Consider the following 102,463-nt stretch of genomic DNA (forward strand, 5'->3'; position numbering starts at 1 on the left):
AGATATTGACGTTGGACTGAGTGAAACATTCACATAGCAACTAGTTATATAGTAGATAACAAGGATTATAATAAGACATGTACACTGTGTCCAAAGGGGGGAAAGATCATTTCTACCAAGGGAGGGAGGTGTGTGTCATGAATGGCTTCAGAGGAGGTGCTCATCTATCTTGAAGACTGAGTAGCTGGGGAAGTTAAGTGGGGCAATTAATACAGGTGAAAGAAATAGCTTGAGCAAAACAAAAGCACTCTGGGAACCACGGGCAGCTGGGTCAGAGATTTCACTCATCTGTTGTTCTGGGTTGAGTACCTAATGTGTGCCAGACCCTTATGCTTAGTGGATGGGGTTATAGGGGTCAGTGTAGGCGTGGGATGGTGAGGTAGCAAATGAAAGCTAGCCAGATTGTGAACAACCTTTAACAACCCTTTTACTCCATAGTAATATATATGGGAAAGGGTTAAGAGGATGTACTACCAACTCCTTGATATTCACTGGAACCCTTTTACCCCAGGAAGGTAGATACGATAATTGACTTTACCGCAGACTGGGCAGCTCTGTCCTAAAGGACAGATTAACATATACCAGAGTGACAGGAACATTCGCACTCGAGGAAATTCAAGTAGTGAATAAACATGTAGAGAATGTGTCATCTCATCAGTAATTAAAGAAACACATTCAAACAAGGCGGGACCTAGTAAGCAAGAAGACAAAGTGAAACGACCTCTAAGGCTGTTAAGGTGATGGGGAAGCAGGCACCTTAGAGAATCAGAAGGGCAAATACAAAAACCTCCAAGGTGGGTTCGTTGGGGAAAGTGAGGGATTCAATGTGCTGCAGCTGAGAACTGGGATTTAGGAGTGGAGAGCGCAGGGGGCACGAGTCACTGCACTAGGTGGTGAGAGGAGGGGCAAGGAGTTCGGGCAAAACCGGTTCATCCTAGGAAAGGGCAGGAGGCCAGGTGCTTGGGCGTCTCTATGGAATCGATAAGGCCCTCCCCCTCTAGAGTCAACCCTTCCGTAATTGGCTCACGGATTCACCAATGGGCACACAGGAGGAACTTCCCGCCACCTCTGGCGCCCGCTTTTAAACAGCCGTATAGTATTTGCAACTGCAGGAGGACTTCTCAACCTAGCTTGAGAAAGGCGGAGACTTCCGCCTCTACGCCCTGCCCCAAGCCGGCATGGCCCCGCCCACCAGGCCCGCTTCTAACCAGCGATTGAGGGAGTCGGCTGCTCCTCAATGGCCTCGGGGTTCCGTGAGTTCAGTTGTGACTAGGACGGAGCTAGCGGGTTGGAGCCTGGGTGAGGGGTTTGCTAGAAGTTGGCTTTCGGCGGGAGCTAGGGTGTCTCCGCGGTGACAGCATCCGTGGCCTCCGGTGAGTTTCGCTTCTTGGCTGGGCTTGGGGCTGGGATAGGAGGAGGTGCGGGGTCCTTGGGATTCTGGCTGAGGCTTCCCGGAGGACTGACCCGTCCCCTCCCCAAATCCCGCGGTGGGGGACTGCTTGCGGGTGGCGGGGCTCCGCCTTTGACTTTGAAGTGTCATCCAGACCCCAAGATCCTACTTAGAAGTGACGTCTGGGAAGCCCTCCTCGCCTCCTCCAGGCCGCTAGGGTAACGCTGAGACCCGACCCTGGGGACCCTGGGGACCCCCGCCGTGGTCACCCTGGCGCCGTGCCAGGCTCACAGTGGGTGCTCTGTACACGTGTGTTGACCGAGTGCATGTAACGCTGGCAGCCCAAGCCAGCAGCCCCAGGCCTCCTGGCTCCGTGCAGCTTGGGTCTCGCGGTACCTGTTTGCTGTGCCATAGTTGACGCCAAACGGAGTTCCTTGGTAGGGCCCTGCGTTTATCTTCGTTCAACCTGTGGTTGCCTGCTTGCTGCATCCTCTGGGCACCCTGAATGTATTTGTCCAAGCTGCTGTCATTAGCACTGATCACAGATTATTGTCATCCTTTGTTTTTATGTGTGTTTCTTTCCCTTCACCAAATCCTGATGAACTTTGTAATCTTGAACAGTGCTTGGCAAGTAATTGTTAAATGAATAAATAGGCTTCCTAAGCCTGGTATTGCAAGTCTGAAACAGGCTAGTGTGCTCTGGCTATTTCCATTCTAGAAAGGAAGCTAGCATGTAAGCAAGTAAGTAGAATTTCCTAACTCTCAGGGCGCTTAAAGACGCTTTTGTGGCACTTAGCCTTTTCTATCTTACAGTCATGAACTTGAGTGTGATTTAAGCTGAATTTCACCTTATCCTTCACAATGCATGACAATTTATATGTACCTCCTAGATGTGAATGCACTCAACTAAATGAGAGGCTGAAATTGAAGCTATAAGAAAAGTATAAGAAATATAGCCTGAAAGTACCAAAGAATGACTAATTTCATGGGGGGAGAGCATCTTGAAGAAAGTGGCATTTTCATCCTAGAAAAGATTGCAGTATTTGAAGGAAAGTTTCCCACACACTGCATATTCACCTTTTCTCAGATATACTGAATGCTGTTTATTCCTTTAACCTCTTTTGTAGCCGGCAGACTTCTATTCATGAGTAACATGTCATGATAAAAACAAAACTAAGATGTGTTGATTGGTACAGTGTTAAGCGCTTCATGTACATTAGTCTTGTGAATCCTCGTAACCAATCTTTGGTGCAGGTACTGTTTTTTACCCTCATTTTATTAATGAAGAAATGGAAACAGTTGTGCAAGTTTACACAGCTGTTAAGCAGGAGAGCCAGAAGTGAGCCCAGGTTGTCTGAATGAGTGCCCTCATTCTTAACCACTTAACAGCCATATTGTGTCCTTTAAGATCTATTTCTAAAGTCTTTCCGTGAAACTTCTTTCAGGCTTATTTTCTTCTTAGCATAGTTAATTTGTACTTTGTACTTTCCTCTATTACAGAATGTATTACAAGGTATCATTTAACTATTAATTCATATCATTGTTTCCCTAAGGGACTGTAAGCTTCTCATGGCTGGTAGCATGTCTTAGATACATATAGGCTATAACCTGGCCCACAGTAGGTGCTCAGTAAAATTTTTATTGAAATAATACATCTGTAGAGAGCAACATGAATGTATTATATTTATTCAGCAAATATTGGTGTGTGCAAAAGGTGGGGGAGATACATTTAAATTCTGCCCCCAGAGTGCTTATAGGCTATTAGGTGAGGCAAAAACAATGCTACTTTTGCTTTCTAGTGTTTTGTCCAATTAAACACACATTGGTCTTTCTCATTGCAAGGAGGGCAAAGATAACATAACCAGCGACAACAAAATGAGTAATGAGTGGGACATATGACAGAACATAGCCTTGTAAATAGGTTCAGAAAAAGTTATCTATCTAGGAAGAAAGTATTAACCATCTTGCTATCAAAAAAAAAGCATACTGTACACTTATTCTGCATCTTGATTTTTTAAATAGTATATAGAGAGATATTTCATTATTTTTATTAGTGACACAGTATTGCCAATTTATTCAAAGGTACTTTTACTAGGGAAAATGTTCTTTTTCAATGTATTAATATTGATAGTTCTCAAGATGGTTTTCCCAATTCATACTTTCATCAGCAATTCATGAGGATGCCTGTTTCCTATAAAATAGCCACCACTAGGGCTTCCCTGGTGGCCCAGTGGTTAAGAATCCGGCTGCCAATGCAGGAGACACGGGTTCGAGCCCTGGTCCGGGAAGATCCCACATGCCGTGGAGCAACTAAGCCCCTGTGCCACAACTACTGAGCCTGCGCTCTAGAGCCTACGAGCCACAACTACTGAGCTTGCATGCCACAACTACTGAAGCCCGTGTGCCTAGAGCCGGTGCTCTGCAACAAGAGAAGCCACAGCAGTAAGCCCGCGCACCACAACGAAGAGTAGCCCCTGCTCACCGCAACTAGAGAAAAGCCCGCGTGCACAACAAAGACCCAATGCAGCCAGAAATAAATAAAATAATTAAAAAAAAATAGCCACCACTAGCTGTTATCATGTATTTTTTTTTAATTTAGTGGTTGAAAATCATATTTCATTGTTTAAATGGCGCTTTGAATTCTTTGTGAGATTAAGCATCTTTTCAAGTTTGTTGAGCATTTGCATTTCTTTTTTTTTTAATGAAATGTATCAGTTGCCCATTTTAAATTGAGTTGTCTTTTTCTCATTTCTTTGTGAGAATTGTATATTGGGACTTTCTCTTGTGTTTTGCAAGTCTCTTTCTCATTATTATTTTACCCTTTGATGATGTTTTTTTTTATACATAATATTTGACTTGCTAATGATTGTTTTGGCCATATACAGTTTCTTTTTGTATGTGTGTATAAGTTTCCGTCAAGTTTTTCCTTTATGGCTTCTGGGTTTATTATCTTGCTAGTTTTTTCTTTTTAACTTAAGCAGCCTCTTTTATTGTTCTGAATCTTATAGTAAAGTCTCTGATAGCAGTAATCAGTAGCGATTAATAAGCAGAAGAAAAGCATTAGCTTTTATTTTAAATTTTAGTTAAATACTAATTACCTTTTTAGTCTCCCTCTTTGTTTTTTAAGCCACAGTAAGTTTATCAAATTTCCCTTAATGCCTAAAATAATTTCTTACGGTCTCTGGTAATTTGCACTTTTCAGAAGGAAAGCTAATGTGTACCTTTTCCTCTCAGTGGAGAGAGTTTATTCTTTCAGATATTTTCAGATTTCTTCTTTAATGACATGGTTTGGATTTAAAATGCCATTCAAAAAAAAGATATAGTTTTGTCTTTTACATTTTCTTCACATAAAAATGAAAATAGGGAATTCCCTGGCGGTCCAGTGGTTAAGACTCTGCACTTTCACTGCTAAGGGCCTGGCTTCAATCCCTGGTTTGGGAACTAAGATCCTGCATGCTGTGCAGCCAAAAAAAGAGAAAACTAGACTTTATTAAAAAAAAATGAAAATACCTTGTAGAATTCATTATTATCTACCTGAGAAAAAGTAGTTCTTTATTTAAAATAACTGTATTTAGCAATAAGCTCTTATAAATCTTAATGTTCTTTTTCAGTATTCAATAGCAATTTATGAATGGCAGATTGGTGAAGTGTCGGAAAAAAAAAAAAAAACAACCCTTCCTCCTTTTACTTAATAAAAGGGAAATTAACCCAAATTCCCTATTCTGGCTTTAACTATAAAATTCAGGGAAATGTGGAAAATGTCATAAGAATTAGAAGCAGGAAAGATTATTTCTGCCTGGAGAATTCAGGGATATCTTTAAGGTCCAGCTTAATTGCCTTTCTTTTAAGGAGCAAGCATTTACATGGGCTTGTATTTTCATAATCTACAGATTCTATAGACTTGATGTTCACTTGAAGTAGTGAAAAAACCCTAGAGACATGAGCTTGTGTTACTGTTTTTCCCTCACCATTTCAGCTACATTGTAGGCTCTTTACCATATTCAGGTATCCATCTTATGCTGGTATACAAGAGGTTTCTTGTAGCTGCTGGGTGGAGACAAGGTTTAGAGTCCCCAAGCCTCTCTATTTCACCTCTCAGTGAAGGAGTGCGTGTGTCCCTTCCTCCATGTAGCCCTGGCACAAGAACAGAAAGGAGCAGGTCTGGTCTAAGAAGCAGAGGCTGGAAGGGTTTCATTGATGTGAGGAGTCTGAATTCATAGAATTAAAAGGGATGGGTTGGGTGTAGGGAGCGATCAGAGAGGGGAGGGATAAAGAAGGTGGACTGCAAATTAGAGTTTGGCCGAGAAACAGTCCTTGTAAAACAAACTAAAACTTATGGGGATTTTCAGCATAGAAATTCATATTTGTGTTAATCTGTAATACCATATTTCATCTATTATAATGTGCACATTTTCTTTTCACTTGTTTTTTGCCGCTCCGTGTGGCTTGCAGGATCTTAATTCCCCGACCAGGGATTGAACCCAGGTCACGGCAGTGAAAGCGCCAAGTTCTAACCACTGGACCGCCTGGGAGCTCCCTTCTTTTCACATTTTAACATCTACAAAGAGGCTGCATTTTAAAGTTAATGATATGTCATGATTTAATTGGCCACATCTTTTTCTTAGTGGTACAGACCAGAACTGTGTCATACCATCAAGGGCACCTTAGAGCTGATGAAGAGGAATATCTTTTGATATAGAGCTATTGGCTTACATAAAAGTTTGTGATGTTAGTTCTCTACTGTCAACACGAGGGAGGTAAGTTCTTTATGGTAAAATATGTTTGGATTGCCAGGTGTATGCTTCTCATTCCACTTCCAGTTTAATGACATTTTAGAGCCTGAAAAGTGAGTGTATGATCTGTGGCCCAGCCTCACATCAAAGTGCATTTCATTGGCATGCACAAGAGTGGACTGAATAGAGGACAGCATTAGGCTGTGTAATTGATGATGCTTGCCTACTTTTTTGTCAGGATTGTTCAGAGTTTTGAAATTCTGGGTAGTTTCTGTGTAGTGTCAGGATCCCTAAGCATAATTCAAATCATCAGCAGTCTTTTGACCGTAAGTACTTGAAAACCCATTTCCTGCTGCTGCTTCTGCCACAGCAGTGACCATTCTCCAGGGAAGTCTTGCTGCTGCTTTGGGACAGTGTCATAGCTTCACATCCTTCACTTCTGTTCTTCCTGAGTATTTTTTTGCTAGAACTTGATTTTATCAAGCTTAAGAGCAGGACATTTAACACATATACATATATATATATATATTTTAAATTTATTTTTGGCTGTGTTGGATCTTCGTTACTGTGTGAGGGCTTTCTCTAGTTGCAGCGAGCGGGAGCTACTCTTCGTTGTGGTGCGCGGGCTTCTCATTGTGATGGCTTCTCTTGTTGCAGAGCACGGGCTCTAGGCGCACGGGCTTCAGTAATTGTGGCATGCAGGCCCAGTAGTTGTGGCTTGTGGGCTCTAGAGCACAGGCTCAGTAGCTGTGGCGCATGGGCTTAGTTGTTTAGCAGCATGTGGGATATTCCTGGACCAGGGCTTGAACTTGTGTCCCCTGCATTGGCAGGCGGATTCTTAACCACTGCACCACCAGGAACGTCCTAACACATATTTTTGTTGTGTGCTCTGTGGAGTTTACTGGATTGTAAATTTTTTGGGGGGAGCAATCATTAACTCAGGATTTAGTGGCTCTCTTTCTGAAAAACATGACGTTTGGATTTGTGATATTCAGAAGATGAAGCAAGTTGTGGAGGATGCTACCTGTACCATCTTTAATACATCAAATTAGAAACTTTGAGTGTATTCTTAAAATTTGTATGTTTTGGCATATTCCTGGTTCATTATTATTATCTTATTTTTGTGTGTGGACAAAAATCTTACTGTTTGAGTTATTCTTTCCAGACCACTAGAAAGGTCTAATTGTAGGTTTATTAGCTTTGGGCATTTTCTCATTTTCATGAATTTCTGTCATAACAGCTATTTTCTGTGAATCATGATTAATTTGTAAGAACTTTCTTTATAGTAGGAATACTAACCATTTGTCATATATTAGTTACATCTATCTTCTCCCCAGCTGCTCCTGTCTTTTTGTGTATGGCATCTCTTATGTAGTTTGGTCTGGGGAGATTTTCTGGGCTATTTAGAAAGCAAACATCTTTCTGTTCCTGCAGGAGGACCATGTCACTAGACTTCGGCAGTGTGGCACTGCAGACGCAAAATGAAGACGAAGAATATGACAAAGAAGACTATGAAAGGGAGAAAGAGGTAAGTTATTCAGAAAAAGAATTCTAAACCCAATCTTAAACAATTTTATATCCTGACCAAAATTACCTCATTTTGTGTCATTTTGAAGGATTTATGGTTCTTTTTATTCCCAAAGCCCCAAAACTTGATCAGCATCTGGACGTTTGAAAGGTAGATGAGTGGAATGCTTCCTTCTTTTGGACAAGAATGAAACATAACTGTGTACGATGCCCTAGATAGATGGTTAGATTGCTGAAGCGCTTTTCATTTAGGAGGTAGCGGTCAGTCTTGGGGCAGAGGCCTACTCGCATGGGCGAGCCCAGCAGGTTCACTTGCTTCGGGTAGCCTGCATCCGCGTGGGGGCCGCCAGTGAACAAAATAACAGGCGAGTAAAGCAATCTGTGTGAGGGCTGATTTAGCACTGACAGACAACAGGGAGACAGGGTAAGGTGGTATTAAGGCAACCAGCCAGGAACTGGTGCGGGAAGACCTCTCGGAGGAGGAAATGTTTGAACTGAGCCTTGACTCACGAGAGGGAGCAGCCTCACAGAAGCCCGGGAAGGATGCCCTAGGCTCGGACACAACCAGTGTAAAGCCTGGAAGTAGACAGCAGACCCTGCATATCTGTGAAGCAGCCAGAAGGCTGTGGTATCGGGACTGTGTGAGCAAGGGGTGAGTGGTGGAGGCGGGGAAGAGGTGGCCTGGGCCGGGTCACGGTGCGTCAAGGGAGGGTGTTTGTATTTTATCCTAGGGGCAGTGGGAAGCCCGTGGAGGATTTTAAGCAGGGAAGTGCTATCTGACCGTATATTTGAAAGATCTTCCTGAATGCTGTGTTGTGCGACGAGATTACAGGAGAAAAGGAGTAAGAGGAGGAGATCGTGTGTGTGTGTGTGTGTGTGTGTGTGTGTGTGTGTGTGTGTGTGTGTGTGTGTGTGTGTGTGTGTGTGTGTGTGTGTGTGTGTGTGTGTGTGTGTGTGTGTAACGAAATCCTTGGCCCAGTAGTAATAGTAGCAGCTGGTGGGAATCAACTTGCTTGTTATGATTGTTTTTAGTTTGAGTCAGATTTCTTGATTGACTGCGATAACAGGCTGCTTTTGCACTGAATGTTGCTGTGACCCATTTGTTTTTTCAGGTGTTTTTAAAATTTTTTATTGAAATATAGTTGACTTACAATGTTGTGTTCATTTCAGTTGTACAGCAAAGACATTCAGTTTTATATATATATATATATATATATATATATATATATATATTCTTTTTTAGGTTCTTTTCCATTATAGGTTATTACAAGATATTGAGTATAGTTCCATGTGTTACACAGTAGGTCCTTGTTGGTTATCGATTTTATATAGTAGTGTATATGTGTTAATCCCAAACTCCTAATTTATCCCTCCCCACTTTCCCCATTGGTAACCATAAGTTTGTTCTCTTTCTTTCTTTCTTTATTTTTAGGCCAATTCTGGGTGGCTTCTTTTTTTTTTTTTTCTCTCTCACACACACACACGGTATTTTATTTTTACAAGAGACAAATAGACTGACACCAAGCCTTGTAAATGGATGACCACAACAAAAGCAACGATTGCAAATACCAAACACGAAACACACTCATACTATGTCATAATATTGATATTCAGTCCAGGAATCCTCCACTGTAACAGCTCCTTTACTTTGCAGTGAAAATTGATTTGTATATTTTTTGCCTCTGAGTCCTTGTGGGATATTTTTTTTTTATTCAAACAGAAAGTCACAAAAGTTATCATCCTCATCAGTTCACTCAGTCCCATGTAATTAATTTTTTTTATCTTGATCTTTTGTTAGCACTTTTATGAGTTCATCAGTTTTCCATTACAGTTCTGAAAATGCTTATTCATTCAGTTCAGCAGTATAGTCAGTTACCAGAAACCTGTACTTGTCAGAGTCTTTTCCATGAATTCCTTGAAGATGAAACCCTTTTATAGGAACATATTTGCAAAAGCATCAGAGTACACCCAGAACTGTCTGTAAATGACAAACGACTAAAAAATGACCACAGTTAAAGATTTGATGAAAGTTCATAATAATGAAATTGACAAAGAAATTTAGTTATTTCTGAGATATACATTTTAAAGTAATAACTAGAATTACGACTTATAACATTATACCAGAACATTTAAGATTTTTAGAAGTTTTATGTAATGTCTGAAACATTTATATTAACATATTTCCATACAAATAACCCAAAGAAAGTTTAGTATTAGTTGTTTTTTTGGTTTGTTTGTTTTTTTATACTGCAGGTTCTTATTAGTCATTAATTTTATACACATCAGTGTATACATGTCAATCCCAATCACCCAATTCATCACACCACCATTCCCACCCCACCATGGTTTTCACCCCTTGGTGTCCATACATTTGTTCTCTACATCTCGGTCTCAACTCCTGCCCTGCAAACCAGTTCATCTGTACCACTTTTCTAGGTTCCACATACGTGCGTTAATATACGATATTTGTTTTTCTGACTAACTTCACTCTGTATGACAGTTTCTAGATCCGTCCACATCTCAACAAATGACTCAATTTCGTTCCTTTTTATGGCTGAGTAATATTCCATTGTATATATGTACCTCAACTTCTTTATCCATTCCTCTGTCGATGGGCATTTAGGTTGCTTCCATGACCTGGCTATTGTAAATAGTGCTGCAGTGAACATTGGGGTGCATGTGTCTTTGTGAATTATGGTTTTCTCTGGGTATATACCCAGTAGTGGGATTGCTGGATCATATGGTAATTCTATTTTAGGTTTTTAAGGAACCTTCATACTGTTTTCCATAGTGGCTGTATCAATTTACATTCCTACCAACAGTGCAAGAGGGTTCCCTTTTCTCCGCACCCTCTCCAGCAATTGTTGTTTGTAGATTTTCTGATGATGTCCATTCTAACAGGTGTGAGGTGATACCTCATTGTAGTTTTGATTGCACTTCTCTAATAATTAGTGATGTTGAGCAGCTTTCCGTGTGCTTCTTGGCCATCTGTATGTCTTTGGAGAAATGTCTATTTAGGTCTTCTGCCAATTCTTGGATTGGGTTGTTTGTTTCTTTAATATTGAGCTGCATGAGCTGTTTATATATTTTGGAGATTAATCCTTTGTTGATTTGTTTGCAAATATTTTTTCCCATTCTGAGGGTTGTCTTTTTGCCTTGTTTATGGTTTCCTTAGCTGTGTAAAAGCTTTGAAGTTTCATTAGGTCCCATTTGTCTGTTTTTGTTTTTATTTCCATTACTCTAGGAGGTGGGTCAAAAAAGATCTTGCTGTGATTTATGTCAAAGAGTGTTCTTCCTATGTTTTCCTCTAAGAGTTTTATAGTGTCCGGTCTTACATTTAGGTCTTTAATATATTTTGAGTTTATTTTTGTGTATGGTGTTAGGGAGTGTTCTATTTTCATTCTTTTACACGTAGCTGTCCAGTGTTCCCAGCACCACGTATTGAAGAGACTGTCTTTTCTCTATTGTATGTCCTTGCCTCCTTTGTCATAGATTAGTTGACCATAGGTGCGTGGGTTTATCTCTGGGCTTTCTATCTTGTTGCATTGATCTGTGTTTCTGTTTTTGTCTCAGTAACATATTGTCTTTATTACTGTAGCTTTGTAGTATAGTCTGAAGTCAGGGAGTCTGATTCCTCCAGCTCTGTTTTTTTCCCTCAAGACTGCTTTTGCTATTCAGAGTCTTTGTGTCTCCATACAAATTTTAAGATGATTTGTTCTAGTTCCATAAAAAATGCCAATGGTAATTTGATAGGGATTGCATTGAATCTGTAGATTGCTTTGGGTAGTATAGTCATTTTCACAATATTGAATCTTCCAATCCAAGAACATGGTATATCTCTCCATCTGTTGGTATCATCTTTAATTTCTTTCATCAGTGTCTTATAGTTTTCTGCATACAGGTCTTTTGTCTCCCTAGGTAGGTTTATTCCTAGGTATTTTATTCTTTTTGTTGCAATGGTAAATGGGAGTGTTTCCATAATTTCTCTTTCAGATTTTTCATCATTAGTATATAGGAATGCAAGAGATTTCTGTGCATTAATTTTGTATCCTGCTACTTTACCAAATTCATAGATTAGCTCTAGTAGTTTTCTGGTGGCATCTTTAGGATTCTCTATGTATAGTATCATGTCATCTGCAAAGAATGACAGTTTTACTTCTTCTTTTCCAATTCGTATTCCTTTTATTTCTTTTTCTTCTCTGATTGCCGTAGCTAGCACCTCCCAAACTATGTTGAATAATAGTGGTGAAAGTGGACATCCTTGTCTTTTTCCTGATCTTAGAGGAAATGCTTTCAGTTTTTCACCATTGAGAATGATGTTTGCTGTGGGTTTGTCATATATGGCCTTTATTATGTTGAGGTAGGTTCCCTCTATGCCCACTTTCTGGAGACTTTTTATCATAAATGGGTGTTGAATTTTGTCAAAAGCTTTTTCTGCATCTATTGAGATGATCATATGGTTTTTATTCTTCTATTTGTTAATATGGTGTATCACATTGATTGATTTGCATATACTGAAGAATCCTTGCATCCCTGGGATAAATCCCACTTGATCGTGGTGTATGATCCTTTTAATGTGTTGTTGGATTCTGTTTGCTAGTATTTTGTTGAGGATTTTTGCATCTATATTCATCAGTGATATTGGTCTGTAATTTTCTTTTTTTTTATAGTGTCTTTGTCTGTTTTTGGTATCAGGGTGATGGTGGCCTCATAGAATGAGTTTGGGAGTTTTCCTTCCTGTGCAATTTTTTGGGAGAGTTTGAGAAGGATGGGTGTTAGCTCTTCTCTAGATGTTTGATAGAGTTCACCTGTGAAGCCATCCTGTCCTGGACTTTTGTTTGTTGGAAGATTTTTAATCACAGTTTCAATTTCATTACTTGTGATTGGTCTGTTCATATTTTCTGTTTCCTCGTTGTTCAGTCTTGGAAGGTTATACCTTTCTAAGAATTTGTCCATTTCTTCCGGGTTGTCCATTTTATTGGCATAGCGTTGCTTGTAGTAGTCTCTTAGGATGCTTTGTATTTCTGCGGTGTCTGTTGTAACTTCTCCTTTTTCATTTCTAATTTTATTGATTTGAGTCCTCTTCCTCTTTTTCTTGATGAGTCTGGCTAATGGTTTATCAATTTTGTTTATCTTCTCAAAGAACCAGCTTTTAGTTTTATTGATCTTTGCTATTGTTTTCTTTGTTTCTATTTCATTTATTTCTGCTCTGATCTTTATGATTTCATTCTGCTAACTTTGTGTTTTGTTTGTTCTTCTTTCTCTAGTTCCCTTAGGTGTAAGGTTAGATTGTTTACTTGAGATTTTTCTTGTTTCTTGAGGTAGGCTTGTATAGCTATAAACTTCTCTCTTAGAACTGCTTTTGCTGCGTCCCATAGGTTTTAGGTCGTCGTGTTTTCATTGTCATTTGTCTCTAGGTAGTTTTTGATTTCCTCTTTGATTTCTTCAGTTATCTCTTGGTTATTTAGTAATGTATTGCTTAGCCTCCATGTATTTGTGTTTTTTACGTTTTTTGCCCTGTAATTGATTTCTAATCTCATAGCATTGTGGTCAGAAAAGGTGTTTGATATGATTTCAATTTTCTTAAATTTACTGAGGGTTGATTTGTGACCCAAGATGTGGTCTATCCTGGACAATGTTCAGTGCACACTTGAGAAGAAAGTGCAATCTCCTGTTTTTGGATGGAATGTCCTATAAATATCAATTAAATCTATCTGGTCTATTGTGTCATTTAAAGCTTCTGTTTCCTTATGTATTTTAATTTTGGATGATCTGTCCATTGCTGTAAGTGACGTGTTAAAGTCCCCCACTATTATTGTGTTAACTGCCGATTTCCTCTTTTATAGTTGTTAGCAGTTGCCTTGTGTATTGAGATGCTCCTCTGTTGGGTGCATATATATTTATAATTGCTATATCTTCTTCTTGGATTGATCCCTTGATCATTATGTAGTGTCCTTCCTTGTCTCTTGTAACATTCTTTAATTTAAAGTCTATTTCATCTGATATGAATATAGCTACTCCAGCTTTGTTTTGATTTCCATTTTCATGGAATATCTTTTTCCATCCCCTCACTCTCAGTCTGTATGTGTCCCTAGGTCTGAAGTGGGTTTCTTGTAGACAGCATATGTATGGGACTTGTTTTTGTATCCATTCAGCAAGCCTGTGTCTTTTCGTTGGAGCATTTAATCCATTCACCTTTAAGGTAATTATCGATATGTATGTTCCTGTGACCATTTTCTTAGTTGTTTTGGGTTTGTTTTTGTAGGTCCTTTTCTTCTCTTGTGTTTCCCACTTAGAGAAGTTCCTTTTAGCATTTGTTGTAGAGCTGGTTTGGTGGTGCTGAATTCTCTTAGCTTATGCTTGTCTGTAAAGCTTTTGATTTCTCCATTGAATCTGAATGAGATCCTTGCCGGGTAGAGTAATCTTGGTTGTAGGTTCTTCCCTTTCATCACTTTAAGTATATCATGCCACTCCCTTCTGGCTTGTAGAGTTTCTGTTGAGAAATCAGCTGTTAACCTTATGGGAGTTCCCTTGTATGTTGTCATTTTTCCCTTGCTGCTTTCAATAATTTTTCTTTGTCTTTAATTTTTGCCAATTTGATTAGTCTGTGTCTCGGCGTGTTTCACCTTGGTTTTATCCTGTATGGGACTCCCTGCGCTTCCTGGACTTGGGTGGCTATTTCCTTTCCCATGTTAGGGAAGTTTTCGACTATAATCTCTTCAAGTAGTTTCTCTGTTCGTCTTTCTCTTCTCCTTCTGGGACCCCTATAATGCGAATGTTGTTGCATTTAATGTTGTCCCAGAGGTCTCTTAGGCTGTCTTCATTTCTTTTCATTCTTTTTTCTTTATTCTGTTCTGCAGCAGTGAATTCCACCATTCTGTCTTCCAGGTCACTTATCCATTCTTCTGCCTCAGTTATTCTGCTGTTGATTCCTTCTAGTGTAGTTTTCATTTCAGTTATTGTATTGTTCGTCTGTGTTTGTTTGTTCTTTAATTCTTCCAGGTCTTTGTTAAATATTTCTTGCATCTTCTTGATCTCTGCCTTCTTTATTTTTCCGAGGTCCTGGATCATCTTCACTATCATTATTCTGAATTCTTTTTCTGGAAGGTTGCCTATCTCCACTTCATTTAGTTGTTTTTCTGGGGTTTTATCTTGTTCCTTCATCTGGTATATAGCCCTCTGCCTTTTCATCTTGTCTGTCTTTCTGTGAATGTGGTTTTATTCCACAGGCTGCAAGACTGTAGTTCTTCTTGCTTCTGCTGTCTGCCCTCTGGTGGATGAGGCTATCTAAGGGGCTTGATGGGAGGGACTGGTGGTGGGTAGAGCTGACTGTTGCTCTGGTGGGCAGAGCTCAGTAAGACATTAATCCACTTGACTGTTGATGGGTGGTGCTCGGTTCCTTCCCTCTTGGTTGTTTTGCCTGAGGCTACCCAACACTGGAGCCTACTTGGGCTCTTTGGTGGGGCTAATGACAGACTCTGGGAGGGCTCACACCAAGGAGTACTTCCCAGAACTTCTGCTGCCAGTGTCGTTGTCCCCATGGTGAAACAGAGCCACCCCCTGCCTCTGCAGGAGACCCTCCAACACTAGCAGGTAGGTCTGGTTCAGTCTCCCCTGGGGTCACTGCTCCTTCCCCTGGGTCCCGATGTGCACACTACTTTGTGTGTTCCCTCCAAGAGTGGAGTCTCTGTTTCCCCCAGTCCTGTCGAAGTCCTGCAGTCAGTTCCCACTAGCCTTCAAAGTCTGATTCTCTAGGAATTCCTCCTCCTGTTGCCAGACCCCCAGGTTGGGAAGCCTGACGTGGGGCTCAGAACCTTCTCTCTAGTGGGTGGACTTCTGTGGTGTAAGTGTTCGCTAGTCTGTGAGTCACCCACCCACCAGTTATGGGATTTGATTTTACTGTGATTGCGCCCCTCCTACCATCTCATTGTGGTTTCTCCTTTGTCTTTGGATGTGGGGTATCTTTTTTTGGTGAGTTCCAGTGTCTTCCTGTCGATGATTGTCCAGCAGCTAGTTGTGATTCTGGTGTTCTTGCAAGGGGGAGTGAGAGCACGTCCTTCTACTCCGCCATCTTGGTTCCTCCTCCCATAAGTTTGTTTTCTATGTCCATGAGTCTATTTCTGTTTTGTAAATAAGTTCCTTTGTATCATCTTTCTAGATTCCACATATAAGTGATGTCATATGATATTTGTCTTTCTCTGTCTGACTTACTTCACTTAGTATGATAATCTCTAGGTCCATCCATGTTGTTGCAAATGGCATTATTTCATTCTTTTTTATGGCTGAGTAGTATTCCATTGTGTACATACATCCCATCTTTATCCATTCATCTGTCGATGCGCACTTAGTTTGCTTCCATCATATGACCCATTTTCTAATATGTAAAGTAATTCTTTTTAAGAGTCCCCGTGGACCATTTGTATTAACAGGAAGCAAAGAGTAGGGTCAGTTGCCCACGTGGCTGGCAATAGAGTTAGGGTAGAGACAGAAAGCTGGCATCTGTCTCTGAGTGGATTTTGTCCATAGACATGTATTGTTTCGTTGCACAGTGTTTTTAAAAAATTGAATCTGTATTTAAAGATTAGAAAATTTCATGTAGTAATCCAGAATTTCTGACCTGTCTTGAAACATCCTAAGCCTGGGCCACATGTGGCGTGTGTCTGTACATGGCAGCAAGTGGGCTGGAGCTGGGCAGTGGCTCTCCCGTCCGAGCTGGCCACAGTCCCTCCCGCCCCCCACCCCCTCCTGACATGGGCTTGTGCACTTGGACCTGCCAGCTTCATTCTTGTAAATTCTCTGCCAAGTCACTGAGGGCACTGGAGTTTGTGACCCTTTCCAGGGTTTCTGGATTTTGACAGGGGCCTTCACCAACAATTTTTGGTGGCAAGGGTGGGGCGTGAGGATTTTCTGTTACTTTGTGAACTCACAGCATGAGGTTTTCACGACCTTGGTGGCTTTTGGGTAGTTCACTGTAATTTAGCTACTGGGATTTTTGAGCGGATCAGTTTAAGTTGTTACTATAGTAGATTTTAAAGGAGAAAACATAATCTGACAGGTGATTTTTTTCATTGGAAAAGATGGGTAGGGTATTAGAGAGAACGTAGTGCCAGGTGTGTTGTGTGGTGAAAGTTTTAAAGGGGGTATTAGTTAAGGAGTCAGTAAATTCTAGATGATATAGAACAGGGGTCCTGAATCCCCAGGCTGTGGACTGGTACTGGTCCATGGCCTGTTAGGAACCGGGCCGCACAGCAGGAGGTGAGCAGCGGGCCAGCAGACGAAGCTTCATCTGCCACTCCCCATCATCCCCCATCACCCACATTACCGCCTGGACCACTCTCCGCCACCACCTGCTCCATGGAAAAATTGTCTTCCATAAAACCAGTCCCTGGTGCCAAAGCGGGCTGGGGCCTGCTGCTATGGACGATAGCCAGTGGGATCACTTCTTGGTAGATTATGTGCTGGGGTAGGGTAGGGAATTGCCAGAGTAAAAGGTGCTCTTAAGAGGTGAAGTATCTAAGAATGAGTGTTTCTAGCAGAGTGGAAGAAAAGAATATTTAGCTAACTTGACTCTAATGTGATGATTATGGGTCATATTAATAAAAATTGTTTCATGTTAGTAAAAAGTATTTTTACCTTTTTAAAAAAAAATTGCTACAAGGGAAGAAGTGAGATCAGAGGTTAGAGAGTTTCAGCAGTAAAATTCAGAACTATTCATAAAAGTTCAGCTGTATGTATATTTTGTCAAAGCAAGTTAAAATAATAAATTGGCTGATCACACCTAAGTTCATTTTCATATCCAGAAGCCTTTTCCACTTCCTCAGTCTCCCTGACCCTACGATAACAGAATAGTTTACAGCCTTAAGTGGTTAAAGAAAAGAATGGTCTTTTCATGCCTGCCTGGTTGGTAGCTTTGGGATTGCCAGGTAGATTTAGTGTTAGTAGTAGGCTAATACACATTGCTTTCTCTACTTAATGAATCGCTTTGTATGTAATTCATTTATGTAGGTGGAATGCTTGCATCACAAGGATGGGCTGTAGAGCTGGCCAAGCAGGCCGTTTCTGACTCATAGGCTACCCTGCTAAGGATTTGTGAGATCCCCTCTCTGTAAATGGCAGAATAATCCTGACTTTGACCGTCTAGTGTGAATGGCCAGTTGCTAATACAATATGCTTCACCACACTGTTCGATTTGGGTGCTTTGGGATCAGCTGGGGTGTTGTCCACACTTGCCCATAAGTCAGTGAATAAGCCATAGTCAAATGCCAACCTCCATGCCATCCTCATTAGCAGCTCTGCAGTGATGATCTGGACTTTTGCGTTTCTATTCCCTCCATTGTTTGCATTGAAGAGTAAATGGAGAATGCATTTAATCTTCGGAAAGGGAAAGGATTTAGTAAAGTGATTCAGTATTCAGAGGACATTTAGACCAGTGGAATCTCAAGCCACAGACCACTACAGATAGACCCATATGTTGAGACAACCTCCAAGAATTTTGCAGAAAAGTAAGGCACTATAATCATTTCTAAGTCCCTACAGTTCTAAATGATCTATTGGTAAAAACTTGACCACTGTGTTCCAAGGCATAGCAAAGAAATGCATAACCCACAGCCTCACCCAGTGTTTCACCGGAAACTCCATCTCCTCCACAGTAAACAGAGCAAATTAGGGTGCAGGTGAGGAAGGGTGAGAATACCATGGAGATATAGTATCATAGTAATTAATATTCATATCACTCATTTTCCTCACAACTTCTTGGAGCACGTTACTTTGAGAACTGCTGATGTACCAAGAAGGACACCTACTAAGTAGACCTCATCCAGAGTACTCTAGGCAAACTTCTACTTGTAAAGCTGGCCCAGAGAAGAGGACTTCAAAAGTTTTTTCATTAACTCATTCATAATGTAACAATATGATTTTGCAAAATATTTTTCACCTAAAGTTACTATACTTTGCAATTTCATCATTGAATATTACAGACATATAGTTGTTGCTGTCACTGCAGTTGCTGTAAGCTTCAAAGTTACTGATAAAGCCACAGTTTAAGGCTGAGTATCACTTGGGATCTCATAGTTTACTGGTGCGTACCTGTACTTTCTGCAGTGTCACCAGAAGTAGCTCTGGGATTATTGCTTGGTTCTAGATGGTAAAATTATGTATGTAAGTATATTTTGGAGCTGGTGGTTTGGGGCAGAAGTACTCAGTAATCTGTGCTTATCAAGATAATACTTGCTGATGATCCTTCATTGAATGACGATATTATTTGAAGCCTGCAAAATGATCTTGAGTAGAAAGGTAAGCGGTTTGAGTAGCAGATGGCAGACAGACACTTGCACCTGGGAATACTGATTTGAGTCTCTCTTAGTTTTTATATCAGTACTTCTCTAGTAGAATAATAAGCTCAATTGAGCTTGGAATTGTGTATTTTAGAGGTTAGGCTTTCTATTGCATAGCCTTTCTTCCACTTTTAACTGCCTTGTTTGATGTTACTTCTGGAAACATTTTTGATATTTTGTCCCCACTAGGGGGAGTTGTAAGGCTAGCATTTGTTTACATTTTATACAATATTATTTGACTTATTTAGTGGAATGTTCTCGTCGTCACGTAAGAAAAGCAAAGAAACAAATGGTTGAGTGTTCATATTGTATTTTTTTGTTCCTGTCATATTCTGTTTTCTTTCAGCAATTTCTTATACTTTATCTCGATTGTGCCTTTGAACTGTTTCCCATAATATATAGGTATTTTTAGAGACTGTCACAGTGGGGACAAAAACACTGAACTCTCTCTGCCAGACTGACGCTTGCTCGTATACAGACAGGTAGAAGCTTGTCTTCCAGTGACTGACTGAATGTCATGTGGAAGAAGATAGGAGTGGGAATGGAGAGATTGAGGTTCCGGTGCTGGCCGTGGGACTGGAACTCTCACTTTCATGGGCATGCCCCTGACCTTCTCTGGGCCTTGGTGTGCTCACATTTAGAAGGAGAGGTTTGGCTTGGAGGAGCTCCAGTGTTCATTCCAGGCCTAAAGTTCTATTATGCGTCACCTGCAGTGTAGCAGGTATTTGTCTAGTAAATGTTGCCATGTTTCTTTTTCAGATGTGTGGCAATCTAGGCAAAGTCTTCCCCACTAACATTGTAAAATTTGTTATAACTAATGGAATGGGTTAAAAAAAAATGCCATGCATAGTATAATTCATAGACTAAAGCCCTAGCTGTCAAGGTTTTTGGCCCTTTGTCAGTCCCATGTTGGGCCTTTTCAAGGATGTTTTTAACTTGGCTGTGAGGCTAAAATGAAGATTCTACTTGGTGTGTATCCATGAAAGCATTATTTAATAATTCATATTTTAAAATATCAGGATCTTTTCATCGGTGTACTTGTTGGGTAACCTGTTCAAAACGTAGATGAATGTTGACCACTCCATTTGCTGCTCTTCTCTGGGGAGAAGATGTATTGTATGGTTTGTAATCTGAGAACTCTTGCTTTCATGAATATCAAGGATTATAGACTCTGAAGACAGTCTGTTTAGTTAATTAAAGCCGAAGAATCCCAACGAAAAGTTTACATGTTCTCCGTTTTACATTCCCCTTAAACGAGGCTTTTTGGATGTTCTATGTGGGTTATTGTAAAGTGTTTTGTTGCTGAAATTCTTTGAGTAAAATGCCCTCATTTTTTTCTTTATTTTTCGGGAACAAACACATGAAGTAGTAAAGGGAGAGGAGTTAATAGAATAGTTTAGAATGCATTTCAGTAGGTGCCTTAGCAATGGTAAATTATCTTTTTTCTAGGGAAGGTATCTCTTTAATTATTAAACTCAGCTGATATTCAATAATATCCCACCAAGAAGATTGCATTTGCAACCAAAAAGCAGTATTTCTTCCAAATGTGATGGGTGGAATTAAATCTTGCCATTTATAAGGATTGCTATCATTGTCTTTGAATCCATATTTGGTAGTCTGGTGGATCTTTAATGAGGAAAATTTAGTTTCTAAAATTCTCTGTTTTGTAACATGTATAAGTTGATATTGTAATTTTGTGTTTCATGGCACAAGGTTCAATGACCCAAAGAAAAATCTATTTGACAGTGTGTATGAGGAGGGTACACTTTGATCCCAGGAGTGGAAGCCTGGGGGGGCTGGGATTTTGTTCTGAATGGCCTCTCTCTGCCCTCAAAGTTATGGAAACCAAGGAATATGGCCCAGCTATGCCAAAGAACTTGATGGAGAAATTTTTTGAAGGTGAATGAAATGATTTAAAAATGTTAGTACAGGTGTAAAATATTCTATAAAACACTAAATACAGTAGGGATTATTTTGCTACTTGATAAGTTTACCTGTGGATCCAGAACCATTTTGATGAACTTACTGCTTATGCTCAAATTAATCTTCCTCCATTGATGCCAGTTTGATTAATTGTGTGGTGTCACAAAGAAAGCTACAAGAACTGCTTAATTATTGTGTAGCTTTTTCTATCTCTGTGAGGGGGGAAAAATGTACTGTTTAGATGTGCCTGTCAAGGTTCCTCTAAACTATAAGGCTATGTACTTAACCTCACTGAAGGTTTAGAAGAAAATATTCTTTCTGTACAGGAGTCCTTACGTGATGTAAGTACAAAACATTCATTTTGGTTTTTTTCCCTGTGTTATATGTGGGTGTACTCTTTTTTTTCCGTAAATATCTCATAGATTTTTTTTTCTTAGTGAATTTTGTTTCTTTGTGAAATCATTTTGTTACCTTTCTCTTTAGTCACATGTGGTATACTGATATGTTGATGTGTTCTGTTTTGTTTTTAGTGTTTCTTATTCTTTATATCTTTGGATCAACTCTAATACAGCTAATTCTCAAAATGATTTTTCAATTACCTTTGTGAGCAAGTGATCAATAAGTCAAGGTCTTGGTTAATATCAGTATCATGATAACTTTTCATTGGACTAGAATATTTTTCTCTTGTTGCATCTTTAAAGAACCAAATGGACTGAGAATACCTGTAAACAAACAATCCAGTGAATGTTAGAAATACGTTATGTGGGTGAGGAAGCGTCCGCCTTCCCCGCCTCATGGACCCCACTTCCATTCCCAAATTTGACTTCACCAAAACTCAGTTAACAGTTGGGGCATTCCTTTCAGACCTTTCTTAGAATATTTTTATTTAACTTTCACCATATGCATTTTATTTAAGAACATTTGTTGATTATGAATGTAATACCCAGATATGTTATATAGCTACATTTCATTTCTTTTATTCTAGTGGCAGAGAAATTGGGGAGGGGACCTTCCATAGACTAAGAAGCAGCTCATTTTTTTTTTCCTCCAGGGCTTTATAGAGTATTTAATATCTTTAAACTCACTCATCGCATAATTTTACAGGATTGATTTACACACTGTGGAGGGACTCGGTCAGCTTACTAATCTAACTGGTGCTTAACTTTTAAAGAGAAGTCATTACAAGCAGTCTGTTGACTCTTTAGTGACATAATATTTGAATCTTATTATTACAAATTTTAAGCCATTATATTGAGATTTGAAGAAAGACATTTATAGATATTGAAGTTCAACAAATTAGACAATTCATTTGTCTCTTTATCACGGTTTATCTTGAAACTTGAGTGAATTTATCTAGTTGTTACAAGAGAGAATACTAAAGGTGTAATTTTTCTAGGAAAATGGAGAGCAGAGTCATGTGCTTGTACGTCGGTTTTAGAGTCATGCTTTTGACAGTGCTTTATCTGTAACCCCCTGAATCTTACAGCTTCTTTTTACTCAACTGTTTATAAGAGCCAGCCATTGTATATCTTTTCATCATTGGAACTGGACGGCTGTCTACCAATTAGTCACTCCCCAAGAGGTTTCTATCACATTATTGAGCTTTTAAGGGCTTCTAGGCCACCTGCTGCTGCTGCTACCCTTATCACCTGGGCAAAGCACATCTGGCTACTCAGATTCCCTCAGGGGGTGTCTGATTGTCAAGTTCTCCAGGTCTGATTACTGGTAGAATCCATAACATGATACAACATGATACAGTGATCGTACCATTATTATGACTTGCTGTGTTTGCCTAAAGAAATTTGAAAATCCTGTTGTATGTGTACTTGAATCTAAGACCTTTGTAGAAGAAGGTAAAGCCTTCTAATATAAATCCTGATGTTTATGTGTTTCCCGTTCCCCAAGTGAAATGATGAACGTAATTCCTGTGGAATTTAAGACATTGATTACATAGAGAAATTAGGAACTTCTTTGACTTCTACAGTCAAAATCACTCGTTGCAAGGCAGCTTTGGTTTGGCATCTTGTGTTTAAGCCAATGTGATATCGACGCTGACCTTCCTGTCTCAGTTGCAGCAGTTACTCACAGACCTTCCTCACGATATGCTGGATGATGATGACCTGTCCTCCTCCGAACTCCACTATTCGGACTGCAGTGAGGATGGCAGAGAGGAAGAGTAAGGACCCCAAATCCCTTTCCCTTGTATATCACAATTCTATGTCTTTTTCTTTAGATTCTCTTGCAGGCAATAATAATGGATATGATTGTAAAATTGTAGACTAATTCTTAAACTTTCAGAAGAAGTTTGGAGGGAAAACACGTTAAAATCTTGGGGTTCTTTGTGATGTGTATGTCCAAATAAATGATAGGCTCTAATCTAAAGTATTGATTTTTTCTCAAGACCACATCATTCTGAGCAATTGGCGATGAACTGGAATGAGCATCAAGTGCTGCCTAAATCTCCAAGTGTAAATGTAAGTATCTGGTGTGATAATGACTTTGATGAGGGTGGGAACAGATCTTAGTGCTTTTCTTTTACTCTTGTTATCTAATAGGACTACAATGAGATTCGGGATGTGTATATTGGAGAGAAAAGGGGCAACGGCTGGGAAGAGAATCAAAGTAGAACTGAAGACCAGCATCCTGGGTATCATCCTGAAGGAGGTGGAGATGAAGGCGGTAGTGGTTATAGCCCTCCGAGTGAATATGAACAGACTGATTTATATGACCTTCCTGAAAACTTTAGGCCATATGCCAGCAGTCAGAGGCAGGAATTTAACAGCCAACCAACCAATGTAATCACATTTTCTGATCCTCAAAGGAATCATTTTCAGGTATTGTAAGAACTTGACTTTACTTTCAAGAATTTGTGTATGTGTGTACACGCATTTGCTGTGTGTGTGTCATTAAGAAATATTCGTAAGTGCAACAGTAAGACTTAAGTACAAATATTGCTGAGAGTGCATTTATTCAGGCTCATGCTGAATTAGTCATGCTGTTTTCTGTTTACAATCTAAGTAATCTTAAATGAGAATTTTAAAATAGAGACTTTGTGGAAACAATTAAACATTAAAAGTTAAGTTTGTCAAAGAATAGCCATCTCCATTTATTGCTGCTTCTGGCTTCTACCATTTACTATGCTCCAGTGAAAAGCTACGTTCAGGTATCCTGATATAGTTTGAAAGCGGTTAATCCTAGATGACACCAGTCAGTTACCTTGATTGTCTACCTCATCACCCTTATCACAGATTTTGGGTCAAATGCTTCAAAGCTGATATCTGTTTTGTGATGATATAGCAGTAGACAGGATGAATGTTGAGGAAAGAAACACTTATTTTTCCTCCCTGGGAGAGTTTGATGAAGCAAAGCCTTACGATGCAGTTAGCTTCTTCTTAGACTTTCTCAATGACAGTGAATGCCTCATTTTGCCAATAGATATTCTGTGTCACCTGATGACAGGATAATTTTCTGGTCCTTTTAAGGTGGTCATTTTCTCTTCCATCTCTATAAAATGTTATTCATTCCACAAAAGTTATTGAGTATTTATTACATATGAAGCATTGTATCACGTTCTTGTTATTGCATATGCATATTGCATATGTATCTTGTTATTGCAATCTTACTGGAATTCTTGAGTGTTATTTATGGAATTGGCCCCATTATATGCTCAAAAGTACAATTGCAGGCTTTCAACGAACAGTGTTAAATAACAATAAGTGCTATTTTTAAGCAAAGATGTATGTATAAAGTTTGTAATTGTACCACAATTAAGTTCTATAGCAAAACTGAGTTGTCTAATTCAGATAATTTTTGAAGCAAAGACCAAATCCTAATTGTCAATTTCGTTTATCATCTTGTAATAGCAATTTGGTATGTCACAAGGTCCCAGTTGTCAAGCTTTGGAATCATATAAAGTGACATATAAACCTTATCAGTCTTCTGCCCAGAATAATGGCTCACCAGCCCAGGACGTCGCAGGAAGTGACACATTTGAAGGCCTGCAACAGCAATTTTTAGGAGCTAGTGAAAGTAGGTATCAAGTTTATATTTATTTCTTAATCACATAATTGGAGAGCTTTGAGCACTTTGAGCATGTTCAAGAATTATTATTATTTTTAAGTATGATAATGGAATTTTTTTAAAGAGTCCTATTTTAAGAGATATATTCTAAAGTATTAATGAATAAACTGATAATGAAGTCTAGAACTGACTTCAAATATCATGTTGTTGGGGGGTAAGTTTGGGTGGGGATATAGGTAAAGCAAGACTGGCCATGAATTCACAATCGTTGAATCTAGGAGACAGGTTCATGGGATTCATTGTATTCTCCTCTCTACCTTCTTATATATTTGAAATTTTCCTTAATGAAAAATTAAAATAAATTTTCTCAGCTGTATTATATTTTAGTCATTTTACTTGGTTAAGACTTCATTAACTTCATATATTTTTTTAACTGAAATCTAATTTGGAAAGTGAAATTAGTTTTCCTTTCAATCTTAGATTTTTCGTTATATAGAAATGTAAGTCAACCACTATCTTAATTTTTTTTTTGGTTTTTAGAGTTTTACTGTATTAGGTAACTCTTATATAAATTACTTTATACTCAAAATTAAAACTAGACTTACATCTCAGGTTTAGTCATGTGACACTTGCCAAAATAATTTCTTTTACATAGTGTATGTATCAATATGAATGAGAAAAGTGCTACTAGAAAATTTTGAGGAGATCTAAACATTCAAAACCAAACTTGTACCTGACTAACCTGAATCAGTGTTTTCATATGTCCAACTTTTGTTATCATACTCTGGCATGTGAAATGACTTCCAGTTATTGTGCGTGTTGAAGAGCCACTGTGATTCTAGAGTGTGACAGCAGGTTTTTTCTTTGTTTTACATTTAAGAAGCAGGGGAAAGTCATACTGGATATTCTGGGGTTCTGGCACTGTGCCAATGAGAAAACTGGACTTAGTGGCCCTAACTTCATGGTGCTGCTTCCATCTCATGCTTAGACTACAGGATAGTTACGGGGGAGGCGGCCAGAATGCCCTTTCCCCCAGGGAGTCATCAGCAAATGTGCGGGGGTAGCCTCTCTTTCTACTGAGTTTTTGTGGAAGTGGATAGTGTGTATGGCATAACTGTTTTGGAGTTGAGTAAATAAGTAAGTATCCCAACAGTGGCCTGATATCTTGGCGTTACTCTTTCAGTTCTGCTGTGTTCAGTTACATTTATAGCTCCTGGTTGTTATGCGTATATCACCTTTCATCACTTCCTTAACAGTCTGCATTTTATCACATTGATTTATTTTTTGTTTAAGTCAGTTACACATTTGCCTAAATTTGACATTTGGAAGTTAATTAAATAACTTAATGGTAGTGCCTAATTTAGTGATTATAGCTTCTTAGTAACAGTAGTTTAAAAAATTGAGTTTGAAGAGAGAAGTGGCTTGTAGACTGTGTTTATTCCTGGGCTAGCCCTGTTCTAAGGCCCAAGAGGAGTTTGACTTGTAACAGAGTTTTCAGTCTTCAATTTTTGGGGGTTTAACCATGTCTTTTTTTAAACAGAAGACTGTTTTATTTGTTAGCATGTAGAAGCATTGTTCTTTTAGGAAATGAAAAATATTTGTCATTGTGTAGTTGAAGGATTATCCTTCTCCTACAAATCACGTTTTTCTTTTTTTCCCCCAATGATTTTTAAGTGGTCCTTAAAATGACTTTGTTTCTGAAAGAAGACCTCAAAATTCTTTATTAATCTATTCTTTAATTTATTAATTCAGCAGTTCTGTGCCATTATAAATATGCATTCATTCCTGCTTAAAATAAAATAGTTTAAGAAGGATGTCTAGAAATTTTCTTTGAAAATGGTTTTATAGAAGTTGATGTACTTTTATTTTTTCAATTTTATGAAAGCATGGAACTCTATTCCTTTGCAATTGATATATACTTCCTTTTCTTTTTCTTTCTTTTTTTTTTTTTTTTCCTGGCCATGCCGCACAGCTTGCGGGATCTTAGTTCCCCAACCAGGGATTGAACCCATGCCCTCGGAGGTGAAGGCGCGGGCTCATAACCACTGGACCACCAGAGAATTCCCTATACTTATTTTTCATTAGCCAAAATGGTAGCGATTCAGAGTTATACACCAAACTAGTGACTTTTCAAACTTTTCTGGAAGTGACCATAGTAAGAAGTACAATTTTTACATTGTGATGTGGTCTATAATATTTATCTATATAAATATTATGTAAATGAAACAGAAGTTTCACATAATAATACTGATTTCTACTACATGATATACTCTGATATATTCTATTTAATCTTGTTACCAAACCAAAACTTGGGTCTGCTCGCCCAAGTGTAGTAAAGCCAATCTACTGACACCGGGTTGTGGTGAGGGAAAGTGCAGCATTATTGTAAGGTGCCATTCAAGGAGTTCGGGCTTTCTGAGCATCAGCTGTCCCGGACTTCTTGTACGGCACCTCACAATAAACGCTGCACTTTCCTTCACCAGAACCTGGCGTCAGTAGATTGGCTTTACTACACTTGGGTGAGCAGACCCAAGTTTTGGTTTGGTAACATTTTTTATTAAAAATGCTAGTCACAATCTGCTGAATTGATTTCATGATACTCTGATGAGTTGTATTTGCAGTTTGAAAAACATTGTCCTAAACATTGTCCTAAATGACCACAAATTTATATTTTGCTATGCTTTTATCTAATAAATTGTCTTTAATTCCAAAGCAGACTCTGTAGAAAATATGCAGATTATTCAACTACAGGTTCTTAACAAAGCAAAGGAGAGACAACTAGACAATTTAGTTGAAAAGTTAGATGCAAGCGAACGTCAAATTAGATATCTGAATCACCAGCTTCTGATAATAAAAGGTAAGATGACAACTGTTGGGTGCTGTCATGTATGAGGTCAGTTGAGCTAGATAGATTGTTTCCAATAATCTCATTTCAAATAAGAAGCTTAGAGAGGTTGACGTACTTGGTCAGCGGCTCAGAGTGAATTAGTCAGCACGAAACGAAAATCTAGGACTTTTGACCCATTGCCTTGGATTTCTCTCCAGATTTGAGGTCCTCATTATTTCCCTTCTTTCTATTCTGTTAGGATCAGTGAACATTATTTAAATATGCTGATAGCATTCCATCCTAAAAAGTTGTTGTATCCTTACATGGTTTACCTCCAATTCCCAAAGAGACTTGTGTTTAGTTTGCAGTACATTTTCTGAGCCTACAAATTAGCCTAATGTTTTAATCCAAGTAAGAGTTTGTGATCCTGAACTGCTTTGGGAGTGCCAAGGAGAAAATGCAGTCATCTCTGGGAGAAGCACATAGTGTAAACACAGATTTCAAATTATAATTGCTTACTCTTCATGCTTTCTGTAGTTTTGGTCAGTGTTGAACTTTGCTTTGTAGAATAATTTTGTGACTGAACTCCAGCTCATTTCAGACTTGATAGTGAAAAGATCTCTTTCTGTAATGCTCATGAAATTTATTTTGTGAGAACTTGTGAACTGTTACAATAACGTATGTGGTAAGAATATAAGATTAGGTGAATTTAAGCGTTCATTGCAAGTATGTATAGAAAGTAATTTGTCCTCAGATTCCTTCTTCGATTAGCAGGTGTTTGTCATATCTATGTAGCTTCTCAAGTAACAAAGGCTGAAATGATTGTTAGGGGACCTTTTGGTCCTCAAGGGGATACATTAAGACTTTTGAAGAGAGTGGTTCCTGTTCTGCAAAAAAAAAAAAATTTTGGTGTCACTCACATTCGTTTTTGAAACCTTTCTAGTTTTCTCGAAATCAAGTGAATTTCATTATCTGAATTGAATTAAATACTACAACATTTATGTGATATAGATCTGATATTTGATAGAGATTGTGACAGTTAGGGTCCCTCTACAGTATAGGGTCCCTCTACAGTAACATATTATTTATATAAAAATTTTAAATACTCTAGATGAAAAGGATGGTTTGGCCCTCAGCCTTCGAGAATCACAGAAACTCTTTCAGAATGGAAAAGAAAGAGAAATTCAGCTTGAAGCACAAATAAAAGCACTGGAGACCCAAATACAAGCATTAAAACTCAATGAAGAACAGGTAAATATTTGATCTTCATTACTTATGGTAAACAGTTGTTTCTTACAATGAAATGTTAGTTACTTAACGTTTGGTATTGTGGGACTGAATTTAGAACTTTGAAGTTTACACCTTCTTCTACCATAAGCCTACATTCCTTTCCCTTTCCTTGGAGGAATGGGTCTCCCATCCACCTAGTCATCTATACACCAGAAATCGGGGGGCGGTGAGACCTCAGCTCCTCTGCTCCCCTTCATCCAGTCAGCCACTGTGTTCTGTTGGGTCTCTTCATTTCTGTCTACATGTCCCTAATTCAGGATTTTACCATTTTTGCAAAAGTCTCTTAACTAGCCTGTAATGTTTTACCCCTTCTAACTCTTTCATTTGGCCATCTGAGTAATCTTTCTAAAGTACAGTTGTAGTTATATCTTTCCCTTGCTTAAAGCCTTTCAATGACCCTGCTTTACTTGTGGGGTGAAGTATGGTGTTGAGATGACTGTCTGATCCTTCCCTTTTTCTTCTCTTACTCTTCTCAAACTTTCCTCAAACTCAACAGTCTGTCTGTTGTTTTTATGTAATCATATGTACTGTCTCCTGTCTCTGGAATGCCCTTTCCTCAACACACTGCTATTTCATGAACAAGCCCATGCTCAAGTGTTTTCTTTTCCTAAGTCTTTCCTGTTTTCTTCCCCAAGCCACATGATCACATCTGTTATAACAGATCTAGAACATCTTGAAGGCAAGAACGGGTGCCCCTCATCTTAGTAGCCCCACCATAAGCCCACTGCCTGGCACATAATAGGTGGTCAGTACAGTGTTCAAAACTGACCTAACCTGTGTATTTCTTTTTGCTTATGTTTCTCTGTTCTTGCCCTGGTACTATCATGAGTGTAGCTTTATGTTGTGTTTTGGAATTTGGTAAACAAGGGCTACCCGTACTATTCTTAAAATATTTAGTAGCTCTTTTTCACATTTTTTCTTCTAGATCTTGCAAATCAACTTCCCATGCTTTATAAAAAATCTTGTTGGGATTTTGATTAGTGAGGCATTGTATTTACCATTTTATGGATGGTAACCAAGTCTTGGAGAGGTCAAATTACTTTTCCAGGATTACAAAGCCAGTTACTGACAAAGCATCAGAACCTAAATTTTCTAACCCCGACAGACTTGCCTCGAAAGTGGTGGCACATTCTTTGATTAATGAGATGGGTGGCCATTTGACGGTGGGAAATAGTCGCAAGTCATTGGTAACCAAGCCTGGTGGTGGGTGATTCATGAGAGTAATACCATTTTGGTGGTTAAAAATGAAAGTGACTTGGTTTTAGATGAGATTTGTAGCTAGTTCTGGATGGTTAAGTGGAAAAGGTTAAAGAATGTTGTCTCATGTCTGGTTTCTTCTCGTCCTTAAGCTCTCAGCTAAAAACAGAGAGGACTTCCCATCCACCTTACATCTAAAGTAGCCTATTGCTTCACATTCTTACTCCCCTTCGCTGTGTCATATTTTATCACTCTATTTAAAAAATATCTGAAATTATCTCTTTTGTTTACTTGTTATTGTCTTTTTTTTTTTTTTTTTTTTTTTTTTTTTTTTTTTTTTTTTTTGCTGTACGTGGGCCTCTCACTGCTGTGGCCTCTCCCGTTGCGGAGCACAGGCTCCGGATGCGCAGGCTTAGCGGCCATGGCTCACGGGCCCAGCCGCTCCGCAGCATGTGGGATCTTCCCGGACCGGGGCACGAACCCGTGTCCCCTGCATCGGCAGGCGGACTCTCAATCACTGCGCCACCAGGGAAGCTCTTTTCTGTCTTTTCTCACCAGAAAGTAGTAGGACTTTAGACCTTGGCTGTTTTGTCATCATGTCCTTAAGTGCTTGGAACCCTGCCTGGCACAAAGTGTCCACCTTATTTACTGAACAAATGAATGAATGTCTTAAGCAGTTAAAGTGGTATTTGGATAAATAGGCAATCTCTGGAACAGAATGAAGAAGAGGCCTCATTTGAAATTTTAATTTTTGTGTGTAATATAGATTATCATCATTTTAAACTTTTTGAAAAATGGTAGTTATTAAAGAGTTGAATTGCTTTTATGTCGTAACCTACATAATCTTTTGGTAATCTTTTTATAAGTTAGAACTTACATTTATAAAAAATAAAGTAGCGTAAATTAAAAAAGCAACAGAATCACCAAGTATATTAGTTTTCTATTGCTGCTGTAACAGATCACCACAAACTTAGTGGCTTAAAGCAGCCCAAATTTATTACCTTACAGGCAGAGGGTCAGAAGTCTGGCGTGGATCTCATTGGGCTAAAATCAAGGTGTCAGTAGTGCTGTGTTGCTATCTGGAGGCTCTAGGGGAGAATACTTTTTTTTTTTTTTTTTTTTGCCTTTTCCAGCTTCTAGAGGCCACCTGCATTCCTTGGTGTATGGCTCATTTCCATCTTCAGAGACAGAAGTTACTGGTTCTGACTTTTCTGCCTCAGTTTTCCTCATTTAAGGACCCTTCTGTGTACATTGGGTCCACCCTAGTAATCCAGGACAGTCTCCTTATTTTAAGGTCATCTGATTAGCAACTTTAATTCAGTCACAACCTTAATTTCCCCTTGCCATGTAACATAACATATTCACATGTTTCAGGGGTTAGGACATGGGCATCTTTTGGGAGCCATTATTTAACCTGCTACACAATTATTTCATAACAGCTGTACAGTTACAGTTTTCAAAACTTCCATTTTAGTAAGTGACCATTGACAGCTGTCATCAGTCTCTCAGGAAACAGTTGTCATTTATCTATGACCTAACAATTGGATTTCCCCCTACACTTGGAGCAAAGAGGGATGCAAACAGCACTGGGACCGGTATAGAAGCAGCAGATTCCTTGCCTGGTACCTATGTTGCCATCATTTGCGCAAAATCCTCTTTCACTGTCCTCGAACAACCACAGATTTTTTTTCTCCATGAATAATGTTTCCAGCAACCATGGGCCTGGTGGGTCTCAGCTAGGGAAGTCTTAAGGAACTAGAGCCACCATGGGGAGACCCTTTCATCTCTACTTTCATTTTAATTAAGCGTGGTTGATTTTTAGAGTTAAAATTCATAAAGAGAGCACAGAGTCAAAATACCGTAAGCATAGGTGTCCTGTGTGTATGTATTTACTAGATGATTAAGAAGTCCAGAACAACTGAAATGGCTCTGGACAGCCTGAAGCAGCAGCTGCTGGACCTGCGTCATTCGGAATCACTTCAGCGTGCGAGGGAGCAGCATGAGAGCATCGTTATGGGCCTCACAAGGAAGTATGAAGAGCAGGTGCTGTCCTTGCAAAGGAAATTGGATGCTACGGTTACTGCACTTAAAGAACAGGTTGGGATGATTTCAAATGAGCAACTGTTATAAACAAGTAAAGCTGGTTATTTTTTATAACTGACATTTTGCAATTCATCATATAGAAATGCTGGTTGTTTGCAGTAGGTGTATGAGTATAATTTAAAAGTCCAAAGAGTTTTATCTATGAATATGCCTTCAAGACATACGATTGGAAATCCTTCCTCTTATAGGATTGGTTAGTACTTTCTCAGTTCTCACATTACTAGTTCTTCGTTTGTCGAGTATTTGTGCATATTGTTCATATGACCTAGAAAAATCCGGACTGAAAGGAAGGAGTGTCTGGGAGCTGGCCTGGACTTGAGAGGTTGTCCTGGGAGCTAACCAGGAGGAGAAGGCTTTTCTTGGGTCTCCCAGTGTTTTGGTTATTAACCTGTCAATAAAGATTGTCTAGATCTTGGGAGAAGAGTTAATTTGGAGAATAGTGTAATCAATAGGGAAGAGATTCTGATCTAAAATCATTTAGATATGAAACTTGAGCATATTTCACAGTTTTTATTTTACCTTTGCCCCAAAGAGAATAAAATGTTGTAAGCTGAGGGTGAGTCAGATAGTGGGTTTGCTTGTGCTCCAAAACCCCAGGGAATCAGTTGAATGAATAACATTTCAGAGATCATTTTTCTCAATGTAATTTCAGAATTAATTTAACCCAAGGAAAGAAGAGAAGAATAATAAGATGTGAGGGTCTGGAAAATCCCACCACACTTAAAATTCACACTGATTTGGGTTGTTCTTTCTTATTTATACAGCTGACTCTAAATTTTTCCATGATTTAGTTAGAGCTATATAAGATTGTGTTAGTGGCAATAATAATTGTATACCATTTCATTTTATTTTACTTTCATATGTGTTTATGTTTTTATTAGACTTATTTTCCTACATAAGGTTTTTTATTCTTTTTATGTAGAAAAATATTGTGAATTTGATCAGTGTGAAGGATATATACGGGTGGGGAAAGACAAAGCCTGTGACAAATTATTAAGTCTACTTTATATAATATTTTAAACAAATGGAATTTGAGATATGGTTTTACTAAGCTTGTCTGTGTTTGGGTAGCAGCATGAAAGTTGGACGGGGAGAGTGGTGCCTCCTTGCATGACGAGAGGAGTGGAGTCTGGTGGCTTTTCCATGCTGGGTTGAGGATCTCTCCATTCTCTGCTGACATGGGCACAATTACACAGGGACAGGCTGGGAGCAATTCCTAGTGTGTTCAACCCCTGTGCCTGCTCCATTCTCTTTTCTCACCTCCCCCATCCCCTCAATAGAAGAACCCTAGACTAGAACCCTAGACAGAACAAAGTTTTAATTCTGTGCTGACTGGGCTTCAGACCCCTCAACCATACGTTGAAGTTACTGATTAAGGCCTTTTCCACTGTTGCATTCTGTGAGTGATTTTTCTTTTCTTTTTTTTTCTTTTTTTTTTTAAATGGAGCATAGCATAGCACTGATGTTAGCTTCTGCTTATAGTTGTATAACTGCTTTGCAAAGTGGTGATTCCAAAGTGCCTAGGGTTTTTCCTTTCTGGGAATGTTTCCTCTGGTATCCCTTTTGTGCTGTCAATTTGCTATCAGTTGGCTCAGCATTTTATATATATATATATATATATATATATATATATATTTTTTTTTTTTTTTTTTTTTTTTTTTTTTTTTTTTGCGGTATGCGGGCCTCTCACTGCTGTGGCCTCTCCCGTTGTGGAGCACAGGCTCTGGACGCGCAGCCTCAGCGGCCATGGCTCACAGGCCCAGCCGCTCCGCGGCATGTGGGATCCTCCCGGACCGGGGCACGAACCCGTGTCCCCTGCATCAGCAGGCGGACTCTCAACCACTGCGCCACCAGGGAAGCCCTAAATTGCATAGTTTTATGAGTATAATCTGTTTCCCTGAACTTGTCAACAGGAAACAGAGTGGCTTAATTGATTGTTGCCTAAGACACTTTCTTTCCCTGTCCCTGTCCATGTAGCTTGTGGGGATCTTAGTTCCATGACCATGGATTGAACCCGGGCCGTGGCAGTGAAAGCCCAGAATCCTAACCACTAGGCCACCAGGGAACTCTTAATTGATTGTTGCATATAGTCAAATTATTGCCATGGTCTGCCTCTTCTTTGTAATGGTTTTCATAACTACCTTTTGTTGAACTTTTTTTGGCCAGTTCTCAGTCTCTTGTAAAAGCTATTGTGGCCTCCCTGGCACATAAATGTTAGTTGTCCCCCACCTCTTGCACACACATTCACACTGTCATGAATATTAGCTCATTCGTTGTGTTTGCCATGTTACTTTGGTGCTTTAGAACCAAGCTTTTCAAGCTGGCCTCGGAGTCAGCAGCAGTGTGCCAAGAGGTTTGCACGGTTGAATAAACATGGACCAATTTCCAGAAGCTTCATTTTGCTCAAAAATTTGGTAGAAAAACTTTAAAGCAAACATGACTACATTATGAAATAGAATACAAAATTCACATGAATTTTTAAGCTAAAAGAGGAGACTTCAGAGTCCCTTTCCTCTGCTTAAGGAGACTGTTAGTAGTATCCTTATGAGATGTATTTTCTATTTGTATCCTTAAGGCATTACTGGGCTTTAGATTATGCTATAAATCAGGCCCCACATGCCTTCTCTCTGCTTCAAAGTCCTTTCTTGATACTCCTCTTACTACTTATTTTCCTCAGGCTTTTTCAGGTAACGTCAGCCAATTACCTTAATTTACTCCTCTGCCTCTCACATGTGCTGCTATTGGCTTGGAATTCAGCCTGTGTAGCCCTTTTTGAATGAGGGGTGATGATTTCTTCTACCTGGGAATGGGATTCCCATGGCTCATTACTTCCAAACACAGTTTCTTTTTGTAGACATTTGAATATATTATATACATGCTCTGGATTTTCTATATATTTCCATGTATTTCCATACACTCACACATTTATCCTGTCTGTTTTTCTTTGACATTTTTCAAGTGTTTTTTTTGTAGCACTCCCTATGTATAAGACACTGCACAGGCACCTTCAAAGAGACTATTAAGAGAAATAAGACATGTAAAAGGTAGAAAGAAAAACATGAGAGAAACAGATCAAGTTTAAAAGAAGTTCAGAAAAGGGAGAGATAATTTTTGGCTGTTCAGAATAGAATGAGCTTTTGGCTGTTCAGCATAGAGTGAGTTTCCATGTGTTTGTCTGTATCCTTGCTGACTTGGGCTACAAACTCCATGGTTCAAAGTGGTCTGCCTCAATATGTATACATACAGTTATACTGAGACTGTAAAATGCAAATAAGCATGTAATACATTTCCTTTGGCTTGAATAGAATCTAGTTTTAGAACAACAGTGCCTTGTGCATATAGAGCAGAGAGGGACTTTAGAAGCCATCAAATTCAGATTCAACGTTTATTATCATAATTACAAAAGAAAAAACAGACTGAGAAGTTGATGACTTGATCGTATAAGTGTGTTCTTCTGACTCCCAGTCCTGTGCACTTGACCTTGTAAAAGAGGTGATCCTGCCAGGTGATGATTTTATATTTGACTTAAAATCCAAGTATGTAAGATCATAACTGTTAGTTTAATATTTAATAACTAACTGATCATGAAAATGACTTCTTGGACACTTTTTCTATTTAGGAAGATATTTGCTGTCATTTGAAAGATCAGGTTAAACAACTGGAAAGGAATCAAGAAGCAACCAAATTAGAAAAGACTGAAATGATTAACAGATTGACGAGAAGCCTGGAGGAGAGCCAGAAGCAGTGTGCCAACTTGTTGCGCTCAGGTCGGTGTCTGCGTGAGCGGTGGCTCCCCAGAAGGCTAGTAGAAATATCTGGAGAGCACACAGTAGGATCCGTGAGTTAAATCCAGAAAAGACAGAAAAGATCATTGGCGACAAAATTTGTTTTAACATCGTTACTGGTATATATGTATGGAGGTGTGGTGTATTTTCATTAGATAATTTGGAAAACCCAGACAAGTATAAGGTAGAAAATAAAAATAGCCAGTAATCCTACTACCCAGAGATAACTGTTGTTAACGTTTAAATGTATTTCCTTCAAGTGAAATGAACACACACATACAGACAATTCCCTGCTTCTGTACACAGTATATTTTAAAATAAATCAAAGCTGAATGTGAAAAAATTGAACAATAAAATATATGTTAAGATAGGTTCTATACCTGAAAGCTAAAAATGGTCATGAAATCCCACTATATTTCGCTTTTAGACTTGATCATTGATCATATAGTTCTATCCTTTTATATAACTTCTTTAATTTTTCTTTTCTTCTAAGTGGAGTAGCCACTTACCTGGTCAGTTGAAGCCCATAAGTTACGTTTTTTGTCACGCTTAAGATTTCTCGTATGGTCTTCATGGTATTAAGTTTGAGACATATGCTTCCTATCACTTTCAGTAGTACTTTTATTTCTTATTTAATAAAATGATATGAGAGTAAAATGCAATAAAATAATCAAATGTTTATATAAACACTACTGTACAGACAAAACTGCCTGGTTTGCTGGTGAATAGCTCACACTGAAGATAGCTCAGTGATCATTCATCAACTGACATATGAAAGTCAGACCTTGGCATATGATGTCAATCAGACTGTTGATACAATGTATGTAAGAGTGGGTTATTCAGAAGTTGAAAAGCCTGTCTAAATGTGTGTGTGTGTGTGTGTGTGTTTTGGTGGAGGCAAAATTTTCATCATACTCCATTTAGGTCCCACCTCTGTGTTCAGTTTTGTATCCTTTTGTTTCACATGGCATTACTTAGCCTTTTCCCTTGCCATTAAAGACTTTGAAAATATGATTTTCTTTTGTTGCATTATATGCCATCATTACTCTGCTTAACCACTTTCCAGATGCTCATTTTCTTTTGAGGAAATCCAATAAAGTCCTTTTAAAATGGGAACCTTTTAACCATTTAGAATATTAGGTTACTAGAGCTTCAAAAGTACAATACCAATATGCTTCTTGTACATGCAGAGGTGGGGTGGTGGAAATAAAAGAACTCAGAGAGAAGCGAAAGGCAGCAAGATGTAGTCTTCTTATTAGACGGTAGAAATGGTTTCCAAAGAATTTTTGCTCTGGCTTTCTGTGAGCTGGAATGTTCTGCTCCTATTAAAGGACTTGTGGAGTGTTAAGGTCTGTAGACGTGGCTGATTTGATTCATGGCAAAGTCACAGTAGCCTGTGTCTTCAACTTCCCAAGGACCTATGGGGAGCCATACTAAATCTGGGAAATGTCTGCACCAGACCTATGCCTTCTGGGTCCTACGAGCTGTACCTTTGTGCTCCTAAAAAGGTAGTTGAAAGGTAATAAAGCAGAGCTCCACCTTCTGTAGCCTCAGTGGATTCAGGTTCTTCTGTACATCACAGGCACTTTGTCCCTTTACATCTGGTGTATTCTATGATTCTTTCTCCCACAGGCTCAGTACAGGAGGTCGCTCAGCTCCAGCTCCAGATGCAGCAGGCACAAAAGGCACATGCTATGAGTGAAAACATGAATAAGGCTTTGCAAGTGAGTGTTGCCCCTGGAAAGAGACTCCATGGGTAACTGAATTAGGCGTTGGTTACATCACCTTTCTGAGCCTGGGCTTTCTCTATATAAAAGAGGTGGCTGGACCGTCTCCAGTCCAGCCCATGGGAGTTGTTCACAACCTCACCCACACATCTAGATAGTCAGACCCAGGTCTGTCCAACTGCAGAGCCAGGGCCCAGCCCCTTCCTTCGCATGGCATATCCTTTCATCTCTGGAGGTGTCCCAGAGATAAGTTTATCTACAGGTGTGGGAAACCTACAAGTTACCTGCCATTCTCTCACATCCTCCTCCAGCACCACTTAACGTTTTCCATGGGAGGAAGAGTTCCAGTATTACCTCCACTGGAAGGAGGCATTTTTTGCCTTTTCACCACTGGCAGACTAAAGTGCAACACTTTCTTGGCAAACCAGTCTCCTCTGTTCTCTACTCTAGTAAGCCGATGTGTGCTGCCACCAGCTTCTCAGCTCAAGGGAGGCTTTTTGTGGAGGACAAAATGTAAGGGAGGGAGGAGTGAGAGAAGCTGTTTACATCTGTTTTCTCATTCATTTATTCAGTTGTTCATTCAGCTTACTTGAAAACCTGACATGTGCTACCTTTATATTTTTAATGTGTGCCAAAAATGCATTTGAAGAAACGTTTCTGCCTTCTATTAATCATTAAAATGAATTTTGAAGAATAAAATGATTCCTTCTATAAAAAATAATGAATATAACTTGCAATAATTTTGTGTTTTAGGAGGAAATAAAAGAACTAAAAGAAGAAATTTCTCTCTATGAATCTGCTGCAAAACTAGGAATATTTCCAAGTGACTCAGAAGGAGAATTAAATATAGAACTCACTGAATCGTATGTGGATTTGGGTATTAAGAAAGTCAACCGGAAAAAATCCAAAGTTAAGAGGTATCTAGAAAATACTTTACTATAGAAGAATTCACATTAATAATATTGATGGTGCATAATAAAAGGGGTTCTTGAGTGCAGAACAATATATTTTAGTAATTTCTAATGAAGTTGCAATGTCAGAAATCAAAATTAACAAAAACCTCAAGTATTAATATTGTACTGTCCCAATAGCAGTAGGGCACTGCAGTTTCAATAAGGTAAAAATGATATAGTTAAAATATGTAAGTTAAATTCTACAACTTAAATTATGTATGTTTTATTACTTAAGGTGGGGGCATATTATTTTTATGATATTAACACTGTGTGTTGGAAGTAGGCATTTATCAATGGTATATGAGAAAATAAGCGTTAATTTTCCCTAGGAACCTTACTGTGACCTTAGTTTTAAAATACGGATTCTGTCTTTTACACTTAATGCAGATATTTTAACACTGCTTAACACAGATATTTTTAGCACTGTCACGGAAGGGAGTGCTTCATCATCCCTTCTAGGGACCAGCGGGGGTAGGGCGGGGAGTGGTCGTGGTAGAAGATGGAGCACATTTAGATACCATTAAGCACGTAAAAGATGAACGAAGGAAAGGATGTATATTTTGAAGCACTTGCTAAGGGGTTGTGCAAGACTCTGGGAGTAGAGTACAAAAGATGAAATAGACATTCTCCTTTCCCACAGGGAGTTTATATTTTGTCTGATGGGGAAAAGGAGACACAGTTGTACGCGACTAAGTACTGTGTGCTAAATGTAATGCTTGATGTACAAAGGGGCATTTATCCATTTGTTCTACTGGTCTGGGATAAAGATGAAAGATGAAAGAGATTGTATTCAGGCTAAGGAAAGCCTTTCTTGGATGCATTCTTTTTTTTTAAATTTATTTTTAAATTTATTTTATTTTTTTAATCTTTTGGCCACACTGCATGGAATGTGGGATCTTAGTTCCCTGACCAGGCATCGAACCCGTGCCCCCTGCAGTGGAAGTGCGGGGTCCCAACTGCTGGACCACCAGGGAAGTCCCCCTTGAATGCATTCTTGAATGAAACCACCACCATCTTGTTTATAGATTAAGACTGAGTTTGCCATCGTTAGTGTTTCTTGAAAGTATTTACTACCTGTTGTGTTTCAGGTATCATGCAACTAAATACAAATGTATAAATCTCCTGCAAGGTTTGTTCCACAATAAGTTTTAGAACTTATGCTGTGATTCCATTTTCTAAACAGTAAAATGAGATTCAGTAAATTAAAATCTCAATCAGGTGATGCTGTGGAACATGATGTTAACATTAGTTGAGTAAGTTTCCATTTATCTGGAGGTCAGTCTTTAGGGACTCTCATCTCAACAGATCCCAACTACAATCTAGAAAGAAGCCAAGAAGCAAATAGCAGACCAAGATTATGGGATGTATTTATTAGGAGCCACCTTGGGGCTCTTATCCCAGGGCCATATTCACTTAGATTTGTTGGTACCCCATGAGTTACCTGATTTCCTAACTGACCACAGAGTAACTGGGTCAGGGAGTTGGGAGAGGTGCTGCCAGGGCTTCAGCCAGACGGCTATGCCTCAGCAAGGAGAGAACTACAGGAACGCATGGTGCCAGAGCTGCTGAGCACCGGGGTAAGCAGCTTTATACATCTAGGCCTGTTCTAATCCACATCAGAATGTCCACAGTCATGATCCTGAGTTGTCGAAGAAAGCCTTCAGCTTTGGTTAGTTAATTAAAGCAAAAAGTGGATGAATGTGCTTTAAACAGATTTACGTAAAAATTTAAAGTTAAAATGTAGTCATCTGGAAAATTTACTGCTGTGAATGCATTTCCTGTTAATGCCAGATTAATTCTAAGGGGCTAGTGGAAAGAGCACGGTCTTTAGATCCAGATTTGTTTTGAATCATAGTTTTGCCATTTATTACTAACTTTATGACCTTGGGCACATTTCTTGACTTTTCTGAGCCTGTTTTCTTTTCAGGCTTTTTCTGTCAGGTAGATTATAGCGTATCCCTTGGGGGATAAAACAAGGATTAAAATAGATAATGAATATAAAGGGCCTCATGTAATAAGTTCTGGCACATATTAGGCACTTAATCAGTGGTAGGTGTTACTATTTTATTTAAGAGATGCTTGGTTAAAATATACCATTGATCAGATTTTATATTAATCAACTTTTGATTGGACACATATTTTATAAAAAGTCCTTGATCCTCATTTAAATCTTGGGGAAAACGTGGGACCCACATTATCATTTTAGAGTAGGGAAAACCGGAGCTCAAAGAGCTGAACGCCTTAGCCCAAGAAGACAGACCCTTAGCAGCAGAACCGGTACTTAAACCCAAAGCTTGATTGTCATGTAAATCTGTTGGCTCTTATTTGCATGACAGTCAAACCTTTTTGCCTTAAACTTCATTCTTTTATATATATATTTTGTTGTTGTTGTTGTTGTTTTAGAGGATTAAAGATTTAATTCCTGCCAAAAAAGATTTCTCTCCAACTTATTACTTTAACTTGTGCCATAATTAGCCTGGGAATTGGGTAGATAATACATGTATATGTGTATAGGTTTGTCTTTCCAAGTAGACTTACTCCATCATGATGTTTACTAAAATGTATTTACTTCTTTGCCCTTTCTATTTAATTAGCACTTATAACCCAAATCCTACGGTAATTTAAAGCACATTCCTATAGATAATAAACTTGAGATATCACATTGCCGTTGTACCAAAAGGAATGCCAGCTGCATTCAACCAAGCAAGTGGGGAATAACTAAAGCAAGTGGGTAGTCACTGAGGCTCAGTAAGGAGATGTTCAATGAAGTGCAGGATAAGTGAGAAAGATTAGCTTGTACTCATCCCTCCCACCAGCACTTTAATGGATAAGAATTCAGCTTTGAGGAAAAAGTAAAAATATTTATTCTTAGTTCAAAGTGAGAGGAGATATAGGAGAGATTAGATGTGTACCTTTCCTCTGCTGGATTGTGGTTCTTAGAACAAAAGGAAGCAGCACTTTCCCAGTGTTGAGAATTTTAGTTCTTTGTTGACTTGAGCTGCTTTCAAATCACTGACCCAAATATTAGCGGCTCCAAGCTTTCACTCCCGACTACCACCTCCCTCAAGCTACTGCCTAGTAAACTTTAAGGGTTTAGCCTCAGTGTTCTATTTCACGTTCATGGAATTTGAGTAGCTAAATCCTCATGCAGCCTGCAGACAGCTTCCCCTCTCCCTTATTGTAGTTGGCTGCGAAGCTCAACTAATAAACATTTAACAAGTGGAATGCCTTTTCCCTAGGTCTTCTCAGCAGGCTTCATAAGGGACTACAGTTTATTTGGATTGAGGGGAACCAACCTTCACAGGGCTCACTAGTGAGCCTAATACAGGGCTGGTCACCACTGCTGACTTTTCCCTTTTGGGAAAGAAGAGAAAATTATTTTAGCAAGCACTCTCTCTGCTCTGACTTGGCTCCCTCTAGGAGTACATGATGTGCTATTTCAGTGGTCAAGGTTCAGTAAGAAAAGAAGTTAGGGATGCATAATTTGTTAACTGCTGAAAGTTAGTTCATGTCTTACAGCACAGGAAGATGCATTGCAATATGTTTTATATTTCTTATATAATTATATTTATGTCTTACATTTCTATATAAAGAGAAGTGGTTTAAGTTGGCGATCTACACATACAGACATATTTACACTATATTACACATACAAAAGTTGTGTATATTGATAAATATGTAGTATATCGCCAGGATCTCTTTTTGTAATATTAAAAAAAGCCTAATATTTTGTTCATCCTTTCTCTCTGTATACATGTGTGTATAATACACACAATATACATATGTATGTATGTGTGTGTATATATATATATTTTTTTTAACATTTCATTGGAAATCATATGAAACTGAAAAACAGGAAAAAATGTTAATTCAGGTACTATTCTTTCTTTTTTTAGAAAGACTTTAGTTTTTTCTTTCTTTCTTTAGCAAACTGACTTTATTTAATAATGTGCCAGAAGTGTTAAAAATATATATAGCACTTTAGGTCTGTGGTTTCTAGTTCAGATTTTTTTTTTAAACATCTTTACTGGAGTATAGTTGCTTCAGAGTGGTGTGCTAGTTTCTGCTCTATAACAAAGTGAATCAGCTATACATACACATATATCCCCATATCTCCTCCCTCTTGCGTCTCCCTCCCACCCTCCTTATCCCACCCCTCTAGATGGTCACAAAGCACCGAGCTGATCTCCCTGTGCTATGCGGCTGCTTCCCACTAGCTATCTATTTTACATTTGGGAGTGTATATATGTCCATGCCACTCTCCCACTTCGTCCCAGCTTACCCTTCCCCCTCCTCGTGTGCTCAAGTCCATTCTCTACGTCTGCGTCTTTATTCCTGTCCTGCCCCTAGGTTCTTCAGACCTTTTTTTTTTTTTAATTTTTAGATTCCCTATATATGTGTTAGCATACAGTATTTGTTTTTCTCTTTCTGACTTACTTCACGCTTTATGACAGACTCTAGGTCCATCCACCTCACTACAAATAACTCAATTTCTTGGAAAGACTTTAAAAAAATGTTTTTTAGAACATTTTTAGATTTACAGAAAAATTAATATAGTACAAAGAATTCCCCTATACTGTGCACCCATTTTCCCCTGTTAACATCTTACAACAGCATGGTATCTTTGCTACAACTAATGAACTAATATTGATGGATTATTATTAACTAACGTCCATAGTTTATTTAGACGTCCTTAGTTTTTACATCATGTCCTTTTTCTGTTCTGGGATTGCACCAGAATACCTCCTTACATTTTGGAGTCATTTTTCCTTAGGTTCCTCCTGACTTTCCTTGTTTTTGATGACCTTGACAGTCTGAGAAATACTGGTCAAGCATTTTGTGGGAAGGAAGATCCTCTTGAAATTTGAATGTTTTTCTCATGGGTGGAACCATATGAGGTTCCATTTTCATCACATCACTTTAAGGGTACATACTATCAGCTATTTATTTCTTTTCAAAAGTAACTTTCTCCTTTATTATGGAAAAATAAGAAAATATGGATTAAAAGCACCCATAATCTTACTTCAACCCCCATGAAGAAAACCACTATTAGCATTTTGGTATTAAGTTCCACATTATCTGTTTTGTAGGTTTCTAAAGATAAAATACTTTGAATATACTACTTTATAATGTAACTTTTAACTTAGTACATTCTGAAATCTTTAGATGTCAGTAAATGTTGTAAATACTTACTAGCGGACATGTGGATGAATGAACTATATTTTAGTTAGTAATACACTGTTTAAAATTTTTTAAACTGTTAAGTAATGCAGTATTATAAACATACTTGTTGAGTCTTTATTCATGTCTTTGGTTATTTCCTTAAGATGTGGGTGAATATTCTTGTTAAAGAGTATGCATGTTTGAGGCTTTTGATACAAGTGTTGTCAAGCAACCCTGTAGTTTGCATTATTACCCATATCTGTGATAGTACCTATTTCTTTGTACCCTATCCATTGCTGAGGGTTATCACTTTTCCTGTTTAAAAATTTTATAAAGTTGGATCCATCACTTTTTTTCCCTTATAATTTCTTGATGGTATTTCTCTAGTACTTTTTATAGTTTTATTTTACCTTTTAAAACTTTTAAAATTGTGAAATATAACACATAAAGAAGAGTGTCTGAAACATGAGTGTATAGCTTAATGCATGATTTTAAAGTGAATTCCCATGGAACTACCACAGAGGCCAAGAAATAAACATTGTCAGTAGCTGCCCATATTCCTCTTTCCAGTCATAACCTTGAGGTTACTACTATCTTAACTGTTACGGTAATTATTTTCTGGCTTTTTGTTCTTTTAAGACCTTATTATCCATGCCTAAACACTATAGATTAGGTTTGCCTTTATTTAGAGAACTCATACATTAGGTGGTTTTTCTTTTTCCTTTTCTTCTACAGCTTTATTGAGATATACAGTTGACCCTTGAGCAACATGGGTTTGAACTGCAGGGGTCCACTTATACGTGGATTTTTTCAATAAATATGGAACGTGTATTTTTATTTTACAGGTGGTGGGGGGGGAATCGGCGCCCCCAACCCTCCACATTGTTCAAGGGTCAACTGTATTTCAAATACCATAAAATTCACCCATTTGAAGTGTACACAGTTCAATGTGTTTAAGTATACCCAGAGTTGTCCATCTGTCACCACAACCTAATTTTAAAACATTTCAATATCCCGCACAAGAAACCCAGTACTTTTTACCAGTCATTCCCCATTATCCTGTCCTCACAGCTCAGGCAAACACTAATCTACTTTCTACCTCTATGGATTTGCCTGTTCTTTACATTTCACTTAAATAGATTCATATAATATGTGGTCTTTTGTGATTGGCTTCTTTCACTTAGCTCATAATGCTTTCAAGGTTCATCCATGTTGTAGCATGTATCAGTACTTTAACCCATTTTGTAGCCAAATAATAGTCCATTGTATGAATTTACCACATTTTGCTTATTTATTCATCAGCTGATGGACATTTATTTGGATTGTTTCTGTTTCTACTTTTTGGCTATTATGAATAATGCTGCAAATTTTTGAGTGGACATATGCTTTCAAACTGTATGTTTAGAATTTTGAAAAATAGTCAAACAGTTCAAAGTGGCTGCAGCATTTTACATTGTCACTGGCAATGAATGAAGGTTTCAATTTTTTCATTTCCTCATCAGCACTTGGTATTTTCCATTTAAAAAATTATAGTTTCTTTGGGGGTATTGAATGGTTTCTCATCATGGTGATTTGCTAATGATGTGGTTTTTACTTAATGGCTAATTATGTTGAACATCTTTTCATGTGTTTATTGGCCATTGTGTATTTTCTTTGGGGAAATGTCTATTCACATCTTTTGCCCATTTTAAAATTGGGTTGTCTTTTTATTGTTTAATTTTAAGAGCTCTTTATATATTCCGAATTTAAGTTCCTTGTCAGATATATGGTTTGGATATATTTTCTCCTATTCAGTGGGTTGTCTTTTCACTTTCTTGATAGCATCCTTTGAAGCACAAAAGTCTTTAATTTTATGAAGTCCAACTTATGTATATTTTCTTTGGTTGCTTGTGCTTTTGGTGTCTAAGAAACCATTTTCTAATCCAGGGTTCTGAAGATTTATACCTATGTTATCTTATAAGGGTTTTATCTCTTACATTAAGTCTTGAGACCCATTTTGAATTAATTTTTGCATATGATAATGAGATAGGGTTCTAACTTCATTCTTTTGTATGTGGATAGCCAGTTGTTTCATACCATTTGTTGAAAAGACTCTTCTCCATTAAATTGTTTTGGCACCCTTGTTGAAAATCTATTGACTGTGAATGTGAGGGTTTATTTCTGGACTCTCAGTTTTATTCCAGTGATCTATATGTCCTTAGGCTAGTACCACACTGCCTATAGATTGCTATACCTTTGTAGTAACGTTTGAAATTGGAAAGTGTGGGTCTTCCAACTTTGTTTTTCTTTTTCAAGATTTCTTTGGCTAATCTGGGTCTCTTGCCTTTCCCTATGAATTTTAGGATCAATTTGTCAGTTTCTGCAAAGAAACCAGCTGAACTTTTGATAGGGGTTGCAGGGAATCTATAGAACAATATTGTGTTCTGATCCCTGAACACGGGATGTTTTTCCATTTATTTAGGTCTTCTTTTATTTCTTTGCAGTGTACCAGTCATCTACTTTTATAATTTTGTGGCTTTCAGTGTACTAGTCATATGTCTTTGTTAAATTTACTCCAAAGTATTTTATTCTCTTGCCTATTCTTTTTGCTGGATTGTTTTCTTAATTTTATTTTCAGGAGGTTCACTGCTAGTGTGTAGAAATACAATTGATTTTGTATATTGATCTTGTATCCTGCCACATTGCTGAACTTGTTAATTAGTTCAAATAGTTTTTTAGTGGATTCCTTAGGATCTTTTATATTCAAGATCATGTCATCTGAAAATAGAGATAGTTTTACTTCTTTCTTTCCAATCTGGATGCCTTTCACTTCTTTTTCTTGACTAATTGCTCTAGCTAGAATCTCTAGTACAATGTTGAATAGAAGTGGCAAGAGCAGACATCCTTGTCTTGCTCCTGATTTTACAAGGAAGTATTCAGTCATTCTCCATTAAGCATGAATTCTGGCTGTTAGTTTTTCATAGATATAGGTTCTTTAGATTTTTTTCATCAAAATTTTGTTTGTGAAACTTATGTTGTAGCATGTAGCTGTAGCTCATTCATTTATATATGTAAATATATGTGTGTGTGTGTGTAACTTTATTTGTATGAATATTCCACAGTTTATTTTCCATCCTACTGTCCATAGAGTCTTAATGTTATTTCCTGGTACAATGTGCATACATTTCTGTTGGGTATATAATATGAAGTGAAATTGCTTGTAGTACTTGTGTTTCAACTTTAATAGGTAATGCCAAGCTGTTTTCTAAAGTAGTTGTGCCGGGCTTCCCTGGTGGCTCAGTGGTTGAGAGTCCGCCTGCCAATGCAGGGGACATGGGTTCGTGCCCTGGTCTGGGAAGATCCCACATGCCGCGGAGCGGCTGGGCCCATGAGCCATGGCCACTGAGCCTGCGCGTCCGGAGCCTGTGCTCTGCAACAGGAGAGGCCACAACAGTGAGAGGCCTGCGTACTGCAAAAAAAAAAATAATAATAAATAATAAAGTAGTTGTGCCAATTTACATCCCCACCAGAAGTGTATGAAAGTTTTAATTGCTCTGTCTTCTTGCTGTTACTTGTTATTGTCAGTCTTTTAGTTTTAGCCACTTAATGTGTAGTGATATTTTATTGTGGTCTTTATTTGCATTCTCCCAGATTATGAATGAGATTGCACTCCATTAAAAAAATATGCCTGTTGTGTTTATTGGTGGCTTGCGTGTGGGGGGGGTGTGTGTGTGTGTGTGAAGAAGGACTTGTTCATGTCCCTCCTCAGTTTTTACATGATTTTTTGTGTGTGCATGTGTTCTGTTGATTTATAGGCGTTTTTGTTGAAAACTGTTCTAGATAAGAACTCTTTGATGTTATGTGTGTTGCAGATATCTCCTCTCACTCACTTCTTCTCTTTCTTCCCTCTGGCTTGCCTTTTTAACCTTTTAATGTATCTCTTGATGAATGGAAGTTTTTAAACTTTAGTCAAATTTATCCATCTTCATGGTTAGTGCTTTTATAGTCCCTTTAAGAAACCTTTCCTTACTTCAGGATCATGAAGCTATTCTCTTATGCTGCCTTCTAAAAGCTTTATTGCTTTGCCTTATACTTCAGTTTTACCATCTATCTGGAATTGCTGTTCTTATTAGGGTTTTTCTGATTATTCTTGCTCGTTTACACTTCCAAATGAACTTTATATTTTACTTGTTCTGTTCTAGGAAAAAAATCCTGATAATATTTTTACTAAGATCATCTTAAGTATATAAACCCAGGGAGAATTGATATCTTTATGATGTTGAATTTACTTAAGAATATAACATGTCTTTTCATTTGCTTAAATCTGTTTTTGTCTTTCAAGTGTGTTTTGAAGTTTTTCACATTTAGGTTTTGCACAATTCTTGTTAAATTGATGCCTCGGTATTTTATTTTGCAATAGTGAATGGCATGTTCTTTTCCATTATTTCTTCTGAGTATTGTTTGTATATATTATTTCTATATTGTGTGTTATAACCTGTTGCCTTCTAATTCTCTTATTGTTTGTAATAGTTTTTCCATTAGATTATAAGTTTTTTAGATATAATTATATCATCTGCTAATGGAGATAATTTTACCTCTTCCTTTCCACTTATGCTCCAAATTGCTTTTCTTTTTATGGTTATATCAGAGTTCCTACAATTTATTTTATTTAAATAGCAATAGCAATAGTATAAATGTTCTTTTCCAAAGTGGTCGTACCATTTTGCATTCCCAGAAGCAAAGTCTGAGAGTTTCAGTTGTTCTGTGCCATTGTTAAATCTTGATAGCCAATCTTTTAAAATTTGAGCACTTCTAGTTTGTGTGTAGTGGTATCTCATTGTGGTTTTAACTTGTATTTCCCTAATGGCTAATAAAGTTAAACATCTTTTGATATGCCTTGCTTTCCTTTTTTCTTGTTGTGCTTAATTATTATTTGTATATGTTGTTTGGTCTTCATATATTTCAGGATACAAGCCCTTTGTCTGATATGTGTTGTGAATATTTTCCTCCACTCTCTGGTTTATCTTATCATTTTCTTAATGGTATCTTTTGAAGAGCAAAAATTTAAGTTTTTATGAATTCAGATTTATCAATTGTCTCATTTATAGTTCACGGTTTTTGTGTATTGTAACTCAATGTTACAAAAATTTTCTGTTATGATTTTAGAAATTCCATAGTTTTAGCTCTTATATTTCCATTTATGATCCATTATGAGTTAATTTTTTAATATAGTGTGAGGGAAGGATTGATGTTTATTTTTTTCATTCCAGTATCCAATTGATCTAATCCCATTTGTCAGAAAAGCTTTTCTTTCCCAGTTGAGTTGCCTTGGTATCTTTGTTGATAATCAGTTGACCGTATGTTTGTGGGTCTATTTCTGTATTCTCCATTCTGTTCCAGTGATCTTTTTGGTGATAACAGTCTTGATACTGTAGCTTTATAGTTTTGAAATGGGTTGAACACATCCTTCAACTTTCTTGTTTTCCAAACGGAAACTGTTCTAAGTTCTTTGCGTTTCAAAATAAATTTTATGGTTAGCTTGTCAACGTCTACAAAAAATGTCCTCTGGAATTTTAATTTGAGGTGTGTTGAATCTATAGATCAATTTTGGGAGAATTGACATCTTAAGATATTGCTATTTGTCAATTATATCTTGAAAAAGCTGGGGGAATTAAAGAAATTGAGTTTTCCAGTTTCTGAACATGCATGCTATACTTCTCTATTTAGACCTTCTTCAGTTTCTCTCAGTAATGTTTAGTAGTTTTCAGTGTAGAGATTCCTTCGGTGGATATCATTTCCCTTTAGCTGAAGAACCTCCTCCGGCATTTCTTCCAGAGCATGTCTGTTGGCAACAAATTCTTAGTTTCCTTATATGAAAATGCCCTTATATTTGCTGATTATAGAATTCCGGGTCAACTGTTCTTTTATTTCAGCGCTTTAAAGATATGCTCTTCCACCGTCTCTGGCCTCATTGGTTTCTGAAGAGAAATCTATTGTTATTTGAGTCATTGTTTCTGTATGTAATAAGTAGTTTTTCTCCTGCTGTTTTCAAAAAAGATTTTTTTCTTTTTTTTTTCAGTTTTAAGCAGTTTGATTACAATGTGTCTAAGTGTGTTTTTCTTTTAGTTTATTTCATTTGGGGTTCACTGAGCTTCTTGAAAATGTAAATTTATTATGTCTTTTACCAAATTTGTGAAAATGTTGACCATTATTTCTTCAAATATTTTTTCTGCCTCCTCTTTCTCCTCTCCTTCTCGTTCTCCAGTTATACATAATGTTAAATCTTTTTATATTGTCCCACAGTTCCCTGAGACACTGTCCATTTTTTTTTTCTGTTTTCACGTTAGATGATTGCTGTTGAACTATTTTCAAGTCCACTCATTCTTTCCCCTGTCATTTCTACTCTATTGAGCCTGTCCAGTGAGGTGTTTTTTTTTTTTAACTTTTAGGTACTGTATTTTTCAATGATAAAATTTCCATTTGGTTCTTCTAAAGTTTTTATTTCTGTTGAGAATTCCTATCTTTTCGTTCATTTCAAATATGTTTCCTTTACTCGTAAAGCATAGCTATTAGCTGCTTTAAATTTTTAAAACTCTTTGTGATAGTTCCAGCATTTGTGCTTTCCATGTTAGTTTTATGTTGAGTAATTTTAGATTGTGTAGTAGACATTGTGATTTTTATGTTGTATAGAAATTTGCATAGGTGTTTCAAACCTTAGTTCATTTTTCCAAGCCTTTGCCACATTGGTTTGAATCTGTTCTGTGTATGCACCTCTCAAGGGTTAGTCAGTGTGAGGCTTGTGTGTGTGGTTCAGATTTCAGTTAAATTTCCAAACCTTTGCTGGTTTGAGGGTCTGTTCTATGCATGCATAGTTTAGGGCTTACACTGAGGCTGCTTATACACAGAATCCACTATTCCTTTCTCTGGTCCTCCCCTCCCCAGGAATCTTCCTGCACTCTCTCTTTATCATTGGTTTTAGCAATGTGATGTTGATGTAGTTTATGGTGGTTTTCTTCATGTTTTTTGTGCTTGAGGTTTATTGAGCTTCTAGGCTTTATGGGGTTTTAATTTTCAGGTAGTAGAAAAATTTTAGTTGTTATTTTTTCAAATATTTTTTCTGTCTCCTCCCCACTTTTCTTCTGGGACTTAACTATAGTTAGGTTAGAAAACTTAATATGCTCTGTGTACTTCTGGTCTTCTTTCTCTCTGTGTTTAAATTTGCTGTGTCTTTATGTCTGTGGATCTTTACTTCTGCCATATTAAATATGCTGTTAATCTCATTCAGTATGTATATTTTTTCAGATGTTTTAATTTGTTGTCTCTAAGTCCAATCTGGGGCATAAAGTCTACTATTTCTCTCCTCATTGTTTTCATGTTTTTTTCTCTACCTTCTTGAACGTATGGAATATACTTAATTGTACTACCTGTGTCATTCGGGTCAGTTTCTCCTGGTTATGGTTGGTATTTCCTTTCCTTCTTTATTTGCATGCTTGGTAAATTTTGATTGGATGCTGGACATTTTGAATTTTATGCTTTAGATTTTGGACTTTATTTAAAAAAATATTGTTATCCTTTTTCTGTGACACACTTAAGTTATCTGGAATTCATTTGATCCTTTCAAGACTTCTTTGTAGACTTTGTTAGATCAGATTTAGAGCAGCCGTTAATCTGGGGCTAATTTGCCCTTATTACTAAGGCACTATTTGATGCTCTGTGAATTAGGAAGTCTTTCCACTATGGTTCATTTTCCTGTGGTTTTTTTTCCTTGGTCTTGAGGTAACTTTCTCACTTGTATCCACAGATCTCCAGAGCTCTCTTTCTGTGTAGCTACCTCTCCCACAGTATTTCTCTCCTCAGATTCTAGCCATTTTGGTTTCCCCATACTGAATTCTGCAACTCGGTGAGATTGCTGGACTCTGGGTTTCTTCTTTCTGTGCTACAGGCTGGAAATTCTCCAGGCAGAAAGCAGTAGCAATTATAGGGCTTACCTTGTTCGTTTTCCTTTTTTCAGGGATCACTCTGATGTGCTGCATGTTGTCTAATGTTTGCACCATTTCATGTATTTTATTTGGTTTTCTAGTTTTTTTAAGACAGGAAGATAAATCCGTTCCTTTTAATCCATATGGCGAGGAACAGAAATACTCATTCCAATTTTTGAATGTATTGACAAACTAAAGTGGGGATTAAATTAGCATGGCATTTATTTTTGTTACTTTTTCTTTTCAATTGCTCAGATATCCACCTAGACTTGTGTTTTAGTAGAAGAGATACAGGAATTGTTGGTTAGGATGACTAGTGTTTTACTCTTCATTTCATCCTTTATTTTCACTTTGTTTCTCTTGGAGTAATGAAGGACATGTATATATAGCATGCAATTTACCAAAAATAAAAATGCATGTCATACTGAAGTTCGTATGGTTGAACTTTCAGTGAGGCAGCAGGACTAAGCTTAAGAAGGGTCTTCCTGTGAATGAACTTATTTCTGTATATGGGGATGTGTCAAAGGCAATATCCTGTGTATGACAAAACTTAAAATTGTTTTTGAAATACCAGTATATAGTTGTATGGGTTACAAAACATGGTTACCACTGCAGCTAGTTGCTTTTAAGGAATAGCCGTGCTTGATTTGTTACTTGATTTAACCTTAGATATGACAATTTTTCCGTTAGTGTTGTACAGCAGGAAGACCCAGCTGAAGAGCTTTCCAAAGATGAGGTCATTCTGAATCTGAAAGCAGAGGTGCAGCGTTTGCTGGGTAGCAACTCCGTGAAGCGTCATCTGGTGTCTCAGTTACAAAACGATCTCAAAGACTGTCATAAGAAACTCGAAGATCTCCAAGTGGAGAAGGATGAAAAAAGCATCGAGGTAGAGTTTATAAAATTTATAAAGTTTATAAAATGCCGTTTTTCAAGACTTAATAAAGAAAATGCTTACAGTTTTCACATTTAAATTAAACTTTTGTCTTTCAGGGATTCATTTGACTTTTTTTTTTTTTTTTAAGGCAGAATGTTTTCTTTCTTTATTTATTTTACAAATGACTTTTATTTTATTTTTGGTCGCACCACGCAGCCTGTGGGATCTGAGTTCCCCTACCAGGGATCGAATCTGCGACCCCTGCAGTGGTAGCTTGGAGTCCTAACCACCGGACTGCCGGGGGATTCCCCATTTGACTTTTTTATAAGTGAAATTTAAAGAAAGAAATGCCACTTAAAGGAATATACTTTCTGGTTACTCTTGGCACCTAGTAAATGAGATGCCAATTAGGTAAAATTCCTTAACCACAAATCCAAGGAAGCATTCTACATAACCAAGGTGTCTGCATTTCCTCAAGATTGGCTTGTGCCAACAGTGCTTTAAAATCTAGTTAAATTCTCCACAGTGAAATCCTCTAGCATTTTGTCTGAGATTTCTCTGGCTCCTGTTCTTAAAATAATAGTCATTCTATATTAAAAAAAATTAATTCTATGGAGGTGGTGTTACAGGTGGGAAAGGTATGGAATCAGGTATGTCAGAGTCCTTGAAATCCACCTTTATATCCTTCAGTTAGCATCCTTGTTTTACAGATGAGGAAAATGAAGCTGGAGGAATTTGTGACCCTTCTGAGGTGAGAGTCAGTCTTTGGGCAAATTGAAAGTAAAATACTGGACTAATTAATAGGTCAAGGTTATTTCTCCAAGATCGTGCTGTCAGAGATCTTTAGGGTTGCCCTCCTTCAACAGCTGCCTTTTTCACCCTTCCCTATTTCTAAATCCGAACTCATTTCTATTCCCAGTAGAAAGTAATACATGAAAGACCTAGAAACAAAGAGGAAAGGAAAGGTGAAAAATGAATGTAGGTAGTATATTCCTTTTTCTCCTGGATGGAAATGATATCTTACTTCCTACTTTGGTACCGTTTTATCTCCTGATCCTTAAACTAGGAGTTGTATTCATTAAAACAGTCCTATTAAAGCAAAGTGTGCAAGATATTCTGTGGTGTTTATTATTATGGAATTTTAATCGTGCTAGTTTGCTTTCCAGAAATAATAGTGTGTTTTCACTGTGAAAGCCCTGCCCGGTTCGGTTCTTTCTTCTGAGTAACTACATTTGATGAGCACATTGATTTCATTGTTAATAACCAAATGAGAAATGGGAGAACGTGCTTTCCCCCAGCACACTTAACATCTTGAAATCAAGCTGTTTTAGCTTTTTCCATATGTTTCTTATAAAGGATGGGAATGAAAACTTGCATTAGATTAGAGTTGATCAGTTTAATAAGCATTTTGGTGAGAGTGTGCTAAGAGTAGGAACCTGATTTTGAGTCTGAACCTTAGCTTAGGTATCTTGGTGCTTTCTTTGTTCTATATTGAAATCACTAGTGGCGTTTGCTGTACAGATACACTTTCACATGTGTGGCAGTTGCTGGTGGCTATTCCTTGTGTTGTTTTTAGCCTTTCCCTTTGCCTCCATACTCTATAGGCTGTTTCATCAGTGGAGCGAAGGGAACTGTCTCATCTTTGACTACTCTTTTTGCCCAGCTAGCCTTTTGCCATAGTGATTTCTCAGCAGTCTGCATTTGGTTTTTCTTAAAGGGTGCCTTCAGCACTTGCTGGTTATGGTGGTTCTGCGTCACCTTACTATATAGGAACCTCTTGGGAGTATTGTCTTGATAATTCTCTACCTGTTTTCTCAGTAGATATTTGCTGAATTACTACACATATTGACCCACTTCCTAGATGGGGAAGAGGGAGAGGAAGTGGTAATTTAATCAACAGGTGGTCTTGAAATAAGCACTCAAGTTCACAGTCATCTAATTAGCAAATGGCCACCATCAAACTTGGCCTTTGCCTCCTGTTTCCCACATCTTTTCTAATGGAGCTTTCTATTGAGTCTGTAAAGTCGGAAAGCAGGGTTGGGGGTGTATGTGGAGGAAAAGCAAATCCTTCAGTTAAAACTTTTTCTTTTTTTTTTAAGCTACTCTGTGCAAGGTCTTGTGGGATTCAGTGATGAAAGAAACAATGGCCATTCCATGAAGGAACTTAGAATCTAGAACCTCACTATCCAATGGAAATATAATGATGCCACATATGTAACTTAAAATATCTAGTAGTCCCATTAAAATAGGTGAAATTGATTTTAATAATATATTTTATTTAACCTAGTATATACAAAATATTATCTTCTCAGTATGTGATCAGTATAAAATTATTAATGAGATGGTTTATATATTTTATGCGTGTGCTAAGTCCTTGAAATCTGGCACATATTTTCTCCTTATTGCACATTTCTATTTGGACAAGTCACATTTCAAGTACCCAACAACCATGTGTGCTTACTGGCTACCACAGTCAGTACTACAGATCTGTAAGGAGATGGACATGTTATAACTTTGTGTAATAAGAATTATGCTAATTACAAAGTGCTGTTGAGAAGGAATAACTAACTGGGCTTGGGCGTGGGGCTGAGGTGGTAAGGTAGCCCTAGTGAAGTCTGTGAGGAGGGAACATTTGACCTCTGTCCTGAAGGATAAATCCAGGCGGGAAGGTGGAAAGGGATATTTCGGCCTTGAGCAGAAGTATGTAAAAAGCTGGAGCAAATAAGCTAGAAGTTTATATTTTATAAACTCAGTCTTTCTGAAATCTTTAATGAGGCGAAAATCATTCAGTGTCTCAATATCGACTTTTAGAAGAATGATCATGGCTAGCATCAAGTCCCGAGCTTAATGAAATGATGTTGAACTTCTGTGCTTGCTACAGGGATGTTAAGAGAAAAAACACATTAATTTAAACTTCCCTGGATGCCTTTTTAAAGAGAACTGGGCCATCAAAATCCTAAAGCCTTTCTATGTGTTAAGAAGGGCAGCAAAAATATTTACCATGTAATCTTATTTGGCATGATTCTTTCATAAATGTTTTAAAGGTATTGATGTATTTATTGCTTTATACATACCTTATAGTACATTTTATATCTGTTTCTATCCATCTTATATAAAACAATTTAAAGTTATTACAGAGAGTCCGTTTTTTTGCTTTCATGTCATGTGACTATTCATAGTAGTGCTGTTTTATGACATTTCCAGGATAATATGTGGTGAAAGTGAGGAGTCTGCCCATATATAGCACTATAACAGTGATTGGGGGTGGATCAAATACTATGCTGTTCATTCCAGTTGAACAACTGGGCCGTTAAGGCAGAATGTGGCAAAGGCCTTAGGAAAACCAGACTGGCTTACTATCAGTCAGGGACCACATCTACACTGAATTTTTTGTAAGCTTAAGAAATAAAACACAGAGGCTTTTCTGTGTCTGATACTTAATAGAGATCCGTTACCTTACCACAAGCTGTGGTTAAAGCCATACTCTAATTCCAAGGGACTTGATAGGCAGTGTTCAGTACCCAACTCAGAAGGGTCCTGGCTAGAATTTTTTGAGACATAGAAATTAGGAAGATAGTATGAGAGCTGGTATATTACATTTCTTGTTTTCTTGAAGATAATGTCTTCAGTATATACCAGCTTTGGAGAGAGGTTTTATTGCTGCGTTCAAATTGTCCTTCTCTTTTGAAAGATCTTCGTAAGAGTTTTGTGCTAACAAGTACTGCAAGTACCAAGTCCCTGTGTGCCTGCAGTGTGAAAAAATGTCAAAATTGAGTGTAATAGCTAGCCATGAAGATTGTTTTTTCAGTGTATCAGTATGATGTTACTTTCATTCTCAGTAATAGAAACTCACCAGTGGGGAAGGAAGCACAAATGAATATTGTAAACTTTAAAAAGTAGAGGCTAAGTTAAAAAAAAAAAAATGAAAGCCATTCTAATGAGTCAGTAAAATCCTTTAAAGTCTCATTAATACCCCCAAGTCTGGAGCAAAGCTAACAGGGTAGGTATTCTTAGCTCCTCTCTCTTCTGACTGGGGCAGGAGCAGTGGCTTCTAGGAAATGATGGCAGGTGAACCGGGGAAAGTGCAACTTCCTTCTCTGAAGGAAGTGAAGACTGAATTGGAAGACTGAGCCAAAGCCTTCTGTCACCCCATGTAGGAATGAGATACACATACCTCCCTTTCCCCCAATGAGTAGAATGAACCTTGGTACAGAATATTTTTTAAACATTGAAGAAGAGAGCTCAGAGTTCAGGTAAATATAAAACCAACAGGTCAAATAGAGTAGATATTAAAAAAAAAAATCTTTGACCTCTTCAGTGAACAAGGAACTTATAAAAATGGATAAAACAATTAGATGGTAAGAGGAAAATGCAAAGTTATATATATGGAAAGATGAAAAACAAATGAACAATGAAGGCATGTAAGAGGTTCCACAAATGCAAATGAAAAAATTGTTGGAGACCCTTTTCCCCATCAAACACAATAATCATTCAAAGACAGTCACAGCCATTGGAGGTAAAGAGAGCTGGACAGACTCTTGCACCACCTGACAGGATACATTTGTATGAACTTTCTGGAAACAGTTTACCAAAGTCTATCATCATTGTGTACCTATTGAATAAAATGTATGAGTTAACACTGATTAAATACAGAAATAGAATAGATGCTAAACCTAGTGGGTGAGAGTATGATGAGAAATAGAATGTTTGCATAGTCTCAAATGTCTCCCCATAAGATATTAATACTTACTATTAATTGCAAAACAGTAACTTTACAATGGAGATGCCTGCAGACAGAACCTTCGACCTTCATCAGCTGATCATCACCAGTGATGAGACATATTGATGTCATATGTCTCCTAAAAACACACACACATCACTTCTGTGGCATTCATGCCCAAAATGCATAACGTGAATTTAATAACGAAGTAACATCCGTAAAACTAAATGATTAGCATAGGTACGCTTCAAAAATGTTATGGTTTCGAAAGACAAAGACTGAAGAACTGTCCTAGATCGGAGGAGACTAATGAGACGTGACAACTGCAGGCAGCGTGAAATTGTAGACTGTATCCTGAACCAGGAAAATGATGTTAGAGGAAAACTGGAAAATTTTGTATAAGGTCTATGGATTGGGTAATAGTATTGCATCCTAGTTAATTTCCTGGTTTTGATAATTGTACCGTGGTTATATTGGGGGACAGTAATAAAAGGTATATGGAAATTATTTGTACTGTTTTTGCAATTTCTTTGTAAGTATGAAATTATTACAAAACTAGTGCTTACAATTTTTTATAAACCTGAAAAACTTCTGACTTCTTTTCAACATTTAGACTAAAACAGATACCTCAGAAAAACCAACTAATCAAGTATGGCCTGACTCTTCCGATATGATTGTCAAAGATGATATACTGCGACTTAAAAGTGAAATTCAGGTTTTACAGCAACAAAATCAGGTGATTAAAAAACTTTCCTCTATTTTGTGAGAATTCTCATGACCTCATTCAAAGGACTTTTCAAAAATACAGAGGCAATATGAGTTAGTGGACAAGTATATTAGCAGGTGATTAAGGATTCCAGTTATTTCCTTTTACTGCTGGTCATGGGGTAGTATTTTCATCGGAAGGTAAGTGAGTATAATTTCAGTTTTTTGGAATTCCTCTAATTGTCTAGGAATTCAGTATTTCTCTAATAGCATAGCTAATAGAGGTATTCTTTCCTCCTTAGGCAGCCCTTGACCGGAAAGTAAAACCGTGCTTATTTATATGGTTGGGAAGATTATCATATTCTAAGATTTATCATAAAGCATCAGTTAACCAATACTTCTCTGGTTGAATGTTTTCATACATTTCAAAATAAATACAGAATTTTAACCTTTACTCCTGTCAGAAAGCTACTTGACAAATAAATGAATCTACACTCTTACAAGGCATGAAGAGACTTTTATAGAATTATGAAAATGATATTATGTCAAATAATGTTATAGGGAAAGAGATAAAGCACAGAGGATATCAGAAAATGAGATTAGACTAGTCAATAAAGATGATGGGTATTTCCTCTAAATACTTTATTCTTTTGTATTTAGGAGCTTAAAGAAACTGAAGAAAATCTGAGAAATACGAATCAAGACTTATGCAATCAAATGAGACAAATGGTACAAGATTTTGACCGTGATAAACAAGAAGCTGTGGATAGGTGAGGTCTAGACAGAGGCCTGATGTCTGTCTTCTGGGCTCTCCTTCCCTGCTCTCTCCTGATAACGCCCCCCAAGAAAAGATTCGAGAGAAATGATGGTGTGAACCCTCCCTATTGAGATCATAAATTGGAGAAGATGAATCCCTGGCTTCTCAAATTAGAATTTGGAACACATTTTCCATAGAAATAATGTTATGTAGTACGTTGAGTTCTACAGAACACATCCAAACTGTAGTTCATTGAAATAGTAGAGCTTAATGGCTTAACTATTTTTTATAAGGAAGGAACCTGTGGGAGGAAATATGTCTTCTAAATAGGAAATCATGAACTTTGAAACAAACTTTTGGAACATAACTTACGTGTGAGTTGGTTACTTTAGTATTTGTGTTTAATATAGATAACTTGGAATTTTGGAACCACACCCTCTATTATTTCAATTAGTTTTTTATAAACAGAAGTTCTCAACACAGACTATTATACTCTGTTTGAAGGACTGGGGCATTTCTCACATCCAGGTTTCTAATTTTTCTATAGAAACATTTGAAGAAAGAAAATTTTGAAGATTCTCATAAGATCATCTATTGAAAGCTAATTATTACCACTTTGTGTTGGGGAAGACCAATCTGATCTTAACTGTACTTTGCACTAGAAGGAGGGCATGGGAAGGAAGGGAGGGAAACCAGTTGTCTCGGTGTTTCTGGTAGTGCTGGCCCTGCCTTAGATTCCGCTGTCTGCTGTCTGTTTCTAGGTGTGAGAGGACTTACCAGCAACACCATGAAGCCATGAAAGCCCAAATACGTGAAAGCCTGTTAGCAAAGCATGCTTTGGAGAAGCGGCAGCTCTTTGAGGTTTATGAGGGAGCTCGCTTGCAACTAAGGTGAGAATGAAAGAGTTTGGCTGCCCCTGAAGCTGTAGAGACAACATTCTCTTATTCCATTGTTTAGAGGAAAATTGTCTGTTCTGCAGCCTTATATTTAGTTGCTGGTTTTGTGTGTCCAAGGTCTGATTTAGATAAGGTGAATAAGGAGATGGCGGCCGTGCAGGAATGTTACCTGGAAGTGTGCAGAGAGAAAGATAATCTAGAAGCAACTCTCAGGAAGACCATGGAAAAGGAGCAACAGGCTCAAGAGAAGAAGGTACAGGACAAGTCTGTGTTGTGTTCACCTCATTTCATTTCTCACTGAAACCAGTACACTCACTCTCCTGTGAAACAGGGAAGCCTTCTGTAGAAGTCCTCACGTTTGGCTGTTTCATACTAATTCAGCTCACAAAGTACAGTAAATATTGAATTGATTATTAAAGCCCTAGCAGAAAATGGCATACCCATAGGAGAAAGTGATTCGTCCTTATAGATTTATTCTAAGAGGCAAAAGAGCGTTCTAAAAATAAGCAAGGTGGGACTTCCCTGGTGGCGCAGTGGTTGAGAGTCCGCCTGCCGATGCAGGGGACGCGGGTTCGTGCCCTGGTCCGGGAAGATCCCACATGCCGTGGAGCGGCTGGGCCCGTGAGCCGTGGCCACTGAGCCTGCGCGTCCGGTGCCCGTGCTCCGCAACGGGAGAGGCCACAGCAGTGAGAGGCCCGCGTACCGCAAAAACAAAACAAAACAACAACAACAAGGTGGACCCGAGTACTTTGAGTCTGAAACCCAGGGATCCTCGTTTTGCATGTTTGTTTGCTGCCCAAGTGATTCTATACAGTCCTGTGTGCGCTGCATGGACGTTTTCCTCTGACCCGTTTCTGTCAGGACTTAAGCATCCTTTTATTCTGGGGAAAAGGGCAGGAGTTTGAACTTGGGTCTCATGATAGGGAAGGTGGGGTTGTGGAGCTGTGGAGAGGAAGGTCTGTGTGAGTGTGACCTCTTTCCAGAGAGTTCTCATCGTCCCGGGAAGCTGGAGGGGCTGCAGTATCCTCTCTACTCCTGCCTGAATCTTCCAGGTTGCCCTTGGTGAGTGTCCAGGAGTGAAATCACACGTAAACAGTTGCTCCTCCTGTCTTCTTCCTCGTCCTGGCTCAAGCCTCATCCAGACACACGTCTGCCTCTCCCTTCCCCTTGGGACCAGCCTGCAGACCACAATTTGAAAGCCACCTGCATCAAGATTAGACAATATTTTTAAAGGCTCTAGTAAATGTTCTATATACAGAGGTTTCTGAGTAAGTTATAGTGAAGCTGACTGTTGCTACCACAAACTTAAAGAGCAGTGAGGAATCCAGGTCACTTAACATTTTGATTATTTTTGAATAGATTAATATGGTAGAAAAACATGCCATGTATACATACCATCTAGTGGAAAAAGAGCTAAGGGGAGCTGTTTTAGTTAGTGCCGGCAGTATGAAAGTTAGAAGGGATCTTAAATTACCTAGAAATTAAAGACTTAGCTCAGTAATGTTTAAAAAAATTAAAATAGGGAGAAGATCTAGTGTGATTCTTTTCTTTCTTTCTTTAAATATATAAATTGGCAAGAACATAAGAGCAGTTCTCTCAAAGAGGTCATTCTTTTCAGGAATATATTTCCTGGTACTTTTAAAAGAATCAATTTGGCTGTAAAATTGAATCTCACGTAATTGGTCAGTTGCAGTTAATAGCTGCTACTGACTGATACTTTGGCTCATGAATGCTTGTGCGCTGGGGCAAGAAGGAAAGTTAAAACTGCTATTTGGCCCTCTTCCAAAAACACTTACTGGTTAAATTTTTTTTTAAATTTTTAAATTGCCATACAGTAAAATTGACTCTTTTTCATTTGGTGTCCAGTTTTATAAATTTTTAACCCATGTATGGATTGAAACAGAATAGTTTCATCACCCTAAAAAACTCCCTTGTGCCATCCCCTTGTAGTTATACCCATCCCCCCACTTAAAGGGCCAGTGTACTTAAAGCGTTAAAAATTTAATTTCTTCCTTCTCTGGGAATTCTTTAGTTTTTTATTTAGATTTATACAAGCTCTTTATATAGCTTAATAGTCTTCATAAGCCCATTCAACTCAAGCAAGCTAGGGAACTGTTAGGGTAGTCCTTCTCTGCAAGACATAAGCCATTTTCCCTGCAGTTGATCTTCAGGTCCGGAGCTTTGGATACAGACTGTGTAAGACAGGCAATGCCGAGAGTCCCTGGTTGTATTTTCCTGTTTCATATGTGCTCTTTTCTGAAACACTTGTTGAGACAGGCTGCAGGTTAAGTACAAGTTCAATTCCAAGTTGTAAAGATTTTAACACAGAGACTTTCCTCACATGTTAACCTGGCTTGTTCGGAGAAGGGGGAATAAAGTCATAAACACAGGACCCTTCAAACTGGGTAGTAATCAGTAGAGGCTGTGAATCTGTAGACAAAGCAAAGATGATCGATATTCCTATTCATAATGCCATTCCTACACACACTAAGGCTCATTTATACAATTGTCATCACGGTAAGTCAGTCCTTAGAAGTTAGAGTTTTTTGACTGTCTGAGGCATGCAAAACAAGTTTAAACATTTTAAAACTATCCAAATATTTCCTTCCCTCGTGTGATAAAAACTTTTTGAATTAGATATTCCTGTAGTATGTTCAAATGGTGGATTCCTATGACCAATAAATTTATTGCTTTTCTTCTGTAAAGAGCGGGAAGCAAAGTTTTCCTCACTGTGGTGGATTGCAAAAATGGCCACATATTCTTCCTATCCCTGAATGTGTGTCTCCTTGCAATGTGGCTTTGTAGCTATTCTCAGTTACAGATAGTCTGTTTCTCATCCGTTGAATCTGACCTTGGCCAAATGACTGACTTTGGCTAATGGGATATTAGTTAACATTATGTAAAAAGACACTTAGAAAGCTTTTACACATTGGTCCTTGTAAGCGTGATACTCTTAGGAACCCTTTGACCAAGCACTATGTGAAGGATCAGGGATAACCTGCTAGATGATGACACGTGTGACCAAGTCACTGCATCATCCTGGCAGACATTGAACTAACCACCAGACATATGAGTGTCACCATCTTAGACCATTGTAGCCTCAGTTGTCTGCAGAAATCAGCTGAGTGGACTCAGACCAGAACCACTGCCCAGCTGATCCACAGAATCATGAGAAATAATAGGTGTTCGTTGTTCTGAGTCTCTGTATGGTCTGGTTTACTATCTAGTTAAGCTAACTAATATACTCACAAACATACAAACACACGGAAAATTGGTAGCAGTTTTCTTCTTCGGGTCAAAAGGAAATGCAGATACATATGGAAACAACTCCTAAAGGATAGACATACACAGATAAGACAGTTTGGGGATTACTTCTACAGTCAGACAAAAATAATAATAGTGATATATGATGTTTGATGTGACAGTGGACAACTTTCTCAGCCATGTGGATGAGCCTGTCCTATAATCTTAGTACAACTGCAGTCCACATGACCTGACTGAAGAAATGGGTCCCTCAGTCACCGGAGGTTTTCCAAAATCATGCAACACTGAACAAACACGGATTTTATCTTCTTGGCATGTGCCAGTGGTGGAGAAGACTCAGAGAGCAATTAAGACAGAAATAATCCAGGTCAGCTATGAACTGGAAAAAAATCCAGACAACCAGATAGTCAGGAATCAGAAATAATGCCAAAGAGACACAGAGCAAAAGCTCGGTTGCCATGTAGCATTAGTTATGTGAGGTATACTTCCTTGGTGTTGTAGTTTGTGGGCTTCACTGTGTTTCTTCTCATAGCATCTTGGTAGGACCTCCAGAAAACCATTTCTAAAATTTTTCAAACAGAAACTCTCATAGATAATGTTGATCCCTGAGTAGAGGTTTATTAGCGATTTCAGATCAACTGGGTTCCTAGAATAAATAGGGAATATTATATGAATAGTTCAAATTGTTAAATTTTAACTGACACTTGAATGTTCTTATTTGATAATGCTTCAGCTAGTTTTGTTAAAAAAATTTTATACCAGTCTGGGTTTTATTGAAGGATGCATAGCTTTTAGAAAAGAACAGTAATTTTTGGCCTATCTCTGAATACAGGTTTTTCAGAAATATAAATTTTTCTGGTCTGTGATACATTATGCGTCTCATTATGGGTGGGGTGTAAACATAAATGTCAGTTTCACCTTTAAAAATAGTATTTGGTCCTGTGGGAATGTATTTATTGTATTAGATGCCTTTTCATTTAATACAACCATCTGTAAATTTTTTGTCCAAATATTTGAGATGTAGGCAGGTTTTTACAAGACAGTTTATTCAACTGATTGAGTTAGCATATAGGAAGATCACTTGTCTCTGTTGCTGTTGTCTATTACATGCATATAACTATTATTTCATAAGTTTGACTTAGAGAATATTAGTGTCATATGAGATATTTATTTGAATTTTGTTTAAAGAGACAGCTATTGGAGGAAAGAGAAGAGTATGTAAGGAAACTGCAGGTGGAACTTGAAGAAAAGTACCAAGATACCCTTATGATGGAAAAGGACAAGTGGCTGAAAGAACAAGAAAATGATATTAAACAGCAGTTTGAAAATGAAGTGATGTTAGCCAAAGCACACTGGGTTAAGGAACAGAAAGAGGTGTGGGTTAAAATTTCTTTCTAGGGCTTCCCTGGTGGCGCAGTGGTTGAGAGTCCGCCTGCCGATGCAGGGGACACGGGTTCGTGCCCCGGTCTGGGAGGATCCCACATGCCGCAGAGCAGCTGGGCCCGTGAGCCATGACCGCTGAGCCTGTGCGTCCGGAGCCTGTGCTCCGCAACAGGAGAGGCCACAACAGTGAGAGGCCCGTGTACTGCAAAAAAAAAAAAAAAAAAATTTCTTTCTAGTCATCATGTTTAAAAAAATGTAGTATTAACTGTTGAGAGACAGCTCTTCTTGAACTGACATTATTTTTAATTGCCAGGTACATACATAATCACTCATTTTACTTCTCAGAATTGGGCTATTAGCAGCTTACTCACACCCGTTTTATTTTTTAAAACTTCCTACCTCTTGACTCTTCAGCCCAATTCAGGATATAATGTTGTTTTTTTTTAAGAATTAAAAAAATTTTTAATTTTATTTTTGGTTGCGTTGAGCCTTCGTTGCTGCATGCTGGCTTTCTCTAGTTGTGTCGAACGGGGGCTACTCTTCATTACGGCGCGTGGGCTTCTCATTGCGGTGGCTTCTCTTGTTGTGGAGCAGGCGGATTCTTAACCACTGGGCCACCAGGGTAGTCCCTATAATGGGTTTTGAGGAGGACTTTTTCTGATTCCTCAAAAATGAAACCGTGATCAAATTTCATATTGTGAAATGATTCTGATAACTCTAGACCAATATAATTAACAAATAATTAACGTACACTGCGGATCGGAAGAAAGAAGTAATGACTGGGTAGGCTTAGAAGCACAAAACTTTACTTCTATTTCCTAAGTAGCAAGTGAGATTAGAAAATGCTCATAGTTTCCAAGAAAATTAAGAACCAAATTACGATCTTAAAAACCTAGTTGAAAGTGCAATAAGTTCTCAAACTAGCTTCTTCTGACCCCAAGATTGCTATTAATCGGGGTTGGAGCTATCTCAAGATGGAATCATACACCATTGTCCTGTCTTTTGACCTCCCTACTACTCATCTCCTCTCCTCTCCCCCAAATCTCATCAATCTAGTGCTGGCACCTGAAATTCTTTTACTAGTCATTTTTTAACATAAAAGTATATATTATGGAATATATCTAGCCAAATATCTATAAAAAAATATGAATGGGGCTTCCCTGGTGGTGCAGTGGTTAAGAATCTGCCTGCCAATGCAGGGGACACAGGTTTGAGCCCTGGTCCGGGAAGATCCCACATGCCGTGGAGCAACTAAGCCTATGTGCCACAACTACTGAGTCTGTGCTCTAGAGCCTGTGAGCCACAACTACTGAGCCTGTGAGCCACAACTACTGAGCCCGTGTGCCACAACTACTGAAGCCCACACACCTAGAGCCCATGCTCCGCAACAAGAGAAGCCACCGCAATGAGAAGCCCGTGCACCGCAACGAAGAGTAGCCCCCACCCACCGCAACTAGAGATAGCCTGTGTGCAGCAACGAAGACCCAACGCAGCCAAAAATAAATAAATAAACTTATTTTTTAAAAATATGGATGACGCAAAACAAATTCCCTATTTTTACATTGCTGCAAATTGTTTTTTAGTTGGATTTGCTAACCAGTTATTTACCAGGGGAGTGAGAGAGACAGCTAATGTTTTTGTGTTTTGTCAGGAAAGCATAAAGCATAGAGCAAAAAAGGCCACACAAGATGACCTTTTTGAGAGAAGCAATACAGCCAGGGGCTGTGGTAGCCAGGGAAGCTGTCTGAGAACTCTGGATACCCAGGAGGTGGGAAACAGGAAAAGGGAAAAGCAAATTTTGCTATTTCACAGTTTTGCCCAGTACTAATTATGTTTGGGTCCATCCCACTACACTGTTGAAAGTAGAATCACTAAGGCATCCTTCCAATAATGCCCTCCTCTTTTTTTTTTCTTTCTGGTACGCGGGCCCCTCACTGCTGTGGCCTCTCCCGTTGCGGAGCATAGGCTCCGGACGCGCAGGCTCAGCGGCCATGGCTCACGGGCCCAGCCGCTCCGCGGCATGCGGGATCCTCCCGGACCGGGGCACGAACCCGTGTCCCCCGCATCAGCAAGTGGACTCCCAACCACTGGGCCACCAGGGAAGCCCATGCCCTCCTCTTGAATGCAGTTGACTGAGTACAATTTCATATCATAAGAAACAAGATTCTAATGTGTCCAAATAAGTAAAAATGTTTAGATTGTTCAATTTTAGTTTCATTAATTATGCTTACCCAGTGCCTGCTTTGTGGAAAGCCTGGTATTGATGGAAAATCACATATTAATAGTAGAAGTTTTCTTTGTTGTTGTTTTTTTTATCATGCGATCATTGTAGTGGCCATGTCAAAGCTTCCAGAAGGTCGCATCTTGAGAGCAAGATAACCTGACCTTACACAATATACTTAACTCTTCCATGTGATTTATGTCCCATAGATAAGGTCAAAGAGTAACTTTCAGGATTTCCTTGAATATATTCTCATTGACTAAATTTCTAAACCTCACATAATAACTACAACAATGTCTAGATGGTTTTCAAACACTGCTGTGGTTGCTTTTTTGGCTAGCTATTCTAGTTTTTGCTTATTTGAATATTTTTCTTTTCATATGATTTTTCTTCTGAAAACAGATCAAACAAGAACTTATTCAGCAGCTTGAAAAGGAGTGGCAGTCTAAGCTGGATCAAACTATAAAGGCTATGAAAAAGAAGACCTCAGATTGTTGCAGCCAAACTGACCAAGAAACTGCCATTGACGTTATTTCCAAGAAAGAGATGGCAATCATGATAGAAGAGCAGAAGCGAAAGATCCAGCAAAATTTAGAGCAGGAGAAGGAAATAGCCATCAAGGGGGGCTTGAAGCAACTTGAGGTTGAATCGGAACTCAAATATTGTGAAAATATTGCCAAACAGGTAAAAGGCAGGTTTCCTATAGTAAAATTATTGGAACTGCCTGCCTATGGATGAAAACCCGTAAAGTGCTACCATTGAACTTGTTCATAACTTTATACTTAAACATTTTGTATACCCCAGGGTAGGATAACAATCTTATGTTGTTGCCAAATTTGTCATTATATTTCTGTCACAAAGCTGTCGCCTCTCAGTTTTTCTGTATGTTCTTTCAGTTTACAAAATGTTTGCTCCTCTGAGGTCCGTCTAAACATTAAGATGCCTGAGGTTAACGATGATGGTTTTACATCCGAATGAAGCACAGTTTAATTATGAATCTTTCTTATCTAACTTTATAGTAAATATTCCACTAAGGTAGTTATAGATAAGTAAGCTTAAAGTGAATAAGGTATATAACAGTATCTTGTGTTGAGACTTGAGAGTTGAATCTGCAGGCATTCCCCTGCAAATGGGACTTTGTCTATAAATCCCAACCCCTGTACAACCAGATCACCCTCAGAATTCATCAAGTCTTACATTTTTGCCAGAATTGAAGTATCAACCTCACTTTATGGTCACAAATTCATTCTTGACAGCAAGAAAATTTGCCAGGTGTAAGGCTCTAAACTATAATACGTTACTTGGTTCCAAGAAAGGTCATCCAGACGAAAGTATAGCTCTGTGTTAACAGAATAACGATGAGTTATTTGATTTATCAATATTATCTATTACGGTGATTCTTTAATTTTTTGTTCTCAGGATGTCTTTACGCTTTTAAAAATTGAAGACTCGAAAGAGCTTTTTCTGTGTTGGTAGTATGTCTATTTACTGTATTGGAAAAATATCTAAGAAATTTAAAAAAGAAGAATCCTGGCTCATACTTGCCATTGGCTATCAGAGAAGAGACATATCATACAGCATGTAGCCTCTGGAGAAGTGCACTATTTACACATGAAAGAATGGGAGTAAAAAAAAGACAAATAAGGTCCAAAGTTTTGAAAATAGTTTTGACCTCACAGACCATCTGACAGGGTTTCTAGCCCTCAGAGGTCCCTGGACCTTAATATAATATTATTTATTGTATAGTTTTTATTTTAGATCTTTTACTTATTATAAAGTCTTAAGATAATGCCTGAAGTACAGTTTTAAAAAAAACATACTCTGCTTTTGATAAATACTTGAAATTCTACCTGTTTGTTAAATTGTTATACATGGTTTTACAAGGAATCCTTAAAGTTTGGAAGCATAGGCAAATATAGTAATTGTATCAAGGACATTTTCAATCAGTTAAAAAATAATTTCCTCAACAGAGTTAAGAAAATGTTCTATAGGCAAAGAGACATGTTCTTAGGGGTGCTGCTTAGGTATTTATACAATCACAGATCTTGTGAAGAAAAACAAATAGCATGATATAGTAGAAAGGAAATGTTCATAATAACTTCTAAAGGAATGTAAATTTCTATAGGAGCTTTATCTTTTCCCCATATTTTTAACTTCCTGGAATTTACCTATAAATGTATTTAGTATTTTAGTGAGAAATTCAGCCCCTTATATCAACTCTGCTTTTGTGTGTGTGTACGGCTATATGTACGTTGTATATCTGGATATTTCAAACAAGGAAATAAGGAAAGTTTATTTAATAAATGATCTGTGGTCACCCTGTAACAGATGTACAACCAGATCACCCTCAGAATTCACCAAGTCTTACATTTTTGCCAGAACTGAACTATCAACCTCACTTGATAGTCACAAATTCATTCTTGACAGCAAGAAAATTTGCCAAGTGTAGGGCTCTAAACTACAATATGTTGGTGCATGTTTGCCTGTGTGCGTGTTTATACGTCGGGCACGAGGTCTGAGGAGGTGGTGGGTATACTGATTGGACAGCGGCTGACACCAAGCAGCCTTCCTGCATGTCTTCTTCTTTTTCCCCAAGATAAATAGGAGTTTGTTGGAAATGGCAATTGGTACTTTGTATAAAGCTTTCTAATAAAAGTAGCGGCCATCAAACATGTATAGATTTCTAATTCCTGCTTTGCCTTTTGCAGTGGATAGTATGGGACATTTAGAACATCTAGAACCCCTACTGTTTGGGGTAAGGTGGGGTGCTTGAAGTCAGTTTAACTACTGTAGTGCAATACAATGTAAATGCACATGAAATCATAGTGGTTACCTGCACATGGGATCTTTCTGAAATGTTATACGTTCCTTTACCTCTCTTCTGCAATTGCTCTCCTGCAGGTAGAAACAGCTGTGCAAAATGCTCGTCATCGGTGGCTGGAAGAGCTGCCGGAGCTTGCAGAGTATAAAGCCCTTCTAAGGGCAGAACAGAAAAAGTGGGAGGAGCTACAGGAGCAGTCTGTGGCCAAACGGGTAAGAGCTCTCCTGGAAAGAAGCTTCAGGAGGGCCTCATCTCAGTCCCGGGAACTCCTACCTGCTCACAGCACTGTGGGAGGATTAAATGCGATAATGCATACTAAGCATAGGGCCTGATTAGTGGGATCTGTTCTCATCATCATCAAGTTGTGGAGGGGGAGAGAATGTGTTTCAGGGTTGTGAAACTCTCATAATCTGGAGCATAACCTTACCCATGGAATGGAATCCCTATTTATCTTGTGGTATCTTTAGGAGAAACTGAGAGAGCAATTAGCTATACAGTATCCTTTCACATGCATGACTACTGTTTTCTGTGCTGTGTCAGTAGTCTTATAATATACTCCCCTTGATAAATAACAAGCTCTCCTTTCCAGAGATCTCATGTCCCTTGACTGGAAACATCAGATATTTTAACCATTTGTATCCTCACAACTTAATTTATTAGTGTAAACCGGTTCTAATCAAAATGCCAATAAACTGAACATAGTTTTGAAGTTTGGCACAATAATTCTAAAATTTATTTGGAAAACTGAAAGGACTAGAAATTTTTCTAAATGTTCTGGAAAAGAAATAGTAGTCCAGCCCTAACACTTAATAGAATATGTTGGAAAGCAGCAATTCAGACAGTGTTGAGTCACAAAAATAGAATTCTTTTTCATTCAGTACTATACAGACTTGAGAGAGGCCCAACTATGACTAAAAGCTTAATAAATTGTTTCAAACAAGGAAATGAGGAATTTTCCATAATAAATCATCTTATGATAGCATTTTAGAAAAATTGTTTTCCCACCCCCTACACCACAACAAACTCTAGGTTGATTCAGAAGACAAACATTTTTAAATGAGAGTATAGAAAAATTAAAAGAAATGGACTATTTCAGATTTGCATCATAATAACTCAGTTGTGAGGCAACAGGCAAGGCACAGTAGCCAAGATAGGTAAATGGGATAAAATATGTACAAACATTTAAAACATTTGTTTTTGTAATAAAAAACAAGTGAAGGGGATAATAAAAATAAGGAAAGTAAATGAATCAAACAGAAACGTTAATACTAATATATGATTAAAAAAACAATACAAATTTATAAGAGAATCTGTGGGTGAGTACACCAAAGATATGAACAGATAGTCTTCATGAGAGTCCAAATAGCAAACTTAAGGTGATATTTTATGCCATATGTTTATATCTTCTCTTCTTAATTGTAATGCACAAAATAGATTGCAGTATCAAGCATATGCTACTCTTCTGTTGTCACAACCATTTTAGAAAATAATGTGCGTAACAGACATTGTAAATGAGTCATATGTTGCATTCATAATCTTATTCCACAAGTTACTTAAGGAAATAAATTCAGCATAAGTAAAAAGCTAATATTTTTCTCAACTTATGTGGTAGTTCATGGGTAGTTCATGTAATGGTTCATTACAATATTCTCTGTACTTTTAGTACGTTGAAATATTTCAAAAGGAAATTTAAGAGGGAGAGAGAAAGAGGAAATAATATGATGGTATGCATATGTGCCTTAGAGCTCAGAAGTTAAGAATAATAAAGTTGATTTTTCCTTAAGAACACAGAAGGTCTGAATATATGTGAATACAGAAATACAGAAACGAGAGGACGGTGTGTTGCTTCTCAAACTTTAGCAGGCATGAGAATCACCTGGAGGGTTTGTTAGATCACATTCCTGGCCTTTGCTCCTGGAGATGCTGATTTGTTGGGTCTGGAGTAAGTCCCGAGAATTAGACTTTGTAACTGACTCCTGGGTGATGTGGTAACTGCTGGTCTTTGGACCACACTTGGGTGTGAGTAGCAGTGTTCTAGATAATTATTCAGCCACAAAACTTAGTGTTTTGTGCAAATGCTTCCTCCAAGCCAAATGAGATGAGCAAGAGCCAGTTTCAAAGCATTTGCTGGAGAGTTCTTATAAGATTAGAGTGATCCATCAAGATCTGTGGAAATTTAAAGCCAGTTTCCAGAGTCCAGAAGTCGGCAAGTTGGTTCAGTGGTTCCCAAACTTTGCTGCACATTGGAAAAATGTGAGGATCTTTAAAAAAATACTTTTGCCTGGCTCCCACCCCAAGGCTTTATGTTTCAATTGGTACAGGGTGCGACCTGGGCTTAGGGATTTTTGTTTTGTTTTAGTTTGCGGTACGCGGGCCTCTCACTGTTGTGGTCTCTCCCGTTGCGGGGCACAGGCTCCGGACGCGCAGGCTCAGCGGCCATGGCTCACGGGCCTAGCCGCTCCGCGGCGTGTGGGATCTTCCCGGACCGGGGCACGAACCCGTGTCCCCTGCATCGGCAGGCGGACTCTCAACCACTGCACCACCAGGGAAGCCCTGGGCTTAGGGATTTTAAAAGCTCCTCAGGTGATTCTAATGTGTAGCAACATCAGGAAACACTAAATCAATTAATGCTGTCAAATTCTCCCTGTAAAATTTTATGTGAGAGGTTGTACACTTTTGGTGAGCTTTGGGCGGGTCATGCAAATTCCCTGGGATCTGACACCTCCACCCAGGTTACCTGTTAATAATTTCCAGGCATCCATTGTGACACGACCTGATTTCCTTTTTGGGAAAGGAAACATGTTTCAAACATGTTTCACATCATTACTGAATTATTCTGCTGGTAGCAAAACAATTTTTCTGTGAATTCCTTTGTAAAGCTTATCTTAGATAGTGGGTTCCTTTAGTAAACTTAAAGTATGATTCAAAATTTTTGATTTATATCCAACTATTCAGGAACACATTTTATTGAATAAAGGTATGTAACATGTGTCTAGGTATCCATATAGTTGAAGATGTTCGCTATAATTATATAATAGCTGAGAATTAAGGATGCAGACCCCCTGTCTCAACAGCCAGAGCGTATATATGGCATTTCTTTTGACATATATATATATATTTTTTCTATGTCATAATATTGACCTTTAGTCCAGTAATCCTCTACTGTAACAGCTCTTTTACTTTACAGTGAAAATTGACTTTTATATTTTTTGCCTCTGAGTCCTTTTGGGATTTTTTTTTTTTAAATTCAAACAGAAGGTCACAAAAATTATAATCATCCTCATCAGTTCACTCAGTCCCATGTAATTAATTTTTTTCATCTTGATCTTCTGTTAGCACTTTTATGAATTCATCAGTTTTCCATTAGAATTCTGAAAATGCTTATTCATTCAGTTCAGCAGTATAGTCAGTATATATGGTATTGATTCATAACAGTCACCATTGTCTAGGCCAAGCCTTTGGAGATGGCCAGTTCTTCTTTTACATTTGTATCCTTGTGACTTCTTTGAATTCAATCCAGGGAATATTAGAAGTAAAAGGGACTTGACATCATCATCCAATCTGCTTGTTATATAGAGGACACTAAGTGCAAAAGAGATTAAGAATTTTTCTAAGCCCATGCAGCCAACAGTAACAGTAACTATACAACATTTTTTGAGTCTTACTGTTTGCCAGGCTCTAAGTGCTTTATTTTTTTATTTTATTTTTTATTTTATTTATTTATTTATTTGCGGTACGCGGGCCTCTCACTTGTGGCCTCTCCCGTTACGGAGCACAGGCTGCGGACGCGCAGGCTCAGCGGACATGGCTTACAGGCCCAGCCGCTCCGTGGCATGTGGGATCTTTCCGGACCGGGGCACGAACCCATGTCCCCTGCATCGGCAGGCGGACTCTCAACGACTGCGCCACCAGGGAAGCCCTTATTTTATTTTTAAAAAATATTTATTTACTTATTTATTTGGCTGCATCGGGTCTTCGTTGCGGAGCGCAAGCTCTCTAGTTGTGGTGTGCAGGCTCTACAGCACACAGGCTCAGTAGTTGCAGCGCGCGGGCTTAGTTTCCCCCGCGGCATGTGAGATCTTAGTTCCCCGACCAGGGATTGAACCTGCGTCCCCTGCATTGTAAGGCAGATTGTTAACTGCTGGACCACCAGGGAAGTCCCCTAAGTGCTTTAAATAGATTATTTACTTTTGTCATTTAATCCAAAAAAAAGAAAAAAAAAACCTATTAGTTGGGCATTGTAATTATCTCCATTTTATAGATGAGGAAACTGAGGCTCAAAGAAATTGAGGAATGGGAAGTTAATTCCAGCAGTTTGTCTCCAGAGCCTGTTCTGTTAAGCACTGTGCTAGGCTGCCTCTGCAATCCAAGTCAGGATTTGAGCTACAGCTCAGGCTTTTTGATTCCCTATTACTTTTTGGTTAGGTACTACTGGTGTCTATGATCTGCTAGTCTTGCTATTCTGTTATAAACAAAAATTGGGTTAATGAAAAAATGAATTTTTCTGTTTGATATTGTCATTTAATGAACTGTTTTAACCACTAAAATTACATTAAAATACAGTATGTTTGTCAGCAAGTTATTGTGCAGGTTATGTGTTACATTCCTAAAAATATTAGTAAGATTTCCTTAGAGGCTGCTTTTGCTTCATATAAAAGATAATTCATTTGTTGGGGGCTTAGATTTGAGACAGCATCTGTATTAAAAAAACAAATATGAATTTTTTTCTAAAATTAGTTTTAGATAGTTATGTAATTATATATTTTTGGTCAGTTTAAATTTCTAGTTATTCATATAGAAATGGATGTTTTATTTTAAATAACGTAAGACAAAGTATTAGGTGATTTAAAATGAGGGAAAAGATCCTTAAGTTTAGTGTAAGTATATTTTAGGACCAGCCAATGTCTTATCTAAATTTACTTTTTCCCTTTAATTTTGATTTTAAATCTCTTATTAATAAGTTCAAAGATTAACCCAAATGGTTACTTTAATTTTTTTTATTAATGAGGAGAATCATAAAGAGTTTTCATTGTACATTATTTATGTCCTTTAGATATTGTTTGCTATTTCTGAAGCTAAAGAGCAATGGAAAAGCGAGATTGCAAATCTGGAGAAAAATGTCATACCTGGAAAGCAATTGGAAGAGAAGATTCATTCTCTGCAGAGAGAGCTTGAGTTAAAGAATGAGGAAGTCCCCATGGTTGTCAGGGCTGAGTTGGCAAAGGCCCAGAGTGAATGGAACAAAGAAAAGCAAGAAGAAATCCACAGAATTCAAGAACAAAATGAGCAAGATTACCGGCAATTTTTAGATGATCATCGAAATAAAATTAATGAGGTGCTTGCAGCAGCTAAAGAAGACTTTATGAAACAAAAAACTGAACTACTTCTTCAGAAGGAGACAGAATTACAAACGTGTTTAGACCAGAGTCGCAGAGAATGGACTGTGCAGGAAGCTAGGCGGATCCAACTGGAAATCCATCAGTATGAGGAAGACATCCTAACTGTCCTTGAGTTTCTCTTAAAGGACATCCAGAAGGAGCAAGCCAGTGATTCAGAGAACAAGTACCTTTTGGAACTCATGTCGACTTGTTCTTCGAAATGGGTGTCTGTGCAATATTTTGAAAAGCTAAAGACCTGCATACAGAAAGCATTTCAAGATATACTCTCCCTACTTATAGAAACTGTCAACTCAGACTGGGGAAAGGTATGTTCCTAATAAGTGAAAAAAGCTATGATTAAATGTGAAAGATGATTGTAGAAGCTGCATTTGGTACTTTTTCCTTTCTTCATTCTCCAGTTTAATAGGTGTAAGACTTGTGTTTTTACTAGTGGTTTAAAAAACTTTTAGCAAATTCAAAGGATTGCAATTTTTTTTGCCCCCCCCCCCCAAATTTGCTTCTTCATAGTGCCACACATATGAGCAGAGCTTTTAGCCACTAGACATCTTTTTCCTAAAAAAAATATATACTGTTCTTTGTAAGGGCCTGAGATTTCAGAAACTGAATAACTTTCATTCCTATTTTTGTTTTCTGGGCATGACTACTTCAAGAAATATGCCTCGTATTAAACTAGGGTTTCTTAAGATCTTCTAAAGAGTTTGGAAGCCTATTTCTTGCCCTCAAGGAATTTATATCTCATGTAGGCAAAAAATGCCAACTGGGTACAAAGAATATTGATATAGAAACAAGCAAGTAGAGGTACGGCTCACTCACACAAAAAGCCCAGTTTTGTTAGTGTACTATATATGTACATGTAGAATGAATTAGTTGTATTCTTTTTGTTGTGTAAGTATTCTCTGACTTGTAGTTTGTGTGGAAGATCTGATAAAACCAAAGTCTTGCCGCCTTATGATTAAAGACATTAGATATGCATGAAAAATCCGGAATGATATTCTAGGCATTGCGACCAGCCAATTTCAACATTTGGAATTCGAGGTAGAAAAAAAATGCCAATATTATAAGGTTTGTCTGATAGAAGAGTTGAGACATAAGAACTACAGTTCATTAAAATATTGTGATTAAAGATTTTCAAGGCCTGGATTGAGCATTTGGTATTAATACCTACTGGAAAGAGTTATAAGCTACAAAAAAATCTGAGTTCCAGCTTCATACTTAGCAATAAATAGCTTATTTACCTTGGGTAGTCATAGTTGCTCATCTGAAAAATAAAATACAAATCCCTGGTCTAATTCCTTGGATTTTGGTAGGATACAAATGACATAGTTTGATCTTTCTGCATCTTGCATTTGAAACACTACAGAATTTTAGAGCCAAAGGAACCTGAAAGATCAATCTATCCCATCCCAATTCAACCCAGTTCATATTTTTATTCTTGATTTCACAAAGATGTTACTCTTAATAGTTGATTTTAATGTAAAATTAACTCAGCAAGACCACTTCCCATGAATACTGCATGATTGAGAATTTTTGGAAAAAGTAGATAATTAAGAAGAATTATTTATAGCAGACTTTAAGGGTAAGAAGTGATGGGAAAATCATGTTATATGCTTTCAAGTTTGCTTTCCTGAAGCAAAAGGAAACTTTGCTATAAAAGTCAAGAAACTACAACACCTTTCTCCTACTGTTAATATATATAATCATCCCTGGGGTCTTTTCATAGGGCTTAAAATTGTGCAAGCAGTGTAAGATCCTCTGTAAGACTTTATGTGTCTCACACCTATATGGAGACAGAATCACATAATTTGGCTAAGAGTTTAGACTTTTGCAGCTTTCACTGAGTGGGATCAGATTCTGTTCCTGAGAAAAAGGTGCCTCTGAAATGCCTAATCTGGCATTTGTCACAGAAGAATAATACTCAACCTTCTGCTGTCTTAGTGCTAACTCAGCTCAGGACCTTGAGATAAAGCAATAATTATAAAGCAGTGATTATAAATTTGCAATATAGGTGCCATAAATGTGAAGAACTATGATTTATAATTGATTAAATTTGTGGTTTTTAGAACTGTTCATGAAAATTAAAACTGGAAAAAACGATCGGTGTATATAAAACAAGTCCTCATTAAAATAGGTGATCAAGATTTAATTTAATTTATTTTTAATAAATTTTTTTCAGCTTTACTGAGCTACAATTGACAAATAAAATAGTAAGATATTTACAGTGTCATCATGATGATTTGATATACATATACATTGTGAAAGGCTCCCCACCATCTAAATTAACACATCCATCACCGCACATATTTACCTTATTTTTTGTTGGTGAGAACATTTAAGTTTAGATGATCCAGATTTTAAATGGCAAGAATGCAATGAATTAAAAATATGGTTTCCAATAAAATGAATGCCTTATCAAATATATAATTTATATTCATATACTAAGTATATTAATATAGCAGTTCATAATAGATAAAAGAAAACAGAAATATCAACTGGAACAACATTTTTAAACAAATTTAAGGATGTGTGTTTTGTGTTTTCTTACCACCCATGTCAAGTTAAAACTAAGACAAAAGGTTGCTGCTCCTGCCTTTTTTGCCATCTTGGCTTTTCTCCAGTTTTGAGTAGAAACTGGAAATATTGGCTCCCTTTGGGATCAGTTTTTATTATTCCTTTTGGCCTCAACCTCATACCCTCTTGACTGACTGGAGTTTGCATTGTCTCTGTACCTACTGACCTCTGCCTCTGTTGGGCGGCATGGGTAGGTGTCCTGACAATGAAATGAGTTTCTCAAAATCAAAATCAAGGCTTCTAGAATTAAGCATATATAATGTATTTTAAGTAATTAAACAAGGCAGCTTTCTCAAGATTACCTGTTCTGTTTGAGATTTAGTAGTTGTCCAAAATCTGAAAATATATTGCCTTAAAAGAATGTCCCACCATTAATGAATTTAGTAGCTGTGCTGCCAAAACAGAAACTAGAATGCAGAAAGTGTTCAATAAATATTAGTGAGGAAATGGTCTTGTGCAAGATGTTTCACTTAGATGAGCCTCAGTTTCTCTCCTTCACATTGGCATTCGACTGTCTTTCCTTGTGAACAAATGACAATATGTATTAAAGTGTTTAGAAACATAACATACTATATGTTTCAAAAATTGTTTTTACTGTTGTTACTTTCAATTCATGGGAGGCAAAAGGTTGGTACTATAGTTTCTAATGAATTTTCTCCCTGCTGAAGTGAAAACGTTCTGGATTTTCAAAAACAATTCTGATTTCACATAGTCTGTCCTGTGGTTTGATCACAGAAACCATTAAAATATCTTAGAAGTGGAAACTATATCTCCTGTCTGTCCCGTAGCTGGCCCACCAGTCCTCTGTTGGATAATGTTCTAATTGGGAAAATATGGTTATAGGAGTCTAGCTCATAGTAATGACAGTATTCACAGAAAACCCTAAGAAAAATATTGGTGATAGTTTAGGCAAGATTTTTTTCAGGCTGTGTTTTCTTTTTATATTTTTAATATTAGTATTTTGAGTAGAGAAAGATTTTTAATAAGCATTAACTATGAAGATAATCTATTTCAGAGAAATACGACCAAGATCTCTAAGGATCCTGCCACAAGGATCACTGGCAGAGGAGACCCTAGGGTCCTGGCGCTCCTTCCTGCACTTACATCTGGACACCACGCTCAGCCCTTGGCCATGCAAGAAGCAGAAGCAGAAGCTGGTAATGGGATTTTGTTCCTACTATTCTTTGCATTATCCATAATCCCAGTTCCAGAGGGTTGTTTTGAGGATAAAAGGAAATCAAAGACGTGCACAGTTTTCATGAATGAACAAATGTGTGATATTACTCCTAAGTAATGTGTGTCCTCTCCCCAGGTTTCATTTTTGTATTAGAAGACAGGGTTGCTTTAGGCCCTCTTACTTCCTATCTTTTCATGGTCTTCCCTCCATTCATAAGTGACTCTTATTATGAGGAGAATAATGAGAATTTTAGTAGAGAAGTCATGTTTTTATTTCCTGGCTTTGATGAGAAAGGGTTACACATAAGAGAATTGCCAAATCACTGAGACCTTTCCATTCAATTTATTGAAGCTTATTTCAACTATTTTTAATAGAAATCTTTCTGAAGTGTATTAAGTGTTTTCTGATGTATTTGTGGGCTTCTTAAGGTTGAGGGGCAGTGTTTTTATCTCTTCCTCTCCACCAACTGTCAAAGTGAATGGCACATAGTTTGTGTTCCTTGAATATTTGATGAATTAATAATTTAACTTTTACTTTGTGACTTAGAGTTGTCAGTTCAAAAAGAATTGCACTGTGCTACAGCCCCTTGAGGTGTTCAGAGCTCGCTGAGGAATATGGGCTTATACTGTCTATTTACTGGGATTTTGAGCTAGGAACTGCCATATTCTTTATAAGCTACAGTCCTTTTAGGACATTGACCCCTTGCAGCCTGCTCCTTCCTTCCATGTACAAACCATAAATTGTTTTTGTTTCTTGTCTGCTGTCTCCATTGTAACCTGGAAAAGAACTAAGAATTGCCAGAACAAATCATATGTACAAAGTCAATAACCTTAGCTTCCACATGTTTCTAATTCAGTAGACGTATTAACAGAGTCTTAGAGAATCTCTGCCTTTCCTAAGAAGTCAGTTGACAGTTATTTTTCTCATTGCCCATCCAGAAACCCTTTTTCCTTATCTCTAGGTTCTAGATAGTTGAGAATATCTTTTTGCCAGCTAGTTAAATGCTAATTTACCAATTAGTAGGGTAATACTATCATAATTTGTATCTTGCTTCCTACGTTTCAATGTCATTTTATGTCTGTTGTTATGTTTGGAATAACCTGAGAATTACTTTCTAATTTGTGAAATGCATAGAAGTGAGTTTTAAATATTATGTGGGAGGTCCAATCAATATGAAAGAAATTAGGTTTGACTTAGGACAAATCAAACTATAAAAGGATTTACTTTTCTTTCTTTAATCTTTTTTCCCTAAAAACAAACACATTAACAAATTCGTAAGTTGGAAAGGGTTAAATAATCCCAAACATATAAAGTCCTTCATAATCCTACCACCAGAGAGTACCACTGTTCGTTGTGTGGTTATATTCTCCTAATATCTTACCATTTTTAAAACTAATTTAAATATTAATTATGAAATACTTGATACATGCAAAGAATATATGTAATACACATGTAAGTTATGAACCTAACAACCAGGAACCCACTATTTAACTTAGGAAGTAGAACATCACCAGTACTGTTGAAGACCCCTGTGAGTTTCACCACAGTTCCATCCCTGTAACTTCCCCACAATCTGAGGTAATAAATATTCTGATTTAAAAAAATCATCTTCTTGCTTTTCTTTGTTTTGACCAAATATAGGTATCCTCAGAAAGCTTTTGCTATATTTTATTTGCCTTTTAACATTATAAAAATGGTTTAATACTTGTTTTAGTCTTTGTAATTTGTTTTTTTTCCACTTAATATCAAGCTTGTAAGATTTGTCTTTTTAATGCATATAGCTCTGGTTCCTTCATTTTCATTGCTGTATAGTATTCCATTGTGTGAATATACTATAATTTATTCTCTTACCAATGGGCATGTGCCTAGTTTCTAGGTTTACAAAACCATATCTTAAATGAAATATATAAATGCCACGTATGGTGATGCTTCATTAATCCTTTGATGCTCGTAAACTTAAATGGCACCATTTAAATGAAACTAAAAAGTCAGAAGAGAGCTAAGAGGGCTTCCCTGGTGGTGCAGTGGTTGAGAGTCTGCCTGCCGATGCAGGGGACACGGGTTCGTGCACCGGTCCGGGAAGATCCCACATGCCGTGGAGCGACTGGGCCTGTGAGCCATGGCCACTGAGCCTGCGCGTCCAGAGCCTGTGCTCCGCAAAGTGAGAGGGGCCACAACAGTGAAAGGCCCACGTACCGTAAAAAAAAAAAAAAAAAAAAAACAGAAGAGAGCTAAGAATAATTTTTCTGGGCTAATGTTTTTACATCAACATTTTGGATATTGGCCTCTGAGCCTGTGCCAATTTGTATTCCTACTTTATTATATCAATTATATTAATAGTAATAATCTATTTCTGTATCATTTTTGAATATTACTTAAATGTTATAAACTCTATGTGTTACTAATAGCAATAGCTATTCCTTATTGTATAGTTGCTCCATGCCAGGTACTGTGCCAAACAAATTTTATACATTTATACCTCCTGACAGTTTTGAATCTTTTTTTCATTTGGAGATAATTTCAAGCTTACAAAAAAGTTGCAAAAATAAAAATAGTTGCAAAGAACACTCATATTCCCTTTACCTAGATACACCTATTGGTAACATTTTATTCCATTTGTGCTCCTCTGTGTGTATGTGTCTCTGAACATTTCATTTTTTCCTGAACCACTTGAGGATAAGTTATATACATTATTCCTTTTTACCCCCAAATACTTCAGTGTATATTTTCCCAAAATAAGGATTTTTCTTGTATACCTTAGTACAGTAAATTTAACATTAGATGAAAATGTGTTATACAATTATATCAGTCTACTGTTTGTATTCTAATTTTGTCAATTGACCCAATAACGTCTTTACAGCATTTTTTTCCCACAGTACAGCAATCTGTCTGGGGTCAGGTGTTATGTTTATTTATTAACATCTTTATTGGAGTATAATTGCTTTACAATGGTGTGTTAGTTTCTGCTTTATAAAAGTGAATCAGCTATACATATACAAGTGTTATGTTTAGATGTCATGTCTCTTTAACCTCCTTTAATCTAGGATATTCTTCTCTTTGCTTTTTATGACATTGATGTTTTCGAGAGACATTCTGCGCTCTCCCCAACACCCATCAACCCCTGGCTTTTAATAGAACTGCTTCCTTGTTTTGGGTTTATCTGATATTTCTTCATGATTTTGATTCGAGTTGTTTTCTTAGCTGGAACACTGCATAGGTGACATGCTATCATATCTGGAGGTACTCAATGTCTGTTTGTCTTTTATTGGTGAGGTTCATTTGAGCACCTGGTCAAGGTGTTGTCCAGTTTCTTCACTGTATTAATTACTGTGTTTTTACCCCATCACAACTAATAAGCAATCTGTGGGGAGACACTTTCAAGACCATAAAAATGTCCTTCTCCTCATTAAAACTTTCTGTTATGTTTGGGAGTCATTGCTGAATCTTACCTGATCCAGTCTTTACTCTGGCAGTTGCAAAAATTTTAATTTTTTCACCTCCAGACCTCCTTCTACTTTTACCATTTGACACTTGGTATGTTGTTATCATTGAGAATCCTCCTCTCTAGTTTGCCTGTGTAGTTACTACCTGTTTGTTTATTTTTCTATTTATCTGTCTGTCTACCTATCTACCAACTTACCTACCTATCCATCTATCCATCCATTTATCCCATTATCGTAGGATTATCGGTGTGACTCAAATTCCTATTTTTTCAATATTTTATAGTTCATTACTATACTTAATTAGTGTTCAAATTGTCCCAGATTCAGCTAATGGAGCCCCTTCAAACTGGCTCCTATGTCCTTGTGACATGCCTGTGTTTTTGAGTAATTTCTTAATTTCTGGCATAGCAAAATATTCTAGTCTCATCTTGTATATACCCTAAGCACTGGAGTCAGCCGTTTCTTGAAGATCCCTCGTTCCTTTTAGTGGGGAATTGTATTCAATACTACGATCTGAGCATTGGGTTTCATGGCAATTTTTAAAACAGATGGTATTATTCAATTTTACATATTAGAGAACTAAGTCTCAAGAGAGGTTAAGTAATACAACAGCTGGTAAATAGTGGAAACAGGATTTAAATTCAGGTCTCTCTCTTAAGCATCATGCTCTTTTCAGTTACACTGTAGCCTTTAGTCATGTCATCTGGTTTCCTTTCCTTCCTTCCTTCCTTCATTTCTTCCTGCCGCCTTCCTTCCTTCCTTTTTTTAGTCTAAATTGATACAAAAGTTTGCTGTCATTTAATTTTTGCAGATAAGAAAAAGATCCTTGAAATTAAAGATTCATGCGGTGGACACTGCTTCCAAGAACTTGAAAAGGCAAAGCAGGAATGTCAAGATCTGAAAAGAAAACTGGAGAAATGCTATAGGCATCTTCAGCATTTAGAAAGGAAGCACAAAGCTGTAGTGGAAAAAATCGGAGGTTAGCATTTAAAGTAGCACTGCTACCAGTATAAATCTCTTTGATCCTTTTGAAATGTTCAAATGTGACATTGTAGTTAATGTAGGCGCTGATTCTCTTTGGGGATAACTATAAACTAATTTGGACCTTATTTTTACTAACCAAATTATTATTATTGAACTCAAGAGGAAAATTGGAGCTCTGATTAAAAGGTCACATTCCTTCTTTTTTTGATTGAATAGCTTCTGAGTGCTCAATATGTGTCAAGCAGCATTGTAGGCACTGGGGATACAGCATTGAAGACATCAAGACAAAATTCAACTTTTGATGCAGATGCACAGGACTCTGTTCTCTGCCTTCAAGAAGCTTACCATTAAGTGAGGAGAACTGAAAATAGATTAATAAATAATTTCAGCTCTGAGTATCTGGCCGTATGTTCGTGTAAACCTGGAAGAAAGGATGTTAATTAACTCTTCCTCCTATTGAAGTTAAGGAAGACTTGACTAAGCCTTGAAAGATGGTGTTTGCCAAAGAGAACAGCATTCTAGGCAGCGGGAGAAGACCTGACCCAAGGCATATGGGTCTGATCTGGCCTCCTTTCCGTCCATTCTTCACAACAGTGTCAGGAAATTATCTAAGAGGGATATCTTCTGCCATTTCCTATTGCCCTTTTTTTTGTTTTTTTTTTGTTTTTGCAGTATGCAGGCTTCTCACTGCTGTGGCCTTTCCCGTTGCGGAGCACAGGCTCCGGACGCGCAGGCTCAGCGGCCATGGCTCACAGGCCCAGCTGCTCTGCGGCATGTGGGATCTTCCCGGACCGGGGCACAAACCTGCGTCCCCTGCGTCGGCAGGCGGACTCTCAACCACTGCGCCACCAGGGAAGCCCCCTATTGCCCTTTTGAAGAAGGGAGGCTATTGGGCTCATGAGGCTGCTCCCTCTTACCTTTCACTGTTGACTTGTATCCTGTGCTTTATATTCTTTACATTTGAAATATTTCAGATGCTTGAGCTGGTCAGGGATTTTCTTCTACTGCTGGAGCTTGAATACAATATTATCATTCTGTCCTACACTTTCCCCTCTCATTCTCGTTTTGGTCTAACTCTTCCTCATCCTTTAGGATTCAACTGAGAAGATACCTTATTTGCAGAGCCTTGATTTTCCCCAGTCTGGGTTAGACGGGCCGGTCCTATGAGGCCCCAGAGCACTTGGCTCTTCCTCAACTAACATTCTGCATTTCACTTTTTGGTCACTTGCCCACTATCTTTTTTAACCTATAAATTTCTTGAGAATAAGGAATTATCCTTCTTCTTCCTTATAGTCATGGTGCCCATTACATACCAGACAGTAATAAATGTTTGAATGAATGAAGGACTGAATGCAAGGGTCTCAAATAATGTGTCATCCAGGAAAGACCAGACAGATAGGTTCACTCTTTTTTTCTGCATTCACCTCTGTCGCTTGCCTGAACACCAGTCATCTCTTTCTGCTTCCAGTCTCGCCCCTCCAGTCCATTCTCCATCAGGCAGATAGAGTGACGTTTTTTTTTTTTTTGTCTTCTGGTGTCTGGTTTATTCTGAGGGCACAATTAGTGTTGCTTTATTTCAGTTTCTGGTTTACTATTTGACACGCAGTTTAGACACAGGCTCTGTTAATGACATACTTCCTGAATCAACCTTTTTGAGATATTATTATTACAATTATTAGGATATTTTCTATTCAAAAAACAAAACTGAAGACAACAGTTTAAAATCCCCAAAGGCATTCTAGGTGCATAAGTAATACATAAAGATTCTACCAGTTGGAGAATTTCTGAAGGAATAGAGTGACCTTTTAAAAAGTAAATTGGATCGTCACACTGTCTTGTTTCAAGCCTTCAGTGACTTGTCTGGCTCTCGGTATGAAATACAAACACTTTAACATAGAGTTTAAGAAGCCCTTCATGATCCCACATCTGCCACCCCTCAGCCTTGTTCCCTACCACTGCCCCTGCTCTAACAGAGCTGTGACAGGGGTTTCATTGTCTCTTTTCTCCGAGCCTCTTTGCATCTCTTCCTTTACCCCACCATCTGTCTTCCCATCGGGTCACATTGCCTGGCTAACCCTACTTATCAAAGCCCTGGCTCATGCCTTCCTCAGAGAGGCTTTCCTAACTACCCCAGACTTGGTCAGGTTCCTCCGTTAGACATTCCCCACAGCTCCTATGAGTTTTGTAACATTCATGAGCTTGCCATTATTTATTGTCTCTAGTCTCCTTTGGAGTGTGATGGTGACAAGGATGAAATCCTGTCCTAGCACTTAGCACAGTACCTGGCATCATAGCACACTCGGTAAATCCTGTTGCCCAAGAGCAGCCACCTACTCCCACCTACCGCTTGCTAAGTCTGCTAGACATAGGTGATAATTACTTTAAGGAAAGAAAGGGTTTTAGGAATTTTGAGATAAAAAACAACACAGTTCCCGTGGTGATTGCTTAGGTCTTTCATAGAGGCCAGAGAGTAAATTTGTCCAACTGTGGATGTAGATACAGTGTGGCTACTGTAAATTGGATGAAAATCTGTTTTACATAATAAAATGACAAGGGCAGTTGGATGTGATTATCTTTATAAATAATAATATTTAGCACCATACATTGTGATCATACAGTAGTTATTCTACATAGTGCTTTTTGAGGCTGATAACTTCTATAATTCGTGGACTTAGAAATAATCCAACAAAGTTGATAGTTAGCTCAAAACAGCAGGCTGATAAAAGGAGTCAGGGTCAGAATTTAAGTCATTTGATAGTTTGATTTCAGTGTTTGTCTTAATGGAAATCTATTAGTTGATAATATTTTTGTTACTGTGGTTGTTTTTTGTTTCTTAAATTCCATTTTCCACTGTCATGGGAGCATTTATTGAAAAGTGATGGAGTAAGAGTGAGTGGTTTAGAAATATACAAGCTATATCCATCACTGGGGGAACAGATTGATTCATTCCCCAACTTATAGGGTGTGTTGAAAGGGTGGCATAACAGGAAATATGGGGTGCCATGTTCATAGGTATTAAATGTTGATATTGCCAGGCCTTGTATAAGGTGCTGTTCACTTACTATATTATTTCCATTATAATCTTCAAGGTAGGTGATACTGTCCCCACTTTACATATGAAAAAACTCAGGTTCAGAAAGATTAAGTAATTTGCCTAAGCTCATCCAGCTGGTTAGAAGAAAAGCTAGGATTTAAACCCGTGTCTCTCTGGCTCTGAAATTCATGCTTTGTTCTCTTTACCACATGGACTCCATCAGTCTCCTCATCTTCTTTTAAAAGTTCAAAGAATTGAACATCTTACATTATTTCTGAAAATGGCACCTACTTAAGCTTAATATTTTTTAAATTTTGTATTGAGGTACTTGTTCAATGATCATTTATATGAGCATAGACTGTATACCAGGGTCCATGAGGGACATGGAATTAGGAAACCTACTATGTTTCTAAATAAAGCCTTTAGTCTAACCGGAAAACAAAACACACGCATATAAAACAATTGGAAATTTATTCCAGGACAGTGTGTAACCCAGAACAAGATGAAAATGGAATATAGATTTAAAGTGCTGAGAAAATAGAACAGGGAGTGGTCAGATTAGGGTTTATCAGGGAATGAATGACACAGGGAGCAAATGGAAATTTTTCAGTCTCCTTTATAGAAATTTGTGCTGGTAATTTAAGGGAAAGACTGAGAGAAAAAGAGATTCATTGACCAATATACTATAAACTTTCTTTTTTAGAAGAGAACAGTAAAGTTGTTGAAGAATTATTAGGAGAAAACAGTGACATGAAGAATAAATTGGAAGAACTGAGAACACTTTGTAAAACACTACCACCAAGGTAGGCTTTTACTATTACAAAGAAATCGTTTATTTCTGAGTGTCTTTGCTTTTTTTTAAAATATCAGTTGTATCAATAATATCATACCAAGTATATCAGTTACTTTTATTGTTACATAGCAAAAAGTATAAAGAAGAAGAAAATCTTCTAAAACCCTGTCCCCAGAAGATATCCTTTATTTAGTATATGTGCTGCCAAAGCGAGCACTTTACCCTTTATTTAAGCCCTTTTATACACACACAACATGTGCACATGTTTTAAAAATTGAGATTATCGTATAAGCTATTTTGTAACCTTTTGTTAATACTATAAGATAAACACTTCCTCCGTGTCATTGGATATACTCCTATAATGTGCTTTTCCATAGCTGCATAGATTTTCATCATGGGCATTTATCATGATTTATTTAAGTAACTGTAACACAAGTTGTTGGCATTTTTCTCCTAAATAATTATAATAAAGATCCTCGTATGTGAATTTTTTTAGCACATCTTAGCTTATTTTATTGGAATATATATATATATATTTTTTTTTTTTCCAGTTACATTTTTCACTTAAAATCTCTGTTTTTGCAATCTTTGGTTTGTTTTTAGGTCACTGTCAGAAGGGACCATTGAACATTCTTGCCTGCCATGCAATGCGGTGGCCTTGGAAGAACTTCGTGGGCAGTACATTAAAGCTGTAAAAAAAATTAAGCGTAAGTCCCTAAAGAGATTCCCAAGATTTTAAGGTGGTTTGGGTCTTTTTTGTAACTAGCAGTAGTAATTTTGGGGAATTTTCTGAACTACCTTGTTCTTACCTGCTTTTAGAAGAGATCACTGACAGCTTTTCTAAGTTATGTAGATGATTTTGCCCAAGTAAATTTGGAGTTTGCCCCCCAAATTTAGGAAGTGGCACAAGGATAGAGCTATTTTTATATTGTTAATTATCCTGGGGCGTTTTTTTTGGACACTAATATATATTTTTTTAAAGTATAATTGACATATACCACTATATTAGTTTCAGGTGTATAACATAATGGTTTGATATTTGTATGTGATCACCACAATGTCTAGTTTCCCCATCACCATACAAAGTTACAAACTATACAACACAGTAGTAGTTCCCCCTTATCTGAGGATTTGCTTTTGTGGTTTCGGTTATCTGTGGTCAACTGCAGTCAGAAAACATTAAGTGGAAAATTCCAGAAATAAATAGTTAATAAGTGTTAAACTGTGGGCCATTCTGAGTAGCATGATGAAATCTCATGCCATCCTGCTACATCTGCCTCCAGATATGAATCATCTCTTTGCCCAGCATATCCTGCCTGTTAGTCAGGATAGCCACCTTGATTACCAGATCCACTGTATCACAGTGCTTGTGTTCGTCACCCTCCTTTTACTTAATAAAGCCCTCAAAGTACAAGAGTAGTGATGCTGACAGTTCATCTATGCCAAAAAGAAGCCGTAAAGTGCTTCCTTTAAGTGAAAAGGTGAAAGTTCTTGACTTAATAAGGAAAGAAAAAAAGAATCATATGGTGAGGTTGCTGATCTACAGTAAGAACAAATCTTCTATCTGAGAAATTGTGAAGAAAGAAAATAAAAGTGTATGCTAGTTTTGCTGTCACACGTCAAACTGCAAAAGTTATGGGCACAGTGAATGATTAGTGCTTAGTTAAAATGGAAAAGACATTAAATATGTACAATAAGATATTTTGAGAGCGATCACATTCAAATAACTTAGTTAAAATATATTGTTAAGGGCTTCCCTGGTGGCGCAGTCGTTGAGAGTTCGCCTGCCGATGCAGGGGACACGGGTTTGTGCCCCGGTACGGGAAGATCCCACATGCCGCAGAGCGGCTGGGCCCGTGAGTCATGGCCGCTGAGCCTGTGCGTCCGGAGCCTGTGCTCCGCAACAGGAGAGGCCACAACAGTGAGAGGCCCGCATACCACAAAAAATAAATAAATAAATAAAATAAAATAAAATATATTGTTAAAATTGCTCTATTTTATTATTAATTATTGTTAATCTCGTACTGTGCTTAATTTATAAAATAAATGTTATGACATGTATGTATGTATAGGAAAAAATGTAGTATATTTAGGGTTCAGTACTTGGTTTCAGGCATCCATTAGGGGTCTTGGAATGTATCTCCTGTGGAAAAGGGGGGACTACTGTACAATATTATTCACTATAGTCACCGTGCTGTACATTACATCCCCATGACTTATTTATGATTGGAAATTTGTACCTATTGACCCTCTTCTCCCATTTTTCCCACCCTCCAACCCTCTCCCCTCTGGCAACCACCAGTCTATTCTCTATTTGCTTTGTTTTTTTAGATTCCACATATAAGTGAAATCATACAATATTTGTCTTTCTCTGTCTGACAGTTCACTTAGCATAATGCCCTCAAGATCCACCCAGGTTGTCACAAGCAAGCAATTTCATTCTATTTTATGGCCAAGTAGTATCATTGTATGTATGTACCACATCTTCTTTATCCATTCATCCATTGATGGACGCTTAAGTTGTTTGGCTATCTTGGCTATTGTAAATGATGCTGCAATGAACATAGGCGCACGTGTATCTTTTCGAATTAGTGTTTTCATTTTCTTTTGGTAAATACCCAGAAGTGAAATTGCTGGATCATATAGTAGTACTATTTTTCTTTTTTTGAGGAATCTCCATATTGTTTCCCATAGTGGCTGTACCAGTTTGCATTCCCATCAACAATGCATAGGGTTTCCCTTTTCTCCACATGCTCACTAACACTTCTTGGTCTTTTTGATGGTAGCCATTCTAACAGGTATGAGGTGATATCTTATTGTGATTTTGATTTGCATTTCCCTGATGATTAGTGATGTTGAGCATCTTTTCATATATTTGTTGTCCATATCTGTGTTTTCTTTGGAAACCTGTCTATTCAGATCTTCTGCCCATTTTTAATCAGATTGATTGTTTTTTGTTGTTATTGAGTTGTATGAGTTCTTTGTATATTTTGGAAATTAATCCTTATTGGATATATAATTTGCAAATATCTTCTCCCATTCAATAGGTTGCCTTTTTTATTTTGTTGATGGTTTCCTTTGCTCTGCAGAGCATTTCAGTTTGGTGTAGTCCCACTTGTTTATTTTTGTATATATTGCCACTGCTTTTGGAGTTAGATCCAAAAAAATATCACTAAGACCAATGTCAGTGAGCTTACTGCCAGTGTTTTCTTCTAGGAGTTTTATAGTTTCTGGTCTTACAATCAAGTCCTTAATCCATTTTGAGTTGATTTTGTTTATGGTATAAAGAAAGTAGTCCAGTCTGATTCTTTTGCATGTGGCTACCCAGTTTTCCCATCACAATTTTTTGAAGAGATTGTCCTTTCCCCATTGTATATTCTTGCCTCCTTTGTTGTAAATTAATTGACCATGTGTGAGGGGGTTTATTTCTGGGCTCCGTATATTGTTTCATTGATCTGTTTGTCTGTGATGTCAATACCAAACTGTTTTAATTACTATAGGTTTGTATTGTAGTTTGAAACCAGGAAGCATGATGCCTCCAGCCTTTGTTGTTCTTTTTCAAGATTGTTTTGGCTATTTGGGATCTTTTGTGGTTCCACACAAATTTTAGGAATTTGCTAAGCTACTCCAGCTTTCTTTCGGTTTCCATTTGCATGAAACATTTTTCCATCCCTTCCCTTTTAGCCTGTATATGTCCTTACATCTGAAGTGAGTCTCTTTAAAATTTCTTGTATTTCCTATTTTTCTGTTGAAGTTCTCTCTGTGTTCATTCTTATTGGTGAGCGTCTTTATGACCATTACTTTGAACTCTTTATCAGGTAAGTTACATCCCTTTCATTAAGGGTTTTTTCTGGGGTTTTGTCTGGTTCTTTCATTTGGAACATATTTCTCTGTTTCTTCATTATGCTTGACTCTCTATGTGTTTATTTCTATGTAACAGCTACCTCTCCCAGTCTTGAAGGAGTGGTCACAGGAAGACTGGGGTGTGTTTCAGGCTGCTGTCTGTGCAGTGTCCTGGGGGTTGTAGCTTGCCAAGAATTATCTCTCCAGTTGTTTCAGTCCTGTGGGGTCCAGAAATGCAAGCCCTCTAGCCACCAGAGCCAGGTGTTCAAGGGGTGTCCCCTGTGTGAACTGTGCACACCTGCTGGGTTTGGTGTGGTGGGGCTTCAGTGGAACACCAGGCTGGGTTTGGCATGGTGGGGCCACCATGGAGTCCAAGGGTGGGGCAAGTGGCTCTAGCAAGGTAGAGGGAGAGTGTAAAAATGGCGCCTGCCAGGGCCAATACTAGTAAGGTAGAAGAGTACAAAAATGGTTCCCGCCAGCACCTCTGTTCCCTGGGAGAGTTCTAACAGATCCTGCCCTTCTGGCAGATGCTTTAAGATCAGCAAGTACATCTCCCTTAACATAAGGTCTAGGCATTTTTAATGCTGCTGTTTTTGCACTGGGTTCCTGAGTTGAGTGAGTCTGTGCGTGAGTCCTGTAGGAGTGGAATCTCAGGTTCCTACAGCACTTTGTGTCTTCTGGACGTAAGCCCCATTAGTTTTCAAAGCCAGGTGTTTTGGGGGCTCATCTCTCTGGAGCAGGTCCTAAGGGTTGGGGCACCTGATGTGGGGCTCAAACCCCTTGCTCCTCAGGGAGAAGCTTTGTTTTTGTGATATTCCTCCTGATTGTGGGATGTCATGCCAAGGGTGAAGGTTTTGGCAAGATTGTGTCTCTGCATCTCCTACTCACCTTGATGTGTCCCCTTTGTCCTTTGTGTGGGGTGGCTCTTGGGCTAGTTCTCAGGTCTTTTTCAGAGACAGTTGTTCCATATGTAGCTGTAGATTTGGTGTGTCCGTGGGAGGATGTGAGTTCAGGATTTCCTGTACCGCCGTCTTGAACTGCTTCCAAGATTTTTCTTCTTGGACACTAATATTAAACTAAAAATTTCATAATCTTACAACTTAAATAACTACTACCAAAGAAAATGTCATATGAGTTTAAATGAGCAATTACTACTTTCTTCCATAAACTTTTAAGGACCATGAAAAATGGATGTAATTAGGAATTGTTCTGTTGTCTCTATTATTTTCATAATGGATTATGTCATAGATGTAAATTTATCAAGTCCTGTAGTACTAGGTGGTGCCGCATATCCTGCAGAACATTTCTGTGGTTTATGTTTTCCCAGTAGAATACCTCCTGGTTTTTAATTGCAATATTGCATAGTTGGTATGTATGTCCCAGAACAATACCAGTGTTTATGTACAAGAAATGTATATTTACCTACTAAAATTGCATTCATTTTAAACAGAATGAGTGGGAAAGGTCTCAAGTTCCAAATATAATTGGTAGATCATCAGAATCATGGTGGGGATGTTTTGAAAAGCCCACTCAGTATCAGTATAGAGAATGTGCTTCTTAGCTGTTGCCAGTACTAACAGAGTACATATTACTAGAAAGAAATTTACTTTTTGTTAACAATTATAGTGATTGGAAAGTGAAATTTTAAGCTTTTCTTTTTCATCCTAACATGATAACTTGTTGTGTATTTATGTGTATTGTTTTACATTTTAGAAGTTGGTTGGAAGTTTTGTTTTGACATGTACTCCATCAAAATTTTTCCCACTTGAAGTAATGAAAAATAGTCTTCCACTTAGCATTTTTGCATAGAATGTGTAATTTTCAGGAAGAGCTTACTGATATTGAGGGAGATTCCATTATGAGTTGGAATCCTTAATATAATAGGGTTGATAATATTCTAGAGGTAGGATGTAGTCCTGGATTTAGGACAAAATGTTAACCTTAAATAGTGGAAGTTCCAATCAAAGCACACTGAGTTAAACATAAAAGGAAGACTTGAAAGCTGTGAACTATTTTTAAATGCAAATTTCAGGAGGCATCATAAGTCTCATCTCTCTCCCTGCAATAGCATTTTGTACGTATCTCTCATGGATTGTAGTATTATATTTAGTTGGATACTCAAAAGTGCTGCCAGAAAATTGAATAAATAATGAAACATGGATTTTCAGAGCGCAAGTAAACAGAAGAATATGAATCCAGCTCATATTACCTCATTTCTCTCTTTCTTTGTCTGCTTCTCTCTTCCTTTCTGCCTTACCCTTTCTGTATATTTCTTTTTTCTCTTGTCTTAACTAGACGTAATATGTAATTGGAATGTATAAATATCTGTGCCTCATATTAATGATAACTGCTTGCTTCAGTGTTTCAAAATATGACAGTTTCCCTGGGGGATATGCCATGTTACCATATATGTCTGTCATCATTGTAAAAGGACTTTTGGATTACTCCTGCTTTGAGTCTACCAAAATGGTGACCGGAAATATTCCATTTTAATGATTGTAGAAAACTATAATGTTTAAACTATACATCCAGTCACTTCATCTCCCAGAAAATTGGTCTGAAGTCTGCCTCTCCTGTTTTGGAAAAACTGCTAATAAACGTGCATTTTGTGGGGATTCCCCCTGCCCCCAGGTGATATGCTTCGTTATATTCAGGAGAGTAAGGAAAGAGCTGCGGAAATGGTAAAAGCAGAGGTATTGCGAGAACGTCAAGAAACCTCCCGAAAGATGCGCAAATATTATTTGATTTGCCTCCAGCAGATTTTGCAGGATGATGGAAAAGAGGAAGGGTAAGTTCTGTCTGAACAGTGTGTCCTGAGAGTACCAGGACAGCATGTTGTCATTTTCTAAGCATTTTCCTTAGCCACAGAATTAACTGTGTCTACATGATGAGCCATTAGGGATTAAGAGAGGCTTAATGTCTGTGCTGCCCTAAGTGGTGGCAGAGCATATAGGAAAACAGAAATCCTGGGGCTAAGGAAACTTCTTTTTTCCTTTAAACTGTATTAATTTCATATTCTGGAATTCCCCACAGGGCTGAGAAAAAGATTATGAATGCTGCTAGCAAACTTGTTATGATGGCAAAATTGCTGGAAACACCTATTTCTAATAGATCCCAGAGCAAAACAACACAGTCAGGTATGTCAAAATGAGTTACTTGAAGGATTTTTCTCTCCCTCTTTTTTAGATATTTAATATCTTTAGTATGAGAGTAGGGAATGTAAGGAGTGAGAGCTGAGTTATCCTATTGTGTGCATGTTTTACTTAAACTGGAAACTTACAAAAAAACAGTGTAGAGTTTCCAGTTCAAGTAGGCAGACTGAGCTTACCCACCAGCTTCCTCCTGCTGCTTCCATCCCTAGAAATGATAGAAAAGATTTTAAACGACAGTATAGAAGGAGAAAAAGAAGAAATTGTAACTGAGCTTTTAAAAGTTACAACTGATAAATCAGAGGCTGTGAGAAATCCCTGAAAGAAGGCAAACACTGTAAACTGAAGATGGAAACCTCAGTTCAAAACTCCCAGAAGATGATAGTTACAAGTGGGAGCAATATTGAAACTGTTCTACGTGTGAAGGTGGTATGTTCCAGGAGAAGTAGTAAGCCTAAGGGATACCAATGGGGTAATTAGCTGGTGTTCCAGAGCAGCTGAAACCAGGTGGGATTGCCCTCTTTATTTCTACTTATCTTTCTTCCTGAACCTCAGATTGGGCTAGGTAAGAGCAACAGGAACAGAGAGTCTGGGAACTGGGCAGTGCTCTAGGTGGCTAGCCACACCAAGGAGGAGCTGAGAGCCCAAATCCCAGAGTACCAGGTATCAGATCTTTCTACCCTGCTGCTCATTCCTTCCCACTCCACTTCCAACTCCTTTAAACAAGCAGCAGATACTGTACTCAGGACATCTGAAAGATAAGCATTCAACCAAGAATTACCACATATTTATAGAAAGCCAGCACCATGAAGAAAGATACCAAACTCAAAATAAGACAAAGCAAAAATAAAAAAAAAAATCCACAACAGAACTTATACCTAAAAAGATAGAATTAATAGAACAAACAACAGGACCTGAGAATGTTAGAAAAATACAGTATTCTCAGAAAGATGTAGGAGGATATTATAGAGGAAACTAACAATATGCTAAGATTTATACTATTTTCAAGGAGAAGATGTAGATACTGATAACTCTAGAGATTGCTAGAAAAATACAAGTTTAAGTATGTGTATAAAAATTTAAGGCTAACTAATAGAGAAATAGAATATATAATTTTCAAAGCAGTAGGGGTAAAACTTGGAAGAAAACGTTTCAATCTAATAATCTAGAAAGAGGAAAAATACATGTAGAAAGCATGGGTAAATAGAAAATAATAGTAGGTTGAAACATCAGCAGTCACACTAAATGTGAATTGGTTAAACTCACTTATTAAAAGACCACAATTTTCAAACAGTTTTAAATATTCTAGACATATGTTATTCCAGATAAGAACATTGTCAAAAATTCAGAATAAAGGGCTGGAAAGTGATATACCAAGCAATGCAATGTTGATATTAGATAAATTATAGAGTTAAATACAATATTAGGTAAATTAGAGTTAGCATGAAACTGACCAAAGTGATAGTTCATAATGATAAAGGAGCAACCTCCCAAGAAGCTATAAATGAATTCTTTCTGTTCAAAATAAAATAACTTAAGAATATATGAATCAAAAGCTGATGGAAAAACATGAAAAACATTAGTAAACTCCCAGTCACACTGGGAGGATTTGAACATATCTGTGAGGAAATGGGGTTTTTGCACTTGTGGAAAGCTTGAAGCAAAGACTGTTCAGGAATTCCCAAGATTGGCGTTGGTAAACGTTCTTCAAATAAAAGCACAGAGATTATTTGTGTAAATTTTGGAATGGCGATGTGAACCTTGGCTATAAAAGGGCAGTGGCATATAACAAGAAAAGAGTTTTCTAGATTTGGGGCAACTGCAAATAATGAATAATGTCCCCAGCAGAAACAAACCCTTTTCAGAGACTTTAAGGACCAAGGTACCCTACTTTGAGATATGATGCCTCTGATTCTATGCTGTGTGGCTGTTCTGCTTCTGATCAGATTTAGTGTCTTAGCTAATTAAATCAGAAACTATTTTAGCTTTGAGGAAAAGAGAGAAAGTGTGTGAGAGGGATGTGTGTGTGTGTGTGTGTGTCTGTGTGTGTGTGTGTCTGTCTGTCTCTCTGTCTGTCTTGGGTTGGGTGGGTTCTTCCACCAAACTTTCTCCATCAGAAACTCCATATTTGACATCAGAGCAAGACTGGAAATGTTGCAGTTGGCTCTTAAAATGCTGTACCAACTATTACAGAAAATAATACAGCAGGTGGATAGCAGTAATAACAGATTTCGTTAACAGAATTTCTCAGCTTTATCTAATAGATATACGTAAACGAATATTTTTAAATGTCCAGCATTGATGTATTTTCTTTGAGAATGATTAAAATATATATGCATCCCTTGGAAATATATAAAAACATATTTTTTTTCTCCTCTTTCAGTGTTAATTTTCTCCTAATTTTGTTTTCCCCTAATTTTGTGTTCCCTTGTATACAATAGTATTGCCTCTGACTTCAGAGATGCTGACTGGAGTTGAAAAATCAAAAAGAAATGATGTGAATCAGAATATATCGTGTCACAGTGAAAGCAAATCAAACAGTATAAAAACTATCCCTAGAAGTATGTGTGACCAAGCTCCTAAGAGGAGGGCTGCCTGTAACTTACAAAGGCGATTAGAGGACGCAGAGCACGGGGACAGAAAGCATGAGCATTCCAAAGGGTCACATCCAGGCTTTCAGTTCGGGGATAACAGTCACAAACACCTAGACACTTTGCCAAGGAATGTTTCTCCTGAGTTTGTTCCTTGCAAAGGTGAAAGAGGCTTTGGTTTGCACAAGAAGATAGACCTCCTCGGTGATACTGTCTCTGAATCACTCCAGCACTCAACTGCACACCCCTTTCTCGGATCCTTCGGAAATAAACCCTCACCTAGATATACCCCTAGTCTTTCTGAATCCGAGTCCACGCATATAACTTTTCGAAGTCCTAATGAAAGACTTGGTTTAAAAGTATACAAGTGTAATCCACTGATGGCAAGTGAAAATGCTGCATCTGAGAAAAGTCAAAGTTTGGGTGTTAAGGAAACTCCGGTAAAGGATGGAGGGGACCTCAGTGACTCTATAGGCTGGCATTCCAACAGTGCCGCTCTACCCTGCAACAGTCATGAAGTGTCATTTTTGCATGATAGACCACAAGAAACTCTGGATATGCTGGACGAATCTGTTAATTTCAAACAGTTTTCAGCAGCACGTTTTCCTTTAGATTCAGAGAAAAACAGTATGATTCATCAACCTATGAAATGTCAAAGTGGTCATGCTCCAGACCTGTCAGAAGAAACCACGTATTCCCCGCCAGGGAGGATCAGCATGACTCTTGGACACCCACCTCATCATAAGGCTGATATACTAAAGTCAGATTTCAAAAAGCTGAGCAGTACAGTACCATCTGCAGTGTGTCCACAGTCTTCAAGAAAATTAATTGCTCCTCTGTCTAACCAACAAGATAGTGGCTTTGATAGCCCATTTGTCAATCTAGACTAACTGTTATACAGTATTTAAGAAGAATCATTAATATATTGATAAGAAAACTGGAAGAGAAGACTTCATACTGAAAAATATTTGTGGGTTCTGCATATTTTGAGATGTTTTAATGACGTCTGACTATCATATGAGTAAAGTATTCTCATAAAATTACTTGAGATACTAAGGTTGCCTTAGTCTTCTAAAGGGCTAATCGTGTATGTGTAATCTGCTTCTGTGTGGTGCTTGTATTTGGTTGCTAAACCACCTATTTTTATACTTATAAATTAGCTCTCTATGCAGTGTTAAATTATTTAAATAAACTTGCATATGGTCTGTAGAATTGTTATGAATTATTTTTAAATTCATAATGTAGAAATGTTATATTGACATAATTTGAGATTCATCTAGAAAAACATATAAACCTTGATGATTCGTACGTATGCTCAGCCAGATTTAATTTTTGAAATTAGCCATGTTGAATGAGGCTATAGATTTACTCTACACATAGTTTTCCTGGAAATCCGTACTCAAGATTTTGATCCTTGCTTTCAGTTAGTGGAAAAGAAGTATTGCAAAGATTGCCACAAAATACATAGCTGTGTCCTGGCTTCATTAATTCAAATATTAGTCTGAATTTTTTTAGTTGGCATTTGCGTTATTTCAAATCTCCTGTGACACCCAGAGACTTTCTTTGTCTCTTTTATGGTTTCATAGTCTTTCCTTCATCTGAAGCATTACTTTTTTTTTTTTTTTTTTAGATTCTGCCTACTTTACACTAATGATTGTCGACAAAAATGGTATTGTCTAATACAGTATTTCATGACTTTATTGGGGAATATTTTTGGACTTCACAATGAAAATGGACTAGGTCCAGAGAGGTCAGACATCCAGCAATGCATGGGGCAGTGAAGCATCTCAGTAAGTTGGTTCCCAACCTAGGAGTCTTTCAAGATGCCACACCAGTCATTCACATAGATGAAAAATCTGATTATAGTGACCGGAACTTGGAACTTAACTTCATTATGCTTGTGAACACCAAATACTTTTGTATGGTTTTAATAGACACTGACTTTTTCAGGAATATAACTGCTGGGAAAATGGACAAAAGATTGCATTTTGTCTTGCTTTGGAATTTGACTGGTTCAATGTTTTGGGAAACTCACATTACAGTGGCAAAGGTCGTAGAGGAATTTAAGTTGCTAACTTAGCGCATTTATATCAGTCAGCATTTAGAGCTGTCAGTTTTGGTTCTGGTGCTGACTACATTACGTCTTCTAGTCTAGCTGTGTCTGAGCAGTGGCATTTTGAAAGACATGTGATCTTACTCAAAGTTTACTTTCAAATTTCTTTTTTCCTGAAGGTGTAGGTAGGTTAAGTTTTGTCTTAAAATGGGTTTTACAAAATACTTAATATTAATGAAGGTGTTGGGCTTTATAGAGGCAAAACCCACTGTTTTAGAAGGATGATGTACTTACTACTACTACTATAATAGCCATAATGACTTTTTCACCAAGACCTTCTCACTTGGGTTACTCTAACAGCAGCCACACTGGTCCTTCCACTTCTAATTGCATCAACAACCTCCACACCACCTCCACCCAGCTTTTGAGTGCTTTTTCTGAAATGAAAATCAGATCGTGTTACCTCCCTGCTCTCTGGTACTTCATCACCGTCTGGTATTCTTTTTTCTTTTTAAATTTTATTTATTTTTTCTATACAGCAGGTTCTTATTAGTCATCAGTTTTATACACATCAGTGTATACATGTCAATCCCAAGCGCCCAATTCATCCCACCCCCACCCCCCGCCGTTTTCCCCCCGCAGGTGTCCAAACATTTATTCTCTACATCTGTGTCTCAATTTCTGCCGTGCAAACTGGTTCATCAGTAGCATTTTTCTAGATTCCACATATATGTGTTAATGTACGGTATTTGTTTTTCTCTTTCTGACTTACTTCACTCTGTATGACAGTCTCTAGATGAATCCACATCTCTACAAATGACCCAATTTCATTCCTTTTTATGGCCGAGTAATATTCCATTGTATATATGTACCACATCTTCTTTATCCATTCGTCTGTCGAGGGGCATTTAGGTTGCTTCCATGTCCTGGCTATTGTAAATAGTGCTGCAATGAACATTGGGGTGCATGTATCTTTTTCAATTACAGTTTTCTCTGGGTATATGCCCAGTAGTGGGATTGCTGGATCATATGGTAACTCTATTTTTAAGGAACCTCCATACTGTTCTCCATAGTGGCTGTATCAATTTATATTCCCACCAACAGTGCAAGAGGGTTTCCTTTTCTCCACACCCTCTCCAGCATTTGTTGTTTGTAGATTTTCTGATGATGCCTATTCTGACTGGTGTGAGGTGATACCTCATTGTAGTTTTGATTTGCATTTCTCTAATAATTAGTGATGTTGAGCAGCTTTTCATGTGCTTCTTGGCCATTTGTATGTCTTCTTTGGAGAAATGTCTATTTAGATCTTCTGCCTATTTTTGGATTGGGTTGTTTGTTTGTTTGTTTGTTTTTGCAGTATGCGGGCCTCTCACTGTTGTGACCTCTCCTGTTGCGGAGCACAGGCTCCGGACGCGCAGGCTCAGCGACCATGGCTCACGGGCCCAGCTGCTCTGTAACATGTGGGATCTTCCTGGACCAGGGCACGAGCCTGCGTCCCCTGCATCGGCAGGCGGACTCTCAACTACTGCACCACCAGGGAAGCCCTGTTTGTTTTTTTAATATTGAGCTGCATGAGCTGTTTATATATTTTGGAGATTAATCCTTGGCTGTTGATTCCTTTACAAATATTTCCTCCCATTCTGAGGGTTGTCTTTTCATCTTTATAGTTTCCTTTGCTGTGCAGAAGCTTTGAAGTTTCATTAAGTCCCATTTGTTTATTTTTGTTTTTATTTCCATTACTCTAGAAGGTGGAACAAAAAAGATCTTGCTGTGATTTATGTCAAAGAGTGTTCTTCCTATGTTTTCCTCTAAGAGTTTTATCGTGCCTGGTCTTACTTTTAGGTCTCTAATCCTTTTTTTTTTTTTTTCTTTTTGCTGTATGCGGACCTCTCACTGCTACGGCCTCTCCCACCATGGAGCACAGGCTCCGGACACGCAGGCTCAGCGGCCACGGCCCACGGGCCCAGCCGCTCCGCGGCATGTGGGATCCTCCCAGACCGGGTCACGAACCCGCGTCCCCTGTATCGGCAGGGGGACTCCCAACCACTGCACCACCAGGGAAGCCCTCTAATCCATTTTGAGTTTATTTTTGTGTATGGTGTTAGGGAGTGTTCTAATTTCATTCTTTTACATGTAGCTGTCCAGTTTTCGGAGCACCACTTACTGAAGAGACTGTCTTTTCTCCATTGTATATCCTTGCCTCCTTTGTCATAGATTAGTTGACCATAGGTCCGTGGGTTTCTTTCTGGGCATTCTATCTTGTTCCATTGATCTATGTTTCTGTTGTTGTGCCAGTATAATATTGTCTTGATTACTGTAGCTTTGTAGTATAGCCTGAAGTCAGGGAGTCTGATTCCTCCAGCTCCGTTTTTTTCCCTCAAGACTGCTTTGGCTATTCGGGGTCTTTTGTGTCTCCATACAAATTTTAAGATGATTTGTTCTAGTTCCGTAAAAAATGCCATTGGTAATTTGATAGGGATTGCATTGAATCTGTAGATTGCTTTGGGTAGTATAGTCATTTTCACAATGTTGATTCTTCCAATCCAAGAACATGATGTATCTCTCCATCTGTTCATATCATCTTTAGTTTCTTTCAACAGTGTCTTATACTTTTCTGCATACAGGTCTTATTTTATTCTTTTTGTTGCAATGGTAAATGGAAGTGTTTCCATAATTTTTCTTTCAGATTTTCATCATTAGTCTATAGGAATGTGAGAGATTTCTGTGCATTAATTTTGTATCCTGCTACTTTACCAAATTCATAGATTAGCTCTAGTAGTTTTCTGGTGGCATCTTTAGGATTCTCTATGTATAGTATCATGTCATCTGCAAAGAATGACAGTTTTACTTCTTCTTTTCCAATTCGTATTCCTTTTATTTCTTTTTCTTCTCTGATTGCCATAGCTAGCACCTCCCAAACTATGTTGAATAATAGTGGTGAAAGTGGACATCCTTGTCTTTTTCCTGATCTTAGAGGAAATGCTTTCAGTTTTTCACCATTGAGAATGATGTTTGCTGTGGGTTTGTCATATATGGCCTTTATTATGTTGAGGTAGGTTCCCTCTATGCCCACTTTCTGGAGACTTTTTATCATAAATGGGTGTTGAATTTTGTCAAAAGCTTTTTCTGCATCTATTGAGATGATCATATGGTTTTTATTCTTCTATTTGTTAATATGGTGTATCACATTGATTGATTTGCATATACTGAAGAATCCTTGCATCCCTGGGATAAATCCCACTTGATCGTGGTGTATGATCCTTTTAATGTGTTGTTGGATTCTGTTTGCTAGTATTTTGTTGAGGATTTTTGCATCTATATTCATCAGTGATATTGGTCTGTAATTTTCTTTTTTTATAGTATCTTTGTCTGGTTTTGGTATCAGGGTGATGGTGGCCTCATAGAATGAGTTTGGGAGTGTTCCTTCCTCTGCAATTTTTTGGAAGAGTTTGAGAAGGATGGGTGTTAGCTCTTCTCTAAATGTTTTGTAGAATTCACCTGTGAAGCCATCTGGTCCTGGACTTTTGTTTGTTGGAAGATTTTTAATCACAGTTTCAATTTCATTACTTGTGATTGGTCTGTTCATATTTTCAATTTCTTCCTGGTTCAGTCTTGGAAGGTTGTACCTTCCCAAGAATCTGTCCATTTCTTCCAGGTTGTCCATTTTATTGGCACAGAGTTGCTTGTAGTAGTCTCTTAGGATGCTTTGTATTTCTGCAGTGTCTGTTGTAACTTCTCCTTTATCATTTCTAATTTTATTGATTTGAGTCCTCTCCCTCTTTTTCTTGATGAGTGTGGCTAATGGTTTATTAATTTTCTTTATCTCCTCAAAGAACCAGCTTTTTGTTTTACTGATCTT

The 102,463-nt window shown here is 37.9% G+C and overlaps 1 protein-coding gene across 4 annotated transcripts; it reads left to right on the forward strand.

The window, feature by feature from the left end:
* Positions 1-1,196: 1,196 nt before the first annotated feature.
* Positions 1,197-97,763, forward strand: CEP152 (centrosomal protein 152). Of its 4 annotated transcripts, none has more exons than XM_049706035.1 (27): positions 1,197-1,373; positions 7,558-7,651; positions 22,976-23,082; positions 23,308-23,380; positions 23,462-23,740; positions 24,770-24,935; positions 27,640-27,783; positions 28,865-29,004; positions 32,137-32,337; positions 35,963-36,110; positions 37,761-37,852; positions 38,609-38,772; positions 52,620-52,815; positions 58,137-58,259; positions 58,889-58,998; positions 59,747-59,875; positions 59,999-60,134; positions 67,152-67,433; positions 69,651-69,782; positions 74,624-75,274; positions 78,553-78,694; positions 82,969-83,136; positions 86,879-86,978; positions 87,572-87,675; positions 93,443-93,599; positions 93,845-93,948; positions 96,402-97,763. In XM_049706035.1, exons 2-27 carry the CDS (start codon positions 7,565-7,567, stop codon positions 97,439-97,441), a joined length of 5,175 nt encoding a protein of 1,724 aa, XP_049561992.1. In that variant the 5' UTR covers positions 1,197-1,373; positions 7,558-7,564; the 3' UTR covers positions 97,442-97,763. The 4 variants fall into 4 exon arrangements, with proteins under 4 accessions (XP_049561992.1, XP_033264288.2, XP_033264289.2 ...); XM_033408397.2 differs by having other exon boundaries at positions 27,643-27,783; XM_033408398.2 differs by lacking the exon at positions 82,969-83,136.
* Positions 97,764-102,463: the final 4,700 nt, after the last annotated feature.

The sequence above is a fragment of the Orcinus orca genome, chromosome 2, assembly GCF_937001465.1.
Source record: "Orcinus orca chromosome 2, mOrcOrc1.1, whole genome shotgun sequence".
NCBI lineage: Eukaryota > Metazoa > Chordata > Mammalia > Artiodactyla > Delphinidae > Orcinus > Orcinus orca.

What these genes read in the sequence shown, in the direction of transcription:
- CEP152 (XM_049706035.1), top strand. Translation starts at nt 7,565, where the DNA reads ATGTCACTAGACTTCGGCAGTGTGGCACTGCAGACGCAAAATGAAGAC. An exon ending in TGCCAACTTGTTGCGCTCAG is followed by an intron (nt 36,111 to 37,760) that starts GTCGGTGTCTGC and finishes TTTCTCCCACAG; the next exon opens with GCTCAGTACAGGAGGTCGCT. An exon ending in AGCTGTAAAAAAAATTAAGC is followed by an intron (nt 87,676 to 93,442) that starts GTAAGTCCCTAA and finishes CCCTGCCCCCAG; the next exon opens with GTGATATGCTTCGTTATATT.